The sequence below is a fragment of the Pocillopora verrucosa genome, chromosome 3 (assembly GCF_036669915.1).
Source record: "Pocillopora verrucosa isolate sample1 chromosome 3, ASM3666991v2, whole genome shotgun sequence".
Taxonomy (NCBI): Eukaryota; Metazoa; Cnidaria; class Anthozoa; order Scleractinia; family Pocilloporidae; genus Pocillopora; species Pocillopora verrucosa.
The window spans coordinates 16576906-16698464 of record NC_089314.1 but is presented as its reverse complement, the minus strand read 5'-3'; the positions used below and the strand labels follow the sequence as shown (position 1 = coordinate 16698464).

General features: G+C 39.5%; 10 protein-coding genes and 1 pseudogene across 15 annotated transcripts; 7 read left to right on the top strand and 4 right to left on the bottom strand.

The window, feature by feature from the left end:
- The first annotated feature begins 7829 nt into the window (after positions 1-7829).
- On the top strand, positions 7830-9726 carry LOC131783653 (lipase ZK262.3-like). The gene has a single exon (XM_059100412.2). The coding sequence runs from the start codon at positions 7929-7931 to the stop codon at positions 8997-8999; it is 1071 nt and encodes a 356-aa protein (XP_058956395.1). The 5' UTR covers positions 7830-7928; the 3' UTR covers positions 9000-9726.
- Positions 9727-10007: 281 nt separating this feature from the next.
- On the bottom strand, positions 10008-20678 carry LOC131783652 (cysteine desulfurase). The gene is made up of 14 exons (XM_059100411.2): positions 20426-20678; positions 19763-19821; positions 18260-18376; positions 16834-16917; positions 15089-15142; positions 14875-14973; positions 14318-14411; positions 13622-13756; positions 13018-13093; positions 12678-12759; positions 11992-12179; positions 11564-11647; positions 11034-11123; positions 10008-10371 (listed from the first exon to the last, which is right to left on the bottom strand). The coding sequence occupies exons 1-14, from the start codon at positions 20550-20552 to the stop codon at positions 10308-10310; spliced, it is 1353 nt and encodes a 450-aa protein (XP_058956394.1). The 5' UTR covers positions 20553-20678; the 3' UTR covers positions 10008-10307.
- A 2669-nt stretch (positions 20679-23347) lies between these two features.
- LOC131783663 (monocarboxylate transporter 10) lies at positions 23348-30919 on the top strand. The gene is made up of 4 exons (XM_059100427.2): positions 23348-23715; positions 26056-26678; positions 27018-27387; positions 27826-30919. The coding sequence occupies exons 1-4, from the start codon at positions 23541-23543 to the stop codon at positions 29244-29246; spliced, it is 2589 nt and encodes an 862-aa protein (XP_058956410.1). The 5' UTR covers positions 23348-23540; the 3' UTR covers positions 29247-30919.
- A 1096-nt stretch (positions 30920-32015) lies between these two features.
- On the top strand, positions 32016-39071 carry LOC131780816 (cytochrome b5-like). Its single transcript, XM_066163951.1, has 6 exons — positions 32016-32177; positions 34834-35016; positions 35941-35977; positions 36203-36294; positions 36856-36904; positions 38113-39071. Exons 2-5 carry the CDS (start codon positions 34891-34893, stop codon positions 36889-36891), a joined length of 291 nt encoding a protein of 96 aa, XP_066020048.1. The 5' UTR covers positions 32016-32177; positions 34834-34890; the 3' UTR covers positions 36892-36904; positions 38113-39071.
- Positions 38986-57247, bottom strand: LOC131780796 (sterile alpha motif domain-containing protein 9-like). Of its 2 annotated transcripts, XM_066163946.1 has the most exons (11): positions 57083-57247; positions 56715-56800; positions 52128-52149; positions 51832-51920; positions 51278-51334; positions 50911-50977; positions 47931-48068; positions 46866-47084; positions 44889-45590; positions 44355-44375; positions 38986-43373 (listed from the first exon to the last, which is right to left on the bottom strand). In XM_066163946.1, exons 2-11 carry the CDS (start codon positions 56715-56717, stop codon positions 38986-38988), a joined length of 5706 nt encoding a protein of 1901 aa, XP_066020043.1. In that variant the 5' UTR covers positions 56718-56800; positions 57083-57247. The 2 variants fall into 2 exon arrangements, with proteins under 2 accessions (XP_066020043.1, XP_066020044.1); XM_066163947.1 differs by lacking the exons at positions 56715-56800; positions 57083-57247 and adding an exon at positions 55405-55707.
- Positions 57248-57768: 521 nt separating this feature from the next.
- On the top strand, positions 57769-69756 carry LOC131780797 (cytochrome b5-like). Of its 4 annotated transcripts, none has more exons than XM_066163949.1 (7): positions 57769-57795; positions 65708-65783; positions 66188-66372; positions 67507-67543; positions 67905-67996; positions 68820-68864; positions 69213-69756. In XM_066163949.1, the coding sequence occupies exons 3-6, from the start codon at positions 66220-66222 to the stop codon at positions 68853-68855; spliced, it is 318 nt and encodes a 105-aa protein (XP_066020046.1). In that variant the 5' UTR covers positions 57769-57795; positions 65708-65783; positions 66188-66219; the 3' UTR covers positions 68856-68864; positions 69213-69756. The 4 variants fall into 4 exon arrangements, 3 of the variants coding, with proteins under 3 accessions (XP_066020046.1, XP_066020045.1, XP_066020047.1); XR_010716985.1 differs by lacking the exon at positions 57769-57795 and adding an exon at positions 64595-64718 and having other exon boundaries at positions 68576-68864; XM_066163948.1 differs by lacking the exon at positions 57769-57795 and adding an exon at positions 64595-64718.
- A 5523-nt stretch (positions 69757-75279) lies between these two features.
- LOC131793011 (cytochrome b5-like) lies at positions 75280-81020 on the top strand. Its single transcript, XM_066163550.1, has 4 exons — positions 75280-75405; positions 79122-79158; positions 80107-80198; positions 80985-81020. Exons 1-4 carry the CDS (start codon positions 75280-75282, stop codon positions 81018-81020), a joined length of 291 nt encoding a protein of 96 aa, XP_066019647.1.
- A 1839-nt stretch (positions 81021-82859) lies between these two features.
- On the bottom strand, positions 82860-119112 carry LOC131793010 (sterile alpha motif domain-containing protein 9-like). Of its 2 annotated transcripts, XM_066163116.1 has the most exons (13): positions 118957-119112; positions 112305-112326; positions 111161-111249; positions 109295-109351; positions 108087-108159; positions 107887-108048; positions 107000-107245; positions 104372-104542; positions 92510-92764; positions 91973-92311; positions 90708-91400; positions 90373-90396; positions 82860-89880 (listed from the first exon to the last, which is right to left on the bottom strand). In XM_066163116.1, exons 1-13 carry the CDS (start codon positions 118957-118959, stop codon positions 85541-85543), a joined length of 6474 nt encoding a protein of 2157 aa, XP_066019213.1. In that variant the 5' UTR covers positions 118960-119112; the 3' UTR covers positions 82860-85540. The 2 variants fall into 2 exon arrangements, with proteins under 2 accessions (XP_066019213.1, XP_066019214.1); XM_066163117.1 differs by lacking the exon at positions 107887-108048.
- On the top strand, positions 93631-95328 carry LOC136279419 (uncharacterized; annotated as a pseudogene).
- Positions 95567-104315, top strand: LOC136279420 (uncharacterized). Its single transcript, XM_066163118.1, has 6 exons — positions 95567-95651; positions 95767-95851; positions 95977-96077; positions 96297-96449; positions 102166-102285; positions 102365-104315. Exons 1-6 carry the CDS (start codon positions 95649-95651, stop codon positions 102500-102502), a joined length of 600 nt encoding a protein of 199 aa, XP_066019215.1. The 5' UTR covers positions 95567-95648; the 3' UTR covers positions 102503-104315.
- On the bottom strand, positions 96738-102370 carry LOC136279421 (uncharacterized). Its single transcript, XM_066163119.1, has 2 exons — positions 100641-102370; positions 96738-100385 (listed from the first exon to the last, which is right to left on the bottom strand). The coding sequence occupies exons 1-2, from the start codon at positions 101761-101763 to the stop codon at positions 96844-96846; spliced, it is 4665 nt and encodes a 1554-aa protein (XP_066019216.1). The 5' UTR covers positions 101764-102370; the 3' UTR covers positions 96738-96843.
- Positions 119113-121559: the final 2447 nt, after the last annotated feature.

The following is a 121559-nucleotide window of genomic DNA, read 5'->3' as shown; positions in this document are numbered from 1 at the left end:
GAAAAATTGAAGTGTGAGCCATGAGGGAGTTGCGCGAGGGCATGGGGCGAAAGAGCAGAAGAAAACTAGGAGAGGGACGGGCGCCAATAGGCGCTCAGCAGTCAAACGTAGGAGATGTCTAAGGGGATCAATTTTGGCCGAAGCACACCAACTTTTCGCAAAGAGCTTCAAAGAAATACAACTAAGTTAAAACATTCTCAGGAACCTATATAGAAAAAATGGAGGGAAAAGGAAAATTCGAAAATTTTCGAACAGATAGTTTATTTGATTACGGGTATCGTGTTTTTACTGATTGTAACAGATCAAAACTAGTAGTCGTGGAATAAAAAAATTAATTATTTTTCCGAATAGTGCTTTGGTTATAGACGAACAGTGTTTTGAAAATTGCAACTGGCAAACAAAAGCGACAGAACTATCGACAAGCAAACATGGGATAGATCGGTTTTCAATTGAGTGTGGAAAACCAAAACGGAATTAATCACAACGGCCAATCAGAAGAGAGGAAAATGCCTTTAAGAGCCAATGAGAACTCAAAGTAAAAACAACCAAACTGCCTAAAGCGCGGGAAAACGCGGGCGACCAAGTCATTTTTAGTTTTGCACCTGATTGGTTGAGAAAATAGCGCAGATCACAGAGCGAAGTAAAGCAAAAGCAATGCAATCCCAGATCACTTTTGACACTCAATGGAAAATACAGTGCAACGAACGATAGGTTTTTGACCAATCGGGGAGCTCGTGATATCAGTTATTTTCTAACGCACATGCAATCAGTGTTTCAAGCAATGTGACAGAGAATGTACAAAAGTGATTTATCTGAAAATTTTGTGAACAGAAAATCGCATGAACTGCTCGTGAATGTGTAATTTATGATCACCCATGAGGTTCTGAGGGGTTTGCGATTTGCACTCGTAACGGCTCGTGCAGTTAAGAACATTTTCAAAACAGTGCCCATGCCCATGAATCACAAAATGCACACACGTTCAGGCAAATTTCCTCTACGTAAACTAAATTGAAAATGAAATTGCAAATAGTAACTTGTAACTTGTGATATAGACTGATGATGATAGTAATAATAAGAATGGTATTAGTTACAGAATAAGCGAGTGAAATGATAATTCCTCGAAATGCATCCGGGAAACATAATGGGTAAATAAATAAGCAAACGAATACGACAATAGCTCTTATGCAAGATGACGTCAAATATAAATCTTTACCACCTTCTTATTGATTTCATTTGCGTTTTCTTTTTATTTCAGTTTTTATGGAAGTACTTTCTTATTAAAATTTATCAGTCTGCACCATGAAAGCGAGGCTTGGAAGGGGGGAGAAGTCTATTCGTGAGTGTAGTGGCTGCGTACAACAAGCATATTGATCAGTTGTCTTCAAGGCCTGGTTACCTTGTTTGAAAGAGTTAGAGCCCAGGTCCTCTTAGATAGCAAACCAATTTTTGGCAGTTTGGCGATGCGATTCCCTCAATTGATTATTTTTTGTATGTATTCCTTTCATAAATCGTTAGATAAAAGCATGACAAAATGTTACCCTGTTTCTTGCTGATGGGTATGCGGTTTTACCATGTTTTCAAAAATAGACACATCAATTAGCTGAATATAGTATAACATCAAAACGAGTACTGCCTTTCATCGGATTTCGGCACCAACAGAATTAATTCAAACGCGCGGAAATAAACATTTAGCTAACAATTGTCTTCCTTCGATAAAAACTCCTGATGCTGCACTAAATGTTCGATTAGATGCGTTAAGGATGTTACTGAAATTTTAACAGGAACTCTCATTGTTTGGAGATATACGTAAATTAAACTTTGGAGGCTGGAAAACTTCCTTTGGTAGAAACAATTGTGTGCAATCTGGTTGGCTTAAAACAAGTCTTTTCCCGTTTATTGCTTTCTTGTTGAGAGTTTGCGATGAATAATATTTATTCGTTGATGAGGAAATGGAATGACAGCCGTCTAGAGAAAAAAAAGAAGACGAAAGATATGTTTTCTGTTCGTATTACAATTTTTTTCCTCAAGTTTTCAAGTTGGATGAGCGATGTTTTCATTTGAAGTTACAGTAACTAACTTGGCGGAATACTTTCCTAATTTTCTCCGTTATAGCAAGTTGAGGAAACTTCTCGCACCAAAATGAGGAGAACACAACTGAGATTTTAAAATAGAATTGTTATAGAAGACAACTACATCGAAGGACCATGCCGCGCATTTGCACTCTGAGCGGAAAGTACATCTATAACAAAGACAAAATTACACAAACGAAATAGTGTTACGGGATTTTACCACAGTGCCGTCACAGCAGTACAAAGGTAGCAACTTCGGCAAATAATTTAATTACTTGCGTTCAATGGCACAACTAGTTTTATGTATTTCGTGTGATGCGAGATTTAAGCGCGTTTCGACCATCCCCGAACAGAAAGCGCCACACTGCTTGCACCTTTGTAGAAATTAACGTTCGGTGCGGTATATGGAAAACAGATTTTAAACCAGCTGTTGTTGCTTTCGTTTTCCATATTTGCGGCATTTAGTTGTTGCTGTCAGTGTTATTGGCTAAACGACGCGTGGGAAAGGCGTATCAAACACAAGAGATGCGACTAAACGCTATGCAACTCTCAATTTGATATTCACAAATATCCAACAATTAATGCATCTTTTTAATTGAAAATAAAGTCTTGATTTATCTATCGGATTTGAAACACGGACCGTTCATAACATTTTAAAAAACTAAAAATATTGAAATATCATCAGTGTTAAATACGCAAGCGAGATTGTCATGTAGAATTGTCATGTAAGAAAAATTTAAAGCCCGGAGCGAATGAAATATAGCAAGACCTGAGCGCCTGATAATTGAATTGAAATCTGCTTGGGTTCGTCAATTAACAACCAACAGATTACTACTAAAAGACATACGGTACACGGAATGCTAGCCACGGTAAGGATGGAAGAAATATTGTTGATACCCTTAATCGATGACCGTTTAAATAGAGTGGTGTAGATAATCTTATGTTCATCGTTACCATTTCAAACCTTTAGACTGTATCAGAGTGGATTATGTGAAATTGTTCAATTTCGTTTCGATAGCGAACGCTATAACACGATCGCTCCGTATGAAGGAAAAAGAACAGCTAGCTTTCAAAAGTCAGGTGAATGCGGGTAAAAAACACAATAAATGGAAAAGTTTCGACTTACCTCAATCTCTTCTTTCTTGCGTCGTCTACCAAAGCATAGGGGTCGAGAGAAAAAGGATTTTAAACGTTTGAACTTCATCTTGACGATAAAGTTATTCTAAATGAGACATCGATCTTTTAACATTAAGAGAAAACCGTGCTTTCGTGCACTGCCGGGCAAAGTCGAGGTAAATGTCGTTTACAGTCGGGTTACTCTCTCCACTGTCGTCACAAGAAACCTTTCAAATGCTTGTCCAATAAAAAGTTTGCAGATAAACAAAAGCAGTTTACGTAAGACAGAGACAATTAATACAATAACTCCGGGATTGCGAAGGGGTTCAGTCTTTAGAATGATTTCCCTTCTGCTATGCAAAGAAACCAGGTAGCCTCAATATAACCAGAGAAAAAAGAAAAGGAGAAAAACTAGGTGATAAATTTCCCAAATAAAACTCTAGGAGAGGCAATTTCGGGCCTCAAAATCTCCTAGTCTCTTACTTCATTGTCTAAGAAGTCCAAAAAGGTGATTTTTATTCCAAAGATTGACTCCGTTAGTTAGGGCGAGTGTGTAAGCAAATTTGCTTGATGCAATGTTGGAAGACTTGCACATTCGAGCGACCCGAGTTTAAAGAAGTGATATGATTAAATTTAGATAGCGCGACTCTTTATCCAACAATTTAATTGTCTTGAGATGAAGGTGATTCTCGGAAGCACTACCGCTGTTACTGAAAGCTTTACGAAGTAAAAGGGCACCGTCGTATTTCGGAAATGTTTTTAAAAGTTTTGTCTTTGTAAGCTGAGAACAAATTACAGCCCCCACATGTAGGATATACTTAGTATTTATAACTAAGTATCTAAAAATGATATGATATACATAAAGACCAAGACTGCAGCAGCATACACGAAAAGGCAATCAAGCTAACGATTACCAAAACCTTTTTAAAAGTTATATGGAAAATTGTTTAGCATATTTAGTTGTCTGAGCAATTTTAAGATGCTTGAGAGTGGCAAAAACTAAATAAAAAGGCTCGACAAAAACAAGTTTTTAATAGTGTCATTGCAGAGAAAAAAATCAAATAAAAAAGTTGGAACCCTTTTAAAATGAATTTTTTTCCTGAACCTGGCCAAACACATATCGAGGATCTGGAGATTTACTAAGAGAAGGAGGATTAGACAGAATTGATCACGTTTCATCCAAAATCCAAATGTTCTCAAACGATGAATCATTACGTAAATCCGTTGTTTTGTTAATAAATGTGTTATTGTTATTTTCAGTTTGTGTGTAGTGGAAATAACTCACCTACCAAACCGATATAGAACTTTATTGAAATAAAAAGCAAAGGGTGACCCTATTCTTTTTTCTTTTTTTTTTTTTTTTTTTTTTAAGAAATCGGCTGTAGTCAGATGGATAAATACATCCATATTTGCGTATACATTAATTTTTTTTTTGCAATTCGATTCCATAACCAAAACCAATGGATGGCGCGAAGATAAGGTCATTTCATATTAAACAGAAGGAACCCATCTTGACTTAAATGAAGATGAAATTAAAAAAAATTACAGTATTATAGTCTCAATAAGGCGACTGAAGTCCGAAGTCAAGTAACAATGGACTAACAGGTCTACGTTCTCTTCCTCAGCCGAAACATAAATCTCTTCTGTCTTCAAGGTGAACTTTTTGCAGTGGTCAATCGCAAGTGATTATCTCCTAACAAGGAAAAAATACCAACAAACTATCCGATGTAAATGAGGAAAAAACAATTTAGTGCCACAAATGTATGCCAAGTTTGACGACCAAAGTAATTCTTTGTTGGGTTAAAACGATATATATATATGTATATATATATATATATATTGTCTTTTATAATCTTACACCAGAATTCTTTGGACTTCTGGTGTAAACTAGCATTCTGGTCATATTTTGGCAGAACATTAAGGCCGTGGATGCAGAAATATAAGCACTGATTTGCCTGACATACTTGTTCAAGCCTCCCAATTAGTGAATTTGGAAAATGAACGCCTCCTGCGTAGCCCAAACGTTTTTCAAGAAATGAGTAACACAAACAGTCCGCTATTAATTATTATTGGCGATAACAAAATCAAGCGTGAGATTGTCGCTCTTGCGGCACTAATTTAATGACAGTAGTCTTGAAGAGACAAATAGTAAACCATTCAGTTGCATTTCGCACTGTCTTCATTTTCATTTTTTAGCTTCAGACAATTTTTCTGTTTGTATGAAAACACTCGCGATATCTTAAACGTGCAAGGGTTACTAATGCCTGAATTTAAATGTCTCTGGTTGAATTCATATGCGTAAAGAAAATAGCAAGCTAAATGGCTCGTAATCTTAAGGAAAACCCTATCATAACTTGATTTTTTCGTTCCGCTGTCAGTTCCGGCATAGGATCCTACTCATTTCTCATTTATTCATTAAAATACTCAAGTTATTCAACTAAATTCAGGAACTGCGTTCACTTGGAAACGATGATATCATGATTTCATTGGTGTGTTCCGAGTCAAAGGTTAATTCAAAGTTTATAAACAAATGGATAAAGAGCGTCTCACGGTGGATACACTAGTAAAGGATGTTTAAAAATGATTGTTTACATTTCTAATCTTTGGCAATCCGTAACGGTCAAGCTCTCAAGAAACCAACCAAAACATCACAGTAAGCGCAAAGTTCCCAGAAGTTCATCGTTGACAGCATAATTAAAATCTCAGGCCAATTCAATACCCGTTAACATTAACATATTACGTTGGGGGAAAGTTGAAAAGCTTTTCTTTTATTTCTACGATTAAGTCTAGGCCTATTGTGACCTATTGTGTCTACACTAACCGGAACAAAAACGGAGCTTTGCGAGGAACGCACTAGGCATTTTTTTGGCAAAATTACTCGGCCCTTATGCGCATGCCCAAGGATGCCTTAAACTTTAATGTTCCTCCCCTCCCTCGTTGTTTCTCAGTGACCATCTATATTCTTCGCCTGAGAGAAGCCATGTGAAAGTGAAGCGGTCCTTCCCATGAACACAAAACAGCCGACCGACGCGCTTTTTATTTCACTGGCGTGAAGGCATCAACCTCTAGAAACGTAGGGTGAAAAGGGTAATTTTACGCAACATGATAAAATTCGATACACAGCTTTTCCACTGGGGCCGCATTTGTGTCAATAGTTATAGATACTATCTAGCGCAACCTTCTGAAAATAAAGTACCTTACTGGCTCAGATAATTTTGTTTTAATCTAATAACATGGCAAGCGTGCGACAAGAGATGGAATTCAGGCCACAGATATGCTTTTATCGCCATGGTAGCTATTTCCAAAATATCTCAAGTAACAGTACTATATGAATCAGCAGATAGAAGTGTCACCGTCTCAAAGAAAATTACTGAAACTAAGATATTCGGCTCGTAGAAATTGAGGTAAAGCGGCAACATTTTCCTGTGTCCTAGAAATAACAAAGAAAAGTATAGCAAAGATCTAGAATGAAGTACCGCTCTTTTCCAATTATGCAAAGAGAAGGATCCCTATCAACAATATGGCGATCGAAAGAAGACTCAAAATGACCCGCCTCTACCGTCAGTAGAACTCGATAAAGTCATCACTAGAGAGCTTTAGTCAAGTGAGGATTGCGCTTCCAGATTAAAGGGGCCTTGCATTATCATAAAATGCGCAAAAGAGACTGAATGTAGAGGCAGATTGTCAGAAAGGAACACTTCACAGACAGCAGTTCTAGACATCTCAAAATCATGGTAATCAGGTGACTCGATGGCACCACTAATCGTTTCCCGGAAGGCATTTTGCCAAGCTTTGCCCGGAAATTCCGCAAATAATGAACTAAAACGACCAGTTTCTTTCGAAACTAAAACTGTCAGGTGGGGGTTTCGGTTTCTGTCATTGAACAGTTACGTAACTTGCTAATATTTGATTTGCACTTTTCCTGAGCCCAATTCGTTTTCTCCAGATCGAAAGTTTAAGATCGAAAGTTTCTACCGAAAGCGCAGCCAATTCAGACATCAAACCACGACTCAGGACTACTCTAAGAATCCATATTTTGGCTCCCAGCTGACTTACTGATAGTTAACGAAGTTTCTATATTCCTCTTTCATATCTGAAATTTTTTAACGGTTTACAAAAACCGATCGAAATACCTCGCGCGAGTCAGATGACAATCCTGTTACCGAAAATAATTCGATACAGCTCTACAGGCTTTATTGCGTTTGTTTAAAATTTGCCGAAATCAAAACAGTGGTCTGTCTCCGAGAATCTAAAACAGAAAGAACGCGTGAAGTCCCCTCAGAGTTTCAGTGTTTTGTTGATAACAGGGCCGGAAGTTAAATGAAAAGGAGCTTTCCAATCAACACCAAATTAGGTATTAAAGACCAATAATTATATCAGACACAGACAAAAGGAACTGAAGGAAAACCCAATAGACTATTTGCACGAAAAGGTATTCTTTTATATTATATTCTTTTATATTTTAAGGTAATATTCACCTTAAAAAATTACTTTTTCATCCTGAATTGAAAAGTCGAATTGGTTTTAGGGCAGAATGTATTCCGTCCTCGTATGTAAATTCTTCAATTTAGCTCAGCTTCAACACAATGCCTTCTATTTATGCAAACATTACATCAGCTAATTTTTGGTTTCGATCCTACATAATGAAGAGTGTCGACGTGTGTAAGCAGAAAGGGCAGAAGAATTTGCGACGTTTACGGGCGAGTGAGGTGTTGGTTTGAAACTTCTCTATCCAAGCAAAAAATGGTTCGCCATCTCCTTCTATGTCTTTTCATCAGCTTCTTTCTTCATCTAACGATAGTCCAGGCCTTCTTCTGCAATGACAAGAGCTGTGGAAGATGCATGAACTCGAGATTAATTAAATGTCGATGGTGTAAACGAGATAATAGATGTCACAATCCCGGCGCCGTTCTAACAAATCCTTGCAGCAGAGCGGAAAATATTGTAAGCAAATCTCATTGTGATGACGAACTGCCACGCTATGATCCTAAATTAGCCTACAAAATGTTGCTTCTTTCTGCTGCAGCATACGACTCAGTTGATCCGCAAGAATGCCTCAACAATTCGCTCCCATCTGGCAAGTTTCAGCTTCAAGCTGTGGTGACAAAGAATTGTGACGTCTTCAATAACAGCTGCTCAGGCTATGTGGCTGTTTCACATGCGTTGAAAGTAATCGTAGTCGCTTACCGTGGCTCTCTGGGTTCAGATCAATCAGCGGCCATAGCCGAGGAAACTTTGCTTAAGCCCATGACAACTTTCCTCCGTGGCAAAGTTCAATCCTATTGGAAGAGAGGTTTCGAGTTGTTATGGCAGGCAAGCATGAAAGCGGAAGTGGAAGCTCTTCTATCGAAAAATCCAAAGTACAAAATCTGGGTCGCAGGGTATTCTCTGGGTGGTGCAATGGCATCATTAACCAGCACATGGATCAGTTCTTTCAAATTAGCTCCTCGCGAAAACATCATTTTGTACACGTTCGGCATGCCTCGAGTTGGAAACTACGACTACGCCCTGCAACACGATCAATTGGTCAACAACAGTTGGAGAGTTGTGAACGAAAACGACTTAATTCCTCATTTCCCCATAGTTGTTGGAGTCCCTAATATCTTCACTGGTCCGTACCACCATGGCGTAGAGGTATTCTACAGCGACGGAGCTGCAAGCGTTTATTCAAAGCACAGAGAGTGTCACGGGAAACCATACAATGAAGATGCCACATGCAGCTTCGCTGAAAAGCACCTTTCTATCAAACGGCACTTAACCTACTTCAGCATTCCAGTAGGAGGCTTTTGGAAAACAAGATGCCTTCATCCATGATCAAAGAGCGAGAGGCACCGAAAGACTCCGCGGACCGAGTTTTTCGACGAATGAGTTACACGTATGTACTGAACATTTTTAGTTAAAAGAAAAACAGGGAAAATGAGTTAGATTAATTTCGCGGACTATACTAACGAAGACAAGTTTCATTTAACCTTAAATTTTACTTATTTTATGCAGCAGAAGTAGCAATCTTGTAAAACTCGATTTTCAAGAAAACTCATGTGTTAATCTTGTTCTATTACTTGGTGATTCAATGAAGTGCGTGCAAGGGGAGCGCCTAACGTTGAACAACACAGTCAACTGCATGATTTCGTCTTTTTATTCAAGTGTGGAAAGGTAGACTTTAAGTAGAATACTGGCTTGTAGGCAGAATTTGGAGGAGTGACCAATCCAACCACCTGTTAAGTCGAGAACAGTAGGAAAGACGAGACAAAAATGGGCTAATCATTGACCACTCGGGTGTAATCCTTTGTGTAAGTACAAGAGGTTACAAACTGCAGACAGGTATAATAATGATGATAAAATGAAAGTAGAATGGTTGGGGTCAGAAGTTGAACAATCATTGAGCAAAAAGCGAAAGAATATCCGGGCAAATGGTTTACCACTCTAAATAAAAGGACAAGATTACGACCCACGTAATGAACGAAAACTATTAATTTACAGCTCAAGCCTTGAATAAGAAATTAAAGCTCCACCAATGATAGTAAAAATTTGGTAAATAGTGTATTTGTTCTGTGGTTATTTGTCTCTCCTCCTTGCTGGGCCCTTAAACTCTCCATTTATTATCCAGTTACTGTGTGATGTGCACTTAATGCAAACTCACAGCTGACACATACACAAGATCGAGTCGAAAGAGTCTACATCTCTCTTTTAAAACTCTCTTGTCAATATCAATACCTTATTTAGCCAAGAGGTGGTAAGATAGGACGGAATAAAATCGAAAGTGTTGCCTTCAGTGGCAACTCATTCTCTTAACGTATCTAAAAGGAATTTATAACAACTAAATCTGTGCTACAAGCAGCTTTTTCTCTAACTTTTTTATTTAAGCCCTGTCAACAATGTCCTAATCATTTTCAAGCAGACTTGTTGGTTGGTATTGACCTTTTTGTCCATGATATTTACATTTCCAACATCTAAAACAAACGAAGGTTTTTTTTTAATCGAAGATTCATATCCAGCCATTCTTTCCGCCACAATCGTGATCATAAAGAAAACAGTAGTATTGCACAGCCTAGTTTCCCAAAAAACATTGAGATCTAGGAGGAAATTTTCCATGTTGAGATCGACACTTGAAGATTTGACCGATCAGTGCTGTGACCACTGGATGGTCTTCAGATCGACTCCTTCTTGCACCATTTCCCACAACGGGCTGCAATGAGCAAGATGTACAAATTAAAAAAAAAATGTTCATCGAAATGTTGCTTTGTCATGCACTGTGATTGGTCAAAAACTTTCCCACAACCAGCTCAACCAGTCAAATGCAAAACTAGACTTATTGCGTGCGTTTTCTACGGCTGTTGGTAACTTTCGTTGCTGCTTTTGTTGTCGTTTTTTTTTTTAAGGTCTTACGGGCTCCATCTGATAATTTACGACACTGGATGACACCGCCAGACTTTCGCTGTTAGCAGGCTTCATTGAACCCCGGAGACAATAAAATACACACTATACAGATTAAAACTACATGACAGACCGATAAATAAAGGGGGTTAGTTTGTAAACAAACTGTGGTGCGGCGTCGGTGGGAGTATTACGAGAGAACATGGAGATATCAAGCTAGATGATAATGAAAACTAGCCACCGTAAGGACTCTCGAAAGCTAAAGTTTAGAACGTTAGCCCTAACGAAGAGCGTTAGCCGCTCTAACGAAGGGCTATCACTCGAAACGTCAGCTATGACCCCGCCAAAACAATTCCTGGAATGAGGAGATAGCGCTGGTTACCCGATGGGGCTAACTTTTCATTTCATGAAAAGTGTCGTAAGAAACCAAAATCGTTCACTAAAGGATGATGGTGAAAAAAGAATTCTACAAACCTCATTTCGCGAAGGCGTTTGACATGTTTAACTGTCCTCTCCACAGTGTAATCTATTTCTTCTTCTGTAGTAAAACGACCTATTCCAAACCTGAAAATAGAGGAGATACAAGGAACAGAAGTGTACTTACTCGCCACAAACTAGGTTAAATTTTGCAAGTTAGTTCACACTTCACTTTATTCTGACAAGTAATGCCAATGCGGTGCTGGCATAAACAACAACAGTGAAAAAAGAAAAGACTCAAAACAACACAAAAAAATAATTGAATAAATAGGACGGTATTTCCTTGATCTAGAGGCCTCACAAGGGCCTAGCATTGATATTAGTGCCAGACCAAGACAAACCTCCCCTCGACTCGCCTCAAATCTTCCCGCTGGTAGAGAAATCATTATGAGCATTGAGTTGGTAATTAGCACCGTGTTTCAAAAGCAAGCTGACACGGCATATCAATTTATGCGTAAGGAACTAACGGTAATAACTATTCTCTGAGTCAAGGCATTTCACGCAAAAAAATGTCCTTGACACAATACCTGATGGAGGAGTGAGCCAGCTCTTCATCGGCGCCTATCGCTCGGAGGACATAGGACGGTTCCAACGAAGCAGACGTACATGCGCTTTACGAAAAAAAAAAAACACCAGCGTCTGTCATCCTAGTTTCCATCCCCCTTTTTCATGCTCTCCTTTTAAGTCCCTCAAAAAAATGCCCCTGTATAATATGTCCCATTCATAAGTTCATTTCTTTCTCTATTCAAAAGCACTCGGGATAAAACAAATTCAACCAAACTTAACCTTTTAAAACGTACAGTAAGCTTTTCCTACTCAATAACTAACAAGGTTTGAGTGAATTTCATTCTACAGGTCAATGAAAACATACAGAGGGCAAAAGCACTCGATGGATTCTATTAATAAGCCTTCTCTTTCGAGATGTTTCTTGTTTGACACACTGAACTCTCCTCACCTGCCTGACGAAAGAGCCACGTCTTTGAGAGCCATCAGCAGACTTTCCCCCTCCACAAATGCAAAAGACAGGTTCACACATCCAGGATACGAATGATCCGGGTCACCGTTTCTGATGACGTGGGTTAACCCATCTGTGATGCCATTCACCAAGCGATTCGACAGTTCCGTCACCCTCTTGTGGTCATACTGCAGAATTGCAAATATACTGATAACTTAAGGCCAAATTCGCATCTCATTATGACGTCTTCACAGGGATTACACAGCGATATTTGGAGTTTTACTTGGATCGATCAACATTTTCGCTCATTGAAATAAAGCTTTACTCAGTTATATGGTGTTTTGCAAAGTGGATAAACACAAGAGAGACAAGGAAATAAACGCAGAAAGTAACAGGCATGGCTAAATATAGAGGAGATCAGTACGGGTTGAAAATAAAAATTTGGGAAACATTTATAAAAACTAAAAAAAAATGTGACATAGCCGTTTTAGAGCAATCTTAACCACAGGTACACTTTCCATTTTTAAAAATTAAAAACAAACAAAAATTTCAAAATGGAGCACGCCTTGTGGTCTAGACATCATATTACATTCTATTGTCTACTTACTGGGGGTTACAACTGAGAACCTGAAGGAAAAACCCAGCACTTATTCTTAGCTAGCAAGATCATGCTCTGATTGGTTTACCTCCAATTCCTCTAGAGCCACTTCACAGGCTGCACCCAATCCTACTGCCAACACGTGAGGGACTGTACCACTGCGCATGCCCCTAAAATGACCACATATTCAAATAAACCATGACGGTGGAAAAAAAAATTACTTTTAAGAAGACTTCCCCTTATCATCACTGAAAAATTTGAATCAAGAGGAATTTTTGAGGAACTGGACAAATTAGAAAATGTTAAAAACCATAAAAAAAGTTATTTAATAAGGGGGTGCATAATTACAATCAAAAAATGTATCTGCACAGTCCTTTATGACCTCTTTCCAGTTTGAAGAATATCTTTGTATCGTTTATGTATTGTACCTCTCCTGACCTCCTCCACTCTGAATAGGCTCTACCCTGACTCGAGGTCTTCTTCTGATGTACAAGGCACCAACACCTGTTACAATAAATCAATAAACACGTACAGCAATCACTCCACTGCTGTGCAAATCCTGTAAATCATGGCCAGGCTTCACAAAATAAACTGGCACGGATTATTCACTTTTTTTTTTAAGAAGTTAGCCAAAATGACTCACATATTTTTACAAGCACTACATAGAAAGAAAAAGAAGAAGGTTTGGGAAAGCTGAAGATTTCTTCCCCTTCCCTACCTGTCATCTCCAACTCATACTAAATGAACATGTAATGGACTGGTAAAAGATTACAAGCTTTCAATGCAACTGCACTCTCTCAATACATGTAAAAGCTTGCACTTTATGCAAGTGAAACGTACATGCTATAAAATTATTTTCAAAAGTGCTTTAAAACCAGCATGTAATAATTTGTATAAATGTAACGCTTAAAACCACAAAATCAGACAATATTATCCAACTACTAGAGACTAAAAGCATGCAGGCAAAGTGGTGACCTGCCCCATCAATGACATTAAGTAAAACTACCATGGTGTCTTTTTCTATCCATTTACCTTTTGGTCCATAAATCTTGTGGCCACTGATTGACATCAAGTCAATCTTCAGGTCATTCACATCAATTGGAATCTTCCCAACTGCTTGTGCTGCATCTGTGTGAAAGAAGACTTTATTCTTGCGACAGAGGGATCCTGCAAGAGACAGCAAGAAGAAAAAATCATTATTGGTGGATCTCTAAATTAGCTTAGTGTAGCTGACTGCTTTTTGTTGGACATCAAATAATAAGAGATTACTTCACTAGACCTCTTCCATGATTTAAAATTTCAAAGTGGTATACATGTGCAATGTGCACCTTTAACACCTTTAGCTGAAGCTCTAACAAAAAATTCATTTTTTTGTAATCTACATGTACCTGAAGTGGAAACATTGAAAAAAGATACAGGGAACTGGAAGGAAAGAAAACTAACCAATGATGTGCATTTATGTTGCAAAGGTGAGAAGAAAAGTTTGAAAGGCAAGTCATTTTTAAAACACATTTAGCTGTATATAGATAAATGATAATGTATACTTCACAATCTGCATACATCTATGATTTAGTCTACTAGTTATTTCAAGAAGGTTAATTGAATTAGTAAGATCTCACTGAAGACCAATCAGGGACATATGCACTTTAACGTAAAGGTACAGCAAAGTAGCATTTTGAATACACTAAGTGAGCCTGGAATGCTTGTGTTTCTTTTGGTCAGTCTTACCAATTTCTCCCATGGGTTGTGTGACACCAATTTCATTATTGACTGTCATTATGGATACAAGAGATGTGTCAGGTCTGATGGCTGCCTCCAGTTGCTATAAGATGTAAGACAAAATCAAGCATCTAAAGTGTGATACACAAAACAATCTTATCTGCATTTTCACCTTGAACTTCCAAGGTCTACATTGTACATGTAGATTTTAATTCTCCTTTCTAGCTGCTACACATTTCCTTGTAAATTAGTTACAAGAATTTGGTGTTAGATCAAGACAACCACTACTACCTGATAAATTTGAGTATACTAACTTTACTAACTTGATAATGTATGGATGTAACAGGGAGAAGTTGTATGTTTTATCACCCCTGGGAGTTAGAGGGTTAAGTTTAGAGACGAACATCAAATTAAATCAAGTGTCTTATTATAATTTTCTAACCACAGGTTGTTGGAAAAGTAGGACACTAGTTTGTGAGCCCCTTACCTCAGTCATTGTATGAACACACAAAATCTTAGTTGTCCTCAGTTATCACAACTAAATTTTCAAGTACCACTTCACATACCTCCATGTCAATAAGTCCATTTTTCATTACTGGCAGATATGTTACTTCAAACCCTTCACTTTCAAGTGAGCGGCAGGAATCCAAAACACATTTGTGCTCCTATCATTCAAAACCAAGTAATACAGTGATCAAAACTAACAAATTAAACCAATAAATTTTTGGACAAACTACATGCAAATGATGTATGAGCTCAAAATTGAATTCCAACACTCACTGTTTGAGTTGTTATGATATGTTTCTTATTCTTTTTGTAAAAGCGTCCAACTCCCTAGAAAATTTAGTAAACAACATCAGTGAAATTATATATGAAGTATTTATTCCCTAACATCTCAGTATCATTAAACAACACAATTATCAACTCTGACTCTTAAAGGTGGCTACTGTTAGTACAAAGTCATGGATGTAGACAGAGACATGTACATGAAGGGTACTACCATAACAAAGGCATGAAAAGAATATGTCAGAACATTCAATTATGGTTCAAAATTGCAAATGAGTAGCATCTCCTTAATGAGGCAATCAAATTGGCTACTACTGAGCTCAGTTTGTGAGAATGATTAAAAAGGTGCTTTAGAATCTGACCATTATTTACCAATTACGGTCAACTTGCCAATGCCATCTCACCAATGTATAAAATCGAGTAGAAACATCGGTGAGTTGGTCTTCAATCCAGTACAACTTATTAGAAGTTAAACATATAGAAAAGTAACTCTTTCTTAAGATCCTTATAAACTTTGTTGCAAATAAAAAGAATTGTGTTTTACTAAAGATCTTGTCTAGAAAGCCAAGTTTTCTTTAAAAAATCTGAGCAATTGACATGATGAGTCTTTACGGTGTTGTTGTCACACAATAACTTGTTCGCGTCTGAAGCAGATATAGTAATTGGCGATGTTTACTTTGCTTTATTCACCTTGAGATCCTTATAAACTTTTTTGCAAATAAAAAGAATTGCTTTTTACTAAAGATCTTATCTAGAAAGCCAAGTTTTCTTAAAAAATCTGACCGATTGTCATGATGAGTCTTTACAGTGTTGTTGTCACACAACAACTCGTTTGCGTCTGAAGCTGTTAGAGTCATTGGTGATGTTTACTTTGCTTTATTCGTATTGAGATCCTTATAAACTTTGTTGCAAATAAAAAGAATTGCTTTTTACTAAAGATCTTGTCTAGAAAGCCAGGTTTTCTTTAAAAAATCTGAGGGATTGACATGATGAGTCTTTACGGTGTTGTTGTCGCACAATAACTCGTTCGCATCTTAGCTGTTATAGTCATTGGTGATGTTCACCAATGTTCACCAATGTTTAAGCTTCTGTTTGATGTTCACCAATGTTCACCAGTGTTTTTTTACTAAATATCGTTTACTTTTCTGTATGTTTAACTTCTGATAAGTTGTATTGGATTGAGGACCAACTCGCCGACGTCTCTACTCAATTTTATACATCGGCGAGTTGGTGTTGGCGAGTTGACTGGATACCTTATTTACACTTATACTGATGGAACACAATTTACAATTAAATTTTGGCCCAAAATAGGGATGCCATACATATCTGCTATGACAAAGTCTTTTGTGTCCATTTAAATACATGTACAATTTCAGATTGGTTTAGCCTGCACTTCAACTGCTGGTTAACAATTAAGAGATAACTACATGCACCTTAAACCATCAGTGCCCTTTTGACTTACATGGCAGTTCTTACAAGGATGTTGTAATTAGCTGAATCATTAAAATATTACAAGCTTAATCAAAACATATACATGTATTTTCTTGCATCTTCAATTTGGAAATTATGATGTTGTTAAACTCTGGAAAATTTGGCCCAAAATAGGGATGCCATACATATCTGCTATGACAAAGTTTTGGGTTATTTTAAATAACATCTATCCACACATGTCACAAAATTACAAAAACACACTGGCTGATGTGAATGCCAAAATCAAAAAAATTTAACTTACACCATACCTTAACAGATATGTTGTTTGATTCTGTAGCCCCACTAGTAAATACAATTTCTTTTGGATCTGCACCAATCAGGTCTGCTACTTGCTATAAAAAGGAGATAGGACTTCATGTTTACTGTGTCAATATGAAATATGGCTACCATATATATAAATGAAATCAAAAGACCTGCTCATTGTTTCCAAATCATGTAAATTTACAAGGAATTTGTCCTTCACATTACCTACATATCAAGACAAATTCAACATACTGTACCCCCTAATAAACAGATGAAAATTGTCTCCAATAAAACAATTTACAGCTAGGTAACATTGTCTTTGACCAGAAAAGGTTTTATAAAATTATAAAATTAAATACAAGAGAGAAGGCAACATCATGAGAAATAACATTCCCTGCTCTAAGAATACCCTTAAAATATCTAGGAAACAAAAGACAAAGTGGGTGGGAAAGAAACAACACTTCAAAAGCAGTGCACCACCATGAGCAATCAAAAGACATCAGTAGGATGTTCAATCCTACTGATCTTTCAATATCCAACTTTTCTAGCTGGAGTGCAAATAATGTAAAAATTGAGTAAAAATATTCTGTTATTGTACAGTTATTTGGGACAGTTTGTTATTTTGCACTGTAATCTGATGCAAGATTTACGTAAGCCATATAACAAACTGCTTCTCTATTTTCTTTGCATTTACTGCCTTAAAAGAAATGCATATGAAATAAAGCAAATAACTCTTGAAACATATTGGTGTATGGTATCATTGAATAGCTTTAACTTTGTATTTTGACCAACCTTGTGGGCATGTCAAAATTTGGCATGACTGGTGAAAAATACTCAGCAATATTACACACCAAAATGACTGATAGGACAAACCATGTATAAATAAATATATAATATATATTTCTGAGATGCAAACAGCTTTCCAAGTTGAAAACTGTGAGCTCAAAGGAACAGATAATGTCCAAGGTCAAATATACCACATAGACGTCAAATATACAAATACACTTTGGCCCAAAATAGAGGCTAATGCGTTTATCACCCTTCAAATATTTTAAAACAAATTTGAAATCATCATTGCCTTAAAATAAATTTTAAATGAAGACTCATCATAGTAACATAAGGTACAAAAATTGGCAAATATCACAGGGGTGGTATTGTGACATATTCCTCAGTTTTAGTTGGGTAATAAACAGCTACATGATGCATTTTGACCAATTACTCATGAGCAAAACTGTTTAATGGATCATAAGTGCTAAAAGAATTCCAATAATAGAGTAAGGGGAGTGGCTCTTTGTGGCTTCTGTCAATTGTCTATCTCTTTCGGAAAAACCCTTGAGTCCATGCATTAATTAAAAGTTGTCTGGAAAATGATACAAATGAAATAAATTTCATGTTATTATGTGGATGTTACAAGTGGATCCTGCTGTGTACCTTTCTTGCATGTTCCACAGCCTGCTCACTCTCCCAGCCATAGGCATGTGTACGTGAGTGTGGGTTTCCATAATAAGATACAGAGTATGGCATCATAGCATCTAACACACGGGGATCCTTCACAAATAAGTAAATAACAAGGATATCATTTGTTTCAGTCCTAGGATCTTGAATGCCTAATTCTCTTAACTGATCATCATAAACCTCTCTTTGCACTTGTTCTGAACATTTGAATTTTAACCTTCAAACAACACATGTAAAGTATCTCCTTATCAATCATTTATTTTCAACCTCATCAATATAAACAGTTCAAATTCTGAGGCAACTACATGTCCTGATCAAGACTTCTACTCACAGAATCATTCCTTCATTCTCCATTTTATAAGGACATGAAATAAAGGAACTTGCTGAAAGGGTATCCAGTTGGATCGCACCATGGTTAGATCACTCCCAGTTAGATTGCTCCAACCAAAAGTTAGATTGCTCCACTCAGAAGTTAGATTGCTTTATCAAATAAGTTACTTCGCTACCAACATAAGTTACTTCACTCCATGTTGTAAAGTGAAGTATTACTTACCAATGATCTAGTTAAAGTGTAACGGTGATGATGTATCTTGCTACGATTCAAGTACATCACTCTGTCCTTCATATGAGCCACTGAGCTACCAATGTATGGTGTATAGTGATGATGGAATAAATGATCGTGGAATAAATTGGAACATTATAGTCTGAAGTGTATGGAAAAAGATCATTCAAATACCAACACTATCCAGTGAGGCCTTTTTTGCTGTTTGATTTAAGGAAACCGATATCCACCATCTTTAACTAATAAAGTAGATTACACTTTGCGAGTCCCTTTCATGAGGCTTTATTTGTTCTTTCTGCATAGCTCGGATTTATTTCAAGTGTGGGCAAGTGATATTAATTGACTGTCTGGTAAGATATACATGTCATTTAACGAACTATCAATTTAGATACCTAAGTTTTGCTACCTTTACCTTAGTTTTCTACATGGAGTGAAGTAACTAATGTTGGGAGTGAAGTCACTAATTTGATGGAGCGATGTAACTTTCAAGTGGAGTGATCTAACTTTTGTTTGGAGCAATCTAACTGAGAGCAATCTAACCATAATTTGCTGAGAGAAACCAACAACATCATAAAACCCAATGGTTCACTTTCTATAATCTAAGTATACAGTGTACATGGTATTGACACTGACTTGTTTTCATGTGTGAATTTGTCTATTGCAAAATATTACCATTTAATCATAATCTTAAATTACCTTGATCACCATCACATAAAATTTGGGCAAATCTCCCTAAATGTTTTAATCCAAAAACTACAAGGGACTGAAATGCTTCTGTGATCTCTCGGACATACATGTTTGAAACAGGGTATGCGAGATTTCTGTATTACTTTTTATTACTTGTAAATTTAGTTTGTGTAATGTCATTTTGCATATGTATTGGGTACTAAGCCAAATCCAAAAAAAGTGTTTCTTACCAGAGGGGTGGTTGCTTGTGCATCAAGGTAAAGAGGTCTCAACTCTGCACCTTCGTTTTCTATCAAATTAGACAATTTACAGAGTTAGATGACATCTAACTGTAACAGCAAGAAAAACTTAAAATGTTTCACAACATGTAGGGAAACTGCCATCTGCACTAGCTCCCCCTGTCTACCACACTACAAATGACTTAAATTTACAGTGATAACACTACATCCAAAACCACATAGTGTGTCAGTCAACAGAACCAACACTCGGATGATTTTTTGCCCTCAACTTGCCAATACAGTGTATGTCACTCACTTCAGCAGACAACAGTCCTTTCAGGACCACTCTCACTTTTGTGACTACACTTCTTAAGTAAAGAGGTGCATGATGAGAGAAACCCAATATGCAACTATGGGCTTATTTGGTTCTGAATGAGGTTACGTCATTTTGAAGACTGTCTCACTAAATATCACAACATAAGGATAATGATTAGCTTGCCTAAATATGCGAAAAAAATACAAAAGAACTAACCCGCTATACTGATGTTCAACTGATCCAACTACTTTGAGCTTAAGTCACTCTTGATCAATGACACGTAAATTTTCCACTCCAAATTCAGGTTACAAAGGACACCCCTAAGTTACAAAAATTAATTTAAGAAAGAAACAACAAACCTGTACTAGCTACCCTTGTGGCAGCAGCAGTGGTTTCATCCGTCGACGATGTTTTCAAGCTTTTTGTCAACAAAATTCGACATGGTAATGAGACCAGACGAGGCTTAACCAACAGCCTACTCAACATGGCAAATTGTGACTTTTCCTTAAAAGTATTAAGAGTTCAGATTCGGTCTTCAATCTTTGTAGATGCGCTTATCTACTTATTTTGGTGACACAACAAGTGAGAATGCTTGGTGACCGAGCCTAGAGTACTATCCCGACATGCCAAACTTTTTAGCCTTTCGTACTAGAGCAGGATGCAAATGCTTGTGGTTTTAGCATAAACTCGTGCAAAAGAGCGTAACTTTTGGTTTAAAAAGTACTCTCCTTTTTTATCAATTCGAAAAACGACAGTGAACATTAAGGAAGCTGCGTACGAGCCATGAGGGTGATTAAACCCTTCGCACTTGGCAGAGTGCGTGACTACTAACCTGCTTTTAGGGATAGGAAAGTAAAACGCTTGATTTTGGATCATTTAGAAAATTAATTGTTCAAATTGAAAGAGTCTTACTAAATTAAGTCGATGAAACTCAGAGATAGGCACGCAATGAGTACAAATGGTTGCCATAAACTGGCAAATAATGCATCATGGCTTATTCGTTGCATGCGAATGCGCTCTGAACAATGTGAGGATTCTTTCTTTGTTTTCACATCATGCATTAGGAAACAAAATTAAAGTGTGGATTGAACAGAACGTGACGCTCATCGATTGTTAGGTCATACTAGCGCGTTCTATGCAAGAAATAATTTGGAAATTAGATCACGTCTTTTCATTTAGCCGCCAACAAGTTCCTTTCCAGATTAACAGGCTCTTTAGATCACACGCATATCCCAAAGTTCACAGAACGCAAAAAATTTACCAGACTCGAGTGAGACCGAGCTAGGCTTTGTGTTTAAGGCCCAAGCCGCTCGCAACAGTGGGCAACTGACGTTAACGGCTTACCAGTTGGCTGTGACCATTACATCCGGTCTGGTTTTTGAAGCTTACAGACTTCACTCATGCTATATCTTCCTGTGCGTTAAAAAACGAGGCCAATACAGGAGCCTCGTTAAGATGGGTGGATCAATTGAAAAACAGCGACAATTACCTTACCATGAGGAAATTGCGTCTTTCAGAGTTATCGAGCGAAATGGCAGTTAATTACGATCTCATGCGAAAGCATGACACTTCAATCTTGACTTTTCTAGGACATCACAAACCTGTGTCTAAAATTAGTATCAAAGGGCTCAACCTTAATATGGCAATGACTTTCTCAAAAATCCTCCTCTTTACAACGACGTTTAGATCTCGTAGTGATTAAACTTAACTGAATATTTAAAGTTCGTTTGCGAAGTTGATGTCATGTTTTCCCAGCGTTCGATTCTTCACAATTTGTTTGCACTAAATTCGAAATTGGACATCTATACCGATACTGCAGTTAAAACGGTTTTTTTCTGAGGAAATATCTATGGTTCGGCTACATTTCAGCCGAGTTATTTTCCAGGCCCTTGATCTCTACGTATATGCGACAAGAAGTGATAAATGAAAAACATGTTTGGCTTGGTGTGGATCCGTATCTAGCCAAAGGTCAAGTTTAGCAAACTTGAATATGCAAATGTCATTAAGGATAACAACAAAACCGGTTCAACCACTGTTGACACCTTGCACGTGAAAGAAGCGTGTAGTTTTTCGACGATTCAGTGCAATTGATAGAATCTTGTCCTTAACTGGAAACCTTGAAGCTCTCTCAACTAATTTTTGTTTGTTTTCAATTATCTTTTTCAGAGGGAAGATTTTCACTGTGGTTGGGATTTAGCGGATTTGAAGCAGCAGTAAAGTTGCTTTTTGATCGACCAATTATTTTTGAAAGTTGTCGGAAATGTCGTCTGAAAGTATTTTCGTATCCTTTTACTCCGATGGAACGATTCCTGAGCGAGTTAATTTTGAAATAATTACAGAAAATTTACCAGAGTAGCTGGTTTATTTTCCGCCAGACTAGTGTAGGCAACACGGATTTCCCGAAGGTTTCAAAGTTAAAATGTTATTTCCGACTCACTAGAAAAGCAGTATGAACTGTGTTCAGTGCAATTCCATCGCAAAACTACATAATGAAACTAGTGATTGACCAGGATTTAGGAGACCTCAGGATAGTTGGTCAATTCAATGTATATGTTTATGTTCATGCCTAATAAATATTCAAGAATGAAGAAAAACACTCTCCACATGCAACTAGTCGCTTTTCTTGGTCCGTGTCGACAAAGTAAACGTGGATTTGCAACATATCTGTTTCGCTTTCTGTTCTCCGTGGAAGTCCCGAAATATTTCCTTGCGTACTTGTACGAAAAATTGTACTTTTAAAGAGCATTTAGCAACCAGTCCATCAGTCTAAAATGATAACTAAACAAAATTATCCAATTCAATGCAACTACGCAGGTAATTGAAAACTCTCTGCGTAAATGTCACGACTTTAGCGAAGGAAATAATAACAGACTGAACGCTGTGTGTTTATATTCTTTCGTGAAGCAACTCGAACTTTGCATTGCGTGAGATAGCTTATCAAGTGTTTGTATATTAGCATCAAAAAGACTTCGGTGGTGTGACTCTATCTAACAGTTCTTGCAGTGTAAATTACGGTCATTAGCATAAGAAAACAAGAAATTTCGCTTCCCAAGTTGAAAGGCGAATGCAAGGGATTAGAAACTTCTTGATTTAGTTCCTCACAGAGGCAAAATTCATGTGCATGAGTAGCTAAGCTTTGGTCTCTTTGAAACTATAAAATTAAAAAGCGTTTTGAACCAGCAGGTTGTATCTCCTGAAATAATTTTTTCGTATCAGCCGGAAACTTGCAAAACCGGTCATGAACCCGGCCCCAAACTCGACCGACTTGCATGGCTGCAGAAAAATTTTCGATCAAAATCTTGAATCGACAGTCGTTTGTCGGTAAACTCCACACAGCGTTGAGGAGGGAGTTTCGATGGAGGTTTGGTCAAAAATCGAATTGAACCGACGGAAAACGGTCGAAAATTTCGACCTACTTTGTTAGAAGCGCGCTGTGGATGTGTCAGCCAAGAGCACAGCTGACTTGAAGATCGAATGGAAGGGAAAGCGCTTCGAGTACAGCTCGAACGAAGAGTCGACTCGTGTTGGTCGTGGGTAGTGTGTTTTTCATCTTTCATCGTTCAGTTTTTAATTCTTGGAACTCACAATTCATTCGGTTCATTCTTTGTGGCATTGTTGGAGGAATTTCAGCGGAGTGAAGCCGAGACTGGTAAGGAAAATTTATATTTTTTGCCGCAAACAAAGCTCGCGCGCAAATAAAAAATTTATCACCGTGACAGGTTATTTTAAAAGAAAAACTCTCGCAATTTTTCATAGCAACGCAGCTTACACCTCTTCTTTTACAATGATGAACATTTTCCTTCAGCGCAGCGTGGTTAGAAAAATCAAAGCGCTTGACATTTCAAAGCCGCTATCCGCGCGATGGAAAAAATTTTCTTCTCGAGTGCTCTATGTTATATAACACCGCATCTGGTTGATATATGCAGGAAAATGGAAAATGGGTGGTCTGTAAACAACTCTTATGAATAGGGCAGGCATAGAGATAAGTTCATTAGTAAATGTAGAAAACCTTCAGAAATTCTGCGTCATCGATTTTTTTTTACCTCCGGCACAGTAGATCTACCGGCGTCTAACGGGAAGTTTTCTGTCGCATAAACCGGTGATGATCTAAGTCTTAACTTGTTTCGCGGCTGAGTAACGCACAAAGGAAAAACCCTAAGTCATGTGACCGCACCCTCAGGGCGAAAGCGGAAAAGAGTTCAGAAGGCTGATCCTTTCGCTTTCAAGCGCTGCCGAGTCACCACTAAAATTTGTCATTTTTAATTTCGTTCTTAAGCATTTTTTTTTTCGTTCCTCCTCGTGTTTTTGTTGACTACGCAATTCGCGTAATCAGTTTCAATAATATTGTCTTCTATGAACTCCTTGTTGCTACTCACTCACTCGCACATATTTGGATCAATTTACAGCTTCTGTAAATATCATGACATTTACACGCAAAACGGTTCGAACTTCGATTAAAATCGTGACGCCTCATAACATCATTATCATAGCTTACTAGACAAACGAAAAGTTAGTCGATGCTGGCGCTGCGATATTGTTGTTAGTTCGCCGTTCTCTTGAGCACCTGATTTCTCGTGAGATTTCGAGAAATAAAACCGGATTTCCTTGATCAGGCCATGACTATTCAGATTGCATGACACTGGAGATTGTTGAAACTCCACGTGAAACATGAAAAACGTCTCGAGGTATCTCCGAAATTAAACGAGAGGAAATGGCATCGATTTCTGTAGAGAATATGATTGGAGCTTTAAAATATAGGCAAACTTTTGCTTGCTTCGTGTGAGTCCTTTTTTTGTGGAAGTCGGCCAGCGGGAACATGGTAAGCCTAACATGACAACGACTTGCTAAACAGGGTTTTCCCGGAGATAAATAATTATAGAGTATAGCTAATCTGCATCATAATGATGCGTCGTCTCGGACGTTGAAGCTGCAAATCTCCTCGCATAATAAAATTGTTTCGTTTTCTTTTCTGATAGAACAAAACAGCTGATAATGAAATTTAAAAAAACTTATAATCACAAGTTAAGCTCTCATAAGCAATCTCCTCATAGTACTGAGTTTCCGCAGGAGCCATTACTCTGGTTTCCGGGAGAGGTTTGGAAAGAAAACAGTTGAATTGTTTACAAGGTATTCCAAGCAAACTCTAGCAGCTGTGTACACCCCGCTGGTCTTGAGTCCATAACAAATTTTATCATAGAGGGTAGTTCAAACTAAAGAGTTTTATTGGCAATGTATCCCACGAGTATATCAAAACAACTTTTCAAGAGAAAACTAAAAACGAGAAGCAAATATCAGACTCTAATTTGCGTTCTTTTAATTTAATCCTCTTTCTTTAAGCTCAGTTGATGCACGCAATGGTGTCAAGTGAGGTATCGAATATTTCGTTTTCTAACTCTCTTGCTGGGATTATTTAGAGTTCATTTTTTTCCTCAACGAAATTTTCAAGATTGTTTCTGGGCGATCGATCGGAGCTACAAGCAAACAGGCGTATTATCATATTTAAGGAATTCCTTTCATCCTCCAGTATCTCAAATATAAACAACTATTGTATTGAAAGAAAATTACGATCGATTTGAATTGGTGGAATGCATTTCTTGTCTACAAACAATCACGAATAACATGAAATTGCGTCAAAAAATGCATTCAGACAATTTTTAGTCTGCAGTGCATTTTATCCGACATTTCACTCTACAACTTGTTGCTCAAACGTACACAGATCAGATGGGTTCGGATGCCTTTCATTATTTCCGAGTGATGTCGTTTAGATTCATTCGGAACAGCTTCGGTTGCTCGGACATATCAGTTTATTTAGATCCATCATTAAGAAAATGCTCGATTCTATTCAAAACCGAAGTTTTTTTTGCCCATTTACGATAGGTTCAGCAATATTTTCCTTGAATATTTTACATAATGGTTGTTGGTTATTCTGCTAAAAGCTGTGTTTCGTTTAAAATATTTTTAAATTTATTTTTGTGATTATTATCAATAGCATGGATTGGCTCGTTGGCTATGGGTATCACATACATGGCCGCACCGATTGCTACCAGCCTTTGCGACCGCTGGGGATGCCGGGTGGTTATGTGTCTTGGCAGTGTGACTTACATGGCAGCGATGCTTCTGACGTCAGTCGTGCAGCATATGTCACTCATGTACATTACATACGGTGTTTTGTTTGGTTTCGCATCCAGTTGTTGTTACTTCTCATCGTTTTACATCCTCATTGTGTATTTTAACAAGCACCTCGCTCTCGCCAATGGTATCGCCGCCGCAGGCGCTGGGGCGGGAACAATGTCCTTGAGCCTGACCGTGGACAAGTTGATCGCCTCGTATGGACTTAGAATGACTTTTAAAGGATTGGCAGCATTGTCCGTCTGTCTTTTCTTAGCTGGACTAACTTTCCTTCCAATTGACTTCAGAGAAGGAGAAGACGAACTTTTGAAAAGGGAAGCACTCTTGAAAGAACAAGAAGAGATAAGAATAAAAGACCGATTGGTCAAAAATATCAAAGAACTGTTCAAGCCTGCTCCAGTGTGGGGAAATAAGCCATTTGTCGCATGGACCGTGGCCTTAGCTATGGTTCTTATTGCCTACTACATTCCCTATATGTACCTGGTAAGTTCTTTTAAGCTCTTATATACAACAGAATGTCTTTTAGGTTTGACGGATGGCCAAGGGGATCTAAAGCCGTACTTTACTCTTTGTTTCCCACTCCCTTTCCTTGCACTAGAATTACATTGAAGAACAATGCAGCAGGGAACCTATTTCTTCTTACGAAGACCAAGACTCGGACGCGAACCGAGTGAAATCTGGGTTCTAGGCTTACGAAGCTCATCCATTGCTGCACCTATTCGCTTTCTAAAGTGCCCTGAAATCCACCGATACATGAGCTATTTTCTCATATAATCATCCCTATTCATCCCTATTTAATATGTGTTGGATTTTTCTTTATAGGTTCGTCTTGCAGAGAGTGTAGGCATACCGTCAACTCAGGGGGCCCTTCTGGTTGGTTATTTTGCCTTGGCCCAAACAGTCGGCAAGATCTTCTTTGGGAAGCTTGGGGACTCATCTCGGGTCAGCCGTTTGACCCTTACGCAAATAGCTCTTTTGGTCATCGCTGTGGCAGCATGTCTGTGCCCCTTGGCCCAGTCCCACTCAGCCCTTCTCACTTACTCCTTGGTGTCGGGGCTCTTTGATGGATGCCTTAGTGTAATGATCGGTCTTGTCACCCATGACATAGTGGGCCGTCAGATGATGGCAAAAGCCGTTGGGACTTTATATGGTATCGTGGCGATTCCTATGACAGTGGGACCTCCTATGGCAGGTAGATATCAGGTTTTTTTTAACCTCACTGACAGTTATTTTCTTTCACGTCACGTAACACAGTGCATTGTATTACTTTGTGTTGTTTAATGTTCGTGACCATTGGTTGTGATTGTTTTTAGCCGAAAATTCAAAATCCATTCCTGGAGTTCATTGTGTGTTTAAGTGTCGTTGTTTCTTCTCGTCACTTGCGCCTACATATTGTTCATTTAATCCAATTTTTCCCTTGCAACGTGCCATTAAAACCCAAAATTTCCCCTTTATTGTTCCCAGGTTTTGCTCGGAGAGCAGGGAATTCCCGAGTTGAACAGAGATATGCCATGTGGTATTTCTACTTTTCTCAGCCAACCACGAACCTGCCAGTATCAGATTGGATAGTTGTGGTTCACAAAGTCCTCGGATGTCACCAGTTTGCTTCATTCCTATTTTTATCTTGCAGGTCTTCTTTTTGACAGCACCGGCAGCTACAACATTGTCTTCTTCCTTTCTAGCGGTCTCGTGATTGGCGGAAGCTGCGTCATGTTTCTCATCCCAATTCTGCTTCGCTCCAAGCCAAGCCTGCTTAAAGTCATTACTCCTGAGATCATCGTGTCAATGCCAGATAAGCTCCAAGACGACGATGAAATTAGTCTCCTCGAGGGCGATACAGCCAAACTAAGAACTTCCCATATGTCCTTTAGAAGCCTCGCTGACGAATTAGGGATCTACAGGAGTCGCCTGTTATTGGACAGGACGCCAAATCTGAGCTCTCGTCCAAGCAGTTTTGTGCTATTTTCGATCGTGCCGGAGGGAAGTTTCAGAGATTTGTCTCAGTTAAATGAACGATATTCCAACAGTAGAGGGGCAAGCTACACCTCCTTAGTAAGACTTTCAGAAATAAAAGTCGACAGCAGAGTCAACAGTTGCGCTCGGTTAGAACCCGTCGCCGAAGCCGAGGCTTGGGATTCAGGTTTGCCTTCCGAGCATCTTGACGTCATAAAACCACCAACAGCTGTACCTGAACAGTTCGTTACTGTATCACGGTCATGTGACTGTATTAACGAACCTGCTAGCCATGTCATGACTATAGATTTAAATAAAGACAGTGCGTCGGTCGAAATTGTCTCCAAATCCACGGAGAGTGGCTTTGCTTCTGAAGAATCTGTTGTAAGCGCTTGTGACAATAGTATCGAGCTTATTTCTTCCAGTTCAGATTTGGATGGGAAACGCTTAAGTGGTTACTCGTGGAATTCAACGGGAAGTAGCCTGTCGTGTAAGACTCAGTGTTCCGAGGCTGGCACCGAGGACAGTGGGTACGGCGACGACTTGACGCAAGCGCACTGTGTTACCGAAGGTAGCTCGGAAATAGATGATCATATGAAACCATCCATGTGCACTTTCGTCTCTCAAGATAGCTTGCAATCCGACTTAAGACAAGATAATGGCTACTGCAGCTGTGATTCTTCGCTAGATGTACAGAAGAGCTACACTGAGGTCACTGGCACTGATGACGAAGCGATGGCTGGGCACGCCCGGAAAGGGCTCCTCATTGAAGACGCGTGCCATTCAAACTTCAACACAGGGGAACAGACGAGGATGGTTATGGAGCTGTCTTATTGTACATGTGGAGAAGAAGAAGATGACTCCGTCAACAAGCTCATTTCAGACGCCAAAGAAATAATTGAACTTAAAAAGCCTTATATATCAGTGTTACCTCAGCCACCAGACATCTACAGTGAGTTGTTCGAGGGAATACTGGAAGAGGTGAATGAGTACGTGGAGAATTTCTCGGAATTGTCCGTTTGCCAGGGCACGATGAAGACATTGCCGAAAGTAAGCATGACAGATATAATATCTTGCGAGCAGGAAACAGTTGTTTGAATTATGAACGAATAGAGAAGAGGCTACTGAATAAGAGCGGGAGCGCTGGGAATAGACTCGGCGCCAGGCTATCAGGTCAAATTACTGATTTAGAGAAAGAGAGAGTATTCCAGAAAATTACTCTCATAAGTCATTTAGGAGCTAACTGAAAGCCACATCATAATTAGCTATCCCCGTGCTAAAACGTTGTTTTGGTTAATGTTACAGTGGAATGCATCAGAAGATGCATTCCACTGTTTATTTGTTAAAGAGCACCTGTTACCAGTTTAGTAGCAAGCGGAGGATCTTTTGTCGTCATTGCCTGCTTAACGTAGTAATTCAGACAGAGCGACCTCTGTGGAAAATGTGGCGTAATGCTATTGGAAAAAAGCCTTAATCAGAAAAAAATGAATCGCAAGAAAGCTTTCAAAAGAATTCCAGTGTATGCGGGTGGTAGAGCTACTGATCTTTCCACTGTAAACATTTACTAGAAAGCCTCATTGGATCGAAGATGTCATTTAGTTGACGCAGGAGGGAATAATCAAAGGATAAATACCGTCTGTAATCGAGAATCCGATTGATATAAGTTTCAATCACCTTGTGACAACTGTTACCCCACCCCCCTTTCCCTCACCAGCACCTGTTTGCTTTATGCTACAAAATGGTATTTCCAAATGTAATCAGCTCTTAGAATAGCTCGGATATAATTCCCTAGTATCAGAAGATATTTTTTTGCCTTACTGAACTAATATAAGAGGCTGAAATTCTTATTTATAGAATGCTTACATGACAGGGCTGATACGTTCCCCTCTTGTCACTAACCTCGATTCCAGGATCTCTATTCTTTGTTGATTAATGGAAGTGTTAGGGAGAAAGGGCCTGAAATCGAGGCTACCCTGAAACGGAAATTCCAGGAAAGGCCTAAAATTGAGGCTATTACCGGTCACTTTTTTCTGTTGTTTCAAAGATAGACGCAATAACATGCATAATGAAAGCAAAGCCTGTGCAGATTCCCTCAGAATGTTGTCGCCATTTTGAGTGTACCAAAAAAAAAAGAAAAAAACTTTTTTTTTCTCATTTCGTAATATTTGGGGTTGGATTAAAACTAAAATATATTTTAATGATGAAATATGAAGTAAATATACTTGAGAGCTTTTTATTTTGTCAATCAAGAAAAATCATATATATATATATATATATAGATAATAAAGTTGTTCTATTCATTAGTTAGAAGCTTCAATTTCTATGGTTATCAGAGTATAGTTGACGAAAACAGAAATGTCGGTATATTTATTACTTCATAGGTAACTCTGAGTTTGAAACAAATCTAAACTCTACATCCAAATGTCAGCTCCTTCAAAGCTCTATTTAAAAAAGTGAGAGTGGCTGTAATAATTATTTAATAGCAGTCATGCAAAATGTATTTAATAGGTTTTGGGACCCATTTACTGAAAATATGTAATTAACAAGCATTTTTAAAGTGAGTGACTAGTAATAATGAAACTCTTCCGAGAGGATTTTAGTCCAAAATTAGCTAGAAATTATAATGATTGTTCTGCCGTAATAATTGTGTGTTTGCATTACTCTCGGATCTTTGTTTTTGCCTGTTTTGCTAGATCTCTTTTTTAAACAGTGTAAAATGTATTGTGCTGGATAGTTGTTTGGGAAACCAATTAAAATAACATTATTTTTCATTTTGTATGGTGTTCAGCTCAGCCACAAGGTGGCGTTGCTCTCTGCTTCAAGGTCATTGTCTTGAATCTGTTGTCTCCGTTCTCAGGAAGATTAGAAGCCTTAATCATCATTTTTCCCGCGTCGCATGCCAGGGTCAGGGGTTAAATTTTTTCTCAGGAAAAATATGTAGATATGAGTCGCAATTCAAGTTTTCTCTTTCGTTTAAAGCAAGGTGAGCAAGATTATGACCATTTTACTGGCTTCTATAAGCCTCATTGGATATAAATTTATATCCTTTGGATTGTGCGCAAGAACTGTCCTGGGCACATAATAAAATGAACTGCTTATTTTGATACAATTTATTTCTGGCCGGCCAAACCCGATTGAAGCTCAAAATTGGCTGACTGACCACCTTGGTACTCTTTTCAGTTATTGCAATGGTTCATTGCGATGAATACACCATGCACTAGGACAGGCACACCTTTGGTTATCAAATTACAACGCAAACAAACAAATTCGTATCTGACTGAATGGACAGATGAATGTTAAGGAACATTTCCTGCCTTCACATTCACTGTATCTACATGTGCTATCGGTCGCCACGAATACATGATTGCAGTTGAGTATTTTGACAAAATAAATAATGTGCATCAAATTTGTAGTCTCTTAAGACATGTTAAGGGTATCGAGCGACGAAGTGCTTTTATCATAATGAATATACGAAATAGGATTCCATTTCTGGGTTAATCACCTCGATCATTCAACATGCCTTGAAATTTTTCTTGGATAGTAGATTTTCTCAGATAGGTCAAGACAATTTGAAATTCCTTTCGTAACGCGCAAAACTTCCCTAAACCACTGATTGTCATTAAGAATACCAACATGGAAAGATGAATTCAGGAAAGGACGAGAATTTGTTAGAATGAAGAGGATCGACACTGACTGTAAAGGACTAACTTAGCTTAAGTTTCTCAAGTGTAGCTCTCTTGACCTTGCGTGACAGTATTTGATTGTATGACAATTGTTCTAGCCAATCAACGTACAGGAGTTGACACACCTCCAACACACCCTTTCATCGAAATAATTTTTGAATAAATATAACTGGCGCCGCGTCTAACAATATGGCCTTTTGTTATCCAAGCTAATAATTTAAATTGCCATGGCGCAGTTCAAACTCCCGTTTACATGGCTGATGATTTTGCAAACGACAAAGCTTTAATCGAGAAGGGGCTTTACAGTTACTACAACTCTTGAAAACTCGATCGAAACCTTTCAAAGGTGAGTAACGAGAAGTAGCTGAAACTTTTGAATTGCTGCAGAGAAAATTATATCTTGTGTTAAATTTTCGAGCGACACCTGACTGAAAATTATATTTAGACCATCTGCCTTTGTATAGAAAAACTCAGTTCCTTTTTTGTGTTGTGCTGTCTCTGCCCCTTATGTTGCATTACGCAACTCCTTTCTGTGATTTGAATTACATAACTCTTTTTGATCGTACCTAGATGATACTTTCGGCTTCGATTATTATGATCAGGAGTCACTAGTATGGCGATATCGAGTTCGAGCATCTTTTGCTCGATTTCTACAACCGTTTGTGCCGCCAAACTGACTGGAGACAGGGTGGCCGGAGTCTTAGGCAATTTTTCGTAACTATGGCCACATTTCCGACCAGTTGTTGCATGGGTTCACGGTGTTTTTGAGGAGATAAGAGCGGTTGTCTTGTAAGTAATTTTTTAAGTCAGTTACGATTTGACAACTTAACATTCTTTCGATATCAAATCACTGATTAATATAAAATTCCTAGTCTGGCAAAGAGATCCTAAGTTTTCTATTTCTTCGCTTTCTATATTTTGTTTCTTGGTATCGTGCGTAACAAACACTTTGATGAAGTTGAATTTTGAAGTTTACTTATTCTCTTGAGTTTTTTAAACAACGTTTACGTGAGCTATCATTCTGGTGAAAACCTCGATTCGATGACGACGCCATTTGATTTGATGATAGGATCAGTCAGAAGCTTTCGATGTATTTTCGAGAAAAGAAATTCGCAATCACACAATTATGGGCCTTTCCAAACGAGTGAGGCTCAGTTAGAGAGACGAATTGGACCTCTGTTATGTTCACACGCACGTTGTGCGGTAACTAAGGTAGAGAGTGTTTCTTACCTGTGGGCAGAATTTCCTGTTTGTGGTCGTCGCGCGAATGCAGATATATCCTCTCGGTATTCAAACAATTCATATATATTCTCGTCAAAAGCCAAGTTCTTCTAAAATTTATTTCGACCCTTGCAAGGGCTATTTTCACCTAGACGGAAAGCGTTTTCCTTAGGGGCGTCTCGCCATGTCTTTGAAACCCTCAACATTTACCTCCCTCGTATTGCTCGTCCATCCACATCTAACATATTCAGGGAGAATATGTGTAATTTTATTTAAGGCAATTGCCCATGCTGCACATGAGAGTCATACATCATCGACTTTGCCATCCAAAGGGAGACATGTTGCTCAGAAAGAGGGCTAGTCCAAGAGACAAAATCATGCAACACAAGCAGCGAAGCCCGACTCTCTTCGAGCTGGCGGCGATTTGAGCACTTAATAAGTCCGCCAGGTATCGCACGTTCCTGACTTCGCTTGCCAGCTCGAATATCGAGGGCTTCGCCGCTGGTGTTTCGGCGCTAGTAAGTTTCACTGGAAAGCGATATGATTTGAAATGACACAAGCTCTGCAAAAGGAAGTATTAATGAAATACATGATTCTGCGGTAAACTCATTTACAAAAAAAATAATAACAATATGGCTTGCAGTTGTATGCTGTGTTTCCTGGAAATACTTCCCGTTCCTTCGCTCAAGTTATTGTCATAATTTAGTAGTTTCACATTATCGTCCATACAGTTTTGCACAGTAAACCTCGCTTTTCAATTATTCATAGCTAGCTGTGTGATTCGAACAATCAAATTCCGTCGTGTAAATTTATCTTGAATGGGGTTTGATTTGTTCCAAGTGGCAGATTATTTGCATGAAAATTTTAGATGACTGGTATTTTTGGTCCGTTGCTGGTTTAGAGAACTGATTCTTTACAACTAAGACCTATCTTAGTCTATTTTAGACATCTGTTCGACCAATCAGTCTTTCTATGAACATTGCTTTCAAGTGATTACGGTATATTGTTTGATGGTTCAATTATTCATAGCACAGGTCGCTGCTTTATATGATTTTAAATATTTTTAGAGCTCGTTAATAGCTGAAAATCGATGGGAGCCACCAATACTTTAACGTGTAAGTTTTCGTCAGTTACGGAGCGCCTTTTCCGTTTTTAAACGCTAATTTTTGACGGTTCTTTGGAAAGGAGTACGATTGTGGTACTAGAAAAAAAGAAACTCCCTCTGGTTGCCAGGTACGATACAAAAGAGTTTTAAAAGTTTCTCGTTCGGAAGAAGTTACAATACAAACCTAACGTACCCGGAAAAATGATTCCTGTGTACTTTATATGGAATATTAGAACACAGTAGATATATCATGTACTTAACCTAATTGCACTGTGACAAGACTTACAACTAAAGCACGTGTACATTATCCTTTAACACTTTGAAGAAAAAATACATTGTACCAATCCTATCACTTGGGAATTTCTCAGTGATTGAGATCGCGTATCCATTTCTCCTATGATCACCAGATCATAGCCAATGTATCGTTCATCGTTAGCTCCAGAATTTACTATAGTAATTCTTACTTAGCTTTGACGACTGAATGGTTAAATATGGACATCCTTAAGAAAAAAAAATTCTGAAGATGGTGTAAATCAGATAAGGAAGGATCAAAACGATGTATAATTATTCATTTGCGAAGGAGACAGACGTCCACAAGTTTTCCCGCTTTAGACTAGTCTTCATGTTTACGTTCAACTTAGCTATCGTTGACACATTATTTTTCGCTTTCCTCTAGGTTAAAATATTTTTGTATCGTCGCTGTTAGCAATTGACACTATCGGGCTGTGACAGGATGACAATAATTCCGATGAAACCAAACACGTTCTCATTGGAGGAAGTTTCATACCATAACGACGTGTCTTCCTGTTGGATTGTAATTCAGGATAAAGTGTATGATTTGACTAACTTTTTGTACGAGGTAAAACTCCGAGTTGAACTCGTAAATTTTTAAATATATTAAACATTTTTGTCTCCGAACGATTTTTTCGGAATGGTAAACATTTTTAGAGAAGTCGTGCTGAGAGGAACTTAGTTCCATGCACGTCAACAGTTGCGGTGACCCTTAATGAAAACTACTGCTCTGTAGACCCAAAGTACACAATGTCTATTACCTGCGAAATTGATGATAGCCACGTGGTTAGCAATATCAATTTTCGAGCTCAGTTCTTCAGAGAAAAACTTATGACACCCGACCAGTTATAATGAATAATTGCAATATACAATTTTTGAAGTTTTTAAAGTATAGGAGTAATTAATCCAGTTGTTGGTAGTGCAGCCTGTAACGGCAGAAAACGTTATCTTTCCAGCTCGAAATGATACTGTTTATTAGCTTGCAGTAATAGTGCCAGGTTGAAACTAAAAACATAAATAAGATTTAAGTTAATTTATTAAGATAAACAAACTACAAACAAAAAATCAAGACAAACAAAGTGAAACGAAAAAATATTTACATTGATAACACCCAATATATAACTGTAAAATCGACTTCTAAAACAGAGAACGGCGCCAAGCTTGACTTTCGGTAAACTAAGATAATATGAACTCCTGAGGTAAACTGACTTGATAGTGATTATGCTTAAAAGAAACTGGCTTTAAATACAAGAGGACTGCGAAATAACGTATGGTATGAGAAACGTGCGAAAAAGGTGTACCTGACGAAGAAAAACGCAAACAAACGTCACAAAAAACATTAACGAGGAGGTATGAAAAAATATAAGACGAAATAAATAAATACGTATTACACGAAAAATGACTAGCAAGCGCTTAGATCTTACAAAGCCTTTGGTTGAAGATTTTTAGTCCAGTATTAACCTAAAAGAAGTGTTATACATCATTGTTTCAGCATCCTGGAGGACTTGAAATAATATTGGAACATGCAGGTGAGTGAATAGCTGATTCTGCTCTTTTGCACTTTCCAAATCTTTAATATTTGGTATAATGCAAGGGTTGGGAACACAGTTGCTAACTTTTCGGTCGTTATGGGGAGCTAGGCATAAGAGATCCTCTTCTGGTATTTTTCACTTTCGAAAATATGCGTAAGTGTAGTATTTCACTAGACCCAGCTCCGAAATGAATGACACTAAGCATTTTCAAAACTGTTGCAGGTATGGATGCAACCACCGTATTCCACGACATAGGTCACTCGACGGAAGCCAAAAAGATTCTCTCGAAATACTTTATTGGAGAGCTTAGAGAGGTTATATACGTGACATAAAGTTTTAAAAAATGTTCATTCCACCAACTTTGCTACACGTTGCGTGGTTGCTCCAATTTTGCAAGGATGGTCAGGCTTTTTTCCCGGTGAACTCGATAATATCAATAAAAGAATAAAATAGTTAGGATACCATACTTCCTTATTTTATTTCATCGACGGTTACAAGGAAAAAAGTGGCCTTTACGAGTTTTTCAATTGATTTCCATAGTTTTCCAAAAGCAACCCTTTGAGAGAAGGGACGAAAAACACTGATATCATGGGATGTATCTAATCGGGACCCCCCTAGATTGAATGGTATTTAACCGGCTAACGGATTGTGGGTAAGGAAAAGATTGTTAACAGTGGAGTTGATCGTCGTCTTTCCAACAGTGATCCTTGTGGCTCTTAGAGCTTTCATCTCGTAGTCCACTTGGTAGTTTATCGTCTTAGTGTGGAGGAAATATAAATAATTTGATTTAGAAATCATCATATTGCTCCCTAAAGGCGCTTTGGAAATTATCTGTGGTTAGTTCCGTTAGATAACGATCATTTGCCTCGTTGCAGACCGACAGAATCTACAATGACAAGCCCAAGCCTTAACGGACAAACAAAGGTGATAAGCTGCAATGATTACAAGAACGATCATTAGAGATATCATATGTTCTCACGATTACGAGAACATATGCGATAACTTTAAGGAAGCTCCGTTTCTGACGTTTGAGTCCATTTTAGCGTCGTCATAATAAAGAACTCTCGATATCTCATTAAAATTAGGCTGGATTTTGATGAAGGTGAAAATATCCTAACCTTATTCCATCAAAGAGTCTACTAATGGCAGTGAACTGGGGGGGGGAGGGGGAGGGGGGGGAAGGGAGGAATCAGGGAAGAATCCCAGTGGACATACTAGTCGAAACTTTAACCAACCGCTGATGGAGACCCATCTGGATGTAACTTGCGTCCTATTTCATTCCTCGAACTTTGAAAATTTCCTTTCCTAAGATTCCATAGAGTCTTCATATTTGTTTATTGTGCATATATCAAAATAACGACATTTCCTATGACGAAAGCTGTGTAGCATGAAAACTGCAATTTTATTTTGCGGATTGGCAAATTTTTGTCTTTTGCAGCTAAAACGTCGGTTCGAGATGACTGAAATTCCGATGCAGATAACTATTTTTGCAAATGTTTTTGAAAGCAGCAGAACAGCAGCATTTGGGGAAATGTAATATTGTTAAATTTCCCAAAATATTTCCCGCGAGTTGGAAAACGAAGGGTGAGGACTTACCTCCCCCCAGCTTCAATAAAAAAAGAGACCAACTCGGTGAAAAGCCCAAACAACACTGTTATGTTGACTTTGATTTTGACTTGTACTAGTTACAATCATGTCACATATGTTGAAAAAAGGGAAAAGCTTTCGAGCTTTTACATAGCACCTCTGTCAATAGACTTTAATTCTCCTCGATCTGGTCTTTTGTTCCCTTTCTGTGACAATTCTTCCTCGTCTTTCATTCTCACGACCAGTTACACGTAGCAATAGGCTTTCACAATTCCCACGATATTAGCGTTGATTTTCGTGTGAGTGAGAGGTTGGCGGTGTCTTTCAAATTTCGACTGTAAATGTCTTTTCTGTTTTTACCAAATTGTTGCTCATACAATTAAAAGTATTCCTCTTTGAAAATAATTTCCGCATATGGCAGCTTAAAGTTTACGGATCGCTTGGCTCAATTAACATTACTTGATGTTCATCTGTTGTTGAAAGGAAGCTGGATAGCTTACTCGATTTACAAATTTTTAACCTAAAATTATGTTGTTAATCTTTAGGAACTAACAAGAAAACACTACAGATGATGATGCGTTTGGCAACCTGGGAATACGACAAGTCTATTTTCCGTAGGTGCGAAGAACAATGGAAGTGATTCTTCTTTGTGAAAGAAGTTAAACCCTTAAGAACTTACTCTGAAGACAAAGCCAGTCATACCCACTTTGTCTTCTTCCGGCAATCCCTACGGGGGCAGTGACATGAGAATAAAAAAGACCCTGGGAATGAGGTTAACTGCTAATGCACAAAATACTCCACAAGATAGAGCGATGTCAGCTTTATTGCTACGAGATATCTGTAATTTGAACTCAAGTTTTACTTAGGCTAAGTTTGGTCCTTGAGAAATCTGATCATTAAATCGAGCAAAAACAGGCTAGCTATCAAAGTAAGAAAAGTGTTTCAATAAATGTTGTTTGTTTGAACTACTGCTTTGACTACCTGTAGTTTAGCCATTCAATTTTACAGGTCAAATGACATCCTTTTGTTACTAGAAAGTAATGTAAAACTACAAACCTAGATTAGCATGTTAATGTTTAAGTTTAAAATTGATGGGCACAAAAACTGTCAGGAATGCAGGAAAAGAGAACCACTGATGGAATTTGTTAAATGTTACCGCTTGTTTACTTCTGTGCCTTAATACAAAGACAGGGGAACGTTTGGTCTTGTAAGATATTTCGTGATAACAAAAGGAGCTTTTGATTTTGTCTGATTTCATCCTGCAATAACCTAAAGGGCGATTTCTAAGAAACATCAACTTTTGAATCGAAATTCCTCTAAGTTTTTCTCCACTTAACATTCGAGGCAGTTCTGAACTAGGAACTTAAAGAAAAAACACAATACTACGAGGAACGAGTACCTTAATATGTTAATTCATATCAGGCGTAAGGGTTTTTCCATAAGGTACCGTTTTCGTTAAGATAGGGGCCTAAGTCCCAAATAAACTTTTTATGTTCCTCTTTTTGTCTGCAACACTTTCTTTCTCGTGTGCACATGATACATACAAACTGCCGCGTATCCCCCTTCCATGAATGCGCAAAGCTACAATCATCGATACCGGAAAGGAGAGAACGAGGGCCTTTGTGAATCCTGCATTCTACAGACTTAAACGCCCCTAGAACCTTAGAACCATGGTGCAGTCTTCCTTCCTGATCAACGTGTGTTGGCTGGAACTCCTGCGTCACTCCTCCCTGGGTCCCTTCGACGGCTTTCCATGAGCCACCTTTTTGAGGAACCAAAGTCTGTCTGCTGGGTAACTGGCTAGGTTTCAGACCTTGTGCCTGGGTTTTTGCAGCTGTTTGCTTTACCACAGTTGCGTAAGTACATATCTGAGTGGTATTTGCACCGTCTTTGTGGGTGCCTGTTGAAGCACCCGTCATTTCAGACTTCGGAGACTCGTTACTGGCAGCTAAAGGCAAATCAAGAGCTTCATTGGCTGACTGGGAGTAGATTTCCGATCCAAATGGACAGGAGGCAAGTTCCCTTGGTAGCTTTTTACCGTCCTGAAAAGAGGTGTGGGCTTCTACATTAGCAGGAATTCTTCTTAGCTGATTGACCTTTTGGTTTTTTCTTCTCGATGGAACAACACTCTTTGCAGCATTACCACCAAACTTTGACTTCCTCATGGATGAGTGTGGTGTTCTTCTTTTCCCTTGCTTCCTGTTCATGATGGAATTATAAGTGTCCTTGTCGATAGGATCAAATGCATAAGGACCAGCGACTGAGAAGCCAACATAAAACCAGAGGTCGTCTTTACTCTCTCTTGGATAAAGTGAGTCGTCAAAATGAAGTTGAATTCCGTGATATGTTATGATTCCCTTTGACTTCTTTTGACCTCGTACTCGCAAGAGTGTCTCAGATACTTCTTTGCTTCTCCAGAAGTCAGTTTTTGATTCCAGCTTTTTCTCTAGCTCTGGGAACTGTTGACGGCTGACTATGGCAGAGAGCCCCATGCCATTTCCAAGAAAGTACTCTGTGGCAGATTTACGAGCACCCATGCCTCTCCTCTGACGAACGTTTCTCCAACATTTTTCGACAGACTTTGATGCCTCTGAAGTATTGGTTGCCAAACTTCCATTTGGAATTGGGAAATGGATCATATAGTTAAAAAGATGCGCCCACTCTGAATCAGGATTCCTCTTCACCCACTTCTGCACAACACTCTCGAGTTCGTCAACTGGTACTTTCGTTTGTTGTAGACGCAGGCAGGCTCGACAGAAAATCACCATGTCGTCATGGTTTCCACGACCCCGCTGAAAAACTTGTTTTAGGAGATTATAAATTCTTAAAACTGTCTCGTCATCAAGCTTGCACCAGGCACTATAAGATGTTTCATTTTCCCTGAAAAGGACATCTTGTACCACTTGCCTATGGTGGAGTGCTGCCTCTTTAGACTGGGATGATAAGTTCTCTTGGGTATCCATCATCTCACTTCGGTCAAATTCAGTGATCTCGTAAAATTCTCTTCGCAACTTGCATGCCCTGACATTTGTGCAGCTTAGGCGCCTTGTTTCATTTTCATCACAGGTGGTCAGCAGCTTGTATTTGACATCCTGAAAAAGTTCGTTAAGTGTGTCCAGAGTGATTTGACCAAGGCTCTGTATAAAGCTGTGATCTTCTTGCGGAAGCACGTCTGCCATTCCTGTTGGGATCTTTCCCCCTTCGAGATACCTTGTGTAGCTGCTATTCTCCAGATAGAAGCAAGGTAAGGACTTCACGATTTTTAGGAGGAGGACAATGACTTGTATTTTGCCAATCACGGAGTAAAGGTTGTGTCCGTGTTTTCCCGGTATTACGTGATCATACACCTCCAGTGCTTTGCGACCTATGTCAATGACATCGGGCATTAAAGCCTCAAGATCATGTCCAGATTCAGCTTTCAGGTCTCTCAGGCGTAGAATGTACAGAACACCTTTGGTCGTGTAATGGTTTCTATATTTGGGTTGTAGATTAATAGCGATATCAATTGCAACGTGGGCAGCTTGAATACCAGTTTCCGGCATGGACTGCATGGCTCCCCCCTCTCTGTTTAAATTCATTTCATCAAATAGACGACTGTGTAAAGTGTCCTCTCCATCAAAATTTTTGAATCGCATCTCATAACCAATGAATCTTGCCAAATACTGCCAGGCAAACGCTTTATATTCCGTTTTCCTTGCCTTTTGGCAAACCGTAATGAGTAAATCTAATGTTCTTCGGTTGCCATCTTCTCCCCCTAGAATTTCCAGTATCAGCGGGGAGTACCGGGTGCGGACATAATAAGATCCTTGTTCTTCAGTTTCGATACTAGTACTCATTTCATCTTCAGCCACGTCCTCTTCATGCGGAATGGTTGCTTCATTAGATACCCTTTCACGATGCAACAGAATCTGGAAAAGTTGTTGTTTTAAATATTTGTTGACGTAAGCCTTTCCTCTATCGGCATGTTCTAAAAGTTGTTCTGCAATTTCTTTCCCATTCATTTGTGATTTGACGAATTCGCTGACAAGGGAGTGTGCAGGTCGCCAGCCATGATACCCGTAAGTTTCGTTGAATTCATTGAGAATAAGACCTCCGAATTTGTCGTGAATATACGACACTTGAGCACACTCTGAATCTGTCTCAACACTTTCTTCTTGAAGGAAGTCAACTAAAACTGAGTGGGGCAAGATGTCTGCACCATTACTATAAAAATGGAGGAAGCAGCAAAAATGGAGCAGCCTCTCATGTGTGTCACGAGAATCTCCGAGGGTAGACAGAATGCTCTGGATGTGATTACGAACTCGTTCCTCAATCTTCACATACTCCCGACCGAAGAGCTCCAATCCAAGCCAAATAAATCGTCTTTCTCTCTCGAGCACTTCTTCAGCCTCCCTTCGACGTCCCTTGTCGTTGGTCACATTGATAAGGATGTCCTTTACAAGGATCATTTCATCTTCATCCAGTTGGCCCAGTGGTTTGCTATCTGAAGTAGTGTCTGCACCAGTTTTTCCGACAGGATAGGTGGCGATCATAACGCATTTTGTTCCTCTCTCTTGTAATCGCTCCGACAAGCCTTGTGTGTCGATCTCGGGGAAATTATCACTGAGGATCAAAGCAGGAGGTGAAATGCTGTGAGGTTCATCGTAGCCAAAGGCTTGAAATTTTGAGATTTGAAAGTCAGTTGTTGTCTTTGAAATTGACTTGATTACAGCACAACGATAATCTTTGCGTTTACTCCAGAGAATTCTACGGCATAGAGTTGTTGCTCCCGATCCTGGCTCAAAGAGAAGAGTGATTGTTCTTACAGAGCAAGAATCACGGGCTGATGCTTTCAAAGAATTGACTGCTTGCTCGATCTTCTGAATTAGCTCTTCCTCGTGGGTCCTTTGAATGCTGTGGTTGTGAAGCAAGTTAACCTGGCTGACTTGTCCTCCTTTGTAGAATGTCTCTCTTGCTTTTTCAATTTCTTCCGTTGAATTTGTTAATCGAGGATTTGGGCAATAAATTTCAAGATCCTCCCAGGAGTGGATAATTTTGTTAAGTACTTCTATGGGACCTGTGATGAAAGGGAGTATCGTAGTAGCTCCTTTTTCCTGAAACTCAGCAGGTCCGACCATCATGCGAACAATTTCTTTCAGTAACTCCCACGATATATTGCTAATAGAGCAATCTCTGAGTCGTTTTTGTAAAGCTGGTTTTGAAGCCTTCATTAATGCATCTAAAACTGACTCATTCTCAATGATGATGGTAACACATTTCTTTGCCACGTCCCCACCAAGTATGGTGAAACAGCTCTCTGATATGTCTGCCATCTCCGTGATCGCGTTCTCCCCAAGACCAAGGATAACAACAATCAGTCGCTTGAGAGGAGAGTATTGCTTGAGAGCGGACAGAGCATGGAAGAAATAGTACTTGGCTGAACACGTGATCCATTCTTTGTCTTGAAGATTCTCTGGTTGAAAAATCCAAGTCGTTCCTTTTGTGAACAAAGTGCAGTTCTTGTCATCAATCCAATCAGGCGAAAAGTCTTTGAAGTCATCCAGAGTTGTAATATTTGCTCTGGGTGCGTCATTCATCTCATTACAAATAAAATGTAATCCATCTTTCTTTGAGGCAGGATCAAACAAGTCAAAAACAGCCATCCAAGGAATATTTTGGAGAAAAGATAAATGAGGAGTTCCTCTGTACTTGGGAGGGACTTTGTTGGCAATAAGAACGTAATGATACTGTTTGAAATCCAAATCATACAATCGGTCTTTAACAATGGGGATGAACCTTTGAAAGTCTGCATCATCAGGGCGTTGTCCTAAAAGTATGGCATTATACACTATTCAGAGCCTGTACATTATCGAAAGCGGATCACTGACAGGATTTGACCGTTAAGAGAAATGTTATAATTATTGCTCGCAGATGAATAATGCCATGATGAATTCTGAAGTGAAAATGAATGAAGCAATTTTGAATTCGAAGAGTCTCTTTGGCTCAGTGGTGGAGCATCGGAGCGCAAATCCGAAGGTCTGAGGTTCGATTTCTCATTGGGACTCAGAATGTTTTCTTGGTCCCACGCTCGTGACAAGACGAAAAACATCTTTCTTAATTCTTCACCGAGCTCAAAACTTACCATCTCTACTATTTCTATCGAATTTTGACCTGTCGATTTTCGACTGAATAAGTTTTTTTTTCACCTCCCGTTATGATTGGTAAAGTATTTCACTTGGCTTGAACCAACCTAATAACCAATCTTGGAACAAGGTCACTCGAGGGTCTTTAAGATTTTGGCCGTTTGGAGCTCCTTTTTGCGCTCTTTGGTCGCCTGAAGTGTTTCGTTTGATTTTTGTTTAAAAACGGACAAAAAACTAATGCGATCCTTTACGTGGTGAATGCTAGTAAACTGCAGTGTAACACTCATAAATTTGTTCAATTGAATGGTGTAGGGAGCTTCTAAAAGCTAAAAATTATCCCGCTCAGACTTTTTGCTACACGGCTTTTTGTATGCGTCATCAAAACAATTTTATAGTTCTCTGATAGCCCTTTACAACCGGCAAAGATGGCAGTTATCCCAGTGTTACCATTTGCTCGGCACAAGCTGTAAAAAGTGTCAGGAACAATGATATAATTTTGCATCTTGTGCATGTAATTGGTCTCTATGTAATACAATTCAACGTGCGCGCATCGAATCGAAACATATATATTATTTAAACCGTTGAAAGTGACTTATAGACCTATTGCCAAATTTTATCTAAGGCAAAACATTAACCTTATAATCTGTTTCTGCACATTTACTTACCAACTGTTAAGTCACTGGCACCTGGTAGAGAAAGAAGGATAAGGAAGGCTCACAATGTGGCATTGCTACACTTTTGAAAAGTTCCATGTCGGTACTGCTCCACTTGGAGAGTGTGATGACGTTCAGGTAAGACGTAGGGCAAGTGAAAATGAACTCAAATATGGGTCAAAAATTAATTCCCTTTTAGTCTAGTCTGTTAAAATCCCTGGAGCGTATTACGAACTAGATGTACGGAAAACTAAATGTGAGGTAAAAAGGGGAATTAGATACCTACAAAAATGGATGAAGACACTCAAAATGTGCTGAAATGGTAGTTGTAGAGTAGGGCTCTTCAGAGCTTCTTATACAGGTAAGCGCGTTTTCTAAACACTCATGTATTATCTAGTCTCTTACCCCCAGATGATTACCACCGCCATGCAAAAGCAAAAACAGTTTTAGAATTCTAACTTCAGGTAATTTTCATCTCCTTCCTCGCGCCACCTTCGCCTTTCATTTGAGAGTTATAGTATGCGTGAGCTGTAACAGAGCACTTACCCGATGTTTCTTGTTTCCACCCATCGAACTTTGTCTTTAAAGGCTCTCTCACTTGCCACCGTACTTCATCTTGTTTCACACAGGCCGATGCCCCATTGGTCCTGATTGCCACGTCATCAAGCTCATCGCCCTTTACTTTGAAGAGATCGTGAAGTCCTTTCTTTCCATTCGCATCTTTTTTCTCATCCGTTGTCTTCTTCTCGATCCAGCGTTTAGAGTAATAGACATTATCTTTGCAGAATCGCCAATCTCTGGAAACCTCAATTTCTATCACATATGGATCGACTTTATTTCCTTCGCTTTTAACGGGAACAAAGTATAGATTTACACAGTTTTGCTCTCCTCCTTTTTGTAGTGGTCCACCGTCACTCTTGATGTGGTTATTGAGTAAATCTTGAAATGCTTTCGTGATGTCGTCTTTGATATCTTCAACATCGAGTCCAGTTATTTCTCCGTGTCGAAATTTTGAACCCTCTCTTTGATTATCTTCAACTCCAAAATAAATGACACCTTTTCTATCGCCATTTAAACAGGCACAAATGAATTTTTTTGCCTTTTCCATTATTTTCCATGGAAGATGTGAGGATGGTGCACCTGCAAAAGATTTAAATTCCACCTCTCGGTTTTCTTCCGAATCCAAAACAAAACCTCTTTGATAAGTGAAGTCCTTTCTTACTTTAACTCCAAACGGCCTTCGAGAGCCTAAAGAAATATAAAGGAAATGTGTATCTGTTGAAATCAAAGATCTTAAGCTCGGGGCTAGAAAAGCTGAAATAAAGGAAATCGAACTGTTAGATGAGCTTCAAGAAAAACTATAAGCTTTGAATGAAAGCTAAATGAATGCGAGGAACAGACCCCAACCTCTAGAAAAAGTCTCTCAGCGTACTCTTAACCGGCGATCCAGACAGAAATTTTTTATATTTTTGTCGACAGACAAAAACTGAATGACACCAAAAGACACTGCTGCCTGGATCTTTCAGCCAAAAACAATATAGCAAAAACTACCAATCATTTTAAACTGGACAGAGTTAAAAAACTCGAGCGAGAAGCTGATGAATTCGAAGTGATTCAGATGGTGGATTTCAAACTGGCGTCCCTCTCTAAAACGTACCTAACTCTGGTTATCATATTAACCAACAAATGACATTATAATTCCTACATGCGCACATGAAGTGAATGATGGAAGTTTTAGCTGGTAGCTTACAGAAGATTTTTTGTAAGTCATCACCCCCATGTTGACGAGAAAAAAACAGTCTGGAAGACACAGTGACAGCCTAATGCATAGGTCAATAACGCCGCTTGGGCAATGGACTTAGAGAATTACTGATTATGGGATCACATCTAGCTAATCAAGGTGGCGTGGATTGCAGGAATCTCTATGAGTGCGATGCATCTTGCATCAGCGAGAATTAACGACTTAAGTAGAACAGCATGGAGAGGCACAAAAGAGTCATCCGGCCTGCTCACACACGGACCTCCACATTTTCAGAGAACACCCATCATAACATCGCCCATTTTGGTACGAGATAAAGCTTAATGATCGCAAATCACTCTGGGCTTCACCTTATGAACATCAACGGGGTCAATGGAAAAGAAAATTCAGAAGCATGAATACCCACGATGAAGAAGCTTAACAACACGAGAATCGTGCGAAGGAGGACCTCCGCGGGAACGCAATATCGAGATACGCCAATTACACCATTTACAAACCAACCAGGGTGGAAAACGTTTCTTTAGGTTACACAAATCTAAGTGGTTGGTAAGAGAAACCCTCAGGGGTCTCTATGGAGTTACCACAAAGATATGGTAAGCTATTTAAAACTCTCCAAAAAAGTGAAATATTTTTCTCTACAGTACAGCAAAGTGCGGAAAGGCATATCAAACTCAACATGCCTTGTTTCTATCGAATGCATCGATGAAATTCCCCAGGTGCCAACCCTTACTAGTTGCTAATTGATGGACTCTATGCGTACTCACATTTCATGAGCCTTGCAGACTGCAGGGTAACTCCAGAAAGGCCCTTTTCCTTTGGTACTTCTCGTGGAATGTTCCCAAATGAACATGTATCCGAACTTACTCTCTTTGTTTTCTCTAAAGATACTATGTTGGTGTGAGGATTGTTGTTTTCATCGCCAGAGGAATTGCTCTTAAGCTTCTGAAAGCTCTCGCCTTTATTTCTTCGAGTAGAAAGCGTCCCTTCGTGAGAGATGAAATGATACAGATAAATACTAAAGTTCAATAAAATCAGAAAACATATTTGAACAAAGTTTTGGCGCAGGCTGATTCACTGTATGCCCTAATTCCACGGATCAACTCTTTATTTCTGATTTCGAGGACCCTATTTTATTTTTCCTAACGACTTCTCTGTGTTCCGAGCAAACATCTAAACGTTTTAGAGGCTTTGCAGTATTCGCGCATTAGTGGTGAATTCTTAACACGGCTATGAATTTGCTTTTTGATCGAAGCTCGTTATGGTTTTGCTGTGAAAATTGCATGTTGGTCGCAAAAAAATCATGATTTTGACAGGTTTGGCATGCGTTCTGTGATAGCGAATGGAGTGAAAGATTTGGTAACGAACTGGTAAAGGTGGGGGCGAACTTGTTTCACATTAGGGGGGCAAACTCACAAAGGTGGTAGGAGTAAACTTGCAATGAGGCGAAATTACCATAAATCGTCTACATGAATTAGTGGTCGTTTTCATTTTGATAATTGTTTGCTTTTAGGGAGAAAGGCTCACCGAACAACACTTGTAGGAGAATTTGCTTTAAACTTAGGGTTTAAGCAAAGTTGACTAAAGAGGATCCGTAGAAGGTGCGATTGACGTTAGGAGCTTCTTACCCATTCGTGTTTCTTAATTAGTCGTTTCCTCGAGGAACAAGGAACAGGGGGAAGAAAAAGAAAAGAAAAAGGTTCTTGCTTGTGTGAGCCTTTGGGAGAGATACTATTGTACACATCTCTACAAAGGTACCTATTACTCTTATGCAATTCAAACAGTCAATTTACTAGGACAAAACATAAAAGAAAGCAACGAGCTTCTCTTACTGCTGGATGGAGGTCCTTTCTCTTTTTTAAGAGAATTCTGATCAGCTTTTACGCCAGAAATTTCGTCGTTCTCGTTGGGCAAGTTTCTCGAAGTCGTCGCTCCGCACTGATTATTTTCTTCAGGAATGTCTCTCTCAGCTTCAATAAGTTTGTCATAAAAAGGTGAGATTTGGAATTGAGTGATGTCAACAAACGTTTGAAACATGAAAATAATGAAGCACCAGTCAAATAACTATAGATAACGATAATGATAATCAGTTACGATGATTAAGACAATTAGGATAGGATGTAAGAGAAACAAACGGACCGGGCCGAGACTTTCTTAATATTGAAGATTGTTATGTTGAGATCTTCCTAATAATCATCAAATAATGAACGCTGAAAAGCTTCTTCCGCAGCAAATAAAATCAAAGGACAGATGGAAAAAAAAGAGAGAGGAAACTGGCAAATATAACAGACTAAAATAAACGTCAATGCATATTCTTGTTTATCATATCATTTATAATTATTTTTCAATTGTTAAGTCTCTCATCTTATTAACGACTTGCCGTTCTACGTGTTATCTTCCCAAATAGATCTATATGCAGATGATATCAATGTAACATCATCTGCTCATTATGAAGACACCGCAAAGCTCAACGATTTGCAGAAGACATCTGTATCTGAGGTCACCGAATGGGCAACTGCCAAAAAGCTTACACTTAATATGTACAAGACGAAAACTTTGATTGTTTCTGGGAAACGTCTCAGATCGAAGATGGGCAGAAACATGTTATGTAACAGTTCGAATTCGTATAATTATGTGAAGAATGTCAAAGCTTGGAACTAAGTTTAGAACCTGATAATGAATTGTCTTTCTTTCCTCAAGTTGAAAATTTTTATAAGAAACTTTCTTAACGTGTAGGCATATTAAGGAAAATTGGAGCATACCTTCTTATGAAGCAACGATGTCAATATTATAATAGCATGATAAGACCTGTAGTGAAATATGTAGCTGTTGTTTAGACCGATTGTGATAATGACCTTCTAGACACTATGCTGTAATTACAGAAACGTGCAGCTAGACTTATTATGGGTGGTCGCTTTTCTACGAGGAGACTAAAATTTCTAATGTTTAATTGCATTGAAAAGACTGCAGAAATAATCCCCTTGTGTATTAATAGCCTTTTAATACGCGATAGTGATCTCCACACTCGCAGCACTAAGTATGCAAACTGTAACTTAGTATGCCCAAGGTTTAAATGTAAATAAGATGTTACCACATGTCAATAATTGAACAGTTTACCTTTCACCTTACGACAGACAGCATTAGCTCAAAGTTTTAAAAGAAATTAGTCTTGGAGTTGATACTTCATTCCCAAACGCGATGCGATTTATGGTTGAAAACAAAACTGAGTTTTCTGACTTCGACTGAGGCTTTGCAACGTTTGGAACTCGTTATTATTACGGTAAATAATATATTGAAGTGTTGATGTGTGCCAAAAGTGTTGTTCAACAGAAGATTTTGTTTTGAAATCATTCCATTTTTTAGAAATTTCAACACAAATTTAGCAATTTTCTGGTCGTAAATTCTAGTAAATAACAATTCAAGCAGGGTAAATCTACCGCACGGGTCTTGTAAATGCAAGAAATTTGTAAGTCAAAAGTTTTCGCTTCGTTTTTTCGAACGGTTGATATCGCTTTAAGTGTTCAAACTTTTTAAAATTATTTTTCAAAAAAAGATTTCACTTTAAAACCGTACAATTTCAGAATGATTGAAAATTTTTTTAACACAAACCTAGAAGCGATTTTCTGACTGTATCACAGTAAGTAAAAAAAGAATGATTCTAGCAAAACAACGATTCAAGCATGCTGAATCTACTACGCGGTCTCGTACAAGTAAGAAATTCGTTGGTTTTTCGCTTCTGAGCAGAAAATTTACAATTCTTTGAATAAAGGTATGGTCACGAAATATTTCTTGGTCGTTTCTGCTTTGTCAGTAGAACACGATTACTTGGTAAACCTAATAAATTTTTTCGACCACTTGTGTCGAAACCAATCCCCCCTCCTAGCTCCTGTCCGCGCGGCCATTCATATAAGTTTGACTTTCGCGCGGATCATGCAAATATAACGGTGTTAGCTCGAGTAAAAGGTAATCGCAAGTACATTCTTATGCCGCCGTATTCCAAAAGCGTCAGGTAACTTTCTCTTTCGTCGAGTGTACCGTGTTCCTTATGTTATTAGTACTGCCTATATTTTACATAATTCTTGTTATTTACAATCTTGCAATTAGTCGTTCCGCTCTTGATGTATTATGTTCGTAATACTCTACTTAGAAACCACTGGCAATGGCGTGTAAATAAGAAGAGTTCGGTCGAGTCGTCAGGAAATTAAACTCTTCTTAAATTTATTGCTGGTACGTTGGTTACAACTTGCTTCTGTATACTATCATGATGTTATAAAAGAATTGGTTCATACTCTAGCTATGCGTATATTAAGTGTATCAAGGACCTAGAGTTGCTCTCGGCTGCGTCTTGGGCAACTCTTACGGTTTTCTCGTGCTCTCCAAACTTTCCGCGTACATCCACACTCGATATATATCAAACTACGCAGGAACCAATTCTTTTTTAGTACAAGTGTATTGTAAGAGGGCCATAAGTTTATTAGCCTATTGGCTATTAAGTGTTACCCTCTTTAGGTAAAGAGTTTACTTACTCACTTGCTTACTTACTAAGCGACATGTTTTTTGTTTATGGTTTCATTTTGTCTTTTTTTTTTTTTACTTAGGGTTTAGTTTTTTCCGTCCACTTTGATTGTACTTTCTGCGGAAGAAATTTTTGAGGCTTCTTGATATTGTTCCCTGAATGCTTAAAACTACCCAGACGATCTTTCAATTGTCAACCTGCGAAATGTACCTTCATGTAGCACAGATAAAATGATTTTAAACGACTTAAAAAATAACTCACGCATTTTAAGAATTATCACAAGTTTGTCAGCTGACCTTTATGGGTATGGTACTTTTTGAACCAGTGCCGACTAAATTCAATAGCTGGACCAAGCTTCAATTCCTGCAATGGAATAATGTTGCAAGATCTGGTTGACCGAACATTTGATACTTATTGATTTTACAATAGATCGTAATAACTCTTCGATACTGTCTCAAGAATCTTTTCTTAGGATTACGAATCTTTTCTTTCTTTCTGTATTTCCTTCTTTCTTTCAAAGTTCTTTCTTAGTTTCTATTTTTCGTCTTCTTGTTCTCTCTTGAGGCCGCTCTTATATAGCCTTATTACTAATTTTCGTGTCTAAATCGTGCAAATTCTTCAGTTATCGAACACAAACTCTTATCCAAAACAGAAGAAACTTACCTTTGAAAGAACGTTTCTGAGTTCTTCCTCGGATTTTAGAAGCACCACTACTTCATCCTGCAATCGGATGATGGAATATTCATCAAAGTTACGCAGACGTTTTTAACTATTGGCTGAAATATTTCTCTTAAGAGATAAATAGACGATGAATACTTTACATAAACCTGATATGGGGCCAAATGCGAGAAAGGTATGGGTGTTAGCTGTTAACGGAATCAGTGTCGACGTGAATGGGATTGCCTGTTAGGCCTCCATGGAGAGGAGAAGTGTTTCATACGAGTCAAGCAAGGACCATTTGATAGGGTGCTGAGACTGTTAAGCGTCAGAAACCCCCTTCGTTTGGGTACCGTTCATCAGTAGCCCCTTCGCTTAAGTATTTATTGGACCCAGGTACAGTGAAGCGTTTAGTCGATGCGATTCATAGAGTTAAGAGTGATGAGACTCGGATGCGACTCGATAGCTGTTATTGCAGCTATTCAACTTTCTGCCTTTTATAAATAGGAACATTACGTTGCACGAAGCAATTTTGTTAACGAAGAAAACAGAACTCTTACCTTCAGACCCTGCTCTTTGAAAATTTGTTTTAAATACATAAGATGTAACTCATCAAGGACAGCAAAGACATTTTTAAAGTCGGGATCATCTGTAGACAATAAATATTGGCAATGTTAAAACGATAGAAACAGTTCCTTAAACAGAGCTGATCAATATGATAGTTGCCTCCTTTTCATCTTGAGCAAGATAGCAACAAACGGTGAAATTACAGTAATTCTATATATTTTATTTCATGATGCTCAAATATGAAACCTTCGCAGTAATTTTCTTATTTCCTGATCAAGGAACATCATACCTGAATCCTCCGTGTTCCTCTCCTGTAGAGAAAGGAAAATCTTTGTTAATCTCTTCGCCTTTAAAAAAAATTAGGTTTGAACACGATGATTCCCTCCTGCTTTGACGCATTTTATTTTTGTCTACTTATTTTCGCTTATCAATAGTAACGCTTTGTAACTCAACAATCGGTCTCAAACACCAGCACTTAAAATGCAAGAAACACATGTACCGTTGGACAGCGTTTGAGAGCGTTTGGTCAGTGCTGTTAAAGAAGGATCAAAGCGGCCATCCAAATCTTTGAAGGGTCCAAACTACGACGTACATTAAATTTGACCTTCTCTAAATCCGGTCTCAAATTACATACTAAAAAACAGGATTGAGAACCATAGAATACGCGACCAATAAGTACAAAAAATACTTTTACAGATTCAGAATAAATCAAATTTCATGTACCTATGATGAAAGGAAGAAAGAACGGCATAACTTTTACGGAATGTTCAGTCAAAATGAGCCGAATTCTGCTGCTTTCACCGCTATATCAATCAAAGTGCTCTGTGAGCAAACTCGTGAATTGACACACGATTTTTTGGATTATGTTTAATGTTATCTGGTTTAGGGAATTTTGTGGTTGATTGTCATATCTAGAGTACGAGCAGTAGTTCAGTGTTCACTAATGTAGCAAAGAAACAAAGTAACGTACGGATAAGAAGGCATTACAATTGAAATGATCATGCTCTTACATTTGACAAGGGTGGATGATGTAATGTGTTTTAAACGTATATAGTTTTTGTTTCTGGTTCAAAAGAAAAGGTTGGAAGTAAATATGGGTGAAAAGTGAAATTTACTGCCTACCATTGTAAATATTAGAAAATCGAGGCAATACTGTCTTAATGAAACATTAACGATTCCCTCTTTATCAAATGAGACAAACGGGAACGAGTTTTGAGTGATATAACTAAGCCAAGACTGCCACCGTCATTTTGGATCTCCGCCTGGGTAGATTTTAGTCACGTGCTAGGCAACGTATAGTCCATAACAAGATAGAATTTCATTTCAGGCCTATTTATCAATTTTGTGGTGTACAACTTTCGCATTTTAGTACGTAATATGTATTTTGAATCTTCAAATTGTCTTGAAACTTAAAAGAAAATTGTTCTTTAAAAATTCACTGAAAATCGGTAGCTAAAATTGTTTGTTTAGGTGTTATTTGATTTTCGTGTTAACTTGTAATTTCGTCAGTCGCCGGCATCTTTTGTTGCTTCACACAGGAAAACACACGATACGAAACGTAATGATCGATTTTGTCCTCAATCTCACGCCATAACAGAAAAAGCTTTTGAACATCTGTAATGAATCTTCGGATTGTTTTCAAGTTCGAGGATTGTAAATTACAATTTTATGAAAAACGAAGGTTGTTCTGTTATTTCAGTGTGAATCCTTGCATGCCTGCCAATCGCTGGCGCCGCTTGTTGAAACTAAAACGAAAAAAAAACTCTCTAAAGATTATCATTGGCTTCTTTTTCACCCCACCACTATTCTTAGCAACAAAGGTCGCCATTTCGTTTGTTTATTGCTCGCCAAACACTATCAAATACACTCAAAAGCCCAAAATCGAAAAAAAGTTTACAGGAATCGACCAATCGAGCGAGCGAGTGCTATTCCCCACATAGTATCTACAACTCGCTCTTGCGCATGTGCGCAATTCACGAGTTAAAAATGAAGCGCCTGACGCGAATCTATTTAGCCGCTAAGACTTGCCAACCGCACCCACTCAGATTGCTTATTGAAGTGTGGACGTCTTGTATTCTGCACACCTTTATTTCTGGGATATCTGTGGTAGCCCAGTCATAAAATGCCTTTGTTTTTTTGTCGTCTTTTTTTTTTTTTTTTTTTTCCTCCGCCACAAAATGGAAGAATTTCGCAATAGTACCCAGAGGTCATTGGGCCCTCAACACCATGGCAACTAACTGGGATCCAATGAGGTGTTCACATGCTGATCACGCGTGTTATCTTGATGAAGATTGACGTTGTCATGCACACACAGGGCCGGGTCACATGACGAATCACTAGATTTTGCTTATAAAACTCTTTGGTCAATTGTTTTGTATTTCAACGTAATTGGATTGCGAGCTCCTGGAGCTTTATGGCGCAAATGCGCAAAATACTTACAAACGCATATAGAAGTCGTATTAATCGCGGCTAATCCACACTGAAAGATGTTATTGAGCGGTAATTTTGGAACGGATTGAGTCGCGAACGCTTGAAAGCCATGAAAGCCTTGAATGCCTTGTATGCTAAGTGTGCCAATGTCTTAGTTGAAAAACGTTCACTCGTTGTAAAAAGCAAAATCTGAAATCTGAAACCAAACTGCATATACTCTATGCAATCTATTGAACAACACTACTACCGTGAGACTGAAGAACATAACTATAATGGATGCAAGCTGCTTGTGAAGAAAGACGACATGTTGGATTCACCTGATGGCAAGGAACGTAGCTACGATAACAGTACGAATGGTATTAATTTCACGATCAGAAAGGTGAGTCTTATGTTTGTTTTCATTGTAGTTGTATGGATATTCTTTTTTAATAAATACGTGATCCAAAACCCTGTTTTTTTTTGTGTATAATGTTATTTTGTAAAATATTGTTTACGCAATTGTCTCGTCACAGGCGGCACAAGCTCACGTCTCGAGAAAAAGCCAACGATTAATTCATGAACGCGTCACGCGTTGTGTGACTCGGTGTTAAGTTACGAGAGGAACTGCACGTTATAAGGAATAGTATAGGGAACGAAGTATGGTCGATTTACAACGATACATATTTCGAAATATGAACATTTTTCTCGTAAAATCAATAAAACTTACTCATACCCTGTGTATCCGTTGTATTTTCTGGCGATTTCTGCCGTTTTAAGCTTGCTTTACCATCACTGTTATTCACGTCATCTACTTTTACTACGTTGGTAAAATCTGTACAGACATCACACCAACCAACTCGCGCGCAAAGTAGGTAGACTATATTGAAGGCTTGAAATAATATTGAGATCGATTTTCATCAAGAAATGGGCCAGGAATATACCACAATAGTGCAAATAAGATGACATGTTATTATATACCAGACGTAAAAACTCTTCAGATTCTTAGTGTGCATTTTGTACCCAGTCTGCAGTCTATGTTTTGTATCCGGTCTGCAGTCTGCTCACTGCAATTTGTACTAACAGGTATCCGTGGCACCAATACAGTTTATTTTTGGTTACATTTATTCGCAAAACACACATAATCTACCACAAAATACCTGTGAGTGAGGTAATTCGACATTTTCGTTCTTTCCCACATTAATATTCTTCTCTCCTTTGGTAAGAATGTAGACATCACTCACAATGTTTCAAGTAATCCACCCACTCAACAAAAAAATAACTCTTGCATGCATAGCATGCCTATGTTTTGAAATAGGTGTATGCCCTTGGCCAGACTTGAGCGCACTATTTCAGTATACTAGTCCGACACCCGTAGTATCACTACACTTAATTCCAAGGATCCAGTACCATCCAGGTATCCCAGTTACCCTGCTCACAGGGTCTAGTTGATATCTGACGGGCTATACCTGCAACTAAACTACTCGCTACATCTAGTTACAAGCTCGGCTTTTATAGGTACGGTTGAGGATCTAGAACGTTCCGTAGCATTACAACAGATTCTATTTATATATTGATTCAGGGATGACTTAGCATGACACAGCTACTTCTAGAATATTCTTGAAGGTCACACTACACTTGACGTCTAGGAAAAAACTTTCGAGGCAGCATTTAAAGAAATTTAGGTATCAAAGACAAGAAAGGTGCCTCTTTCATGCAACAATAGCACTCGCTCCATGAAACTGTGAGAGGATAACCCTGCTATGTTTACCTTGTTCTTAATTGCCCCCACTATAATTAGCAACGCAATCATTTTATCTAAAAAACATCAAACAAAAATCATTCTCAAATTGATTTCCGCGTTTTTGTTAAAATTCAAATCTCAATCCATCCCTAGCCTGGAAATTTTATAGACTATCAACCATTAAAGACCATTAAAGCACATTTGGTTTTATGTTATGATTTACTGAGTTTAACTGACTTCCGCAGTTGATTTCTGAGAATTAATATAATTTGAAGATCGACTCGGATTTCTCAGAAATGTATCAATGGTTTCACAGAATTAACAACATTTTGGCTCACTAAATGAAGGCATAAATAAGGATTCGGGAATCCATACAGCACATGACTAATGTCGATTAAAGAAATATTGTAGAGGATTGATGGTTAGATGATGTGCTATAAATCCAACCACTACGCAGCGGAAACGTAAACTAACGTCGGCTCCCGAGCTGTCACACGAATACTTAGTAGGCAGTGTTCTACCAGAATGAAAAAAAATCTCCCAAATGAATGACTTACATTTTATTTTACACATACGAGCTACGAATCAACTCTAAAATAAACTTGAAGGCTTGATATATTAAATTTAACATCATCCCTTCGGCGGTGCGACTGATTAAAAGCGCTACAGAGACTATAATAAGGAATTGCATCATAAATAGTATGTGTAACATGCATGCAAACTTACCATTTTACGGGAATTATGCCGCTGATGTGAGGCCAGTTACTCCGACAGATTGTGGGTTACAATCAGACTTTCCCCTAAAGATAAAACTGCACAAGAAGATTCTTGAAGGCAACTTCTTGGCATGCGTGGTCATGCGTGGTATGTATAGTTATCAGCAGTATGTCAAGTTGCATCAATGATACTTAAACGATGGAACACTACTTAATTAAGGACCACTGCTGCTAGCAACGATTACGAAAAAACACGAAATACTTAAATTTTCGATTAAAAAAAGAACGCATAGCAATATTTCATGTGAATCGACATCGAAGAATGAATGTAAAATCTAAAAAACTAGCATAGATCCTATTCATTGAATACTTACTGACCCTTAGTATAAATCCTATTCTTTTCTTCTGCTTTACATCGGCGATTTCAGCCTGAGAAGGTATGCAGATTCAGTTCAGTGTAAGTTCCTGAGGAAACGGAGGCAGTCCCTTTTATAACTTATTAGGGGTGACCCACGAGAGTCGTTTATGTTTCCTTTGTTTTGATTGTCTTCTGCCGCTTTGTGCGACTCCATCATCGACAAAGTCCGCTCCACGCAATGTTTTTTCTTGCGCAGGATCACGGAAAGCGGCCAATCTCGGCCATCTTGCCCGCTCGGGTGGCCAATCAGCACGCAAAAGTACTTGGAAAACCTTCGAGAACTAAAACCTAGAGAGGAATCTAAGCAAGGTCAAGGAGAAACCCAAACACGACAAGCGATGACGATTATCGTACAAGGATTAAGCCCCATTACAATGGTCAAAGGGCAAGTCACTCACAAGGTACAACTACAGCACATGACAAGCTAAGGCTCACAAGACTTGCATAACGATTCCAAGATAATCTTACAGGCCTAAACAAATCCTAAACACTTAGCGAGGACAATCCTAATTTTAGTAGTTTCCAAATACTTCTAATTTTAGTTGTTAATAACAATACGAATATACATGAGAAGGCTAGTTTTGGGCGTGTCAAAGCAGCAAGAGATATAACGACGAATGATGTTATGGAAGACGTAGAAGTTATGTACAAGCTCATCAGCAGAATTTTAGAGGTATAATGTTCCAACATTTAAAAAATATCATCTTTGCATAATTTTTATGGAAGTGTCGCAAGTTTGAATTTCTGATAACATTCGACAACAGTACCTTGTATTTTGAAAGGCAATGAAATAACAACCCTGGGAAATTAGGAAATGTTTCCTTTTATTTTTTCTCAGAGGGCACGGTAACGAATCCTGCGATCTTTCTGGCTCTTAGTGCGGTCCGGATTTTCCTTTATTTCATAGGTACTGAGATTTACCCACAAAAATCGTAGTGAATAAATAACTCGTTGATACGTATCAGAAAACTCACTCGTTCGCTGCGCTCACTCGTTCGTTTTCTGATACTACACAACTCGTGAATAAAAATCGTACGCGCGCATTTTCCATGAAGTAATCTCTATTTCTCTGTCCGCTTCCGTGAGTCAGCCGAGAACATACCTGGCTTCGTTGCAGTTTTTTATAGATACATTCTGTTTTGCCAGCTGAGAAGTATTTTCAAGCAAATAATTTTTAAGTAAATCAAGCCGATTAATAAGTTATTATTACTTTCTTTCCTTTCTCTCAAATAACTTTCATTGGTTGCCAGCAAAAACTTGTTTTCGAATTGAATTTGTAGAAGCAAATGTATCATTAAATGGATTAACACGCGGCCTAAAAAAGTCTGCAATTAACTTGAATCCTTTACAAAACTTTGAGATGCTTGTTTTCTACTGAATAAATGGATGTGACTTTCATTCATTTAATATCTGAATTCTTTCAAACAATTTTCTCGTAGCATAACAGAGAGCAAAGTTTTCAGTCCTACTACAAATACGCTTTCGGTAAGCCTTTGCAAGTCTGTTCAGTTTGGCCATTCGTACCGTAAACTGCACAATAAAAACCGACAGAATTCAGGGAGAAAAACCCGCATTAAATTCCCATTGGGTCCGAGTTAAAGTGTCTCATTTGATTTTGGTGTTTTGGTGAAGAGAGCCCAGATTCACACGCGCCATTGCAGTAAACAAACAAGCAAACTCCCACAACTTCGAAACTTATCATTGAATTTACTAACAATCACTTCCCTTGCCATTTACTGATTAAGCAAAGGTATTCTTCGTACACTAATCATCGACCGAACTGAATATTACTTTCCATTAGATCACTGAATATTTTTGAACAAAAATTTTTGTGAGTCATTAATTTTGAGTTTGTTTACCAAAACAGTACCATTATTTTTTTAAAAGTGTACATACGCTATTTTTCTTACGTGCTCTCTAATTGACACGTGTCAGATTGTGGAAGCTTTTTAAGAGCTAATGTCAACATGTATCAGACAAACAGTGGCAAGTCACCCAAAATTTGCTTTCACTCCTACTTTCATATTTTGAAGCCCAATATGTCCTAATAATTGCTGTGTAGTTTTTTTTTTTGAGCGAGCGCTCAAATATGCAAATTTTCACCATGAATATGACCGGAGTTGTGTGACCTCATGTAACGAATTTACTAGACCTCCGGTATTTTTGACAACATAATCCTTTGTTTTATCATCTAAACTTAATCCTCTGTCATCATTGAAGTTGGCAAAGATATATTTATTTTTTGGTGAATATTTTTGTCCGACATACTTTTTCTATGTAAAAAAATGAGCATCAAAACAAAGACAGTTCTAACAATGACCAATATGGCAGAATCTACTGAGCTTCCAGCTTTTAAAAGACAAAAGGATGGTTATAAAGTTACTGTAAAAATTTCCTTGTGTATTTGTGTTGCTCTATCGTGAGACAATTCAAAGTCCGGCAAAATTTACTTGCTAGCGACTATGAAATCTACATGGTGTGCCTACTTGTCGCCACCGTTTACTGGCATAAATCACTACAATTTGCAAAAAAATCTAACATAACACTCTTACCTTGTTTATTTATGATTTTATAAGACCATTAAGCTGCTTCGGCTATTATATTACGCTTGGGTATTACTTTTTGCCAGGAGCCCAGGTTTTACGTTGTGTTTTCCCCTATCCCAGTTATATCAGAAGCTACGGACCATTAGATTTTTGATGCAGGGTGGGGGGTCTTTTGCCAATTGCACGATGTTTTTTCTTCCATCAAGGCAATGATCCATTTTTTCGGGGGTTATTGCCCAACACCCTAACACCAAAAATCGGAAATGGTTGAGGATGCTTGTCGTACCTTTAAGGGGCCAAAATCAGTGATCTGGTAGCTGGTACTTTTTAGGGTGTTTTTCGCTCATTAAAAATCCTGCTGAAATAAGCATTACTAGAACGATTTTAAAGATCTGACTTGTGCCTCTGGATTTTTCAATTTTTTGTGTTTAAATTGGTACTATTTAGGGGTAGACATCAGTTGTTACCACTCCCACACTGATAAGACTCAGGTACCTCACTATAATTTTATAGGGGTCGTTTTCGAAATTCCCGGCGCGCATCCTCGCCCTCTTTTGTATAGGGGTTTAGCAAGAACAAATTTTAATGTGATTTTCGGTGAAGAGAAAAAAGTTTTGTCAGCGTCTTGTAGCTAGTGCGGAAGGGCCCTTTACCACTATGTGTTAATTGCGCGTCCCGCCAGTGCTCAGACATTAGTATAGTAGCAAACCTTTATTTAACTAGGGTAATCCCTTCAGAATACTTAAAAGCATATCTGTTATCAATAGGAACCCTATAAAACTCCCCTCTGTCTGGATTTTTGGTAGCCTATTGACCAATTCCCAATCGAGACCTAGGTCTGACGGGACGCGTAATTTTGCACAAGGTGCATGGTAAGTAGCCAGGTTGTATGAATTTTGCAGACTTTTTGCGTACTATCTGAGGTACACGCTTGCCGATTCCCCAATAGGCTTTTGGAATCGACTTTACCCTACCTTTACCATGGCCGTACACTTCTTTAGGCACTCTACATCCACTAATGGAACCACGACTCCGCCCAACACCGGTACCGAGATTTGATCTATGAGTGGGGCAAATTGTAAAATCATCGATATCTTTTGGCGTCTCGAAGATCCCGGCTCGCGACAAAATAAGATCAACTTCAGTTTCTGGATCTCCGCAAGTGACTTGAAATGTCTTTTTCACAACTACGCAAGGGAACGACCTGAGATATGCAACGTCGGTCTTCTAGATAACTATATTTAAAAGTCCTTTCTTGTACTAATCGAAAGGATCTTGAAAAATACTTTGTCGTTATCGGCCGAGAAATTTACAGGTGTTAGCAAAAAACACACACTCAGAAAGGTTAACGCGTTAAACGAAAATCATAAAATCATAAATGTTTTCGGGCTCGTCACGTTCCAATTAGGGGCCTTAGGCGAACCACGACAACGAATGTAACGAGAACGAGTCAATAAAGAAAAAAAGATCTAATAGGCAGAACAGTGGCTTAGCACGTCTCATTACTCCTGAGATCATCGTGTCAATGCCAGAAAAGCTCGAAGACGACGATGAAATTAGTCTCCTCGAGGGCGATACAGCCAAACTAAGAACTTCCCATATGTCCTTTAGAAGCTTCGCTGACGAATTAGTGATCTACAGGAGTCGCAAAAGAACCGCTAATTTTGATACAATACATTACTGGGCGGTCAAACTCGATTAGAGCTCAAAACTGGCAACTATCTGACTGACCACCTTGGTACTCTTTTGAGTTGCTGCAATGGTTCATTGCGATAAATGCATCATGCACTAGGACAGGCACACCTTTGGTTATCAAATTACAACGCCGCGAACAAACAAATTCCTGACTGAATGGACAGATGAATATTGGAAAACATGAAGATTTTAGATATATGAAAATTCATATATTTGCACTGCGGTGGAGAGATGAAATTAAGAGATCCTCGCAGCTAAGAACACTACTGAAACGAGTAGTTGTAAATAGGACCTGAAAAAAATTCAGGCCCGTACGGGATTTGAACCCATGACCTCTGCGATACCGGTGCAGCACTCTACCAATTGAGCTAACAAGCCAACTGGGAGCTGGTCAATGAATTGGGTCTAAATAAACATCCAAGTGAATGAAGATTTTAGATATATGAAAATTCATATATTTGCACTGCGGTGGAGAGATGAAATTAAGAGATCCTCGCAGCTAAGAACACTACTGAAACGAGTAGTTGTAAATAGGACCTGAAAAAAATTCAGGCCTTCACATTTATTGTATCTGCATGTGTTATCAGTTGCCACGAATACATAATTGCAGTTAAGTTTCTTGAAAAATTACATATTGTGCATCAAATTTGTAGTCTTTTAGGACATAAAGAGAGTCTCGTGAGACGAAGTACTATTATCACAATGGAAAAACGAAATGGAATGCACTTTTGGGTTTAATGGCATAATCATTTATAATCATATGCCAAGACAATTGCCATATTAAAGACAAAGACAAGACAATTTGAAATTCCTTTCGTAACCCGCAAAACTTCCCCAAAACCACTAATCATCATTAAAAATATCAAAATGGAAAGATGAATCAAGGAAAAACGAGAATTTTTTAGAATGAAGAGGATCGACACTGACTGTAAAGGACTAACCCTTGACTTAGCTTATGAGTAGTCGGAGTAGCTGAAAATATGCGATGTGTATTGCGTAAATGGACGCCACGGCCACGGGACAAATATTTCAAATATCAAAATTTTTCGACACGCTTTCGTTTTTCATTATTCCCGGAATTTTTTGGCGAAATTTGAGGAAAATCTGTCACATCTGTATACCCCATAAATTCGCTTGAAGTAGTTGTATTCCTCCCAAAATCGAATCGGAGATTTTAGCTGACATAGGTTCGCAAACAACTCGCGCCACGCTAGGAGATTATCTCGCAAACCTTTAGGACAACGGAACCTCCTGGTGTCAATGACGATAGACCAAATTTTCCTGGAAAAGTAACCCATTTCAGACATGTTCTAAGGAGAGAAACAACGAATCGACGCACAGCTTTCAAAATTACGATTCGAGGCGATTGTTTGGACCGGTTTTTGTTTTTTTGTTTTGTTTTGTTTTTATTTATTTTGTTTTTTTTATATCAGACTTTCCTCCGCGTTTGATTTTTCTATGAGCAAAGATTTTTCCATAAACAAAGAGTTTCCACGAGTGAATTTTGTAAAATGCGCGATGTAAACAAAGTATGTAAATAACATGAAAATCGAGCCCCGACATGAGCGGTTGCCGTGAAAATTACCCCAGGGGATTCGCCCAGGTTCGAGATCATGACACCCTCCTGATTTATTAACTTTCATTTCAAAATAAGTTTTTCTAAATAACTCGGATGCTTTTAAAGATTTCAGAAATTTTTTTATGGAAACGTTAGGTCAAAAGGTTTGAATTCAGTTTAGTCAAGTAAAAGAAAAATTAAATTTTTTCGGCCTCTGAAAGTGAGAAATAACCTTAAGTTTTGCTTGACAGTATTGGATTGTATGAAAATTCTTCTAGCCAATCAACGTAAAGGAGTTGACACACCTCCAATACGCTCTTTCAGCAAAATCATTTTTGAATACATATAAATAGCGCGTCGTCTAACAATGTGGTCTTTTGTTATCCTGGCTAATATTTTAAATTGCTATGGCGCAGTTCAAACTCCTGTTTTCATGGTTGATGATTTTGCAAACGACAAAGCTTTGATCGAGAAGGGGCTTTACAGTTACCACAACACTTAAAAACTCGATCGAAACCTTTGAAAGAAGGTTAGTAACGAGAACTAGCTTAAACTTGTGAATTGTTTCAGAGAAAATTATATCTTGTGTTAAATTTTCGACGGACACCTGACTGAAACTAATATTTAGACCATCTGCTTTTGTGTAGAAAAACTCAGTTCCTTTTTCGTGACGTGCTTTTTTCGACCCTCGTGTTGCATTACGCAACTCCTCTCTACGATTTGAATTACATAACTCTTTGATCGTACTTAGATGACGGGGCAAAATTTCCGCACAGCCTCACACTACATTATGCATTCAGTTCTTGGAGAGAGAGAAAACAACGCCAAAAACAATACATTGCCTTTGGGAAAACAGATTTGTTTTACAATTGTATGTGGCTCTGCCAAGAGTCATAAGTATGGCGATATAGAGTTCAAGCATCTTTTGTTTGAGTTTTGCAACCGTTTGTTCCGCCGAACATACTGGACACAGGGCAATCTAACGCAATCTTTCGCAACTATGGCCAAATTTCCGGCCCGTTGTTGCATAAGTTCACGGATTATTTTTAAGAAGATAAGAAAGGCTGTCTAATAAATAATCTTTTTTAAAAAGTCAGTTACAATTTGACAACATAACATCATTTCGGTATTAAATCACTGATTGATATAAAATTCCTATTTCTGGCGAAGAGATTCTAATGTTTCTGTTACATTCATGAGTGCGGTACCTCAAAATATGAACAAACTCTGCTCCATCTGCGGAATTATTCGCCAAAGACAACGAGGTTATTATCAACAGAACAAAACAACTGACCAATGAGTGGAGGTAAAGTGTGAACAATCACCAAGAATTGTTTTGTTCATATTCAAGTTATATAGTTCTTGGTGAGTTAAATTCATTTTCTTGGTATGTATTGTTATAAAGAATAATTATGACTTATAAAACTTGTCTGTTAGAGAGTGTATATCAGCTCTAAGTTCCAAAAGAAATTCAGACGTTTAGAAAGTTGTGTTCTTTAGACGACGTAGTCTTTTTTTTCTTGGTGTCGTCCATAACAACAAATTTTGATAGAGCTGAATATTAAAGTTTACTTATTCACTTCAGTACTGTAAACAGCGTTTACGTGAGCTATCGCTCTAGTGAATTTTCCGGTTCGATAACGACGTCATTTGATTTGATAATAGGATCCGTCGGAAACTTTCGAGGAACTGTCAAGAAAAGATCTTCGCAAACGCACAATTACACTGTAAGGGCCTGTGCAAATGTGTGTGGTTCAGTTAAAGAGACGAATTGGGCCTTCGTTATGTTCACACGAGGTAAATTTTATCGCCAAGGCCGGTAACTTGAAAGACCGATTCATACCTAAAATTTCCTGCTTGTGGTTGTCGCGCGAATGCAGATAAATCGGTATTTAGATATTCTCGGTATTTATATGATTCGGAAATGTTTTCGTCAGAATGGATGTTTCTGTAAAATTTATTTTGAACATTCCAATGGTTATTTTATCTGGACTGAAAGCCTCTCTCAAGAAAAATGTTGTTAACTAAGTATCTTCCAGGGTTAATTTTGTGCAGAGGCGTCTCGCCAGATCTTTAAAAACGTTTGTACTATTTCGCCCCCATAATCGCGCTTATTTCATCACCTTTAACGTACTTAGAGAGAACATCTTAGAGTTTGATTTAGGAAAATTTGCGTGCACTACACATATAACATAATCGCCTAATCCCACACCTGAAGAAAGACGTGTTACCAAGGAAGCGCCTGGTCTAGGAATCGTAAACCCTGTTCAACTGATCCGAGACCAAAAAGATAAATTCCACTTCAGGCTAAATTTGTGGGTTAGTTGCAAGCGACCGAACTCTTAATACAATACTTTCACGCTTCGTGTAATCAGTTTTGTATGCTTAACCCAGCTTTTGAACAATTCAGAGTAGCTGAGTGATTGGAACAATAATATCAGTCGTCTAAATTTATCTTGAATGATGCGTACGTCTGATTCGTTTATTAATTCTTGTTGGTTTGTTTTGGTTTGAATGGGATGATTCTTACCAAATCACAAATCTGACAAATTCATCTAACCAATCAATCGTTTTACAAATACGTCACTGTATTTCGTATATAATGCTATTTTCTGATGTTTCAATTATTTAAAGCAGGTCATTGTTATTTGTTATTTGTTAGTGAATACTCCGAAACCAAATATATTCGCACGTAATTAAGAAAAGTTTACTTCATACTTGTGGCTTTGTGAGAAATTTCGAGACTTTTATATGATTCAAACCCCTTTTCTCGTTTAAAATGATAGTTTTACATTCAGATCGTTGGTAAGCCGGAGTACAATTACGGACCTCAGAAACAAAGAAATCATCTCTGGCTACCAGGTACGATACAAAAGAGATTTAAATAATTTTCATTTTGAAGGAAGTTTATCTTCAAGCCTTCTGCGAGGAGGAAATGATTGCTAAGGGAAAATATAGAGCAATACCAATGGTAATCGATTCTCCTACGGTCCATATGAAGCCGACTGTCGCTTTGCGATTCTGCACTCCAGAATTTTTAAAATCTAACCCAGCACCAGCGAAGAATGGTATTGTTTAGAAATTCTCGGAAAGGAAATTTGTTTTAAGTTACGCAGTGTATAGTGTATATCGTGCAGGACGAAAGATCGCGATCCCCATCAAAGTGGTGTAGAATTATTCGCTCGCAAAGGACATAGAAGGCACTGATTTTATATCTTAACTATTATATCTTTCAAAGTTAACTGATTTTTTTTTTCTTTCCTAAGATTAAAATAGTTCAGTATTTTCGCTGCGGTTGATGGACCCGATATCCAGCAGTCAAAGGATGACAATAATTCCAACAAAATCGAAAATATTTTCGCTGATGGAAGTTTCGTTTCACACTGACATGTCTTCGTGTTGGATTGTAATTCACGATAAAGTGTATGATGTGACCAATTTTTTGGACGAGGTAAGTTAAATGATTATTTGGTAAGGATGGAATAAAAATTAGCGTTACGACTAGGCTTCAAATGGAGTGGGCTTGGATTGATTTATGTTTTATGTACCTTTGGCCAAATGGTATCCGAGTTCGTTCTTAACGAAATCTTATTCCGGCCAGAGTAAAAACATGCAGATTGACACCTACCGATGAACACCCTTATTAAGAGGATCTTTCTAAGAGGGGGATGGGGGGGGGGGGGGGGGGGGGGAATGAAGCTACTGTAAATTGGTAGACAGTAACAGCTCAAGTGATGTGTCCATATCACAGCTGTTTGGACTCTTAAGTTTGTAACGGCCTGATTACATGGTAATAACAATAACCAACTTTGGTTGGCGAGAGTAAAACGTAAGAGTGTAGATGTTGAGCTTGAGGCCCTGCATGGCTGTATGACTGCAAGGATTTAGATAAAAGATACATCATGTACATGATCCGAGCAGGCTCCGGAAGCCAATCCATGGCTGTATTTTAATTAACGGTCGTGAAAAGCTTAATTTTGTCTACGAGATATTAACCATCAACCCTACATCAGTATCCATATTCTCCGTGCTGTTCTCTGTATATTTCCTAAGCTGCTAACAAAGAGAATTTGTTGAACAATAAAGAGCTCATCCAGTTGGTAATCATTTTTTTATGCTCGTGCTCTGAATGTTTGATTCAGGGGTGATATTGTAAGGAGGAATTAGATGCTAAATACTTTCATGTGTTAAAGGCTTAATACTGTTGAAATTTAGATAATAGAATTAAGATGTAACATAATTCGATGGTTTGAGCTTCGGGCACATAAGGAAATTCAAAAATGAGTCTCAGCTGACTCACTAAACGCGACTGATTACGTCTCGTTAACCAGGCTGGAAATTGTTTTTTCCATTAACGCGATGTAGCTTGAAATGTTGCGATTTATTGACCTCGATGACCGTGGTAATACTTCCCATATGGAGAGACAGAAATTCGTCTTGCAACCTCAGACCAGTTGGGTAATCAAACTGTATTATTTCACACTAAAAGTAAGCTTTTCGGTAAATCTGACCTACATACATCCTTGGATATAAACTTAATTATCTTTTTTTTTGAGCTTGGTAATTTATTTTCGGTCTTCTTCAGCATCCAGGCGGAAGGGAGATCATTCTAGAACACGCAGGTGAGTTGGTAGAAAATCAAAGCAAACAGCTGCTTAAGCTGCAATATTCTGCGGAATTAAGATGTGTTAAGTCCATAGTTTGCCTTTTCAAGCCGGAAATTGTCACCATTTAGCAAGAACGGCAAAATCTCTTTGAAATCTTTGAAGTTTACATGATGTGAAACCGGGATGAAAACGATCTTTAGAAAGTGGTTATTTTTTGGATAGCATATCGATGAGGCTCAAAAAACCAACAAAACTTTATTCGGTAGTTGTAAATTCGTTCTTTGCGTGTTCAGACTAGTCTGACTCAGGACAGTTGTTATATTACGCCACATGGAAGGGAACTGAACTATCGCCAGCCTTTGCCTGTTCATTCCAGGTATGGATGCTACAACTGTATTCCAAGACATAGGCCACTCGTTTGAAGCTCTAAAGATTCTCTCTAAATATCAAATTGGAGAACTAAGAGAGGTTAGTGTATAGTTTGAAGTAAAATTTTTCGGTTAGACACCTAACGGCATGCTGATTAATTAGCGCCTGACTGCAGGTCGAGGGGTCCTGGTTCGAAACCTGGCCCAGTCATCGTGTCGTATTCTTGGGCCTAGCACTAAATTCCTCCGCTGTATCTTTCCTACTAGCAGTTTAAGAAATTGGAAGCGAACTTTCACGAAGCTTGACAAAATTGTTGGGGTGGGGGTAATTTGCTATGGAGTAACATCCCATTCAGGAAGGGGAGCAACACTCCTAATCACTTCACACCTCAATGATCGAGGTAACCTCTGTTACCTTACGGACCACTTCTTTAAAGTGCTGAGTCAACCTATATGTTGTAATGCATCAACCCATCGGCGCTTTTTCTTCCCCTAACGCATAAAGTTGATGTAAAACCGATTTCTGGTAGCAAGAAACAGCACCTTTCGTATGGCGTTCTCTCAGTGATCAGAGACAACGATCAGTAATTGGATGTTCTCTAGACCCAAAGGATTTACTTCGTTTAGTGTTAATCATTAGAAATCCCTATTTCTTTATGTCCTTTTCTGACATTTATAGGTATTTGGACTCCCTAGAAGCTGCAAGAACTGAATCTCGCTCACCGAATTTTACCAAGAAACCTGACGTGTTGCAACCGGTGTTCTTGCTATGGTTTCGATCGTCTCAAAAGCGAAAATGGGCGCGAAACCAAAAGAGTACCCTCTTGGCTAGGTGTCCAAGGCTAGGCAGCTGTCCTGTTTTTGTTACAGTGTCACTCATTAGTATTGTATTGTGAAAACTATAATCTTCTTGTTTCTTTCAGAAAGACAAAATCTACAATTCCAAGCCCAGACTATGACGATCAAAGGTAACGTACAATAAGTTTCATCAAGACTAAGTTATTTCGCTCAATGTAATTCAATTAAAAGTTAATTTTCCAAATCACTCATCGCAAATCTTTAGTCAATAAATTCTCTGCATCGTCAAAATTAATTCTTAAAAGAAAACGTTCTCCGTCGCGTTGAGCTCGTCATTGATTGAAGTAATCTGAGGGGTGTTCGGTTGTCTTATGCTGTCTTAAGTTGTCTGGCTTGGTGAATCTGTGCACAAACTAAGCCAGCTATTGCTGTTGCTGTACTATGCTTAACAGCAAAATATTAAGTCAACAAACTGCGGGTGAAAACTTCATTGTTGTTAAACGCCGTTTTCTTGTCAGATGTCCTCCTTGGTATGGATACAAATCTAGTGTGCGGATATTTGGTTTCCCTTTAACCAGTGGCTGAAGAACAAGGCACCAAGTTCTTCCACACCGAATTTAAAGTTGCAGCTGTTAAAGGAGCACAAGAAAGAACTGCAGAAATAAAATCAAAGACTCACAAGTCTTCTTGGTAGCCTTCGTTTAACATGAAGGAAACGCAGCATCGATTCTGGGAATAAAAGGTTGTCCCTGAGCGCTAAAAATGATCATATCTTGGTATCTCCGTGCTTAAGCACTTTGCAAGTGAAAACGAAAACATAATCGGAGAGCCGTATAGCAAATGTAATTTAAAACGCTTCTGTTAAAATGATAAGTCTTTTCTAACTGACCCGCCCCCCAAAAAAGGAAGTTAATTCTGTCCTTTATACTACTTGCTTATTCTTCTGCCGTTTTTGGTTTTTCCCTATCACACTTGTTAAGTTAGACAGTATTTTGGAGTTACATGTAGATAGCTCTGACCACTTGTGTTACATGTATAATTATAAGCCGTCCATCAGGCGAATGTAATCAAATTGTCTTCAAGTTGATTTCAAAATTAAAATTGAAATTGTCTCATCTTGTGGATTCGCCTCGACCTAAAGCCGGTTACAAATACTACATCTTCGATTCATAGCTCAAGAGTAGTTCAATGATTGTGAGTTTCCCTTGTTTCTTTTCTGATAATCAGAAGGTGCATTAGCAGCAAAAACAGGGCGGAAACACTTGAGCTATTGACTGAGGCAATTAATAATTGTTTTTAAAGGCATACCTCTTTCTTTAGTGTACGCTCAATAGTGTTTAATTGCGAATGTCGATCTACGAAGATATTCCGAAATAAAAAATTAGAAAGATCGGCTCAAAATCAGGTAAAGTTTGGCTTTTGATTGTTACTTACCATCACTCACCCATTCACTCACTCACTCACTCATTTAGATACCACATGTAGCCTCGCCTCCTACAGGAGGTAGTAGCCTCAGAAATGAGAAGGTAAGGTGCGCATTACGATTAGATGAAGGAAAAAATTGAAAGAAGAATAGAATGACGCTGCTGGCATGACTGAACAAGATCACGTGTCTCATAGGATTCCGGCCAGCTTACAAATGTTGTATAGTTACACCGGTGAAGATAGAAGGCCTATGCAATACAGAATCAAGGAATACAATCGTAATATTACACCTTAGCCTGCACCCACGTCCTGAACTCAGGCAAAGTAAAGTATATTGATTGACACCTACATAACTATACCCAGGAATAACATGAACTCTGTAAACTCAGAAAAAAGAGCGGGTAACTAATCACAGTAAATTCAGGAGAGCCTCATACTACACAAAGCGATGTGCAAGAAGTCGCCTCGTCATCAGAAGAGGGTAAAGCTTACGACAAATGACAATGACGGGTTTAAAGTTATTACACTTCACCAGCATGAAAAACATTTTTTTTACATTAATTGGAGATGTGAACGCATAGCCTTAGTGCTCATTCGTCAACTTGACAGGAGGGACAGCGTATAAGATCCCATTTGGACATACCTCGCTGGAACCGACAAAAAGGGCTAACATCCCTATCACGGAGATCATTGCCAAGTTCGAGCTGTCACAAACCTCGAAGCCGAAAACAAAGGCACTGGCAAAAGGAACTGATTATTTTATAAAGCAAACAAGTAAAACCCCCCTTTAAACAATCTAATATCACGATGAAAATGCCAGCTGCGTAACAAAGACCTAATACACCGTCACAACAACCGGAGAGGCGTGCCTCAACGGATCTCCGAGGGAAAATTAAAGCAAAAGGACAAGGGTGCAATTGTACCGATAACAGGAGTTGGACATCAACCAATCATAGCAGCACATCACTCCTCAGGGTCAAGAGTGACCAGCTACACTCATCACCAGAAAAAGACCACCAGAATACAGTCGCAATGTCATCTTCTGCATAGGTTGTGACTATATCGTAGCACAACAGGAGACACTTTCAAAATGTCGTAGAGAAACACACGTAAACCTGGCACATTAGCCAAACCGAGTTTTAGTGGTCGAAAAGTAATCGCCCAGAAACCAATGTTCAACTCACCACATTTTATTACCTTGCACTGTACATTCTAAGGCCTACCACGCTGGAAGCTATTTATCGAAGTTTCATCACATCAAGTTCAAAGTGCGAAAGAGGCATAGTGATTATTGTCGTAAGAAAGTTGGAACTTATCAAGGCAACTTGGAAAACCAAAATGATTATGCAGATGACATTTTGGCCATCACTGTTAAATTGGAGTTATGCACGTATAAAACATTTGATTCTCAGGAGAAAAGGACACTTAAAGTGTTACCGCTCTCCAGTCCTGGACCTATCTGCGCTAAAAATTGTTTCCACGAAGACCATGCTTGTTGCTTTATCATTTGAAAACTATCCTGGTTTACCATGACGAACGTAGGGCATTTGGACTAAGGTAAACATAACAGAAGCACGACAAGTGCAGCAGCCTGTGTAGAGACTAATTCAAATTTTTCGGGGGGGAAAAGTTTTCGAAGAGTTTCTTTCGTCCTTGTGAGGACAAATAATCCAAAAATCTTGATAATGATGGGGAAGTCATCTTCAGATGGAGAGGAAAGAGTCTCGTAATCATAATTAGTACTTAATGCTGTTGAAGAAATAGATCAGTTTCAATCTCTCCTAGATGCAGCATTTGAAAAGTCCTCCAGTTTTTCAAAACGTAGCTTCTTCGTTAAATCACTTGGATAAGGCGCTGAACCTATTGTGCCCAAGTGTCATCCACCAGTCTGACGCCTCTGCGCCGTTCTCCTCGTCTCTCTCATCATCACGATCACCATCATCATGGTCATTGTCATCAACTTTTTCACCCCACTCGTGTGAAAGCGGTCTCCAATCGATATCAAAGTCTGAGCCATCAGGTAGCACAGCTGCATTCTCCGATAAATCTTCAAGAACTTTATCAGATACTTGATCCATTATCAGACCCCTCTCTTTCCAGATCTCGCCACTACTGTTTAGGTATGGGCCAAGATCCCAGATGTGCTCTTTATGGCTGACATTTTCCTTGCAAAACTTCCAGTTCTCGCTTGTACACATGGTGCGAACAAATTGTAGAGTTTCTCCTATCCAACCATATGCAAAATTACAGCGTTCGATGACGTGGGTTTCCTCTATGGAGTTGTGTCGTGTACATTCTTTTGACTTTAGATTTCCTAGAAAAAAAGCTCCATGATGGAGTTTTCCATCTGAACCTACGCTTTTGGGGAAAAACTCTCTCCTCTCGCTACCCTTGGTTCCCATTACCGATTTCCATTTAGCTCGTTCCAGTTCAGTTTGGCTTCCTGCTGCCGAAGAATGTTTATGCTTTGACTTTTCCTTTGACGAAGCGAACGCTGAAATACTCGAGCCTGAGCTTCGTCTTGCTTTAGGCAAATAAGAACTGGCAGGGACAGATGATGAGCTAATGTGATGTGGTAAGTCTGAGACGTCTGTGCCCCATTCCGAAACATCATCGGATCTTGCTCTGTCATGTCTTCGAGTTCGTGAACCTGGAGGGAAGTAAGCCCGCTCACTTTGGATGGCACGTGTGTTTTCTTCAGGTAAACCTGATGAGGTTTTGTTCGTTTTTTTGCCAGCACCAGAGTGACGAGAGGGAAGGCTCCATTTGTCTTTGTCGTTAAAACTTTTCAGTTAATAGAAGGGATGTTGTCATGGGCGTGGTACTCTTCATTTGTTTTTTCAAAGAAGTGTATGTGTCCTTGTCCACTGGATCATATGTATAGGGCCCAGCGAGTGTGAAACCAACGTAAAACCAGAGATCGTCCTTGCTTTCGTTGGGATAGAGTGTGTTATCAAAGTGTGTGTTATCATTTTTAAAAAAAGTTACGATTTGACAACGTAACATCCTTTCGGTATCAAATCAATGATTGATATAAAATTCCTATTTCTGGTAAAGAGATCCTAAGTTTTCTGTTAAAATTCATGAGTGCGGTACCTCAAAATATGTATAAGCTCTGCTCCATCTGCGGAATGATTCGCTAAAGACAATGAAGCTATTATCAACAGGACAAAACAACTGACCAGTTGAGGTAAAGTGTGAACAATCACCAAGAATTGTTTTGTTCCAATTCAAGTTATATTATTCTTAGTGAGTTAAATTCATTCAATTTCTATGTATTGTTTTACAGAATAATTATGACTCATAAAACTTGTCTGTTAGAGAGTGTATGTCAGCTCTAAGTTCAAAAAGAAATTCAGACGATTAGAGAGTTGTGTTCCTTAGACAACGACGTAGTAAAGGCCTGTACAAATGTGTGTGGCTCAGTTAGAGAGACGAATTGGGCTTTTGTGATGTTCATGCGAGGTAAATTTTATCGCTAAGGCGCGGTAACTTGAAAGAGCGATTCATACATGTGGGCAAAATTTCCTGTTTGTGGCTGTCGCGCGAATGCAGATAAATCGGTATTTAGATATTCTCGGTATTTATACAATTCTCGTGTACGTTCTCGTCAAAAGGGAAGTTTTTCTAAAATTCATTTTGAACATTTGCAATGGTTATCTCATCTAGACTGAAAGCGTTTCCTCAAGAAACATGTTATTAACTAAACATCTTCCGAGGGAAATTTTGTGCAAAGGCGCCTCGCCAGATCTTTAAAGCTTTTGTACCATGTCGCCCGCATAATCCCGCTTACTTCGCCGCCTTTACCTTATTTAGAGAGAACATCTCAGAGTTTGATTTAGGAAGATTACTTGTACAACACATATAAACATAATCGCCTAAGCCCACACCTGAAGAAAGACGTGTTGGTCAGGGAAATGCCTGATCTAGGAGACTAAATAATGAAATCGTAAACCCTGTTAATTCAACTGACACGAGAACAAAAAGATAAATTGCACTTCAGGCTAAATTTGTGGGGTAGTTGCAAGCGACCGAACTCTTCATACAATACTTTCACGCTCCGCTGTATAATCAATCAGTTTTGCACGCTTAACCCAGCCTTTGAACAATTCACAGTAGCTGAGTGATTGGAACAATAAATTCAGTCGTCTAAATTTATCTTGAATGATGGCTGATTCTTTTATTATTTCTTGTTGGTTTGTTTTCGTTTAAATGGGATGACTCTTACCAAATCACAAATCTGACAAATTCATCCGACCAATCAATCGTTTTACAAATACATCATTGTATTTAGTACATGATGCTATTTTCTGATGTTTCAATTATTTAAAGCAGGTCATTGCTATTTTTCATTTATTTTTGTGAGAGTGAATACTCCGAAACCAAATATAGCCGCACGTAATTAAGAAAAGTCTAGAAAAGTTTCCTTCATATTTGTGGCTTTATGAGAAATTTCGAGATTTTTTTACAGTTCAAACCCCCTTTCTCGTTTAAAATGCTAGTTTTACTTTCAGATCGTTGATAAGCCGGAGTACAATTGAGGCCCTCAGAGACAAAGAATAATCTGTGGTCGCCAGGTACGATACAAAAGAGTTTTAAAATTTTCATTTTGAAGGAAGTTTACCTTCAAGCCTTCTGCAAGGAGGAAATGATTGTAAAGTGTAATTGGTGAAGAAGCTTATAGTGCAAGTGAGATCATTTCCGACTAATTACATTGTACTGAGACTTGCAACTCAAGCAGATGTAGATAATATATGAATGTTTTAAGGAAAAATATAGAGCAATACTAATGGAAATAAGTTATAAAGGACACCTATCCGATTCTCATAAGGTCTTTATGAAGCCGACCATCAATTCTTCACTCCAGAATGTTTTTTTAAAATTTCTAACTCAGCTCCAGTGAATAATGATGAAGTTTAACCATCCTCGAAAAGGACACGTTTTAAGCTGCGCAGTGTATGTCAGTCGCGTAGGATGAAGATCGCGATCGCCATCAAAGCCCATGTAGAATTAGTCACTCGCAGAGGAAATAGAAGGCATTGATTTTAGATCTTGATAAATATATCTCTCAACGTTACCTGATTTTTTTTCTTTCCTTTAGGTTAACAAAGTTCAGTATTTTCGCTGTGGTTGATGGACCCGATATCCAGCGGTCAAAGGATGACAGTAATTCCAACAAAATCAAAAATATTTTCGCTGATGGAAGTTTCCTTTCACACTGACATGTCTTCGTGTTGGACTGTAATTCACGACAAAGTGTATGATGTTACCAATTTTTTGGACGAGGTAAGTTAAATGATTATTCTGTAAGGATGGAATAATTTAGTGTTTTGTACAAGATTGTTCTTACGAGGCTTCTAATGCAGTGGGCTTCAAATGATTCAAGTTTCTTATTTTTTAAGTCAAATAGCATCTCTTGATCAGCAGGGATTTGCTAAAGCAAAGGCATAGAAAAAACCAGGAAAGATTTATTACTCGACGTTTCGGGGTCATCGTGACTCCATTATCAAGAGACTAGTTTAAAAACATGCAAATAAGGAAAGGTAAACAAACACCTTGGCGCGGATGGAATCCGTTTGCACGTTCAGTGTTCAAGGACCCAGTCGTCAGCTAATCATGTTAAACAACAACTGAACAGTCTAAGCTCGAAGTTAAGCGTGACTGTCCAACCAGTGTTCGTTAGCCCTAAGCTCGATCAACAGCTTAAGCAACACGAAATTAAGCCCCCTATTGTTAACCAACAATGTATCGTTTATGAATTTAAATGTAACCTGTGTGATGCAGGGTATGTGGGCTATACTCGTGGTCACTTACACGAGCGCGTAGAAGGGCACACAAGGAAATCATCTTCTATCTACAAACACTACCACCTCCAGCACAATAGTGTAATGCCTGAACGCTTGATCGAGCAATTCAACGTCATCGCGAAATGTAACGGCAAATTTGATTGCCTTGTTAATGAAATGTTGTATATTCGCATGCGTAAGCCAACACTGAACGTGCAAACGGATTCCATCCGCGCCAAGGTGTTTGTTTAAGCCGTTCATTCTAATTTATGCTATTCTTGTACCTTTCCTTATTTGCATGTTTTTAAACTAGTCTCTTGATAATGGAGTCACGATGACCCCGAAACGTCGAGTAATAAATAGCATCTCGAACCCGTTTTATGCGGTGTTTTATTCAGGCCGGTATAAAGATATACAGTCGGTATCTGCCTTAATGGGACCTTTCAAAGATGGGAGGGGGGGAGGCATCAGCCTGATTACATATTAATAACAATAACTAACTTTATTTAGTTAGGGTAAAACTCAGTAGTCCAGGAGAAAATGAACATAATTCAAGTTCCGCGAGAATTTCTTGCTGAAAGCAAGCCAGATATGTTAAGGGGACCCTAAATAAACAGAAAAAAAAAATTATTACCACTTTTGTAAACTGCTCCAACACCTTTTAAGGGGAAGCTTTAGAAATGCTCCTACAGATCTTGCATAAAAACGAAGTTACTACATAAACATCCCGTAACTTCGAATATTAAGGGGAAAATAGCACCAAACAAATAAATCTATGTTCTCGTCGCGTTGATTTCATAAAAACATATGTAGTAACTGAGTCACAAGATTAGTCACGTGACGGAATGGGTATGGAAGTGAGGCTTGTTTACTAAAATTTCTTTTCACCTTCCTACAATGTGTAAATTGCTTTGTCCTACCTTATAAACAGCATACACGTTTCTTTTAGCTCAAACGGTCCCTTATGATAAAATGTGCTGTTCACGTGACTTTCAAAAACATGATGCGAGGCTGTGATATTTTGCTTTGCTTGAGATTTCAATTGTACAAAAGAAAAACTCACTTTTACTACCAACATGATTATTAAAGGCAATATTTCTCAGAAGTACACTGGTTGTTGCACTCCAGAGAGCCGCAGGCATTCGAGATTAAATCCAATAAATCTTTTGGCGACTTGATACTGGCAGTGTACTTCTGCGAAACCTAATAATTCCAAATGCCAGAATCATATTTATCACCATCTTCTTCCACATTACTCTCGTCATCATCACTTGAATCGACGTCTCCACATTTTGGCACGTCTCTCCACTATCTAAACTCCCACATAGATCTGTGCAGTTCAGCCCATTCTTTATACACCGGAAGCGGTTTGTGGGGCATCTTTCCTAAGCACACTTGCACTTAACAAGACGAATGAGAGCTTGAGGTGCTGAAGGGACTTTCTTCATCATAAGAACTCAATGGTCTCTATCCCAAATCCGAACAAATTTCTCTAGTGATGACAGGGTGGGATTTGCTACCACATCATCTTAAGATTGTTTGTTGAAAGGCAACCTGAGTCGGGGGCAGCCTGTCCGACTTGGCTTGTTCCTTCCTAAAAAGACACCATTCCTGTTCTGTCACAGAGCACATCTCTGTCTTCAGGCGATAAAGCTGATACACAGACTTCTTGATTGAACCTGCACCTACAAGCTCAGAAGGACCAATGATCATTTCTTCGTCAACTTTCATGAAAGCTCTCCAGCTTGTGGCTTTCCCTTTTCCCGAAAAACAGCCAGTAATATCTGCTTAGCTCAAAGTGTGAAAGGCTGGGAGGATGACTGCCATTTCTGGGTCTAAGGCGCGAAAACTTGGCCGAAGAATAATTTCTCGTTGGCTGCCTGTACCGGTGATAAAAAGGGTGTTCTTGCAAAGACGTGCATAATGTCCGAGAGCCAAGATGAAAACATCTGTGTCAGGAGAACATCGTATTGACCTTCATGCTACAGCTACTCGTTTTTCCATTGTGCAGGTCAAACTCGATGGTCTCCTGTGCTAGATAGTTTGCCAGCACCATCTTGGTCTTAGTGTATTAAAGAAGCCTCTTCATATGTGTTGAAGCAGTGATATACACCGGATTCTACCTTATTGCCTCTTCGTCCAATATCTCCTTCTTTAGAGTAGATGGCAGATCTTATCTGTAAAAATTCAACCGGATTTCTTTATTTTTGCGGAACGTCTCGAAAATAAAACTAACGAAGTGATCTGTTAGATGCAAAAATTTTTTGATCCATTCGGGTTTGTTCAATCATTGAACCTGAGATATGGCTTCCACCACAGCGACACTCATTTGTACTGCTGTGCTCTGGTTGACAGCTGTGCTATTTTCTTCATTTAGGTTCATGGTAGTTTCTTTAAAATATCGAGGGGGTTGGAGGATTTTGGCCGTTTGGCCTTTGGTGCTATTTTGGTGCTACTTTTGCACATAAATACGAAGTTGTAGCATTTTTTGTGTGGTAGCCTCGTTTACATGCAGGGTCTGCGGAGGCATTTCTAAAAGATCCTTTTAAAAGCGTTGTAGCAGGTTGCAAAAGTGGCAACATGACTTTCCTGGTTATTTGGGGTCCCCTGAACATATGTGGTGCAGTGGCTTGCCTTCAGCGAGAAATTCCCAAATGCTGCCACACAGTGTAGATGGTGAGCTGTCTGACCAAAATTATTGAAATAAAAATTATTAAAACTAATTAAAACAGAAATTAGAACACACATACATAAGTCGGAGCATGCCCATCTAAGGCCAATCCGGGGCTCGACGGTAGTTAACGGTCCTGAAAAGCTGAGTTTTGTCTGCAAGGTATTAATACTTTTGAAACTGAAACTATAAAACTATAACGTAACATAGTTCACTGGTTTGGGCTTTGGGCACGTAAACAAATTGGAAAATGGGTCTCAGCTGACTCGCTATACGCGACTGACGACTTCTCGTTAACCAAGCTGGAAATTTTTTCCCATTGACGTGATGTAGCTTGAAATGTTGCGACCTCTTTATCTCGATGAACGAGGCCATACTTCTCCTACGTATAGAAAACAATCTTGCAACCACAGACCAGTTTGGTTATCGCGTTCTATATATTTTACGGTAAAAGCACACTTGTGAGCAAATCTAACCCACATATATGTAAGATTAATTCTCTTTCTTCAGTTGAGCTTGTTCATTTATTTTTCGGTCTTCTTCAGCATCCAGGAGGAAGAGAAATAATTTTAGAACACGCAGGTGAGTTGAGATCTAAAGAAAAATGCGGCTTAAGTCGTTCATTGAGAAGATTTTCACCATTTAGCACAAACGGCAAAGTATCTGTGAACTTAGAGTGAATTAATACCGGGGTAAAAACAACCCTGTCCTTCCTTCTGAGAAGGGCGTCCTTTTTTTGAGAACATATCAATATACGGTAGTGATTCGATCTAGCGCTCGGGAAGCTCATTTACTTTTAGCAACTATTAGTTTTTTTTTTTCGAGAAACAGCAGATCGAGAATGTGCGAAAAAAGGCTCTGAAGTATATTTCAAGAAATCAAGAAGACCAGAAAACAGACTTGGATCACATATTGCAAAAACGACCAGCCAAGCAATCGTCACAAAATTTTAAAACGAGATCATTCGTGCGACGAAACTGTGCACTCACATGGACATAGTAGTTGAGAGACTGAGACAAAGACCTCCGTTTTTGTAATGAGGCTTCAAGTGAGTAATTGAATGAAGATAAGCCACGGTTGATCTCATAGCATGACAGGAAGGAAAACGCGTGGACTGTAAGTACCTCCCGTTGTCCCATACAAAGCCTTCGAAAACTTTTCTAAGGCTTTGTATGGAACAACGGGAGGTACTTACAGTGCATGCATTATCCGTCCTGTCATGACATGTAATCTACTAGTGCTATCACTGAAACAGAATAGGGAGCGGTTATCGGAATGACATCACTTACTCAGTAGGGCCGCTCATAAGAATAGGACGCTTGCTGCCAAAGACAAAATTCGAGGGTGGCGCTTATTAGAACGAGATCACTAAATCCAATCATTGCGGTAGCTCATAAAGTCAACAAAGCTTTAGTTTTTTATTGTAAATTCGCCATCTGCGTGTTCCATAAATAAAATTTGTCTAACTCGGTACAGATATTAAATCACTCAGCAAGGAAAAACTTGAACTAAAGCCGGCCTTACTTTTAGGTCTGGATGCTACAACTGTGTTCCAAGACATAAGCCATTCGTTTGAAGCTCAAAAGATTTTCTCTAGATATCAAATTGGAGAACTAAGAGAGGTTAGTTTGCAGTTTGAAGTCAAATTTACTAGCGAGAGACGTAGTAGCTTTGTGACTCTTCACGCTCTTAACTGGGGGTGCGGATTTGAGATCTGCCTGCGGAGTTAATGCGTTGAGTTCTTAGGCCTTGCGCTAAATTAACTCAGAGTCCCTCTCTTAATGGGAGTTTAAAAGTATTCCAGTTAACTGGCAAAATCATGGGGGTGGGGTAATCTGCGATGGAGAAATATCCTTTCGGCAAAGAGAGGAGCAATGCTCCTAGTCGCTTCACGCTACGGTAATTGGGAAAAGCTCTGCAATCTTATGGACCACATAATCAGAGTGCTGACTTCATCTAATGTTGTAAGACAATCTTAGATTTTACTTTGCCCACCGCATAATTATGAAGTTAAACTGGGATTAAAATGGCTAGAAACAATACCTAATATGTCTAATTTTCACGGTGTTCAGAAACAAAGTTGTACCAGTGGGTCTTTTCTACACCCGAAGGATGTCCTTCTATTTATGTCAACCTTTGGAAATCCTATTCTGACAAGGAAAGACGTATTAATCCCCTTTTAGCCGCGAGAACTGAATGTCGCCCGCTGAATGTTACCGAGAAACTTGATACGATGTGACCGGTGTCCATAGTGTGGTGTCGATCGTCTCAACTGCAAAAATGGACGCAAAACCAGAAAATGATCCCTCTTGGCGAGAAAAACGGTGTCTAAGACAGAAAGTTGTCCTGTTTTTGTTAAATTGTTGGTACATTGCGAAAACTTATACGGTCTTGTTTCTCAGTTTTAGAAAGACAAAATCTACAACTACAAGCCTAGACTTTGAGGATCGAAGGTAACGTTTCATAAGTTTGTCTTAATAAGTTATTGCACATCACTCTTCGCAATTCTCTGATAAACGAACTCTATTACGTCATTAACGATAGTGCTACAAATAAAACTTTCAACGTTGCGTAACGTTTACTTGATCGACGTGATCTCTGACCGTTGTTATATGTTATCTGGCTGGGTACATCTGTGCGTAAGCAAGGTACCAAACCCAGTTAAGAAGTTAGTAATTTTACTGCTGTTAAACGTTTTTTTACCAGATGTCCTCCTTGGTACCATCAATTAGGGCAAGATACAACATCAAGCGTGCAGATATTTGGTTTTCTGTTAACCACACAATTTTAGGTGGTAGCTGTGAAAAAAACACCAGAGAGTAAAGTGCAGGAATTTAAATAGAAATTCACAAGAGTTTTACGAAGGAGACACCGCTTCGCCCTTGAGCTACAATTCTGCCACTTACCACTGAGAAATTAAACATTCATTGGTCACCTAGGAAGTTCTTATATGGGCGTTTCCCTTTGTAGCAAGAGTATTTATAAGAGAAATACCTTATCAGAAAGCCGTAGAGCAAATGTGTTTTAGAACTCTTCTGTTTTGGTCAATATCATAGTTCTTTTCCAATTGACCAGAAAAAAAGCACTGCGGCTAACTTCATCTTTTCATGGGTGTGTGTGTGTTTCTATTGAATATCTATCGAATCAACGGACTACTTGCAAAATTATTTGCTGTATATGGTTTTTGCCATATCAAGCTAGTCTATTTTGTTCGTAGATTGGCTGTTTGTGTTTCATGTATAATTATAAGCCGTCCAACAGACGTTTACAGTCAGTTTGTCTTTGGTTGAAATCAAACTGGAAATTGTCTCACCTTATGTTACACTTTGTGGGTTCACCTTAACGTAAAGGTGATTAAAAGTACTACATCTTCGATCCGTAGCTTTGGCCTAAGGTCACCATTCAAAACTTGTGAGTTTCCCTTGTTTCTTTCATGATACTCAGCGGGCGCAATAGCAGCAAAAATGGCTTCTACGGCGGTTACTGGGCAGAATAAGTCTTTTGACGGAAACTGTTTGAAGTTTTTCATGGATATATATTACCATACAGCTTTGGAGATTCATAAGATTAGATGTGTGGCTGAGCAACGACAATTTTCCCAAAATTGAAATCAAGCTTTTGATTAGGCTTTTATGAGTGCAACTTCTCAAATAAAAAGTATAAATTATCCACCTCAATTACAATCGCTACCGACTACTTGAGAAGCCCAGTAAGGTGCGCATAGAAGAAAAATTTAGATAAGCAGACCTTGACTGAAGCATGACTGAACAAGATCACGTGTCTCACAGGATTCCGGCCCACGAATGTTGCATAGTTACACCAATAAGAGTGGATGGTCTATGCAATACAGAACATAATCGAGAATTACACTCTAGTCCGCGCGCACGTCCTGAACTATGGCAAAGTAACGTATATCGATCGACACCTGCATAACTACACACCCAAGACCAACATGGAATGACACGTTGTATTGTGTTTGTAAAGAGGTTCTAATCCATTATAATAGAGGGTCATTATACCATGCCGTTGTAGCTTCATTGCCAAACGCTTATGTGGCACACTATCAAAAGCCCTAGGGATTCCTAGCTATTGCGTTCTAACATGTAAGTGATTGTGATAACGAAGATTTGCCTCCAAGATATACATGCACCAGTCCATCGATAATAAATGTGAACTGTTAATGTGAAACCACTGAATTTCCACTGTACACGTTACTGCTTAAATTTAACTATGCGTTATTCTTTAATATTGTTCTGCTTCAGATAATTACAGTTAAATCGTTTCATGATTTCTTCACAAGTACCAATTGCTGTTAGTAATGAGCAGGACTTCGTGTCGTCCAATTTGGTCTGTAATCATACGATTGATTTACAAAATTGGGCGACAGCGAGGTGGGAGTCCGATTTGTTAGTCACAAGTGTTTGTCCCTATGGTTTTTGTAATTAGTTCTTTGGTGGTGGATTTAGGGTAGACTTAGTATGATTGGCTGCTTTAACTGTCCGATTACAGGTGTCTGATTACAGCCAACTGTCCGATTACAACTGTACAGAATGATTAGTGAAAAATAAAGAAGCTAATGCACTACTCACATTTGAGGAAATTTTATCGGTTATAAATAAAGGGGGTGGTGCTCCGTCGGTGGGAGAGTATAACAGGGTAATTTGGTATTATCAATTGATTTTTATAGAAATTGATTTTTATAGAAATTACTAGTTGTCGTAAAAAAGAATACCCGTTGTGTTTTAGACTAAACTATGTTGCTTTTCAGTTTTATTGATTCGTATATCAGTTTCTTTTCTGCAGATTTGATTCAATGAACTATGTCACTTTGTGTTATGTCAAGTCGCTTGCCGTAAAATTCCAAATACACAAACAATTTAAAAACTCGTCTGTCAAAGTTGAAGTTTTTGTCAATTTTCAGCTGTAATTAAACTCAATAGATTATAAATAATCTCTAGTCAAACTTCCTTAGGACGCTCTAATCTAATAAAATCGAGTGATTCACGACTAAGTGGGTGACGTTCTCATGCGCGGATTTTGCGACGAAAATTCAGCTATTATTGGGTCTCAAGTGCATCAAGGCTATGCCAGTCAACAGTGAAGTGTTTTAGAAGCCAGCTAGCTATACAAGCTTTGTCACATTTCTTGACCGTTCTCAAATGATACTGGCAAATCAACAAGTTCTCTAAGCTAGCTCGCAGATAGAAATGATGGGTGAAATTCTTGGATTTTTGTTGTAGTTCTTCGTGCGTACATGGAACAGACCGCCAAAGGTCTGCTTATCTCTCGATATAAAGTGTTTTCTCTGCTCGACATGAAGCTAGTGAATGGAATGAGACGGGCTGTGACAGATCCTTAACTGTGGCTTTAGCCTTTAAATGCTAAAAAAATGGCTTCCTTCGATTGGTTGATGTCAACGCACACTAGAAGCAGATGTATTCTTCTTTTGGTCGCCGTCTGCGTCTCTTTAAACTTTTTTGATTCACTTACCTTCCGAACACAGCCATTCCAAAAGTCTGTATTTCGCTGAAGATGTAAACCGATGCTTACTGAGAAAACTCTCTTAGGATACGGTGTAAATGAACAGGACTTCTTAACTTCCATGGATATTAGTCTTTTCCCTCTTCTTAAGACATCTGAAAACTGCCGTGTTATCTCTCCCTGTGTCGCCTATGAAACGACTTTTACAGATTTTCAGATGAAAAAATTTGAACGCATTTGAAAGAAAATAGGTTTCTTTACTTTCAAATGACTTTGTAAAGTAAAATATTTGTAACATTTGAACATTAGAAAAGAATTTGTATATATAGGTGAAATTGGTAGAGAGCTGGAAACCCGATTCAAAAAACACCGGGAGTATAGCGGGCTTGACTGCCGTTGGAGAGCATATCAACAAACATCGTGACCACGAATTTTCCTCCGGCAACGTTACTGTCTTTTCGCAAATCGTTCCACCCTTCGCATTGTTCTCACGAAATATTTCATCCCCTGAATGGACCCGTTTAACTTGCTAGATCCCTTAATTTTTCTTCTTTACATTCCATTCGCTAATTTCCACACCTTGAGAGGCAACTTATCAGGACTCCTCACCTCTTCACTGTCAAAGTGCTACACCAAGTCCCAACGATATTATTATATTTAGAAATAAATTCTTGGGAAAAGCAGAGGTAGTTGTAATCTTCTTTTTGAATAAAAAGAAAAAGAAAACGTGCACCCTTTGCTAACACCATTCGAAACTTTGAGATATACAGTTGATCTCTAATTGAAGTTTGTTATTCTTATGAAATTCTGGCCCCCTATAAAAACGTACATGGCTGAAGATACTTTTCACTCGACCATCACCTGACAGAAAGTGTTTATTCAAGATTACTTGAAATTTTAGTTTCTTGGAGTCTCCTTCCAACTTCATCAGCCATTCGGTTGTGTCGTGCAGTTTTTTGCGATCTTTTGGCGTAATAAGACGTTAGTAAATGGCAATTTGGCTGAGAAATAATGCCAATTCGGCCTAAGTCATAAAAACACTTTGACTTACGAAACAAAGCTTTTTGTTCAATCTGAGTTTATCTCAGCGCCTTGGTATGGACCAATGATGTCAGAATCTCTGTGGCTAAGAGGACTTATTGACCAGGGCAGCAGGACTGTAAAGATGAAGACAGGTGGTCAAGTCTTTTGCTCAGAGGGAACAGGGAAAAGAAGAAATACAGCCAGACGCGGTACATCAGCGAACCGAATAGTATTGCATTTGTTCTGGATAGGATGACATAAAGTTATCACAATAACGTGAATTTGAAGGTGCCTGTACAAACAGCTCAGTTGAGGATTGCCTGTGCTTTCCCTTCGGTCTTTGACTATGATTTCAGTAGACAAATTCTCATCACTGCGATTGGGAGCAATTGTTCGTTCGACATGTCGCAGGGGGAAAGTGCAGGAATTTAGAATCCATGCAGACTGAGCCAATTTTACTTTAGGAGCAAGATTCTTCCCAGATCTTACCATCCTCGTTAAGATAGGGGCCTAGGTCCCATATATATTGCTTATGTTCCTTTCTTTGTCGGCAAACTTTCTTCTCATCCTCCGTGCACCTGGTACATATAAACTGGCGAGTATCCCCCCGCCACGAATGAGCAAACGTACAACGATCGATATCGTGAAGCTGGGAATTAGGGTTTGTATGAGTGTCGCACTCCTTGGACTTAAACGCTCCAAGAACCAACACCCCATGATGAAGCCTTCCTTTGTCATCAATTCCCTTTGGCTGAAATTTGTGCTTCTTTTGACCCTGTATCCCCACGACAGTGCTAAGTTTGCTGACTGTTTGGGACACAGATGGCGCAGCCACGGGTGGATTATTTTGACACCTTGCTGATTCCTTTCCTCCTTTATCTACCCCGTATTTAACGGCGGTTGCATACGAAGGTGAGGCTGTTTCGGCGGACACCATCTGAAATTCTGTGACTACAACTTCCGGAAGCGTCGCAGGAGAGGCTTCTGATTTTGCGCAAGAGGGCATGTTACTAAGCACAACACGAGGCTCTTCCTTCATCAAGACTGAATTTCTCCGTACACCGCCCTCAAAGTCAGTCGTTTTGTCGCCATCTTGATTAACGGTAAAAGAAACACTGTTACAATTGGCGTTTGATCCTCCTACCGCCATCTCATTCATCTGCTTCTTCTCCTCCGGGTTTCCATTTATAGTAGAATAAGTGTCTTCGTCTATTGGATCGAATGCATAAGGACCAGTCACGGAAAATCCAACGTAAAACCATAGGTTGTCCCTGCTTGGCTTGGGGTAGAGCATATCGTCAAAGCGAAGCTTTATTCCATGATAAATAATGATGCCCTTTGCTTCTTTTTGACCTCTTACACGCAAGAGTACGTCGGAGACTTCTTTGCTTCTCCAGAAGTGAGTCTTAGTCTTCGACTTTTTCTCAAGAGTAGGGAACCTTTGACTACTTACAATGGCGGAAAGGCCCTTTCCCTTTCCAAGGAAGTATTCAGCCCCCGAATGTCGAACTTTCCAATTTGTTCTCTCTTGAGCAATCCGACGACATTCTTTAACAGAAGCCAATGTTTTAGAATCATACGGTGCCAAACTACCATTCGGTATGGGGAAATGGATCATGCAATTGAACAGGTGTGCCCACTGTGAGCCTGGAAACCTCTGTACCCAATTTTGAACAACATCATCGAGCTCTTTCACTGGTGGTTTTTCTTCACTTCGTAGTCGAAGGCAGGCCCTCGAGAAAATCACCATGTCATCGTGATTCCCATGATCCTTTAAGCATACTGGCTTAAGAAGACGATAAATCGACGAAACTACTTCATCGTCAAGGTTAGACCACCCACTATACGATGTCTCACGTCGCTTAAAAAGAGTATCTTGCACTATCTGAGGAAGGAGGTCAGGTGCGTCTTTCAGGACTGGCGACAACGGCAATTCAACATCAACTAGTTCGCTCCTGTCAAATCCAGTAATCTCGTAGAACTGTCGCCGCAACTTGCAAGCTCTTATTCTCGCACTGCTTATACCGCTCATTTCATTTTCATCATACGAAGTTAACTGCCGGTATTTGACATCTCCAAAGAGTTTGTTCAGTAGGTCTAGCGTTGTTCGACTGAGACTCTGGACGTAGTTGTGGTCTTCCGGTAGGAGTACTTCTTTCATCTCTTCAGGAATCTCTCCATTCTCTAAATAACTTGAAAAAAGGCTACTGTCGAGAAAAAAGCATGGTAAGCCCTTCACAATTTTTAACAGCAATACGATCACTTGAATTTTCCCGATCATTGAGTAGTAGTTGAGGGACAGCATCATTTTGATTGCTTGATCATACACTTCCAGCGCTTTACGGCAAATATTAATGACATCGGGAAGGTGAGACATAGGATTAACATCATCTTGATCGTTGTAATCTCTCAGCTGTAAAACGTAAAGAACGCCTTTTGTCGTATAATGATGACTGTAGCTTGGTTGCTGGTTAATAGCAATATCCACAGCATTGTGCGCTGCTTCGATGCCAGTGTTAGGTCTAGGTAATCTGATGTCTCCCACTTTACTTTCTTCCATGACACTGTAAAGGCGCTCATGCAAGGTATCGGTTCTTTCAAGTTCTTCAGACCGCATCTCGTAGCCCATGAATCTTGCCAGCTGTTGCCAGGCGTACGCTTTATACTCAGTTTGGTTGGCCTTCTGGCAAGTGGCAATGAGAAATTCTAATGTTCTGCGATTGCCATCACCTTGTCCCTGTATGTCTAATATCAAGGGGGAGTACCTTGTGCGAACTTCATAAAACCCGAAGAGATCAGTTTCAATATCTGAACCAATGATGTCGTCATCTGTTCCTCCTTTTTGCGAAAGGTAAACTGGTTCGGAAATTCTCTTCCGACTTAAGAAAATCTGAAAGAGCTGCTGTCTCAAAAATTTGTTCACATAGGCCATTCCTCCCTCTGCGTTTTCCAAAAGTAGAAGAGCTATGACTTCAACATTCATTCTTGACTTCACAACTTCGCTTACTAGGTAATGTGCGGGTTGCCATCCGCTATACCCATGGGTCTCGTCGAATCCTTCTAGGAGAAGTCCTCCAAACAGGTCATGAATGAGATCTTTTCTTTGATGCTCTTCCTCACCATTGTTGCTCTCTTTGATGAGCAAGTCAACCACAAGGGGATGGGGCAAGATATAGCGACTTCTACTGTAGAAGTGAAGAAAGCAGCAGAAGTTGAGGAGCTTTTCGTGTATTGAATGGGAACTTCCCAGGATAGCCAAAGTACTACTGATATGATTCTGGAGCCGTTCCTCTATCTTGACGTAGTCTCTTCCAAAAAGCTCCAACCCAAACCAAATAAATCGCTTTTCTCGCTCAAGGACCTCTTCGCCTTTCTTCCTCTTTTCAGTATCTTTTGTGATATTAATCAAGATGTTCTTCACAAGCTGCGTTTCTGTCTCATCCAGTTGTTTCAGGGGCGTGATGTCAAAATATAAATCAGTGCCTGACTTTTCAATGGGAACTGTGGAGAGTATGACACATTTTGTCTCCATTGAGGTTAGACCCTTCGACAAACGTTGAGTGTCGATCTGAGGAAAATTGTCGATAAGTACCAGAGCCGGAGGTGCATAATTAGATTTCATCTTTTCGTAACCTTTACTTTGAAGTTCTCTGATTTGAAACTCGGTACTAGCTGTGATAGCCTTGACAACTGCACAACGGAAAACCTTCCGCTTCTTCCACAAAATTCTCCGACACAGAGTTGTTGCACCAGATCCCGGTTCGTAGGGGACAGTCACAGTCTTGACGTAGCAACTACGATCACCTCTTGCTTCACTGAGGGACTTTAGGGCTTGGTCAATCTTTCGAGTTATTTCCTCCTCTAGGGTCCTCTCAATGCTGTGGTCATAGAACAGGTTTACTTGGTTACACTGTCCACCTTTGTAGAAGGCATCTCTCACTTTTTCGATGTCCTGAGTCAAACGAGGCAGTCGATCCTGAGGCTCGGGATAGTACACTTCAAGATCAACCCAGGAGTTGATAACTTTGTTGAGAATGTCTTTAAGGCCAGTGATATGGGGAAGCTTTGTGGTAGCACCTCTTTCTTGGAACTCAAGAGGCCCCACCATCCCTTTAACAATTTCTTTTAGTAGATCCCATGATATTCCGGTGATGGAACATTCTCTAAGTTGTTTTCTTACCAGAGGTGACCTTGAAGCCTTGATAAAAGCATCAGCAACCAGTTTGTTTTCGCTTATAATGGTGACAGATTTGCTAGCAATCTCCTCACCAAGTATGCTGAAGCAGCTTTCTGCGATATCCGACATTTCGAGAACGGCATTTTCTGCAAATCCAAGAAAAACAAAAATCAGTCGTCCAGAGGGAAAGCTCTGCTTGTAGGCAGTTAGGGTTCGGTACAAGCAGTCTTTTGAACATGTGATCCAGTCTTCCTCTTCCATTCTATCTGGCTGTTTTAAAATCCACGTGGTCCATCTCAACGAAAGGGGACAATCCCTGTCACCAATGGAACTTGGGGACACATCCTTAAAGTCGTGGAGGGTCTTGACGTTTGCACGCGCGCCGTCGCCCACTTCGTTGCAAGAGAAGTATAAGCCATCTTTTTTTGAGGCAGCATCGAACAGATCGAATACGGCCACCCAAGGAATGTTTTGCAAAAAGGATAACTTTGAAGTCCCTCTGTACTCTGGAGGCAGCTTGTTGGCAACAAGAATGTAGTGATACTCTTGAAAGTTAAGGTCACGTAAACGCTCTCTGACTATTGTGCTGAACTTCTGGAGGTCACCGTCATTAGTGATCAGACCTGAAATCGTTTATTGCGGTATTTTTTTCTCATCTTTATTTTTTTATTCATTTAATAAAATTCTCTTTTTTGGGGGGGGGGGGGGAGGGCTGATACAATATCAACTTAAGGGGGTACATGGTCTTATAAGCAATTTTCGAAATTGACGGATGTTCACAGAAATAAGTATGGGGACCCAAAAAACTGATTTCAAAGGTAAAAAGCGCAAGTGACAAGAATTTTTGATTCATTCTTTTTAGCGATTGAAGTAAATTACATTTACAAACTAGGGAACGTGCAATGAAACTTTTGAGTCTACAGTGCACAAACAATGGCACTTTTGCACTTTGTGCGCTGTATCCTGCAATAATGAGTCATGCAGTTCCTAAGTTCGAAAACGAACAAAGCATACTTTTGCAAGACTACTTTTAACTGAGTCTCAAAGTGGCAGATTTAAAATCATTTATGCACGAAACAAAATGTTACTGCAAGTTTTTATGCGCAGCAACTTACCATCAGAAGTTAAACCACTGACTCCTGAAAGGAAAAGAATAAAACAAGTTAAATGATGGTAAAGGCTGTACGAATTATTATGTTAAGAAGAGTGTTCTTCAATGGAAATGGTCACGTACTTTCACAGATCACAAACTGATAATTGGAAAACGTTAACTACTGCGACACACCGCTGTCCTTTACCATTGCTTGCATAGTGAAGACAACAACCGCTGAGGTCTCCGATACCCTGCGATGCCTAACCTACCCGATCAAGAGATTGCTGGTCTCGGATAAGATTTGTAGCTTTTTTGTCTTTTTTTTTAACTGGCTGCTTCAAGAAATAACTTACGTACCACATTTGACATCCCGTTTCCATTCCTTGTACCTTTTAGACAAGGGGTCTCGTATTTGCCATTTCACTTCATTTGGCTTAACACAGCAAGACGCGCCGTTGGTACGAATTGCAGCTTCCACAAACTCGTCCTTTACTTTGAAAAAGTCTCGCAAGCCCGTCTTGCCAGTGCAGTCCCTGCTCTCGCTCTTTTCGCTCCAAACTTTGTAGTAGTATACATTTTCTTTACAATAAAGAAAGTTTCGAGCCACCTCGATTTCTATGACATAAAGGTCAATTGCATTCTGCGTGCTCTTCACAGGGATGAAGTAGATATTGATACAATTTTGTTCCCCGCCTTTCTGAAGCGGCCTATCGTCGCTTTTTATGTGGTGGTCGAGAACATCTTGGAAGGCTTTATTGATATCGTCTTTGACATTCTCAACGTCAAGTCCAATAATTTCTCCATGTTGGAATTTCGAGCCTTGTTCTTGAGAGTCTCCCACTCCGAAATATATTATACCTTTCCTATCAGCATTTAAGCAGCCACAAATGAACTTTTTTGCCTTCTCCATTACTTTCCATCTGAGTGATCCAGGGCTGGCACCTGCTAGAGACTTAAATTCTACCTCTCTGTCTTCATGACCATCTAAAACAGAGCCTTGCTGATAGAAGAAATCTTCCTCTACTTTAGCTCCGAATTTCCTCCGTTTACCTGGACCAAAGAAGAAAAAGAATGGTAAGAGTTTAGCAATCATGTCTTGCATCATCTTTCTTCCAATAAATTCTCTTTACCGTCCAACGGGTATCTCGGGCAAAGCTTGCATTAGAGAGAAGTTAGAATCTACCCAAAGTTTGTTTTTATTCTCACAATACCTGGATGTCGATAACGCGGGCGAGCCACCGTGCCGAGAATCTGAAATGGATATTTTGGACGGAGAGCTCTCTTCATGCCTAACACAGTGAGCCATCGCTTTAAAGGTAAGGAGTTATTTTTTTCTTCCTGAGTCGGCCATAATCAAAAGATACACTTTAAACTACATAACAGCATCTACCATATTATCAGTTGTCACTCTATTCTCATTTGATAGTCAAGTTAGACTGTGGTCACGTCCTATATAGCGTGCAGTATTAATGTATTAATGAGCCCTTTTCCTCTTCTCGACCCATCAACGTTTGAAACATTCTGGAAGAAGACTGCAGAATTTCAGCCATGAAACTAGCTTCTAACATCCAAAGGCTGGCAGCAAATCATTTTTTTCAATTCTGTTTCCTGGGCCTACTCACATCTTTGGGCCATCTCCTCTGATCTTACAGCTGCGATTTCATCTGCGTTAGTTGTCTCTGTTGTTTCACCATGTTGTTGGATTGGCGGTAAATCGTCAATTTGTGGCATTGTTGAGTTCGAATCCACTGGTGCAGACGAAAAGGTAACAATAGCAGTATCTGCATAGTTGGTGCAAAGGCTCGATTCACCTGCACCTTTTTCGATTCTTGGGCTTAGTTTATCAGCAGATTGTGTTCTGGTTGTTGTTTCGATTTTCTCCAGCTTTGACTCCTCTAGCGTACTAAAACAATTTTCCTCTTCTGTTGTTAGTTTGTTGTCAAGAGAAATTCGAGATGAGTCTATCCCAAAACAGAGAAGAGAAATAATGTATCAAACGATGCTATAGAGTACAACCACAAATAAGGAGCGCAAAAAACGAATTTACCTTGTTATGAAAATACCATTACTGTTGTATAAAAAGAAATGTATAAATTATTCACAAAATATATCAATGAATAACTTCTATGCTAAAATCATATTAGTTTAAAATCACGTACCCTTCGAATGAGCTTTCTGGCTCTCCTGTCCTTTGAATCGGTTCACGCTGTCTTGAGAATCACATACCACATCGTTTAGTTGATGGTTTTCAGGGATACCGCCAGTGATTCCATTTGGATGACAATGGATATAAATACCATCTTTTTTGCTATCAAGCATGTTTTCTCCTTTTTCTTCTATTTTCAGCGTTGGTTTGCCTTTTTTGGAGTTCTTTTCATCTTCTAAAGGTCTCTTTGTTTCTTGATTCACAAAATCTATGAATGCAAACGAGGCCCTATTACTCGATCGCCCAAAGAGGACTAGCAGTATGAAGTCGAAATGTTACGATCCACTTCAGAAACAAACTAATCGTAAGATAAACAATGACACTAAATTCCCTGTGCTAGTGCCTGCACCACAATGAATAACCATAAAACTTTTGCAGTTATGTTTATTCATCGTGTTTTTGCTAGATGAAGTCTTTGACCTGAATGGGCCTCGTGCTCGAAGAGAACTATGCTGTACTTCAATTTACCTCATTTCAGTTTTGATAATCTCTCGACATAGCTTCAGCGCATGTTGGTATCTAATAATTCATAACTTCTTCATCTTATCACCTGACTCACACCGTAACGCTACATTCAAACTCTTGTCAACCTCTTGCTTCAGGTTTCAGCCAGGAGCTCAACTTTAAACACGAAGGCGCGCTATAAATAGCTTGGCTCCTCCCCTTTGTTTCAGCTCAAATGCAAAACTCATCCAATATGGCGACCAACGGTCCCACCATGAGTGAAACGGTCTGCATAAAAGACACACTTTTAGTGTTTTTTTGTGTCAATAAACTAGAAGATATTGCGTCTTGTTGACTCTAATTCCCATAATTGAGCTCATTTTGATATTAATTGGCATTAAGTTATCGTTCGGCCGCTCAAAGCGCGATCTGCGGTCGACGAGACACTCGTACAGTTGTCTTTTCAAAATTCGCGCCGTGTAACTTCGGCTTATGTCCCAAGCCCCTAATAAACATTGGTTCTCCGAGCCTTCAGATTATTCTCATTGAAACTAGCGGTTTCATGAAACATTCTATGCGCAATGCTCAGACTATTATTATTTGTGACAATATTCTGTGACAAAACCTCTAAAGTATGGATGATTTCGCAAGTAAGTGCGATTTTGAGACAGAATTTCACAACTCTAGTTCAGTTTGGGGAAAAGTCTTGGCTGTCGCTGCTCGAAAGATATTTTTATTGGGAAATTTATTCGTTATGGCTGAGGGAAATAACCCATCTGTACCCAAAAAAAGCGTCCAACGGATCGAGGTCCTCAGTTCTCGTTCAACATAGAAGTTCCTCGAACTCAGGAGAGCAGACTTCTCGGCATCAAAGACCGCATAAAGATGGCCAGAGGCTCGTTGAATCTCACAAAAGCGACTACAAGCACACAGAATGCAGATTTAACGGAAGCTCTTCTGTTAGCTTTTGAGGAGAAAATTGAGAGGAAACGACTGACATCGAGCGATCTGAGCTTACCATCAACGGGAAGTCCGAACCCCTCTCTTCTCTCTACACCATCCACAACTGCACGGTTTTCAATTCCTTCAGCTTCTTCTACTCCATCTTCGCGTATTTCTTTGCCTTTCAGTGATCCTTTTTCTCCAATTTCTCTTCCACAAGCAGAACGTACGCCACAAAGAATGCAAATCACTGCATCTTCAGCAGAGAACGACTCCATATATCGCTGCAGCGAAGAATCTCTGTGAACTCTGTTTTCTTTTTTCTGTAATACGCTATCGACATCATGTTGTTATTGTGGAAAACCCCTCGATTGCAAATCACTTGTCTTCAATCGACAGAGTCATGTCGTGTCAGTGACAATTTCATGCGTTGGTGGAGATTCTTTCAAGTTGCTCTGCTCTCCTCCCCCATCATGGGAGGATCTCCTCCAAAGTACTATGTAAATTTGAGGTGAGCACTCTTTCATTTTTTGCTCGAAATTTACTGAAATTTATTATCTCGGTATTTTAGAGTTTTTGTTTTTTGTAACTGGTCACTTATCTGTCTCTCTTTTTCATAGATTGATTCATGGAGTATTTTCCTGTGGCTTGACAGAGACACAATACACAAGTTTCTGTCAAGCAGCCAACATCGGGTCAGAGGGAGAAAAGACCTTCGACACAGGTTAGCAATGCACATTCTCAGATGCTCTGAAAATCATGTAGTCTTTCTCCTTGCAAGGAGAAGGCAGTCAACAGCAGTTTGCAGGTTGTTAAATCATGAATGTTCTATCAAGATAGCTCAAACTGACTGAACTGTTCCTTCTTTGGTTTCTGCCCTACCAGATGCATTCTAAAATACTTCTATTTTTAATCACTTCAACAGTCTTGAAAAAGCTTGGTTACTTGACAGTCGTGAAGAGGGTTTCCAATGAGTCGATGTTGGCTGCTCAAGAACAAGTGAAGAGTAACCCTGCATATGCTGTGAATGGAGAGGTACAAGTAGTCATTTTAACTTCATTTTGTCTTTGGCCACATACTTATACACCTGCCATACTCGGAGTATATTATGTAGACTGGCAGGTACAAAGATATAAAATCTTATATCAGATTGTAAACCTTGAAAATATCTGTGAGTAGAGAAATGTGACCATTTTTATGTTTTGATTTCTACCATTTTCCTGCAGTGTGTTATAACAGATGCAAGGCATGATTCCAGTCGATCAGCAGCACACACAACAGTGTCAGCCCTTTCTTTCTCATGAGATGCTTTCTACTCGATTTCTTTGTATGATATGTTGAACCTCTATTATGTTCAACACCATTCCTAAAATCATTTCATTTGCACTGATTATCTTTAGGACCAAAAAGGTGTTAGCAGTTGTCAAGTAAGGCCAATGAAACTTCAGCAGTAAGCCGTGAGGTCCCTATGACAAAAGAGCTGTTGACTTATCTCTGTGAGACACAAGGTATGATAAGTTTGCATCCTCAATAATATCATATCACATATGTAAATACAAATATGGAGATCAGAAGTATATTTTATAATGCAACTAAAGTAATTCTTTTTTCAGGGTTCCATGTTGCAGAGGTGGCACATGACTTTGTATTACAGCTAAAAACATGGATCTTGTCAAAAGGAATGCTTAATTCCTTTGACTCTTGGCATGGTACTCAATATACACTTGTATTTTTTGGCTCATTTTGTCTTGATGATTATGACTATTTCTTGAAAATTAGCCTTTTATTGGTATTAAAATTTTTTGTTTATTTTCAGGTGCAAAGTCTGTGACTAAAGCAATGAAGAAAGTTGCCTCAGGACCACAGAGGGATGAGGGCTCAAAGTGGTTTTTTGAATTGTCCGACAAAGGTAAGATATCTCTCTTATGAGAGTCATCGGAAGCTATATTCTCTCTACAATGATCTGCAGATGTCAAATTCCTTCTTGATATGAGATGAATACAATGGAATATAATAATTGTGAATATTTTACAGTGAAAAGTACAAGGACTCATGTGTACTTCTGCATGAAGAACAGTCCACCCACTGAAGAAGAATTTCAGGGTACACTGTTGAATGTAGTTGACCATTACCAGGTAATTTGAATGACTGTTTATTGAGAGAACATAGTATTTTGTTTTCATTTTTGTAAGTACCTTTTGTTGTGTTATTCTAGCAAGATATGACATGATCATTACCTCAAAGATTGCACATATTTCTTTAATAATAGTGAACAAGAGACATTATATTTACTATAATTATTACTACTGATTTATTAATCTATTTTTCCATAACTTGGTGTATTTATTACTCAGGGTAATCATGTCAGATGCCATGCGGAGTCACGGTGCAAGCAGAATGGCTATGTGATGAGCAAAAGACTGTTAACTAAACCTGAAGCAGTAGCTGCCTACAGGAAAGCCATTATGAGCACTTCAATTTATAGGCATGCATCAGACTACATGCAGGTAAATAATTGACACATGCTGTATGTTTATGTTTCTTTGCATGAAGAAGTTTATCTCTTCTTCCAACGCCAGTAGGGGAGTTAACACAATGAACCAAGGCACGTCCAGATAGTGAAAGGCTTTAATCGCAACAGGGAAACTAGACTCCGAACGAGTAACAAACAATATGGCCGACGCGACGAGGCGGAAAAACCGTCAAAAGGGCATGCTCAACCCAGATACCGCTGACCGGTACTGGCGTGACTTCTTTCTTCTTTTTTTTTTTTTTTTTTTTTTTTTTTTTTTTTTTTTTTAAGGAGAAACAAGAACTAAAAACAAGTTAACATACACTTAAGACTAACTAACAAATTGACACGCGCGGGCGAGTCAAAGTTCAGAGTTTAAAGATCGGTGTTCAACGTTCAGAGTCATAATCTGCAAAACGAGAAGGAGGACGGCGGGTGCGCGATGATCTCCGTAGGGCAGGCGGAGAAGGCACCGCTGAGGCGGCTGCATACTCCACTGGGGAAGGATGAGGGCAGGGCGACTGTGTAGCGACATCATCCATGGTATGGTCAACGGGAGAGGCAGGGGCTGGACTGTAAGACTGAGGGTTGACAACTGGTGGGTGTGTGGAAGCTGCGATGGCCTCAGGGATGGCAGGCAAAGAGGGGGGAGGGTGAGTCGTTGTAGTAGGACCATCTTCGTCGTCGGAATCAGAGTAGTGTTTGCGTAGGGTCGGAGAGGCACGGAAGGGATCACCCAAGTCAGATGGGACCTTGAAGCACTCAGATAGCTTGACATGGTACGATGAACTTCGCAACTGGGATCCAATGAACTTTTTGATGTTGCAGAATGGAGGATCAATGGCTACAACGAGATAGCGGTCACGAGCACGAGACTTGTTGAGGTCAGAGTGAAGGTACACAAGATCACCAATATCGATCAGGGGGGTAGGACGCCTTGACTGACCAGGAGCTTTGGAACGTTCACTGAGGGGATGGTTGGAGAGACGCTGTTCATGCTGGAGGGAAATTATGTGGTCATCTGCGAGGGGTAACTGCTTGTTTGAGAACTGATCCCGCTGGGTCCACATTTCTCGAGAGGAAAGCCCTCTTGAACGGATACGTGAGTTTAAGGCTGAAGTGGCTACGGCGAGGGTGAGGGGAGAGACAGAACTACCGAGAGGCTCCTGACGTAACAGCTCATTCTCCAATTCCTGGACTGCTCTCTCTGCAACGGGGTTCTTGTTGGGATTTTTGGCATGGCCAAGCTCAATTGTGATTCTGTGTTTCTGTAAGAGTGAATCATTGACAAGGGCCTTGAATCCGGGAGCGGGGTCGGTGCGGATCACAGCAGGTGGACCATCCATTGGGCGCATTTCCACGCAGAGCTTTATAATGGCATCACGCAAAGTTTGGTGGCGTTCGTTCTCAAGAAAGAGACTGGACGTGTAAGAGGTCACTGTTTCACGGAGTACAAAGATAAGTTGGCGAGAACGTTTTATGACATCTGCCGCAAAGGACTGCCCAACAGTTTCAGGTGGAGGCGAAGTGGACTGGTCAATTCGTGCTGTTGGTGATCTCTGAATTGCTGCACAGGAGTGGCATCCATCGGAAACACGGGAGACTGCCTTGTCCAGGTCGAGGGCGAACAGATAACGCTTGGCAACCATTTTTAACTGGTGACAAGAAGGGTGGCTGAGCTGAATGTGAAGGGCTGTCAAGAGGCCATCCAAGGCCTGGCGAGGGACAATGATACACTCTCTGGTCGGTGACAAGGGATCATGACGTTGGACGACGAGCAGGCCATCACTTGCGATTGAGGCGACCTGCAAATAGCGTTTGACGTCCTTTATGTTTGTGAGCTTCTTGGAAGGTCTTGTGCCTTGGACAAGGTGTGCGTGCGTGCGGCGTAGGTCTGGGCATTCAGACTGTATGGCCAACCAGGCCGGACGGCTGGTGAAAGGGAGGCGGGCATTGCCTTGGAGGATGTCCTGGACAGTCGCGGCTCGGACAACAGAATCTCTGGTTGAGGCGATAAACAGGCAAATCTGACAGGTTTCATTCTCACAAGGAGCAGCATTTCGACTCGCGAAGTCTGACTGGAGGATAGAGGCGCCGGAGACGTGTCGCACTGAGGCCTGGTAGCGGCTGACAACTGACAGGAAAGTAGATACGCGAGGACTTGCGGAGAACTCGCCGCGGCATAGCTTCTCATAAGCCTGGACGCATGGCTTACTGTCCGTTAGGATACAGGCTTTATTGGATGACTGGATGAGGTATGGACTGAAGTGCTTTGTGGCCGCAGCGATGGAGAGGGCTTCTACTTCGCACGGAAGCCACGTTGTCTGAGTGCCCCGCAGCTTAGCGCTGAAAAAACCGGCGATGTGTAGCTTGTTGTTGCGCGTCACATAGAGGGTGGCGCCTATTCCTGGGTCCTTGACTGCGCCATCGGTGACGACCCATAGTTGGTCCTCAGGTCTAGGTAAGGTGATAGAGAGGGCTGAGGATAGGGCCTTCTGAGCGTTATGGAATGCAGCCCTGAGACTATCAGACCAGGTGATGGATTCTTGTGAAGTACGTCCAGCCGTGACGGCATCCAGCGGGGTTAGATAACTAGAGCACCGTGGGATAACACGAGACAGGACTTTGTACGCACCAATGAACGATCTCAAACGACCAACAGTGTTTGGCACAGGGTACGTGGCGAGGGTGTTGAGGCGGTGGGCACTGGCAGACAGGGTACCGGCGGACCAAATCCAACCAAGGATAGTGGTTGACTTGGGGTTGATTATGGTCTTGTGGGCTGACAAACGCAGGTTGCATTTGTGAAGAGCTTGCAGGACCCTATTCCAGTTGTGTAGTAACTCTAGAGGGGTGTTGCCCCCGCAGTATAAATCATCGGCGATCTTGGCCACGACTCCATCTTGAAGTAAGGGGCCTAGAACACGGCACATAACCTCCTCTAGAGCAGTCTCTGAGCCAGGCATTCCCATAGTGGAGCGGGCATACACCCGGACGCCTTTAAAGGGGGTGGCGACACCGCAGTACTTCATGGACTCTCTGGCTAAAGGGATCTGGTAGAAAGCACTTGTAAGGTCAGTGACAATTATGTGTGACCATTGGGCGATGAGCCGTAATGTGGAGTCAACATCGGGTAGCAGGGATGGTTGTGGTTTGCTGTATCTGCCCACATCAGAAAAGGCGGTGACGAGACGGGAACCACCATTAGGCTTCTTTACAAGGAAAGATGGATTGAGGTATTCAATGGTGATACCCACATCTTCGGGGCGGCGGAAGACGCCAAGAATCTCTAGGTCGTCAAACTTTTCCTGGAGCTGGATGAGCTTATCCCGTGCGTATTGGGGGAGGCGACCCTTCCGCTGAGGAGGTTCGACAGGACCCATGTTGACTTTGGCCTTGTATGCGCCAGCGGCTCCGTTGTATCCGGGGAATTGCGGGTCAAATACAGTGTCGTACTCTGTAAGTAGTGATTGGAAGTCTGCACGAACGGTTTGGGGAAGGGTGTTGTCTGGATCAACCTGAACGGACGCAGAGTAACGTGTACTGGAGGGCGGCAACGGGCGCTGAGCAGTAGGTGGGGGTGATGATGGGACTTCGGGGGGCTCAAAAACAGGGATGACTTGGCAGAAGTGTTCGTGGCGCTTGAGAGTGCGGGGTACGCTTGATAGGTTAGGAATCCGTATGGCTCGGGCAACGCTGGAAACGACACCAGGTTGTGGCCACAACTGGGATGGCTTCAGATTGTGTGCACTGGGTGCGTCGATGCGAGGCTCTAGTGCGTACTCCGAGTCAGAAGGTGCATCGTCTGGTAGACGTACTTCCATGAACTCTCCAGGCCACACTGTCTGGGATGGAGCGGGGGCGCGTAGGACAAATGCTCTACGTGCGGTTGCATGAGGGTTGGGTGGGGATTTGGACCCATACGTGTAGACTGAGCCATTGCCTAGTAGTACCTCTCTCTTAGCGGGTCGGACAGCGATGTCATTCGTCTCCATAAAGGGGGTACCGGCAAGTACCTCAACATCAAGATTCTCAACTACGAGACCTTCAAACGCGAAGTTGGTGTGGTCCCGGGTGAAGGTGGTACGAATTTCTCCTATCACCTGGAGCTGAGACGAGCCATCAGCCTGTTGGACGGACTGGGCACTTGAGATTATCGGACAGCCGAGGTGTTTCGCGGTTGAACGGCGTATCATATTACCAGTTGCACCGCTGTCGAGGGTGACGCGCACGACTCGATGATCGTGAAAAACATCCATGTAAGGGGACTGGCGGGTCTGCACACGGTAGGCCACCATGTCCGGGCCTGGCAATGTTGTGTCAGGGTCTGGTGAATCAGAATCAGGACTGGTCTCGATTTCTTGGTCATTGTCAAGGATGCCGGCGATCTGTCGTGCTTTCACCATGAAACGCCTGTCACTGTCGGGGAGGAAGGTACACTGACTGAGGAAGTGGTTTGTCATAGAACGGCCAGCCTGTTTACATAGAGGACAGACCTTGTCTTGGCGGGGTTGTCTGGGACGGGCTCTAGGAACACCCCTGTTACTCTGACGAGGGCGACGAAAATCGTCTGTAACAGCAGCACGCAGGATTCTGGCATCATCCGACGTGCGGATTTCCTCGAGTAAGGAATTGAGGGCCTGCGAGATCTCAGGTTTGATCGAGGCAAGAGTACGGGATCTCAACTCTGTACCATAACGCTGCTTAACCAGTCGTGGGAGACTGGGGTGAATGAGGCGTAACCAAGTGAGGACCAAAAAGTTTTCGAGTGTAGGGGTTAATTCCTCATCCTCCTGCACTGCTTGGCCATTGTGGGTTAAGCCGTTGGCACGTAGCAATGAATCTTCTACGAATGCTGTGAGGCGCTGGTACAGGTCTTCGGGGCGCTCATCAGCAGCTAGGTGTATTTCGGAAAAGTCAATGAACTGAGCCCCGGTGACTTGGAAACCAAAGTGCTGTCTGATGGTTTGCCAGATGAACTCGAGGGATGTAGAGTTTTTCACCAGAGTATTTCGAGAGATAATTGGACAATAGTTGGCGATCTGTCCTAACATCAGCTCGAGGAAGTTAACCTTTTGGCGGGCTGTCAGGCGACGAGCTAATGGCACTGATTCGCCATCGTTGTGGAGACCTCGAAGCGGCTGACCCCTGGTCTTTTTTAACCATGTGAATCCATCTGCGAGGAAGGGGGCGAAGTTGCTGTCCAAAGAAAGAGTGTAAATGAGGTTTTGCTTCCAGTTTTCAAAGGAATTGATAGATTCCACTTTGGAGAGGCACCACTGCTTCGGTGCACGGTGTGTTGCAGCCATATTTCACGTTTAGGGCTCTGGAACGTGTTGACACGGCGAAGGATACACTGTTTTGGCTCACGTGGACGAGGCGAAAAATAGCCTTCTTCGGCGAAAATATGGCCTGGGTAGAACCGAACACTGCCACCACGCCAGTAGGGGAGTTAACACAATGAACCAAGGCACGTCCAGATAGTGAAAGGCTTTAATCGCAACAGGGAAACTAGACTCCGAACGAGTAACAAACAATATGGCCGACGCGACGAGGCGGAAAAACCGTCAAAAGGGCATGCTCAACCCAGATACCGCTGACCGGTACTGGCGCAAATTAATGATGTTGAGGTAAGGGCCATAAATGAGTTGAACAAAATAATTCATTTTCCAGTTAAAGAAAAATCACCCATAATTTGTTGCCTTCTTTAGTGCAGGGAAACATATTGGATTGAGTCTCTCCATTCAGTGATGCTCATTTATGCTGCAAAGCGGATTCATTATGGGGATGACTCGTACAACATGCGCATGGAGTTAGCTATTCTTGATTGGGTAAGAAACTTATCTAAATAACTTTGGCACTTTTTGGATTCACTGCTTTCTCATGTTTATTGACTCATTTGTCTTACAGAATGAAAATGTGAATCGAGAAGCATCGTCTCTACAGATGTACCAACATGCCAGGAATCCAAATCGCTTGGCAGAGACCAGGGTGCTTACTTCAAAGACATTTCATTTCAGAGAAACTATCTGGTCTACCTTTTTTTAATTTAAACAAATGATGTCTCATCTGTTTTCCATTGCACCACAGTTTCTGTGATAATTACAACTAGGAGCCCAAATGTCCTGTAAAATATGTGAGGTCAATTAGGGAGGACCAATTCTACCAACTGCTGGTACTAAGTGATGAAAACATGAGTATGAGGTTTGACACTAGGTATTTTCCAAGCAGACTCATTATCTGTTACTTTTCTCTGCACTGTATATCTTTTCCTAACTTATAGGAAAGTCACTATAATTTGCTGTGTGGACATTATAAAATGGACCGTAAACAATTTGGTACTTGGGCTCTCTTTGACGTGGGCATTTGAATGAGAATTTTATTATTCCCTTCTATGCCCCATATAGGGAATACCAGGAGGGTTAGGAAACCTTGACCTCACATCTTTTATAACATATAGGGAATACCAGGAAGGTTAGGAAACCTTGACCTCACATCTTTTATAACACAATTGGGCATCCTTTCCCGCACAGCATTAACGTGGTCCCCCAGTTCGACTTTTCTTGCCTGATAAATAGGGTCTTTCCAGAGCCCACATTTGTTCAATGCTCTCCAGTACGTCTTGTAATCTTTTCTTCGTCGCACATGATTTTGAATATGTGCTTCGCGATAGCCAAGGTATTTGCGACTGTCGGTCGTTACACATGGCGTTTGCCGACAGTAAATACACATTTCGAACTCGTCCTCTCTTGCATCAGCTATTGTGGAGACAAAGTAAAACAACTGTTAGAGCGAAAGCGTAACTGAACAGTCATGAAGTCTGATATGATCGTACAACTGGTCTTCCCGCCTGCATTTTATTTTGGACAATTTTTATGTACATTTTTCATGTTTCATTGACAAGTTTGCCCAAGGTGTAGTATAAAATATTGCAATAAATAAAACCTGTAGTTCTAAAGAAATAACTCTTTTCAAAACATTCTTAGGCAGGACAAAACGTTTTGTAGGTGTCACGCAAGGCTGCATTTCGGAAAATGAAGGCATCAAAAGGAAGCAGTCTAAGACATGAACTGTCGCATCATACGAAAAAATCTGTGGTTTGCAAGTATATTCTAACTAGTATTTCCTAGTTTGTAAAAACTCTGCAATTAGTTACTTCTGAGAAATTATAGTGTTACGCGAGTGTTTCAATCTTGGTGATACATTATCACAGTGATTGTTAGTGTCGAACAGTAGTCCTAAGTTACCTTTCTAATGTATTGTTCCAAAGGTCAAGGATCATCCAGTATTGTTGTAATCATATTATACTAAGATTAAAAAAAAAGAAAAAGAAAAAGAAATCGCACCATTTGTGGAGGAAGCCCGTACAGATGATTCGTTTGGCGACATCGACGCCTGGACATGTTGAAGTGAATCGGTGGTCGGCGACGGTTCACTCGCGCGCTCCAGAACTTCGCCTGCAACAGTCGCTCTGCTTCTATTTTTCTTCCGCAGGATTGACAGCACTTCCCCTTCGCATTGTTGAAGAAATACCTTGAACATTTCTTCATCTTTTCTTTTTATTCTTACAGTTATCTACATCCAGTATTGAAACAGACATGAAATTACGCCATGGCAATTTTGGGCGATGGCGAAGCGAATCATTTCGAATTTCAAATTTACCGCCAAAAACGAATACAAACCTCAACAAATTCTTCCATTTTGATGAAAACATAGAAATTTACCGAGAAATGCACCTCTGGTCAGTGCCTTGCATTGACTGCAGCTCAAGCCGTTTTGGAGTTCTGTATGCCACGACGGTTGATTGACAAATGATCCAGAGGTACCTAAGGCACCTCTCCTTTTATAGCGCGCCTTCGTGTTTAACTGATGCTTAAAACGATCCTGTCTGACTTTAATTACCTCTAGAATCCATACCTTGATCAGGTTCCTCAGTTGTAGGTAGTTGGTCCGGATTATCTTCAATTTCCATCGAAGAGCTGGCTGTTCTGAATAAATTCTTCACGTCTTCTTTGGTGCTCTGCTCTTCATTGCCACACATAACATACAAAGCAGTGTCATATGTTGTATTTTGGTGTTGATTTGTCCCTTCGCAAGAAACCAAATAAACACGTCAACCCAATAGTTACATTTCTTTCTCTTTTTACCGGCCTTGTTCTTTTAAGCAAGCGATATATATATTGACTGGTAAATTGACTTATGTCTTTTGCAACGTTTTGCTAATGACACTGAAGTTCATCATGTATGATTCGTGTTAACTGTAGAAGCATTCAAGGCGTGCTTGCAAGTATGATGAATCCCTAGGGGCTACTAGGCTATTTAAGATTTTGTAAGTTATGCAAGAGCCACTCGAAGGCGTCTCCTTCAACTTTGCTTTTGTGTTTATTCACTACTGTATTTTCCTTATGACAATGTAACGCTCGTTGTATCCTGCATCAATAAACGAGATGCCCGTTCCTGATGCTGTGTTTGTGTTTATTAACATAAGTTACAAAATATTTTATAATCGTCTTAGTGTGATTAGAGTATAAGTTAACCTTTGTGTTACATTATCATATCGTGATCAGAAATGAACTTCCTTGCCAAACCGAAAATGTGTGATATACATTTAGGGCACATGAGACAGGCTGTTTTTACAGAATAAGTGCAGACTACTTAAGTAATTCAAAGCTGTATCACGAATAAAATCCAGCCTAGAGAACATGTAGCCGCTTGGTCAAGTTACGCGCGGATACGCGACTACGCGCATACGAGGATCTTCAAAACGAAAGCCCATGAGGACAAGAGTGAAGCCACCGTCATGTTTATCAATGAAGTGGCACGTTTCCTTTTCAGGAATGGCTATTAATCAAGTACTTAGCGGGTAATCAAGAACTTAGCGGTCGATGAGTTAAGCTGTTAGTTTCAGTCTCAAGAAGCAGTTGTGCTTCATTAAAGGGCAAGTGAAATATTTCGTGGATAATCAACTGAAAGTTGATAAAAGATTGAAAAACCAGCCTAAAGAGACCGTTAGAAAGCTGACGTTTTAAGGTTAGCTTTTTGTTAGAGCATAGTCTTGGAAGCTGGCGGTCTTGTGCGCGCTTTGAAGAATTGAGCAGCGCAAGCGTAAAAACGAAAAGTTAAACTACCAGAGGGTTGGGGAGGAAAATAGTAGAGGAAACCTTTTACACTCGAAACTCTGCTGCTCTCTTTTGGGTCATAGCCGCCATAACTTTCTTCAAGAGCAAAAAGAAAAAAAAACGTCAGCTACGCAGGCTATTGGATCATTTGGACCTCATCAACTGACTAAGACTCGCAGCATACAGTCTACATAGGAAGTGACTACATCGGAAGTGACTACATCGGAGATCAGCAAAAAACATTTCATAATCATTACGAAGTCAAAATCCTGTTTTTTAACAGTGCTTGCCCCAAGTTCTTTGTCGGTGGGTGTAGGTAGAGATAGCGTAAACGGTATTTGACATTTTGAGGCCTTTCTAGCGAGTATAGAAAATATTTTTACAACTGTCCAAAAGCTCTTTCATGCTGGTTGTAATTTGCTTTAATTTATTACTAGTTTCTTTTATTTTTTTTCGAGGGTCTTATTTTCTACGTGTTTATCATCATTGCCAGAACCTTCGAGGACGTCTACATTTAAAGTTTAAGCTTCGATAGAAATCCAAAAGCAAGAGCAAACCGTGTTATATCAAGCCAAAAGGTTGATAAAGTATGGTAGTATCTAATGAGTAAGAGTTCTTAATATCATAATTTTGATATCAGCTATCAGGTGCAGATGTCAAAATTATGTTATTAGTGCTGAGCAGTGGTAGTGGTATGAAAACACAATATATAATAAAAAATTCCTCGTCTAAGCTCATTTTTAGGTCGTGAAATACAAAAATAAAAACTGAAAAAAAACTTTAAAAAAGAAATATAATCGTTTGTCTCTCGATGTGGCCAGTTCAGATGTGGATCGAAGACCCCCGTCGATCGTGTCAGAGCACACCAACAACACCGGGCACCACCCGCTCTAGACCAAAGTAAAGGTTATTGACAGTGATCTCCACTTCTACACACGCACGGTAAAAGAAGTAATTCACAACACCAACAGGGACAGTGGAATTGAAATCCCAGAAGTCTAGATGCCGACGATCAAAAAAACGCAACAGCAAGGAGCCGTGCGGCAGCGGACCACAGAGGGAAACTGATCAGAAAGATGCACCAATCACAGCCGTGGAATTCCATCTACTAACAGCTGAGCACCACTTACTCGACATCATCGCCAGAAGAAAACTGGAAGTGCGCAGTCGAAATATCGCGATCTACATCCGAAGTGACCACATTGTGAGACAAACGATTTTATTTCTCTTTTGAAGTGTTATTTACCACGATGAATATACACTACCTATTTTTCGGAAAAACATTTTGATACTTAAATTCATCTTTACCAGGCTATTTTTGAAACATTCTGTGGGAATAACACCCTCTAAAGAGTATCCAGAGAGTTCCACAATTTAGTAGCTTTCAAAAACATCCTATCATCAAAAAAAAGCTATTTTGAAATACCTTCCTTAAAGACTTCAAAACGCGCATCGGTCTTTGTGTTTTCGCACGTTTTCTGCTCCCCTGCATCCTGCTTGGATTTCAGCCACTGACTGGTTACAGGCTCTTCAGTATCATTGGAAGGACGGTCTTGAATAACAACTCCTTCTTCTATCATCAAAGTTTTTATGCTTAAATTCCTGTTCCCGTTCTGCACTTCGGAGATGTCATCTTTGTCTAGGGTTAATTTAGCACTCTTTTCTCGGTCCTCTGAAAAGACAGAATTATGCAGCCATGGTTGAGCCAGAAAAGCACCTAATTAACCTGATTGCAACCATTCTCTCTTTCTCCCCTAGAGCTGGAACCCAAAAAGCTATTCAATAGATAATTAAAGACTCAGGCCCAGTTCAGACGACGTACTTCTGCCGTGGCGAACTTAATTGCAATTAGGTTCGATTAAAGCACGGCGGAACCACGGCTCTGATTCAGATGGAATTAAGTTCGGCACGGGTCTCATTTAACATTAGTTTACAGTTAATTTAAATTGGGAAACAGACTGTAACTTTAATTTCTCCATAAGAATAAAACAATGAAATCTGGTTCCAGTTTATGCCACTAAATGTTTCTAAGGTTAATCTTAAACTCACCACATCGGTGTATTTCAGGGCTCACAATCTTGCTTTCAGCCTTGACTCTTTTATTTAAGTTAGAAGTTGTATCTTTCAATTGCTCCTTTTCCACATTTAATGAATTATTTGGAAATTCGAAAGAAACGTCTTAAGTTGAATTTGATTCACCCAAAGAAGAGTATGTTTCACACATGTCCTTCTTGTCATCGTATGTTGATTCGCACTTGTAAAGTCTCGGAGAACTGTTGGTCCTGTTGATGAAAACCCGTTCCTCCCCTTTACCTGCAAGGTGTTGAATCTCATCTGTTGTGTGAAAACTCTTACTTTCCTCAGTTTGATTTCTTGAGGCACGTTTACTACCCCAAGACCCGTCTTTAGTATTAATTTTCACAGTGCTTCCACCAACGTTTTTGCTTTCCTTTTGGCTGTTGATTGACGTTGTTTCTGTTTGAGAACTAAAACATAAGCGCTTATCTTCTCACCTTTGTGCTTATGGTACTTCTCAAACCAGTTCCTGCTAAATTTGAATGCTTGACCGAAGGGTAAACCCAAATTCTAGAGAGATAAAAAAAAATTCAGAAAATTAGTACGTTCACATTTCTTATATTTTGAGAAACAGTATCTCTAAAGGACAAATAAAGTTTAAGCCACACCCTAATAAGTGTCCCGCAATAAATTCTTTATTATATAAAACAAATAGATTCCAAGTTGCTGTGCGTCTGTTCAGTAATAGATCACAGAGGACGTCAAAATGTGGTAAGAACATCAGTTCTTACCACATTTTGACATCCTCTGTGATCCATTACTGAAAAGACGCACGGCGACTTGGAATCTATTTGTTAATTAGACAATCTAACTTAAGTGAGGAGGCTCCATAGGGTTTTTGCTCAATGTTGGCGCACGCGCCGGCGTATTGTTTTTTCTAGAAAGGGCGATGAGTAAGATTCGGATTATGGTTTGTTGTAGTTAATATTATTTTCAGTTTGCTATTAAGCTAAGGCTTCACGAATGGAGGCGCTCGCCAGTGAAAATTTGGCTTTCGGTGAAATCTCAAAATTTTCACAATTTTGGGAAATTTGTCCTGCCGAACATTTAAAATTAAATGAAAAATTTGAAAACCCTAGATTTTATCACATAAAACCTGTATTGTGTTAAACTGTTTTTAACACGCCTTTTCAGATAACGATCGTGCGGTCGTATCAAGGCGACATGTTTGTTTCGCATGTGGACACTTAAAGCTCACGCTATGCTCGCACCCAGATCTCGCGTGATCAAAAAACCCTATGAAGCCTCCTTAAAAAAGTTAAACAATGATGTCCTTACCAGAATGATAAATTCAAAGATATCAAACCTTCTTCAATATCTTTTGATCGAAGGGTTTCTGGTGTTTCTCCTTCCCATTATTTTTCCAGCCTCGCAGATGAAAACTTCCGCCACGAAGCGCCAGCCGCGCGGACAAAATTATAGCGAATTGGCCTGAACTCATCCTTACCCATCAAACTTCGGGTTTAAGACCGTAACACAGCTCGTAACACAACTCGCATTCTTCCGTGCACAATGAAATATCTCTATTTGCATACCTACGAATCGTTTATCCTTCCTAGCATTATTTTTATTTCGACACAGCTAGTACATATAACTAGTCTTCGCCCATTTCTTTACAAATCCTTATTCTAGAATACAATCATACCTCCACTAAAACTTTTATTAGCTCCTCCTCGGATTTCATGAGATTTAGCGTTTCATCCTGCGAGATGAGAATGGAAGAACAATTAATCAATCATCGTAGCTCTTTACAACACAATGTGGAAATCGAGCAAATACAGAGCTTGGATGAACATTTTAGGACAAGAAAACAGTGGGACAAGAGTCTTCAGGCAACGGAGCATTTCTACAAAAGATTCTTACAAAGGTTGATAAGCTTTATGGTGTATTTTTTAACTCTCCTACATATACATCTCTGAAGACAATTAATGCTTCTCTCTGTTCGTCTTTTATAATTAAATTAAATCGACTTTGTCTTTAGGTACTTCATTCTTTGCTTCGATCAATAGTTTTCAACGTTTGGATAATAGGAGACCACGTTTGCATTTGATTGTCAACTAGACGCTATTGAAGCGTTAACCCGAGCTTGCTCGGGGATTTGGTGTGTAACAAGTAGGCGATTCTACACGCAAAGTCGTAATAACTAGTGTGCGTAGCTAGCGCTGACTTCGTTGAAGAGCACTTAAACAAGTTGCAAAGACGCAAGGGAAATGAAAACATAGATCACAAGGTGACTGCGTGACAAAAATAAAAGTCAAATCAAAATGAAATCTGTAAAACATGAAAACATCGTAAATAAGTTGCCAAATATGTGTAAAATATGGCCAAAACAGACAAGCGAAACAATCTTGAAAAAAGATAAAATTCCTTAAAAGGATCAAATCAAATGAAATCTTAAAACATGAAAACATCGTAAATAAGTTGCCAAATATGTGTAAAATATGGCCAAAACAGACAAGCGAAATAATCTTGAAAAAAGATAGAATTCCTTAAAAAGATCAAATCAAATGAAATCTTAAAACCTCAAAACATGGTAAACCAGTAGCCAAATATTTGTAACATATAGCCATATGGCAGCCAAATGGGTACGCAAAAATCAACTCACGCGGCGCTACAAATATCTATCAAAGACTTGAAAGCCTTTTTCTTTCCAATTGAGTGCATGACTTCTTACGCACATTTCCTCTTCTTTTGTAAGGCCTACACCGGTTTATTTTGATCAAGGAAGGAGTTAAAAGGAGGAAAAAACAACCAGATAATTCTAGCCCACGGCGACCGACACTATTTTGAATTATATTGAAAACTCCACGTAGTCAGGCTAAAATTTCTGCCTTTATATCACCCCCAAGATATTTGAGAAGAAGCCAATGACATGATATTGGGGACAGAGCCAAACCAGGCGAACCTAACAGGGTAGGTGCACGAATCCAATCCTCAGTTTCCCGATTCTCTTCCTGGGAAAACAATGCAGATTTGGCGACCGCAAGATAAGACAGCTTGCATTTTTAGACCGCTATAGCCGGTTCCTGCGGAAGCTCGAATAATAACTCGCTGGTCTGTGTCATGATGACACCTACAATTTTACAGCAATTAGAACGCTGCGTTCATTGGAGTCCTCGCAAGGCCCTCATTATCAGTGCCAGACCACTTGCAGACCTCTCGTCAGCTACTGTTGCTTACCCGCGGGCAAAGAATCGCTCGTGCTACAGTGCTAATAATTAAGGCTTCTTCCCGGGCTAAGGTCGTACAAATGACAAAATGAAATCAAAGAATGTAGAAGTGACTAAATATTCCATTCGAAAGCTCTTGTCATCTAGAGACGGTCGCTTTATCACCAGTTTGTTGATCGCTGCATTCATTTGTAGCTTGTTATAGTCTTTCAAACTTTCCCGGAGGCGTGAACCTCTTTATAGGTATAACGACTGGATTCGGAGTGTGAATATTTACAGATCATTATTCATTTTTCAGTCATTAACTTTTAAAAGTAAGATAAATTCTAACACTCTCATACCTCGAGACAGTGCTTCTTAAAAAAAGGTTTCAAGAAGGCAAGCTTAATCTCCTCAAGGGCAGCACAGACTGTGTGATAATCAGGATCATCTGGGAATAATCAAATTGACACGTCTAATTACAAACTTAATTCTTTAATACTTTTTAATTAATTCACTTAATTTACTTAATTCTTTACTTACTTTTTCTTTTCCTCCCCTTTTCTTACCCACTTACTTGGAACTACGAAATGGCTGGATTAAAAGTGTCATATTTCTTTCAAGCCTTTTCGAATTTCGTTGATTTAGCTATGCAAGCTAAATAAGAGATTTTTAATTTAATAGTTTGTGACATTTAAAACATATACTGCCTTTTAAGTGTGTATGAATTAGGTTTGGTGCCAACTTAAATTTTTAGTGGTCAAGGGTTAATCATAAGCATGGAACCTCGACTTTTTCTTTTGCTTCATCAAAACTTAAAATGATAATGCATATCCGAAAAAAGCTTTCTAAAGCATACCTTAAAAAAACCTCTACTCCTTTAGTAATATGTCTGTATTTTACATCTGACGTTCTTTCTAATAACTACCCTCTTGTACCTTTATTTTACAAGTAAATTTTGTCACTTTGGTTTTAAGGGAGGTGCGCATTCATCCTTGGTCAAGTAGGTTTTTTTTATTGTTGCATGGGAGCCTTTACAACTCACGCCGATGAAAACATTTAAATTTTGAAATATTCGTGTGACTTTTCCTATCTGCATTATTCTTGTTGTATACGTTGCAACCTCTACTTTAAAAAGTATGGAAGATAAATTGTTAAATTTGAAATTGCCATGAATGCTAAAAGCACTTCATACATGTAGGATGCAGTTTTATCTCACTAATACTGATGCAATAATTATAACAATGCAATAGTATGTGGTACCTTAGAAAGATTCATCGCATACCTATTACCATTTTATCAAAAATATGATTAAAAGTTGCATCTATGCTATTCAAGTGTGTCAGAATCTATTTTTAAATTCATTTTTGGCTATAGAGAGGTTTTCACTCTGGAGACGGCCGAAAATAATTTCAAATGCATAGCAACGGCCACACAGAAAAAAAATTTAGCGTTCTCCACTTGGCGTGTATGATCCAATATGATCATGATAGCTACATAGCTTACCTGAATCTGGATCCATCGGCTCCTGCAAATTAATCAAACCTCTGAATTAGCACGAACATGAATTATTATGAATACACTCTCTTCTCACATTACCTTCTGTTATATTTAGGTGCTTATCTTTGCTTAATACAAGTGTATAATCATTAAATATTGTTTTTAGATTCTCTATTATGTATTGCGTGACGTCATGTTTGTTTATGTTACCTTTAGAATCACGTGCGAACATACTTGAACTTTGGTCTCACGATTGTATGTGAAGCTTTGTCCAAGATCATCATACGAAGACGAAATATTTGTCTCCAGTGCCCTCTCCCTTTTTAATTACATAGAGAATACTAAATGGATTCGTGTAGATATGGAATTTCTCTTCAAGTTCAATTTAACTAGATAGCTCACGAGTGAGATGGCGAGTTGAACACAAGAAGAAAAGTTTCATATCTACAAGCAACCATGTATTATTTTGTTTATTATATAAACACCATGGCCCTTTACTGACAAGAAAAGTCGACTTTGTTAACGAATGAAAATGAAAGAATAGACAATCCGAATGAAGATTGTAAAGGGCGTTGGCGCACTCAAGATGAAAAAATGCGTTGAGTCACTACAAAAACAAACAATTGGCCTAATTTTCATTAAACAAAATTCTCAGTTAATGAATTGGTCCTCATCGACAGAAGAAATCTGTCAGGTACACGGCCAAAATCGGCCTGTTTAAATTACGTCCCGCGAAATATTTGAACGACTTAGCCGTAGAATCGTCCCTGGAAGCGCTGATGAAATGAATAGTTGTGGAAGGATTGAAAGAAATCGGAAAGCGACGGGATGAATTGTTGGAATTACAGGAGCATCCCTAAAACTTGTGTAAAGAAAACGACGAATTCCGATTCCTAAATTTTCGGGCGACAAGATGAAATATCTGACGTGGTGGGCAGCGTTTTTAAGTTGCGTAGATGAAACTTCTTTGTCACCGCATTTTAAAATGCTACGGCTGGAGAGTTGCGTGGAAGGTGAGGTGGCAGATACGGTGAAAGGATTACAGAATTCAGAGGCGGCTTCCCAAGCAACAAGAGCGAGATTAAATCGAAAATACGGAGGATATAAGCGACAGATTCAGAAATTGACGGGTATAAGGGGCATCACCACCGTGTACTTCACCAGAAGAAAAGTTCACCAGAAGAAAAGTTCACCAGATGTCATGGAGGAGAGCTCTGACGTACCTCATGTCCATGGGAATGGGTCCAGTACGTACGTATCAAAAAGTAAAAGAACATGAGCAGCAAAGAAGTTCCCTCCGCACCGTTCTGGTTATCCTGAAACATGAGGCCAAGCGCTTGCACGTCAATTACTTTTAGATGAAGGAAGTAGTGATACTACTTACGTCAATGAAGATGTGGTGGAAGAAAAAGTGACCATTAAAGTTGCAAATGATCAAAAGAGTATATCTTATGTCGACTATAATAGAGATTGGATTGGAGAGTTAAGACAGTCAAATGGACACTACTATTGTTGCGTAGACATCGCACAATATTTGTGGATGAATGAAACCTATCAACTGGCTTCAGTTAAAAGATCAGTGGAAAGAAACGTTCCCTTTCCAACACGTGGAAAGAGGAGTAAAATCGACTTCCTAATCGGCTCCGACCACAACAACCTGCTGTTTCTAGTGAGGGAAGTTCGTGGAGGTGACGGCGAGCCCATTGCCAGACTTTGTCCACGAGGATGGACAGCTATAAGCACCATTGACGTGTGTGAGCGACACGATGCATGTAATACAGGATTCTTCTCCGCATTTCGTATGCAGACGTCAGATAGCAATGGATGAGGACTTAACGACCGAATGAAACAATTCTGGAGCCTGGAGGCTACTAACAACACGTCCCAAGTGAATCGACGGCTGACCTCAGACGGGAAGCTAGCCTTTAACAAAGTCAAAGAATCTATAAGATTCACCGGAGAAAGATACGAAGTTGTGGTGTCGTGGAAACATGACAGACTAAATTTGCCATCACATCGGCCTACGACTGAAAAGCTTCTTCGCTCAGTTGAAAAGAAGTCCAAACAGAATGAAAAACTTGCTTAGGAGTAACAATCGGTGATTGGAGACTACATAAAGAAAGGCTACATTTGAGAAGTCCCTGAAGAGGAGCCTAAACCCTCGTCATAATAGTTTCTTCTACACTTCCTAGTTGTTCGTCCAGACAAATCTACGAATTAATTTCGAATCGTATTCGACGGTTCCGCACAGCAAGACGGAAAGAGTTTGAAGAGGGAATCGTTACCAGGTCCTAAATGAAAGTCACATTGTGAACAATTTAATGAAGTTCAGGAAGGAATAATTTGCCTTGGTTGGTGATGTTACTCAAATGTACCATCAACTAATTCTCAGGCCAGTTGTCAGGCCTCTGCAAAGATTTCTGTATAGCAACTTGGACAGGAATGACAAGCCCAGGTTGTGCAAACTCCAAACTTTTATCTTGTTCTTGTCCTTTCGCTTCCAATTTGCTTGGCAAAAAATGCAGAACTTAATCTAAATACGTACCCATTGGCAGGTAAAGTAGTTTTGGATCACTGCTACGTAGATGACCTGATGCCTTCGGCTCTCACGGTAGATGAGGCTAAAGAAACAAGGAGGCAGCTAACTGAATAGGGTGACAAGGTAGGATGCAACATTCGGAACAGGGTATCGAACGATTGCTGACATAATGGAGGAAGACAGCTTTCGAGATAGAGGGAGTTGCAGACAACGAAGACCTTAGGTGTTCTGTGGAGTGCTACAGATGGCAACTTCTTTTTCGGCACGCCTCGTTTAAAAAAGACAGCTACGGTCTATGAGCGACCAGGTATCTTGTCGCCCTACATAATCAGATCAAAGTTCTTGATGCAGAAGACATGGCTAGAAACTGGAGCATGGGACGATTCTTTTCCAATACACCATCAGCATGAATGGATTAAGTGGTTTCGAGAGTTAAACGACCTTGAATTTGTGAAAATCCCGAGGTGTTTGAAAGAGCCAAAGAAAAGAACCAAAAAATCCAACAAGGTATTCAAAATGGTATCGGGTGAAATCTAGGAGGAGGAGCTTAGTTTGTCTCTCGTAAGAGTGAAACCTGAGGGCACCGATTATAGAAGATTTGTAAAAGACCAGCCGATCAAAGATTGAAAGGCAAACATACGCCGTTGGAGCTTCAAGATGCTGAAGAAACTGTTATTCCGAAAGCGCATACTGAGATGGATATGCTGAAAAGAAAGAAGCAGATGCAGAAAAGTACATTAGCTTTATTAAGTCCAGTATTGGTTAAGATGATTCCTAAGAAAAAAATTAGTGATCAATTTTTTTAAAAAATTTCCTTACCAATGACTGTTTTTCAGAAATGCAATAAAGAAGATAGGTCATTGTGCTTGTTTAAGAGATATGATGGGCCAAACTAACCGCATTTAGGCCTGTATTGGCACTAATCACGCGCGTCATTTTATGTCTTTCATCGGTTCATGGAACATATTTCAGTAGCCAAATGCAAGGGCTTTAAAAGCAACTATTAAAAAAATCTTGATACGTTAATATATTATTTGTGGAAAAATCACGCAATTTAAATGATATCGACTCAAAACGTTCCTCGAGTCGTTGCTCTCAGTGTCATAATTTGCATTCTCGAGTGATGGGCTTCCTGCACGCTGTTAGCTATATCTTTCTTTCCCTTCGATAATTATTATTTTTTCATTTCTCCAATTTAAAGATAATCTGCACAACAAAATTATACAATAAAAATATGGCTCACCTGGCTCGTTCAACAATTAAAGACCATCATACTTTTTACCTGATCTACTGATTGAAGAACCGTACCGTGTTTTGGGAATGCTCGTGCGCTTATTCGCCTGAGTAAGTGATTTTTATGTGCAGTACAGAATACACAATGCATTTCTGAGGAATCACCTTTGTGGCATTTTGAGATCGAACACAAGATAACAATTTGTAGATAATTATTCCTACGACGCCCAGTGTTCGGTCAATTATCCTAGAGGGATGAAGTAATACGATTGAGTGTCAAGTACTGCCACGAATCAGAAGATTATCAGATGGGCCTTAAACAATCAATCACCTACGCGCGAAATACTTGATGATCCATGCAAGTGAACAAGTTCAAAGGGTCACGAGAGAGTGTCTGAAGTGTGCGAAACGATTTGGATCGAAGCCAGCTGGTCAGCAAATGGCACCATTACCTGGAATCAGACTTTAGAGTTCATCTAGACCTCTCCTTAACTTTTGAGTTTTGATTTTCTTCTTGACTAAGCAAGGACGGGGAAATATCGAGCAGAGCGCTATCGTGTGTTTATTCCTTTGTTTACTGACATTCTTGCCATTTAGAGATGGCATCGTCCTAAGACACTGACGTATTTCTTAATGCATTCATACGGATGACAGCGCGGAGAGGATGACCTCAGAAAATGTTAATTGATAGTAGGACAAACTTTGAAAGTGCGTCAAAAGAGCTGAAGGATTTGGTATAAGCGATCGACCAAGACAAGATACAAAGCACGACCTCCAAAAGGGAAGTAACATTAAGGTGGAACCTGCCAGCTGCGCTGCATTTTGGCGGAGTCTTTGAGTCGATGATAAAGCCAGCTAAAAGTGCAATATCTTCGGTCCTCGGGAAACGCAGAAGTCAATGACGAGGAGTTGGTGACCATTAAAATCGGAGCAGAAAAACTACTTAATTGGAGGCCTGTAAGAACTGTAAGTGACGATTCTAATGACGAACCCGTGTTGAATCCAAACCATTTCTTGATCGGACAGATGGAAGGCGACTTTGTCCCGGAGAGTGTCGATGACTCACCATTTAACCCAAGGAAGCGTTGGCAAAGGGTGCAAGAGCTTACGAGACACGATTGACAACAGTGGATGATGAAGTATTTACCGCACACTGGATTAATACCGAAATGTTATCCCTACAGACAACATTCACGAGGTAGATGTTGTTGTAGTCATCGACCCTGACGCTAAGAGACGAAAATGGAAGTACGACGTAGCGTGTAAAAGTATCTGAGCCCTGATGGGCTCGTGCGCGTGGTCGATGTTCGAGTGAAGGACAAGGTTATAGAGCAGCCAATTTCCAGAGTCTGTCCGCTTGAGATTTAAGACACTGAAGAACAAAGGAACTATTTTGATCGATCAGATTCTAGTTCAAGTTCTAGTTCAACCCCATAAAAAGGCGTTCTTGAGTATTGCGTAACGTCACGTTTGTTTGTTCTAGCTTTAGAATCACCTGCGTACATACTACTAGTACTGAGGACTTGCGGATTGTATATGAAGCGTTATTGATTGGTGATCTGTCCTCTATCAATCATAGTCCTTTAAGACTTTAACTTGTAAATCGTTGATATTTGGAACCAGCAGGTATGCACAAGTTATTTCAAACTGCTAGTGAATGGCAATGGAAATTAGTTCACTGGAGTCAGTGACTCCTTTCTGAAAAGTAAATGTACGAATGCTCAGCATGAACACACACAACGACGTATGCAAAAAAGATTAATTACAGCCGTTTCCGATTTGGTTAAAACTGACGTTTTTGGCGCTCTTTGTAATTTAGATAACAACAACAGATATAACACCTCACCAAAAATCACCCTTTATCAATATGTGTCATTGACTAAACTATCGTCTACTGTGTGGCGTGCAGCGAATAAACTGTGGAACAAATTTGCATACGTGTGAAATTTGCTAAGACAAAGACGCGACCTCTTTTCTATCAACAAATGTATTGAATATTTCACATCGTGTTGTGTCGTCTGTAAGAGTGCCCCCACGTCAAATTTCTGTGACGTTTGCCTTAGGGCGAAATCTGGCAAGTACTGATCTCGCTTTTAGCAAGTTATCGATAAACTTGGGCAAGGTAGCGCAATTTTATAGTCCTATTGTCAAACTGGTTGAACTGTGATGAGAATGCGATGACTTAGCCAAGGTTGACTTTATCCCAATCACTGCCATGTGTTATTACAGAATTGCAAGATAGAGTTTGTTTTCGATTTCGATTTCGCACGATAGAAATAGTGGGATATTGGATTCCTTGTTACGCAAGATCCTTGTTAAAACTCTCTGTTCAGAACTTTCCTTAGCACCTTTCGATGCTGAAATGTTGGAATAAGACAACTGATTCCTGGCAAGTGCAGAAATAATTATATGGGTTTTTTACGAATAAATTTTTATTTTAAGTTTACCTAAATAGCGGAACAAATCTTGTTGTGTGACAAACACGGTTACGAATGATTTCGTTCTCTCGTTCGCTCATTCGTTTTCTTCTTGAGAAAAATACCTGAGACTTGAGACTTTGATATATTGTTGAAACAAAAGAAACTAAGACATTCTTGAACTATCGAGTAAAAATCCCTTTGTATGAGGTCGACTGATGGAGGCCAATTTTGCGATTTCGATGGAGGAAGTAGTTCGGTCATTAAGAAGCTACTATAATAGGCAAAGTATTCAATTATACGCCGTCTTTGTTCACGATTTTTCTATCTCCACTCCGTTACAAAATTTTTACTTGCTTAAGCTATCAAAAAAGCTTCTTGTCACAATGATAGCTGATGTGTGTATTGTGAACTTATCAGCTCGCGGCCAAGTCTCATTGTGTCGTGTATTGTCTCGTAATAAACTTACCATTTCAATGAAAAATCTCCCCTTACTTTGGTCCAAAAATCATATTTTCCCGTTGATATCGTATTACCCTTGTGTAACGACGTATCTTGCTCCCTTTCGCACAATCCAGCGATTAAAATTGTTTACAAAGCAACTCAGCATATTGAGCGAACCCGCATAGATTACGAACTTGCCTATAAATATCGCTATCATAAAGGACCAATTGAAATACGTTTTTTAGTGTCCCGTACTTGCCAACACAGCATGTAAAGTTTGAGAAGGACCATCCCATTGGCTCCTCGTGACATGACTACTCCACAGTTACATAGAAGGAAGTGGGGATTACCTAAGCCGTGTGAAGATCTTGGGTGCAATTTTTAGTCGCTTCTTGCGATGGAAAACCGAAATCCAGAAATCAGTGATAGTTGACGGTTTAAATTTCAGAGATTTGGACGGGTGATGGTAATCAGGAAGAAATAACTTCTTTTTATTTTGACAACGAGCACATCACGTGCAAATGAAGTAAATCGATGTGCGGTCTGTTCGTGGAATTTAGACTCTGGAGTCGTCCTCGGCATAACTCAAAGGTGCTGGAGTTTCACATCAGAATAGATGATTAGAAATAAACTTCAGAATAACTTAAGTACCTTCTAGAAATAGTTGTATTTAATAATGTATAACAATAATTGAGGATCCATGCTGTGACTTCATCGCTCGAAAAATGCTGATCGCAAATCTGCAAATCGACCTCTATGCTGTTTATTTAAAATTTTGGATAGGAAGATAGGGATACTTAATCGAAGGCTGAGGGGGTTGAAATTTTCGGGTTCATGAGTAATGATCAGATATGGTCGATGTCTTGTAGTATGATATTAATACGTAAACAAATTCATAAGCTGTATGTTGAACTATGTGACGTATATCATGAACAAGGCGAGACGAGAGTCTATGGATGCGTTCCTTTAGGAGAATCCGGATCAGGATTTCTGATCTGTGGCGTTCCTTTCGAGCAAATCCGTTTTCAGATCAGTGATCTATCAAATCTGCTCTGGATAAGGATTCATCGGATCACTGATCCGCGTGATCTAAAGACGGATCATTGGATCTCTGATCCAAAGCGTTCCTTTGGGCGAAGGATCCGAAATTAATAATTTTGCCCAGCGTTGCTCAATTTCAGACAAGTAGGTAATTCATATATTGACCGGAAAGATTGTTGGCAATCTCTCTACAAATTCTGCGATAAACACGAAATAAAATTGTACTCTTAACAGCTCCTCTTGGAGAGTGGAATTTTTCTCCTCCTTACTAAATCATCTGAGAGAGGCTCTGCTACCATAGTCCTGTCTGTAAAGAACTGACCAAAATTGAACTGGCAAGGTGTATTTTGGTACTTTCTACATGTTTTGAATGAATATTAGATCTCTGTGAAAACACAGTATCGATCTAAAGAAATGAATTTTTTATTCAGATGTGCTCTTAAAAACACACAGAAACCCAACTTAAACCAACTGACTTAGATGATGACATTGGAAGTAAACTTCTTCCTTTTGAGCTATATAGACAAAACAGTATCATCAAGTACTCAAGTTCAGCATTATGTTTTAGAAAACACAGTTTGCATAGAAAATAAGGAATACTTTTCTACCCTGAATGCACTTCAATTTGTTATCTTAGCTCTAGCACATAAAAGAGAAAAACACCTCTTTTAGTATACCGAAAGCAAAGCACAAACGTTTGCCAAAAGGTTGAAAACCTTTCAGACAATTCCTTGATCAAAATTCTACTGATATTATATTCTTGGTGATTTAACATTAACTACCTGGTGAATAATAACAAAGTTAAGGGTTGGCAAGAAATGATAGATAGATATAGATATACACAAATTATACAAACTCCTACATTTCTATCAGTGGCAGTTTACTGAATCACAGATGTGGACTGTTTCTGATAATTCTGTGGTCAGTGTATGCTGTTCTGATCCAAAGCCATAAAAGTATCACTTATTTTCATATGAAATTTTGTTTTCATCAAATGCACATTACAACCTATGCGATAAAAACCAAATGTAACAAGTGTGACAATTGTTATATTTGTGACCAATTTACAATGTACATCATACACAATTAAAGCAGTTATACTCTTGACAAAACAATATTGTGCTATAATCTAGGTGGGGTGTAAAAGCTCATATTATAATTCCCTATTAAGAGTCTGTGTCTCATTGGGTCACAGCCTCTGTGGAGCATCAATACTGGTGTTTTGCAAAATGGATTTTGGAATTCCTAGGATTATCCCAGGAATTCATAGGAATAAGAGGTGTGAATTTTCACGGTAAATTCGAGACTGGAAATTCCAAGGAATTCCCATTTATAACAACTCTGGTTCTAAAAACCTAGAAATTCCTAGAAATTCCCAGAAATTCCAAATTTCTAGCCCACAGGACTTGGAATTCCTAGGAATTCCTAGGAATTCCAACTCAGAGCACCAATGACTTTCCATGAAAAGCTGTAAATCTAAAATAACCTAGGAATTTCTAGGAACTTCTGAGGAATTTTCAGGAATTTCGAGGAATGTTTAAGAATTATGGGAATTTTGAGCAAAATTTCAGGCTAATAATATAAAAT

What these genes read in the sequence shown, in the direction of transcription:
- LOC131780797 (XM_066163949.1), top strand. Translation starts at nt 66,220, where the DNA reads ATGGACCCGATATCCAGCAGTCAAAGGATGACAATAATTCCAACAAAA. An exon ending in TGACCAATTTTTTGGACGAG is followed by an intron (nt 66,373 to 67,506) that starts GTAAGTTAAATG and finishes GGTCTTCTTCAG; the next exon opens with CATCCAGGCGGAAGGGAGAT. An exon ending in AAATTGGAGAACTAAGAGAG is followed by an intron (nt 67,997 to 68,819) that starts GTTAGTGTATAG and finishes TGTTTCTTTCAG; the next exon opens with AAAGACAAAATCTACAATTC.
- LOC131783663 (XM_059100427.2), top strand. Translation starts at nt 23,541, where the DNA reads ATGGAAGGGAAAGCGCTTCGAGTACAGCTCGAACGAAGAGTCGACTCG. An exon ending in ACATTCCCTATATGTACCTG is followed by an intron (nt 26,679 to 27,017) that starts GTAAGTTCTTTT and finishes TTTTCTTTATAG; the next exon opens with GTTCGTCTTGCAGAGAGTGT. An exon ending in AGTGGGACCTCCTATGGCAG is followed by an intron (nt 27,388 to 27,825) that starts GTAGATATCAGG and finishes TTTATCTTGCAG; the next exon opens with GTCTTCTTTTTGACAGCACC.
- LOC131780796 (XM_066163946.1), bottom strand. An exon ending in GAGGAACACGGAGGATTCAG is followed by an intron (nt 51,921 to 52,127) that starts GTATGATGTTCC and finishes TATTGTCTACAG; the next exon opens with ATGATCCCGACTTTAAAAAT. An exon ending in TCAGAAACGTTCTTTCAAAG is followed by an intron (nt 50,978 to 51,277) that starts GTAAGTTTCTTC and finishes ATTCCATTGCAG; the next exon opens with GAATTGAAGCTTGGTCCAGC.
- LOC131783653 (XM_059100412.2), top strand. Translation starts at nt 7,929, where the DNA reads ATGGTTCGCCATCTCCTTCTATGTCTTTTCATCAGCTTCTTTCTTCAT.
- LOC131793011 (XM_066163550.1), top strand. Translation starts at nt 75,280, where the DNA reads ATGACAGTAATTCCAACAAAATCAAAAATATTTTCGCTGATGGAAGTT. An exon ending in TTACCAATTTTTTGGACGAG is followed by an intron (nt 75,406 to 79,121) that starts GTAAGTTAAATG and finishes GGTCTTCTTCAG; the next exon opens with CATCCAGGAGGAAGAGAAAT. An exon ending in AAATTGGAGAACTAAGAGAG is followed by an intron (nt 80,199 to 80,984) that starts GTTAGTTTGCAG and finishes TCTCAGTTTTAG; the next exon opens with AAAGACAAAATCTACAACTA.
- LOC131793010 (XM_066163116.1), bottom strand. An exon ending in TTTTGAAGTCTTTAAGGAAG is followed by an intron (nt 104,543 to 106,999) that starts GTATTTCAAAAT and finishes TTTCTTGCGAAG; the next exon opens with GGACAAATCAACACCAAAAT. An exon ending in AGAGGAGATGGCCCAAAGAT is followed by an intron (nt 91,401 to 91,972) that starts GTGAGTAGGCCC and finishes TCTTTGGTCCAG; the next exon opens with GTAAACGGAGGAAATTCGGA.
- LOC136279421 (XM_066163119.1), bottom strand. Translation starts at nt 101,763, where the DNA reads ATGGCTGCAACACACCGTGCACCGAAGCAGTGGTGCCTCTCCAAAGTG. An exon ending in AACTGGTAATATGATACGCC is followed by an intron (nt 100,386 to 100,640) that starts GTTCAACCGCGA and finishes GCAATGGCTCAG; the next exon opens with TCTACACGTATGGGTCCAAA.
- LOC131783652 (XM_059100411.2), bottom strand. Translation starts at nt 20,552, where the DNA reads ATGTTGAGTAGGCTGTTGGTTAAGCCTCGTCTGGTCTCATTACCATGT. An exon ending in CACAAGCAACCACCCCTCTG is followed by an intron (nt 18,377 to 19,762) that starts GTAAGAAACACT and finishes TTATTTGTGAAG; the next exon opens with GATCCCCGTGTGTTAGATGC. An exon ending in AGTGGAGGAGGTCAGGAGAG is followed by an intron (nt 12,760 to 13,017) that starts GTACAATACATA and finishes TGGTCATTTTAG; the next exon opens with GGGCATGCGCAGTGGTACAG.
- LOC136279420 (XM_066163118.1), top strand. An exon ending in TTTTGAATTGTCCGACAAAG is followed by an intron (nt 95,852 to 95,976) that starts GTAAGATATCTC and finishes AATATTTTACAG; the next exon opens with TGAAAAGTACAAGGACTCAT. An exon ending in ATGCATCAGACTACATGCAG is followed by an intron (nt 96,450 to 102,165) that starts GTAAATAATTGA and finishes TGCCTTCTTTAG; the next exon opens with TGCAGGGAAACATATTGGAT.
- LOC131780816 (XM_066163951.1), top strand. Translation starts at nt 34,891, where the DNA reads ATGACAATAATTCCGATGAAACCAAACACGTTCTCATTGGAGGAAGTT. An exon ending in AATAATATTGGAACATGCAG is followed by an intron (nt 35,978 to 36,202) that starts GTGAGTGAATAG and finishes AAACTGTTGCAG; the next exon opens with GTATGGATGCAACCACCGTA. An exon ending in TTATTGGAGAGCTTAGAGAG is followed by an intron (nt 36,295 to 36,855) that starts GTTATATACGTG and finishes GCCTCGTTGCAG; the next exon opens with ACCGACAGAATCTACAATGA.